Source organism: Bufo gargarizans, chromosome 2 (genome assembly GCF_014858855.1).
Source record: "Bufo gargarizans isolate SCDJY-AF-19 chromosome 2, ASM1485885v1, whole genome shotgun sequence".
NCBI lineage: Eukaryota > Metazoa > Chordata > Amphibia > Anura > Bufonidae > Bufo > Bufo gargarizans.
In genome coordinates, this window is record NC_058081.1 from 710,536,894 (window position 1) to 710,681,072 (window position 144,179).

Consider the following 144,179-nt stretch of genomic DNA (forward strand, 5'->3'; position numbering starts at 1 on the left):
GGACCGTTCTCCCCCCCCCCCCCCCACCCAGCCACATCCACGCTCACACGAGATCAAGATTTGAAAGGTCTTAGAGTCTTTAACTATAGGTGACACGTGGAGGGAACATAATTGTCCACAAAGGAGTTACACATATTACTCACCTATAGATCAGTTATATACATGCATCGACATGATATTCACCTCAACGGCCCTTCTCCCCTATGTCTCATACTCTAGACATATCCTCTCCTCCTGGCCGGACCATTACATGGTGTTGACCGACATAGCTATGGCTGATCGCACTACTTCGACTTATGCGTGGAGACTAAACGAGTCCTTACTGACACGCCCTGGACTGGTTGATCATCTTCAAAAAGACATCCAGTTTTTTTTTTTGTGGATAATGTTACTTCTGAATCTGACCCTATGATAGTGTGGCTAGCCAACAAAGCTTTTATGAGGGGAAAACTTATCAGTGTAGCCTCACGCATGAAGCGAGAACGTACAGAGGTCAAAAGAGCTTTGGAGGCTAAACTTGAAAGATTGGTACGGGCACATCAGAGATCCCCCTCTCTATATCTCCTAAAGGCCATTAAAGACACTAAACTGCAACTGAATGCTATCCTCTCTAACAATACAGAGAAAGCCCTACGTTGGACAGCATCATATTATTATAGATACGCAAACAAACCCGATAAGATGTTAGCCTCCCAGCTTAAGGCAAAACAGAAAATAAACCAGGTTTTTCAGTTACAGACGTGTTCGGGCCAACTTACCTCTAACCCGGACACTATACACCACCCGTTTCACACCTTTTATCAGAAACTATACTCCATTCCCAGCACTCCCTCCGATTCCCACATACAGAACTTCTTATCATCTGTGTCTATTCCCAGGATAACTTCAGAAACTTCGTTAGAACTAGGTAGACCGATATCCAGTGACGAAGTTGAATACACTATAAACAACCTGAAGATAGGTAAAGCCCCCGGCCCGGATGGTTTTTCGGCGCTATACTTAAAAAAATGTGACCCTTTACTTTCCACACATATTGCTAATTATTGCAACCTCTTGCTACAAGGACATACTCCCCAGCAGAATTTCTACAGGCCAAAATTACAGTTATCCCTAAACCCAACAAGGATCTTCTGCACCCATCCAACTACAGACCCATATTCCTCCTTAATCTAGACAACAAGATATTTACATCCATCTTGGCCCATTGGTTAAACACCATTTTGCCAGATCTTATACACATAGACCAGGTAGGGTTCATACCTGGGAGAGAAGCCCCTGACAATATTAGGAATGTTTTGAATCTCATCTAAGAAGCTAATAGGAAGAATATCCCTTTAGCACTGTTAGCTTTAGATATAGAAAAAGCCTTCAATTCGGTTACATTGATTACCTACACAAAGTCCTTTCTAGAATGGGAGTGGACGGCCCATTCCTCGCAGCAATAAGTTCTTTATATTCTTGCCCTGAGGCACACCTTAAACTCCCCACCTCTTGCCCATCCCCTATGCGGATATGCAGAGGTACACGACAAGGATGCCCCTTATCCCCTGCCCTATTTGCCATGGCAATAGAACCCTTGGCCATTCACATTAGAAACAACCCTGATATCACAGGATTAACTGTAGAAGGGACCGAATATAAATTAAACTTATTTGCTGACTACTTACTAATGTCCGTTACTAATCCCATTATGTCCTTCCCAACTCTGCTGCATCTACTGCAAACCTTTTCAGAGGTGTCTGGCCTTAAAATTATTCACAACAAGTCGGAACTACTCCTCTGTAATATCCCCCCACAAACGAAAGAGCTATTGCTAAGAAATTTCCCCTTTCAGCAGGGACGCTGTTACCAACCAAACTTGACCTGGTATATAGAACCAATTTTCTTCCAATGTACCGTAAAATCAAACATGACTTGAATTCTTGGGGCTCTCTACCGGTTTCGTGGGTAAGCAGGATACACATAATTAAAATGGTAGTCCTTACGAGACTTTTATACTTGTTTAGGACGCTCCCTGTCCCTGTTCCCTCAACCGATTCAAAGTCCCTACAGAAGGACATTATGAAGTTCATCTGGGCTAACAAGAGACCACGCATCTCTAAATCAACTATGTGTAGGCACAAAGCACAGGGGGACTTATCAGTTCCAGATTTGCTGAAATACTATAGGGCAGTAAAGATTGGCCCAGCTGTTCTTAACGCATTTAGAAAGCAAGAAGCAGCCACTCTGGGTCACACTAGAGATGTCACACATGGCACCCTATACCTGGACGGCTTTGATATGGACAGTACCCTCATTACCACCAGTCATCCGCACTAAATCCCTCTTATCACATTACTCATTACTCCTCTGGAGGTCAGTGTGATTTAAGTATAAATTGCAATCTGCCCCATCCCCATTAACTCCGATATTTGGTAATCCACTGTTCCTCCCGGGTTTGTAACACACCGCCTTTACGGGGTGGATCAACAAGAACCTCTGTTCCCTACATAAATTCCTGCGGCGGGAAAAATTGGAATCAAAGGGCGACTTTGTAAACAAACACTCCTCCCCCACAGGGGAACACTTCAATGTCAATAGGATATTCTCCTTTCTACAGTCATTGATGGGAACCACCCAAAAACTAGATTTTACCCCTTTTGAAAGAATGATGGCCTACTCCCTATACAAACAGGGGCTCCTATCCAGAATATATGGACTGCTCCACGTTCATCCAGAAGGGGTAAAACTCCCATATATGCTAGCGTGGGAAAGCGACATGGGTACAGAATCTTCCATATCTAGGGTGCATCAATGCTCCCAATCGCTTATGAAGGGCTCTTGGCAGGTCACACTGGCAGAAAACTCTATAAAAACTTTGCTTAGAACTTACATGGTGCCGTCCAGGTTGCATCGTATGTACCCGGAGGTATCCCCGAAATGCTTCAGAGGTTGTTACATGGACGGCACGATGCTACACATATGGTGGAACTGTACAGTGATCAGGCATTTCTGGGATCAGATCTATACTTTAATCGCAACGACCCTGGGCTGTAATTACCCCACCACACTCTCACTTTGTCTATTAGGCAACAAGCCTTCATGGTTAACATTCCCCGAATTTAAATTGTCGCAGTTTATTTTATTGGCAGCGAGAATTCATGTAGCCTTCAAGTGGCGTACATCTTCACTCAGCTTTCAGGCTGTCCTAGACAGGGTTAATAAAATACTCTTATGTGAACGATTGACGGCAATAATAACTGACTCACTAGTCAATTTTGAGACGGTGTCGGAGCCTAGGTTGTCTTCGGCAAATTCTGTGGACCTAAGATACACCTTCCCATTGTAATTTGATAAATGTGCACTATACAGGGCTATTTGCTCTATGTTACTAGAATGATCTCAGTTGTATTTTTAATAACTATTGGCATTGCCTATATTTTTATTATCGATACAGAATGTAATAATGCATTGAAGCATTTCTATTACTATGATCTCAAATAAATGATCTTTGAAACTAAAGTCAAACAGTGGCCTGTCTATGTACAGGTGCAACCACTGCGATGTCTTTGAATAATTATTAGATATTTTTAACAAAAGATGTATTTTATAGAAGATTGCACAATGGGGTATTTACCTCAACTACATGATGATGGCATTATCAAGGGGGAGGTATCCCTTGAAACATTGTGAATAGCAAGGGCAGTATGCTGTTCTGAACGCTCTTGAATTATTCTACTGATAGGCCAAGCTGATTGCACAGTGGATGTTGTATTCTCGGCAAAGTGAGCCATCTTACGTTCCATATGATCATTCAAACGATGTAAGGTCTCTTTTACTGTTGTTTATGCTGAATGTATTTTTCACATCACCTAGTCAAAGAAGGAACGTTCTGTGAACACAGCTGATTGATGGACTGCCGATGTACAGTACCATTTAAGACCCATTTCTGTAACCTGCTCCTGCACCCAGGTTCAGAGAATGCCTTCCAGGTGACTTTTTTCCCCAAAGCAATCAAGAATCCAGTTCTTCAGCTCCTCCAGGGAGCTCCAAACAATAGGTTTGGATGGATCTTCACACAACCAAGCAGCTGCTTTAAGATAATGTCTCCCTGGCCAATTGCAAGGAGTCACAGCTGAAATATCTGGTTTCATCATAAACTCTCATCAGCAAATGATAAACTTTTCCTCAGAGAAGAGAGACAAAAGCATGAAGTGGAAAAGTCACCTCTTTCCTTACCCTAAAGTATCCATTTGTTATGTCATGAAAGTGTTGGATCTCCTATCTTCATCATAGGTGTAATACTAGAGGCAATTTCTCATGTACACTTCCTCCAAATCAATATACATTCCATGGATCAGATGTCACAAAGATATAAACTTTTGGATGTATCCTTCAATTCACCTAGGAAGGAAGTGGTAGCATCCGCTACATGGCAACTTCTTGATTCCCTAGAGTCCTCACTAAGGGTTCTTCCGCCTGTCACTCAGATAAGTGTGGTAACAGATTGTGAGTCCACAAAATGTGGCATAAGAAGAAGAGGTTGTCATCCAACCGGAAAGATGTCAGGATGGTCAGACTTGCCTTACGGGTAGCTCACTTCCAACCTTACCATTGCAACACCCAAATTCTCATTCAGTCAAGCTAAGTTACCAAATGGTTTATATCGATAAACAGGCTGCAAGAGCTTTATCCAGAGGAGTGGAGCCTTATCTCTACAATCTTCTCTCAGATGAGAAAAACAAAACAAAAAAACTATTTATCAGTCAACTGGGAGGAGAAGCTGGTATACATATTCCATAGTTTCCAATAGTGCTGAGAGTGCTCAGGAAGAATCTAGAGAAGCAGACAGAAGTCATAGCGATTTCCCACATGATGTTCTTGTATGACCTGGTTCCCGTTGTTGTGGTCACACTCGAAGGACATTTACCGAAACCTGCCAGACATTTTGGACCTTATCTTCCAGAATGCAATTCACCATCATCAAGACAGTTGCAAAGCAAGATTTGTAATCTCCATCTTGTAGTTTATTTTTTTCTTCAGAGCCTTAAAGAATCTCAGTTCAGCATTGAATTACCTGTATCTTCTTGTGGTTGTCTATAGTTAGTGTTGAGCAAATCAAAACTAAACTAATTGACTTCGATCCGAACTTCAGGAACAATTTGATTCACCACAAAGCCAAATTTCCTTGCTTTTCATGGTAACAAATCTATTTTTCCTGAAATGGCTTGATTTCAGAAACTGCACAAAATATCACTCAGAGTGATGTATAACATCACCACGCCAGCACACTGGCCGAGCGCGGTGACATCATCAGTGATGACGCCACCACACCTGCCCAGCTTTATGATGTCATTATGTCACCGAGAAAGATTTCGCACCAGTGTCTTCAATCAAGATGGCTGCGACAGCCTCTACTCGAGCAAATTATATATACAGGTCCTTCTAAAAAAATTTGCATATTGTGATAAAGTTCATTATTTTCTGTAATGTACTGATAAACATTAGACTTTCATATATTTTAGATTCATTACACACCAACTGAAGTAGTTCAAGCCTTTTATTGTTTTAATATTGATGATTTTGGCAAACAGCTCATGAAAATCCAAATTTCCTATCTAAAAAAATTAGCATATTTAATCTGACCAATAAAAGAAAAGTGTTTTTAATACCAAAAAAGTCAACCTTCAAATAATTATGTTCAATTCTGCACTCAATACTTGGTCGGGAATCCTTTTGCAGAAATGACTGCTTCAATGCGGCGTGGCATGGAGGCAATCAGCCTGTGGCACTGCTGAGGTGTTATGGAGGCCCAGGATGCTTTGATAGCGGCCTTAAGCTCATCCAGAGTGTTGGGTCTTGCGTCTCTCAACTTTCTCTTCCCAATATCCCGCAGATTCTCTATGGGGTTCAGGTCAGGAGAGTTGGCAGGCCAATATGTGATTGTGCTTCCGTAGGATGTCCAGGAAGACAAAAAATTGTTTACCTGAAATTTTCATTTCTTGTAGTCCGTAGGCAGGACGGCTTTCCCTTCCTTTAATAAATTTCATATTGCTTTATAAAAATACACTGGCTCCTTCCTTCCGCTCACCTTTATAGAGGCCATGGTGATTGGTTAATTAATTGATTGATCATTACTGCTTATTAACCTGTCTCTGTCTATTTGTACCTAGATGGCTTTAACCCACTCAGACTGTGCTGCCTATGAACTACAGGAAATTAAAATTTCAGGTAAATAAATTTTCATCTTTCTCCAAAGTGGCAAATACTTTCCATCTTCCCTAAGTGTATGTAAAAAAAATTCCAGACCACCACAACACCAGCCATATTGGAAGTGTAACAGTGGGTTGGGTATAATCCAAAACAAGGAGAGACCCTGAGTAAGGGTCACATTTTAAAACCCGAAACGCGTAAAACTCTAACACTGTGTGTCTGTACTGCGTCATTGGATATTTTATTGCTTTAAAGAATAAAGGCTATCACTTTTTTATGGGAAGCTGGACATCTCTCCTTGATTTAGATTATACTCAGTGCTTGGTTCCAGGCTGATCCATGCCTCCCTAAGTGATTGCAGGTGAGCTGAGCCCTTTATTGCTGTTGAACCTTGTATAGTGGGTTGGGCATACATCTTTGTGGTAGACTAAATTAGCAAGTGCCTCATACTAGCCCAAGGACATCGCTTCCAAAACCACCAAGTTGCACATGCCAGTTGAATGGTGGAAGAGTGAAGGTACATATCAGGAAGTGCAAGTCCACCCCTGTCATATGATGCTTTAAATGTATCTCTTGCAAGTCTGGGCGTTTTTGTTACTCCACAAAAATCTGAGAGAGAAGTTTATCAATTGTTGTAAAATAGGTCTTAGGTAACTTCAAGGGGGATGCCCTACACATGGAGAAACGTTGGCACCATTTTAAAAATGTTAATGCAGCTCCAGAGCTGAGGATCAGATATCCACAGAGGGTTCAAGGCAGGATCCACTTCACTCCAAAACACTGCACCCACGAATCTGTTGGCATCAGGAGACGGATGGCAAGGATACTGTTAGGATATAGTGGGAGCTCAGAGGTTGTGTGTGTCTACTCCATCAGTGCTCCAACTGCCACTTAGTTGTGTCATATGCAAAAAGTGTCTTGCTGATGATGTTTTCAGCTTACCCATATGGCCAACAATATTCAGCTTGGCAGTGTGGTTCAGCATTTATAAGGAGTGGGCAACATTTTGTGTGATGGTTTAAGCAAACATAAAGGAAAGGGTCCATGGCAAAGATTGAAAATCACCACAACCAGAACCACTAGTTTGATTCTTATGTTTTCTCCCATCCTGTCACAATCCTTGGGATGATTGCCCACTCCCTTGTTTCATGATGTTGTGCAGCCTGTGGATAAGAGATCCTCCCTTTCTTAGTTATTATTGCACGATCACATTGACTTATATGGCAGTAACATAAAACAAGAGTTGGAACTGATTTATCCACAATGTAAACCTAGTCATACTTGAATTTTCTTGTTTTCGTCTTGTTTTTCGAATTTCTTAAGATAACATTCTTGATAATAACAGCTTCCTCATCTATTGCAGACAGACTGGTGCTTCTGGTTCTTCTAAATGTCAACGTGTTCACCATGAATGAAGATTATTCTCAAAAGAAAGGGGCTTTAGGGTATCAGAATCTGAAGACAGCTCGTTATAAAACAGCCTGAGGAGATGAACTGTGCGGATGCCACAGATGGCAACCACAGGTTCCTTTAGATGTCTTCTACATTCTTTCTTGTCTTCTATACTGAATAGCGGAGGGCATTTTTTTCTAATACTGGATGACTGTAGGTTATAATCATCCAAGAAGAACCATAATTAAAACAAGACTATTAAGCTAATGAGGATACTTGCGACTGAATCTAAAATTAAAAAAAGAAACAACAAATAACTTTAAATGATTGAGTTGTTAATCCCTAAAGACAAAGACTGTTTTGGCCTTCAGGACAGAGCCTCGTTTTTTAAATCTGACATGTGTCAGTTTATTTGGTAAAAATTCTGGAAATGCTTCTATTTATCCAAGTGATTCTGAGACGTTTTTTTCATGACACATTGGGGTTCACTTATGAAGCTGAAATATGCCTTTTATAGGTGTATTTCAGGTACAGATTTTGGCTCAGCAGTTTATTGCGCCACAATCTGCGACTTTTCCCCGCTCACGCCAGGTCTAAAAAAGTGGGCTGGATGGGCTGGCAGGCCTGTCTCATTCATCATTTTCTACATCTCGTTTAGGCGTAGAATGATCTAAATGTAAGCCAGCAAGGAAGCTGTCTTAGATTTTGAAGCAGTGCTGGATTCACCTAAGTTATGGAGTGGGCGGCATCTCTACATTGCTTCAACGATCCACCGCCAGAGAAGGGGCTTTATTAAGACCAGTGTCTAATGGTAATAGTAAATCAAAAGATCCCAGGTTCTAACCACCTAAGTGGGCTAAAATCATCAATGGCATACAGCACAAGATGGTGGCAGATCACAGTAGTAGTAGAACCCAACAACAGCAGTGTGATAGGAAGGCCCAGTGGCATGCATATGCTTGTAAAAAGGTTACGTACATATGAGTAGGCCAAGAAGCCACATTGTAAAAATCGCAGTAGAGGCAGCAGGCGGTGGCAGCATCAGAATGGTGGCAGCAGCACGTGGCCAGAAGTAGTGGCCCATTTTGCACAATATTCCAGTGTGGCAGCACACTACAGTGTAATCATTAGTGGCAGAATGATTTATTCTGTTGCATCAGGCATCTGTGTCTGGAGGTCTTAATTGATCAACTCCTGAATCATCTTTATGAAGTTTAGTCTCTCAACATTTTGGGAGGCATGGCGAGTTAGGGGTAACTTTAGTCCCAGACACCACTGAACACTCACTCTGATGCCACAGTACTGGCTGGGCAGGTAAGCATGCCCATGGCAAACTCGGCCATGCTGTAGTGTTTACTAGTACCATAATGGCGTTCATACAACTTTTTGATCGCTTTGTATTTTATTTTTTGAGAGGTGTTTTGTAATTCTTTTTTTTATACATGAACTTTATTTTGCAGGATGGTACAATTATGGGGACACAAAATATATACAGTATTTTATAGTGTTGTGTAGAAACATCTTCTTAGAAAGTAAATTGTACAAGGAAATGTTACTCATACATATATATATAAGACATCAGATGGCGATAAGACCAGTGTCTATTTCCTCATGAAAATATTTTGACATCAGGCTGAAACTGGTTTAGGTCCGATTGTTATCATGGCTGCGCTATATTTATGGGCAAATCATGGGGAATGCACTTTTATCCAGTAAATATGATGGTATACTACTTGATTATCTCAGCTGAAGACTCAACATATATTAGTGTGTGTGTATGTATGTACAGTACAGACCAAAAGTTTGGACACACCTTCTCATTCAAAGAGTTTTCTTTATTTTCATGACTATGAAAATTGTAGATTCACACTGAAGGCATCAAAACTATGAATTAACACATGTGGAATTATATACATAACAATAAAGTGTTAAACAACTGAAAATATGTCATATTATAGGTACTTCAAAGTAGCCACCTTTTGCTTTGATTACTGCTTTGCACACTCTTGGCATTCTCTTGATGAGCTTCAAGAGGTAGTCACCTGAAATGGTTTTCACTTCACAGGTGTGCCCCGTCAGGTTTAATAAGTGGGATTTCTTGCCTTATAAATGGGGTTGGGACCATCAGTTGCCTTGTGGAGAAGTCAGGTGGATACACAGCTGATAGTCCTACTGAATAGACTGTTAGAATTTGTATTATGGCAAGAAAAATGTAGCTAAGTAAAGAAAAACGAGTGGCCATCATTACTTTAAGAAATGAAGGTCAGTCAGTCCGAAAAATTGGGAAAACTTTGAAAGTGTCCCCAAGTACAGTCACAAAAACCATCAAACGCTACAAAGAAACTGGCTCACATGCGGACCGCCCCAGGAAAGGAAGACCAAGAGTCACCTCTGCTGCGGAGGATAAGTTTATCCGAGTCACCATCCTCAGAAATCGCAGGTTAACAGCAGCTCAGATTAGAGACTAGGTCAATGCCACACAGAGTTCTATCAGCAGACACATCTCTAGAACAACTGTTAAGAGGAGACTGTGTGAATCAGGCCTTTGGGCTTGTTTGGGCTAAAGAACACAAGGAATGGACATTAGACCAGTGGAAATCTGTGCTTTGGTCTGATGAGTCCAAATTTGAGATCTTTGGTTCCAACCACTGTGTTTTTATGCGACGCAGAAAAGGTGAACGGATGGACTCTACATGCCTGATTCCCACCGTGAAGCATGGAGGAGGAGGTGTGATGGTGTGGGGGTGCTTTGCTGGTGACACTGTTGGGGATTTATTCAAAATTGAAGGCATATTGAACCAGCATGGCTACCACAGCATCTTGCAGCGGCATGCTATTCCATCCGGTTTGTGTTTAGTTGGACCATCATTTATTTTTCAACAGGACAATGACCCCAAGCACACCTCCAGGCTGTGTAAGGGCTATTTGACCATGAAGGAGAGTGATGGGGTGCTGCGCCAGATGACCTGGCCTCCACAGTCACCGGACCTGAACCCAATCGAGATGGTTTGGGGTGAGCTGGACCGCAGAGTGAAGGCAAAAAGGCCAACAAGTGCTAAGCATCTCTGGGAACTCCTTCAAGACTGTTGGAAGACCATTTCAGGTGACTACCTCTTGAAGCTCATCAAGAGAATGCCAAGAGTGTGCAAAGCAGTAATCAAAGCAAAAGGTGGCTACTTTGAAGAACCTAGAATATGACATATTTTCAGTTGTTTCACACTTTTTTGTTATGTATATAATTCCACATGTGTTAATTCATAGTTTTGATGCCTTCAGTGTGAATCTACAATTTTCATAGTCATGAAAATAAAGAAAACTCTTTGAATGAGAATGTGTGTTCAAACTTTTGGTCTGTACTGCATGTATGCATGTAGACCCTACTTAGTGGAATGCCATCTCCTGTGGCAGCAAATGATGTCATTATTGATGGACCCAAGTATAGCTTTTGCATTAAGGCCCACACTAAGCCACTTCTAAACATAGAAGAGGAGAACCATGTCATGGTGATGCCACCCTATATTATGAATGAAGTCTTCCAGCAAGCACTTAGAAGGATTTTTGCCATGGGATTATCTCTGGACCATGCTTTAGGACTACTCAATTTGTTGGGATCCAAACCTCTCCATAATCACCACATCACACTGATTGGAACTCAGGAATCTGAGATATTGGCTGTTAAAGGTCCTTGAACAGAATCATGGCTTTAGCCATCTTTCTGTCTATGGCATGTAGCACATCGCCCCGTGTAAACAAAAATGTGCTGCTGGAATTACTCATGGAACTGTATAAGCCCAAATGATTACATCAAAGGGGTTGTCCAATTTATGGAAAACTGGTAGTAGTGACGAGCAATGTTTTAAAAAATTTGATTCAGTCGATTCTCCGACAAGAAATTTGATTAGTGGCAAATAAATTTGTCACGAATCACGATAAATCAGGTATACCCAGGGCACTTTGCCTAATCATATTCATCCAACTTGGTGGCCCAATCTTATTGTGACAGCTTAGAACTTAAAATAGTAAGCCAAAACCAGGAGTGGGTCCAAAACATAGATAAAATGTAATAGAAATATTTGCATCTGTAATGTTTTGGACCCACTCCTGCTTTTGGCTTACAAATATTATTTAAATAGTGATGCCAAATACTAACTGTGTGAAATACGCTTTATGCTCAATTTGAATCGGTTTTGGCCATTTACGTCTGATATCAGTTTTTTTTTTTACAAGGGAAAAAAGTCATGCAAGCAGGACTTTAATGGCCTTTTTTACATGGTCATTATTTTGGATCAGAATTTGATCAGTATTTGTAAGCCAAAAACAGGAGTGGGTACAAAACAGAGATAAAACGTAATGAAAATATTTGCATCTTATCGGTGTCTTAAACCCACTCCTGCTTTTGGCTTACAAATACTGAACAAATACTGACCAAATACTGACTGTGTGAAAGAGGCCTTACGGATGCTGAAAATACAGGATCCTTTTTTAATTTTTTCTGTTCTGACAGGTTACATTTTGCAAAAACACATCTGAAGTCCCCCAAAAGCATGTGGAAAAGGTGTTATGGTCTAATGAAACCAAGGTTGAAATTTTTTGCCATAATTCCAAAAGATATGTTTGGCCCCCCAAAAAAACTGCACATCACCAAAAGAACACCATCCCCACAGTGAAGCATGGTGGTGGCAGCATCATGTATGGGGCTTTTTTACTTCAGCTGGAACTGGGGCCTTAGATAAGGTAGAGGGAATTATGAACAGTTCCAAATACCAGTCAATATTGGCACAAAACCTTCAGGCTTCTGCTAGAAAGCTGAACATGAAGAGGAACTTCATCTTTCAGCATGACAATGACCCAAAGCATACATCCAAATCAACAAAGGAATGGCTTCACCAGAAGAAGATTAAAGTTTTGGAATGGCCCAGTCAGAGGCCAGACCTGAATCCGATTGAAAATCTGTGGGGTGATCTGAAGAGGGCTGTGCACAGGAGATGCCCTTGCAATCTGACAGATTTGGAGTTTTTGCAAAGAAGAGTGGGCAAATCTTGGCAAGTCAAAATGTGCCATGCTGATAGACTCATACCCAAAAAGACTGCTGTAATAAAATCAAAAGGTGCTTCAACAAAGTATTAGTTTAAGGGTGTGCACACTTATGCAACCATATTATTTTATTTTTATATTTTTTCTTCCTTCTACCTAAAAGATTTCAGTTTGTTTTTCAATTGAGTTGTACAGTTTATAGGTCACATTTAAGAGGGAAAATGTTCTGAAATGATTTATCTTTGTCAATTTTTTTTTTACATCACAGAAACCTGACATTTTAACAGGGGTGTGTAGACTTTTTATATCCACTGTAAATGAATCTAAACAAGCACCAACTGAATTGCTATATCTCGGATCTGCGCTTGTTCCGAGAAAAAAAAAAAAAATCTGCCCATGTAAAAACCCCTTTACTATGATTTCCGTAACAGAATCCCTGTAGAACAACAGAACCAAATATCTTCTGGTTACTTCCTTTAAGTAGAACTAAAGAAGCTTTACAATAGTGGCGTAGCTAGAAATGACTGGGCCTCCTAGCAAATTTTTTCACAGGCCCTCCTCCCCCCATCAAATTATTCACAACCCGCTCCTCCCATGCAATCCTCACTCCTGTGGCTATTCATGATCACCAGACGAGGCCAGTCAGCCGCTACATCCATTTCCTACATGTATATACTGTATGTCATGTCACTATTTATTGTAACTTTATGTAATGTCATTGTATAATACTGTTGAGGGGGCCCTGACAATAAAATCTTTCAGTCCTCCTCCTGGGCAGGCCCCCTTTTGAGTTCCGGCCCCATAGCAGCCTGCTTCCACTATAGCTACGCCCCTGCTTTACAGTGTTTTACTCTGCATAGAACACTGTATATCTCAATTTTCTATCATCTATATGAATGTTATTAGCAGGGGAAAGTGGAAGGTTAGGTTAGCAGACATAATGGACAATCCAGTTTCTGGCTTATATTGCTCCATTCAAGTGAAAGGAGAGCTGCAGTGCCACAAATGGCCTGTGGATATGGATGGCACTGTTTATGGTAGAAAGCAGCCAATGATGAGTTCCAGCAATATTATAAAATAGAAGAAAAGGCCGGTCTCACATTACTTCCATTCAGTAGTAACTGGTCTGCTTCCGTATTCTGAGATATTCACCTGAAGAAAAGCTAGGATTAAAGTGGAATGCGGTCCATCGTGATTACTGTATTGTTTATTTTTTTATGAACGTGTGTTCAAGAGTTTCAGAGGTTAGAAATGGCAAGGTATAAATGTGAGACGAGATCGATGATGGATGTAACGTGTGGGGGCAATTTATAGGACATTAAAGGGGTTCTCCAGGAAAAACAACTTTCTAGCAGGTACCAACATCCTTCCTCTTCAAGCAGAAGATTCATGCTTATCTGCTTCGGGTACTTATACTTATCTGCTCGGGTCCTCCATGCTGCCTCTAGTGTCTCCATGTCCCGGTCCCCGGAGTGTTGACATGGGTGTCAACACTGATATGCTCCATTGCAGCCAATGGCTTCAGAGGTGACATGCCACTTATGGCCACATCACCGTCGAGGGCAGTCATTGGTCATTTTTGGGACCCACAACTATCCTTAGAACGGAGCCTGCAAAGTAAAGGAGGGGGTGCCTCCCATTTCTATGGCAGTGCTGAAAACAAGCCCTCATACAGAGTGGGGATGGTGGCAGCATCATCAATGGCATACAGCACAAGATGGTGGCAGATCACAGTAGTTGCAGAACCCAACAACAGCAGTGTGATAGGAAGGCCCAGTGGCATGCATATGCTTGTAAAAATGTTACGTACATATTAGTAGGCCAAGAAGCCACATTGTAAAAATCGCAGTAGAGGCAGCAGGCGGTGGCAGCATCAGAATGGTGGCAGCAGCACGTGGCCAGAAGTAGTGGCCCATTTTACACAATATTCCAGTGTGGCAGCACACTACAGTGTGATCATTAGTGGCAGAATGATTATGGCTACGTCCATTCGAGATGGATTTTTCTGCGACTGTTGCGTCGCAGTCGCAGCTTGTTGCATGTTGCTGTGCGACACCATAGACTGCCATTATAAAAATTGTTGCGCGACATTGGTGCAACAAAATGTGGCACTACAAATTGTGAAGTCTAGTTGTGCCCTATCTATCGCGCGACTAATGTCGTTGTGTAGACATAGCCTTAGTCTGTTGCATCAGGCATCGGTGTCTGAAGGTCTTAATTGATTAACTCCTGAATCATCTTTATGAAGGTTAGTCTCTCAACATTTTGGGAGGCATGGTGAGTGAGGGGTAACTTTAGCCCCAGACACCACTGAACACTCACTCTGATGCCACAGTACTGGCTGGGCAGGTAAGCATGCCCATGGCAAACTCGGCCATGCTGTAGTGTTTACTAGTACCATAATGGGGTTCATACAACTTTTTGATCGCTTTGTATTTTACTTTTTGAGAGGTGTTTTTTCCTTCTTTTTCTTAATATATGATAACTTTATTTTGCTGGTTATACAGTATTTTATCCTTATGAAAAACTCCCCCATTGTGTTAGGTAGAAACATCTTAGAAAGTAAATTTTACAAGGAAATGCTACTCATATATACATAAGACATCAGATGGCGATAAGACCAGTGTCTGTTTCCTCGTGAAAATATTTTGACATCAGGCTGAAACTGGTTTAGGTCTGATTCTTATCATGGCTGCACTATATTTATGGGCAAATCATGGGGAATGCCCTTTTATCCAGTAAATATGATGGTATACTACTAGATGAAGACTCAATATATATTAGTGTGTATGTATGTATGTATGCATGCAGACCTTACTTAGTGGAATGCCATCTCCTGTGGCAGCAAATGATGTAATTATTGATGGACCCAAGTATAGCTTTTGCATTAAGGCCCACTCTAAGCAACTTCTAAACATAGAAGATAGAGAACCATGTGGTGGTGATGCATCCCTATATTATGAATAAAGTCTTTCAGTAAGCACTAAGAAGGATTTTTGCCATGGGATTATCTCTGGTCTATGCTTTAGGACTTTAGGAATTTTCAGAAGACCCATTGAAGAAATGGAAAGTGCTCTTCCATAGAAATAAATAGACAGCGGCCGCATGTGCGCGGTGTGCCCTCCATCACTTTGCGGGCCGCGTTCTAAGGATAGGGGCAGGTCCCATATCTATCAGACATTGGGGGTATGTCCTAGTGATATGCCCCCAATGTCCAAGATGAGAATACCCCCTTAAGGCTTATTAGAAGGACTACAGAGTGCTTCCGTGGGGTTCCTGTCCGTGCCTCCGCAAACGCAAAAAAAATAGAACATGTTCTGTTTTTTTGTAGTGCGGACAGATCACGGACCCATTCAACTTGAATGGGGCTGGATCCCCATTAGGTTAATCATGTCCCCCCTTAGACGTCTCTTCTCAAGACTAAATACATTTAAGGAGTAAGGGTGAGGGTCTCAGTGCTGGGACCCCCGTCTATCAGCACTTCTAATATGTCCCGATTACAACTACAAAAACTACAAAAAGTGTAGTTACTCTTGAATTGTTTTAATCCTTCCTATAACTAAGACCCTCTATGCCTCTTATCAGTTTAGTTGCTCTCCTTTGTACTTTTCTAGCTCCAGGGCATCCTTTCTATAGACTGGTGCCCAGAACTGAACTGCATATTCTAGATAAGGCTGCACCAAAGCATTATAAAGAGGTAATATTACATCCCTGTCCCCCGAGTCAATGCCTCGTTTAATACATGACAATATCCCGTAGCCTTAGAAGCATCTGATTTACCAATGTATGGTCTACGAGGACACCCAGATCCTTCTCTACAAGTGACTCCCCCAGTGTTACATCCCCAGGTCTAGGACATATGATGCATGGAAATTATTACTGCCCAGATGCAGAACTGTTGCCTGCTTACAAAAATAGGAAAAATTCCTACAAATAAGAATATAAGTGATTAAAAAATTATCTTTACATATAGTAGATGACCTCTTTGATAAATAAGTTAAATAATAGTGGACTCAGCATTAAACCTTACGATACATCACTCACAAATAGTATCACTAACAAATTCCAAACTGTTCAGTTATACTGAGTGCAGTTCACCGGTGTAACAGAGGATCAGTACAGGATGAGTAATGTAGTGTATGTACACAGTGACTCTACCAGCAGAATAGTGAGTGCAGCTCTGGAGTATAATACTGGATGTAACCCAGGATCAGTACAGGACGAGTAATGTAGTGTATGTACACAGTGACTCCACCAGCAGAATAGTGAGTGCAGCTCCGGAGTATAATACAGGATGTAACTCAGGATCAGTACAGGATAAGTAATGTATGTACACAGTGACTGTACCAGCAGAATAGTGAGTGCAGCTCTGGAGTATAATACAGGATGTAACTCAGGATCAGTACAGGATAAGTAATGCTATGTATGTACACAGTGACTATACCAGTAGAATAGTGAATGCAGCTCTGGAGTATAATACAGGATGTAACTCAGGATCAGTACAGGATAAGTAATGTAATGTATGTACACAGTGACTCCACCAGCAGAATAATGAGTGCAGCTCTGGAGTATAATACAGGATGTAAATCAGGATTAGTACAGGATAAGTAATGTAATGTTTGTACACAGTGACTCCACCAGCAGAATAGTGAGTGCAGCTCTGGAGTATAATACAGGATGTAACTTGGATCAGTACAGAATAAGTAATGTAATGCAATGTACACAGTGACTCCACCAGCTGAATAGTGAGTGCAGTTCTCAAGTATAATACAGGATGTAACTCATAACTAGTGTTGATTGAGCACCGAAGTGCTCGTGTGCTCTGGCCGAACACATCGGTATGTGTGTCTGGTTCACAAAAAAAGGTTAGAAATTGATGGAAACCCCATAAAAATGGTTTGGAAACAGCATTAAGAAAATATCTGGATGCATCTTGGACTTCTATTATCTAAGACATACAATAGACAACCACACAAAGGCTATATGCCAAAAGCCAGGTATGTACAAGCCATCAATCTATCCATGAGACAGATAACAGGCTTAATCAGCATAACTTACAATGGCAGCCTTGTGCACTATGAGACCATCCAAACCAGCTCCCATCTGACAGAGAGCCAGTAAGCCTCAAAGTCACTTCAGATCTGTTGGATTGCTTGGGTGGACCTGCACACCTAGATCAATATCATTAGGGTGACAAAAAGTTTTCTGATTGTCCTAACATAATATTCAATAACCTTTCTATACAGTTTTGTCATGTAAAAACAAATTTACACAAACATGGGCATATGGGGAAGACATGCAAATGAACAGAATCTGCCTTGTTTTTCAGCTGAAAAAACATTTGCATGGAAAATGTGCGCTCTACACTACTCATGAACAGTGCCATCTATTGGTTTCATAGTCTTATGATAAGGTTATTAGTGTAGCCTTTTGCATGGAAAATTCACGATAAAGATTTGCAATTAGAATATTTGCGATCTACACTGCTCATAAACAGCACTATCTATTGGATTCATAGTCTTGTCATAAGACTATGAAACCAATAGATGGCACTGTTAATGAGTCATTACAAGCAGGGAAATAGTCCTGAGATACACTCTAGCAAGCTTATATTACCGCAGATAAAGTGCTAGAAGACGTGTGAATGATAGCAACAATCTGTTAGCGCAGGCTATTATAGGCTACACAGTGTGTGGACTCTGTTGAGCAGCGTGCCCCACTTACTAGCGCCCCAACAAGATAAACAGCACCATCTATTGGTTTCATAGTCTTATGACAAGAGTAATACTCTTGTCATAAGACTATAAAAACCAATAGATGGCGCTGTGCATGACTGATGAACAGCGCCATCTATTGGTTTCATAGTCTTTTGACAAGACTGTTACTCTTGTCATAATACTATGAAACCAACATTTTCCATGCAAATGTTTTTTCAGCTGAAAAACAAGGCAGATTCTGCTCATTTGCATGTTTTCCCCATATGCCCATGTTTATGCAATTGAGTTTTTACATGACAAAGCTGTATAGAAAGGTTAATGAATATTATGTTAGGACAATCAGAAAACTTTTTGTCACCCTAATGATATTAATCTAGGTGCGCAGGTCCACCCAAGCAATCCAACAGATCTGAAGTTACTTTGAGGTTTACTGGTTCTCAGTCAGATGAGAGCTGGTTTGGAATGTCTCATAGTGCCCAAGGCTGCCATTGTAAGGTATGCTGACTAAGCCTGCCATCTGTCTCATGGATAGATTGATGGCTTGCATATACCTAGCTTTTGGCATATAGCCTTTGTGTGGTTGTCTATTGTATGTCATAGATAATAGGAGTCCAAGATGCATCTAGCTATCCTCTTAATGCTGTTTCCAAACCATTTTGATAGGGTTTCCATCAATTTCTAATCTTTTTTTGTGAACCAGACACCCTCTTCTCTTCCGAGCAGGGGGTGCCTGGGGTTCTGCCATTAACTTCCATTGTGCTTGGTTGCTCGGTAGCCCACACGAGCATACCGATGTGTTCGGCCAGAGCACCCAAGCACTTTGGAGCTCGATCAACACTACTCAGGATCAGTACGAGATATGTAATGTATGAGCACAGTGACTCCACCAGCAGAATAGTGAGTGCAGCTCTGGGGTATACTGAATGAATAACTCAGGATCAGTTTCTGATATACAGTATAAGCTGTGAAAAGAAGATAGAAATAAACGATTTGTTAGACAACTGGATTCCTGCACAAGAGTATTTGCAGCAGTACTTATCTATAATGTTTGTATAGGTTAAATACAGTATTTTGTTGTTTAAGTTCGGATCACCATTTTTACATGCTTTACATAGTTTCCTTTTGACAGCTCACTGGAACTGACAAATGAATTATTCCAAAGTGCAGTTTTTGCTTCCTCACAATGGGCAGACTGGAGGAACAGGTTTATCCCGTCAGGCAACGGTTCTCGAAGGATAAATTCTAGAGACAGCGCAAAAGGGACTTCAGATGGAGACAGCAGCAGGTGAGTGATAATGTTCTTAGCCTTCTCTCTCATCGCTACACTGATGTAGCAGTGCCGACTTTGTCAACTTCTGGAACTCTTTGCGGAGCTGCGCCAAATGGCAACCTATGTATCCATATGCGCTTCGAGGTTTTACACAGGACTCAATGATGTACAAATCAATACATCAATGGCAAATTCAGCTCTGCTACAACTGTATACCATAGCTGTAGACTATACTGCGTCATCACTACATGAATTGCGTTTTAATACAGGGGTAGTTTTCATTATGCTGAACATTGAGATTATTTATAAAATTCTACTTAAAAGTCAATGAAATCTAAGATTGTTTTTACACAGTCAGTGTTTGGTCAGTGATTTCTATCAGTGATTGTGAGCCAAAACCAGGTGCAGCTCTAAATACAGAACAGGTGCAGACGTTCCGTTTACCTCTTTTCTGCGTAGCCTCCACTCCTGGTTTTGGCTCACAATCACTGTTGGAAATCACTGATCAAACACTGAGGCCTCATGCACACGACTGTATGTATTTTGCGGTCCGCAAAAAACAGATCTGCAAAAAATATGGATGACATCCGTGTGCATTACGTATTTTGCGGAACGGAACAGCTGGCCTCTAATAGAACAGTTCTATCCTTCTCCGTAATGCTGACAATAATAGGACATGTTCTATTTTTTTGTGGAACGGCAATACGGACATACGGATATGGAGTGCACAGGGAGTACCTTCCGTTTTTTTTGCGGACCCATTGAAATGAATGGTTACGTATACGGTCCACAAAAAAAAACGGAACGGACATGGAAAGAAAAAACGTTTGTGTGCTTGAGGCCTGATTGTGTGAAAACACCCTAAGGCTAATTATACAGATATAGGAAAGCTGATATTTTTTTATTTGTCTGTTAAGCTGAATTTGTGCATAGTGATAACTTGTTGAATTAAGATAGGCTGGTATACCTGCAGTGATATGGGGGGAAAAATAAATAAATAAATATATATATATATAAAATATCACATACGGTGATCGATGACAAACTCATATACAAGTGCTACTCTGCTTTTCAAATGTGAAAATATTATTTTGTTTTGTTTTTTAAGTGCATGTTCATTTGTGCTGTCTGTTCACATTAGAATTTTGGTATCTGTTCTTCGTGGAGCCGTTTAACAAAAAAAAAATAATAATAATAATTCCTAATGTATCATGACGAACCTCAAAGAAAATCCCCTGGTAACCCTGATGTGAACAGAGCCTAAGCCATTAAAGGCTCATGCACACGACCATATTTTCTTTCCGTGTCCGTCCCGTTTTTCTTTGCAGACCCTATGTGGAATCATTCATTTCAATGGGTCCGCCCAAAAAGGCGGAAGTTACTCCATGTGCATTCCGTTCCCGTACGTCTGTTCCGCAAAAATATAGAACATGTCCTATTATTGTCTGTGTTACGGACAAGGATAGGACTGTTCTATTAGGGGCCAGCTGTTCTGTTCCGCAAAATACAGAATGCACATGGACGTCATCCATATTTTTTTTGCGGATCCTTGTTTTTCAGACCACAAAATACATACGGTCGTGTGCATAAAAACTCAGTAAGTTTACCTGTAGTCCTATGTAAAATTGTTCCAACAAACCCTAATGCCACAAACAGTAATCTGGACTCGGCTAAACATGAACTCAAGTCTGCTACATCTGACAGATTTAAAGGGGTATCCCATCTCAGACATTGATGACATATCGCCAAGATATGGTCGTTCATGTGTGGTACACTCTCCATTAACTGACATGGGACTTCTAAAAATAGCTCAGCATAGTCCCTCGACTATTTTCCAAATCCCCCGTTACCCTAGAAGCAAATAAAGAGCATGTAGTCCATGCGTGGTTGCTCTCCCTTCACTTGATTGTCCCTGTTCTGAAGATAGAAGCTGGTCTTTAGGGTAGGAGCCACACCTATCTGACATTGATGGTATATCCTAGTATTATACTATCAATGTCTGAGATGGGAATACCTCTTTAACGCCTTCCAGAACCCAGACATACATGTACGGAGGATGTCCAGTATTTAAACATGGCCCCCGTTCAGAAACGGAGAGGGAATCATAGCAGGTGACTGTCTGTGATCGAGGAAGCCGTTCATTCACTTTGGGGTAGCCACAAGCCTGTGAGAGGAATCGGAAAATCCCATAGGCTGCATTGAAGTTTATAGGAGAAACAATCACATATTTATGTCCCCTAGGGGGATTTTAAAAAGTGTTAAAAAAGTAAGGAATAGTTTATTCCAAAATATTTAAAACAGTTTTGAAAAAAATTCTAAACTTTACTATATTACAATAACAAATAATTAAAATCATAGGTCATAGGTCAATAAGTCATTGGCCCACAAGCAACTTAAGCAGGAAGGAATCATGTTTTCCTATGGAAAAAAAATGACCAATATTCTAAAAAACAAATATACAGCAATATAGTGAATATATTTGTTATTTAGAATTTTCACATTATTTTTTCCTATCTGTACAGGCGTCCAAGTCACCATGGGAACGCCTGTGGGTTAGAAAATACCATCGGATCTGAGTCTTTCCTGAGATCGTGAAAACTCAGATCCGATGGAATATTCTAACCCACAGGCGTTCCCATGGTAATATATTTGTTATATTGCTATAACTTCGTTTTTTAGAATAGTCGTAATATTCTAAAAGAAGAAGTTATAGCAATATAGTGAATATTCGTAAAATACACATATTAGCCTTGCCATAGCCATAGGAAAGTTGCCTTATACAGTTAAAAGAAAATTCGCAATACACGAATAATTAAATCACATATTATTTGCGATAAATAGAATAATGACGAATATTCTATTTTGACGAATATAAGACGAATACTCAATCGAATATTCGCAAAATATCGCGAAATCGAATATATATAATAAAAAAATAGCTTGACAATTGCTCCATTGAGATTGGGTAGAACTGAAACGTTGCTGATGCATGGGTAAATAAAGACATCTAAATTTTTTCACTTGATTTTGGAGTGCTGCCCTTTTAAATTGTTCTGCATTAACTGTGGATCCTGGTTAATAGTTCATAAGGAGATCGCACCCAACTATTTGGATAGTGCTGCTCTTCATATTTTCCTTTTTTATTTTTAATATACCGTATATATATATTTAAAAAAAAAAAATCTAAATTATGTTTAGTTAAAATATTCATCAAATGTTAAATATATTTCTTTGAAATATTTAAAACAAAATTTTAAATAATTCAGTTTAACAAAATTTGACTGTCTTAAGAAAATATCCTTTTTACAGGTTCATATAAATCATCAAAATAAAAAGTCATAATAATAAAAAAAATAAATGTATAAATATCAATTTATTAATCAATTATATATATATATATATATCAATATATATATATCTATATATATATATATATATATATATATATATATTGTTTTTATTCATGAAATTATATTTAGTAAATTTTAAAACTTGTGTCCTTAATATTAGTAATATTTTTGTACCTGGCAATTGAAATCCTGGATTATCAAACAATGAATACATTATTTAAACATATCAGTTTCACATATATTTGTAGTTTTATACATTACTTTCTAAATGGATAATATTGGAAATGTAAGTTTTTTAGATTTTAGATTTTTTTTACTCTAAATACTAAGGCTGCAATGTCTTTAATATTAGTAATATTTTGATTCTACATTATCAGTCAATAAATATAATAGACTGTATATTCATTTTTTGCGTAAATTTACAGCTCTAGCCAAGATAAACTGTCACAGAAAGAGCATGAGACTGAGACTAAACATTTTTCTTTCAAATACAGTGCAGTTTTTCTAAATTAATATTACATATATATATATATATATATATATATATATTTGTTATTATTATATTTTTTATTTTTTATTTAGAGTTTATCTTTTTAATTCTGTATACTGGAAATACTGCAATAGAAACCCTATTTACTAAAGTGTGTTCACCTAGGTGGTGATGTAGATTCCACCACAATTCTGAGCAATCTGACACAATTAACTTTTTCCTGCCATTAATTGCATCTAATTTTATAAAAAAATCCTTAGCGTCTAATCTGAAAAGAATGCGGACTTTACTGAAAAAGTTATCAGTCGGGTAAAATACAAGAAAGCTATGTTTTATGATTAAAGTTTAACTGTTATTTTTATTTTTTTGTAATGTGTAGGGGCAGTGATACTGACCATTTTTATAACATACTTTAAAGGGGTTGTCCGGGTTCAGCGCTAAACCCGGACATGTCCCCTTCTTCACCCAGGCAGCCTCTCAGAGGGGATCAGCTCTCTCTTTCCCTGCCCAAGGGCTTTTTTTATTAGATACGGGGACGTACCAGGTCTCTGTTAGGCGGGGACTTCCGCCTACCAGGTGACATCACCAGCACTAATGTAAAACGGCTAAAGCAGGGCTAAAGCCCACCCATTTGTCCCATGTAAGTTTGTAAACAAAAAAGCACTTACCCTGTGTGATACAGCGCAAAGCAATGGACGTATCAGACCATGAAATGCTCTACTGCTCAACCCCCTCGGAGGGGTTGCCTCGGTGAAGAAGGGGATATGTCCAGGATTAGCTCCCAACCCAGACAACCCCTTGAATTACTGAAATTGTACATTTCTATTAGAAAATTAGCTCTAAAGCGACGATCCCTGTCTTCTGTTTACTTAACTGTGGAGACGTGCTAACACTGACTGTATTATGTAAACAGAAGACAGGAGGGGGGGGCGTTGCTACGGCTCAAAATGGGTCACTTTAAAGTTATTTTTCTAATAGAAGTTTCAGTAATAAAAGTATATTACAAAAATGTATAGTATCACTGACCCTACACTTTACAAAATGACAGTATCCCTTTAGGAAACTAAATATATAAATAAGTTACTGTAAGTATCTGAGGTACGTTAAAGAAAATAAGAAAATAAATTACATGTAATGAAGTTTATTTTATATACAGTAATTTAATATATACAGTTTTATTTAATTTTTAGTTAGCTTATATCAAAGGCTGGATATAAGCATGGGTGTGGCAACTTATGCCCACCCCCGCAGAGCCCAGAGCACATGTGTAAGGGAGAGTCGGAGGTAGAGCTGTTTTTCAGCTATTTAATGAGCATCGGATCAGTGGGGGTCTGACTGGACACCCCTACCAATTTTGTGACTCTTGTGAGCTCTTTATTCATTGTTCACATCAGTCTGTCCATTTCCACTGTGTACACCAATGCAAGGTATTGCACAAGCACCATGGCCTATGCACAAGCACCATGGCCCCTTTTAAACAGCTGACTGGCGAATGTTAGACCCATTCTGATTTGATATTGATTACCCAACCTAAAGCTGTCTTTACACATGAGAATGCTCATTCGTCCAGCAGCTTTCTCTCTCGATCCTCCCATATATATGCATGCTCGACTCTGTGGAGAATGGGAATAGGGGAGAAAGTTCCTGCCAGGCAACAGCTTATCTGTTCAGTAACAAACAGAATGGGCAATGTGACCTGCCCGATGTGTATCTTCCCCAATATCACTGGGGGAAGGTTGGCAGACCACGATACACATCAGACGGAGGGCCAAACCTGGCCGAGACACATCTAATATGTGCAGCTGTATTAAGGCCATCAACATCCTGAACCTGGAAAACCCCTCTAACAGATACAGTCATGAAATGGAGAATATTTTTTATAACTAGATGCAGAGGAATTTCTATTCGTATATACTGTAGATAATTGACAGGTAATAAATACAGAGAACAAAGCCTGTGGAATCCAGTCCTTCTTGTAGATCAGTGCCTGAATAGAAGTCTTGGTTTTCAAGTCAGGTGTAAAATCAACAGAGCCCAAGGGTGTGATTACAGAGACCAAAGAAATGTGAACCCACCCGATAACTGACCGGACACCTATCAACAGCAGGTCAATTAATCCTTCCATGTGGTGACATTTACTAAGTCTAGATCCTTTATTTTTAGATATGAGATAGATTGATAATATTAGATAGATAGATAGGGGGGGGGGCAGAGTACGGTTCTGGACATTCACAGAGGCACAGATGATATAAAGTTCACGTGACTTTTATTTAGGGTCCGATTTCAGGAGGTTTACATCTAAACATGCTTTTTAGTGGAACCCAGGATTTCCAGTACTGCAGTAACAAATCACAAAACAAAAGCCTTCCCGTCTCGGACTAACTAATAACACAAAGAGTTTGTCTCACCTAGGCTACAGTTGTTAGGCTGACGTTCACACAGCATGTACGGTAGTTTGCTCACTGGTCCTGTATATAGTAACCTAACGAGGTTAACTGCCTTAAGGTGTTTCATAGCATACCAACAAACTGGCCAGGAAGGAAGGGAACGGTTGCTCCCTCTGCCAACCTTAACAACCGTTCCACATAATCCAGGCCCCACGTATTTCTCCTGCCTAAACAACTAAGTTCAGGCCACAGCACTCCCTGGATTACACTTACTTCACCCAGTTGAGAAATCTGGGTGAAATATACCTTCCTTCCACCAGTATTCCACCTGCATGACCACAATAGATAGATGGATATGAAGTAGATAGACATAGATATGAAATAGATAGATAAAGAGATATGTGTTATCAGAGTCAATTTTAGCTCAGTTACATCTGTATATAGAGACAAATATTTGATAGATAGATAGATATTACATTATATATAGACAGATATGTGTTATGGTAGTGGGTATGGAACCACTGTGTCAAACAACCTTCCATTCCCATGAATCTGGACTTTGCTGCAGGGGAACTACCAGGCCTGACATGGTAAGCAGCGGTCCCACAGGGGCAGAGACGCCGGTGCAAAGCACTGAAGAATCAGGCAAAACTTGAAGTCAGTAACAGATAGATAACTAGGAGATAGATTGATCTGTGATAGATAGAAAGATATATGAGAGATAGATGCATAGATAGATAGATAATAGATGGAGAGAAAAAAGTGTCATTAAAAATATAATTTATTGTTAAAACATTTATGAACAAATGATTCTTAAAGGACCTGTCCCCTCTCCTGACATGCAGGTGTTACTAACTACTTTAATTCCTCATGTAATAACAATTCTGGAGCATTTCTTCTTATGATGTGCCGTTCCTGCCAGGAGTTCATAAATGAATTGCCAACAGTCTTCCATAAAGGTCCATCTTGGTGTTACCAGTTGGGGGTGTGTCTCTGCACTGTCTGAAACCAGGAGCACTGATTGGATAGTGTGAGACACACCCCCAACAGGTAACACCCAGTTGGCAATTTATAAACGTCTAGTAATGATAAGAACTGAGTAAGAAATAAAATAATTTACTAAAATGGACGTTTCAGGAGAGGCGATGGGACCTCTGTAAATGGCAGCTCCTGTGATATTTCCTGTTAATAATCCTTGAGATAAATAATATTAAATATCCGGCATAGTCTGTGATACAATGTGAATTTCTCAAGACAAGATGCAGGAGATCAAGCAGAAGGAAATGGAGGAAAACTCACAATTTGCTGCAGATTCTGTGGTAACATTATACAGTATTATATTATTATTTTTATTATTATTATATTTTATTAAATTATTATTCAGCTTTATCTTTATACTTCAGGTTTGTGTATTGAATCATAACATAATATATAGAATTTCTCTTCTTTTTCAGCAATGAGGGGCTCTCAGGGTCTACAGTGCCTCCTGCTGCTCTTCCTGGGATTCAGTGAGTACATTTAATAACTGAGATGAGGCCCAGGTTCCCTATTGACCTTGCATCTTGTTTGTTTTTAAGAAAGTTTTTTTTTTATATATACTCAATACGGGGGTGTGGCTTTGCGGAAAAGGGGGCATAGCCTAAAGTAAAAAAAAATCACTGCAATAATTCTGGCACATCTGAGGACTTCCTGTCAGAACATTCGCCCTGAATAACTCGTAGTGAGGGTCCATTCACACGTCCATGTTTCTGGCTCCCCAAAATTGTGGCACAGGTATGGACCCATTAATTTCAATGGGGACGTAAAAGATGCATCCGCGGCCGTATGTCCGTTCCGAGGCTCTGCAAAAAAGATGCAACATGTCCTATTCTTGTCCGCAGTCGCAGAAAAGAATAGGTATTTCTATCATAGGGCCGGCCATGTGCAGTACGCAAAAAATGCGGAATGCACACGGCCGGTATCTGTGTTTTGCGGATCCACAATTTTTACGGACCACAAAACACTTATGGTCGTCTGAATGTACCCTAAATATGGGTCACTGTACAAGTAGCTGACATTTTATTAACAGGAAGTGAATTATACGATAATAAATACATAGAAAGATATATATAGAGATTAGATAGATAGATAGAAATGGATAGATATATAGACAGGAGATAAATAGGCATATTAGATAGATAGATAGATAGATAGATAGATAGATAGATAGATAGAGAGAGAGAGATAGAGAGATAGATAGATAGATAGATAGATAGAGAGATAGATAGATAGATAGATAGATAGATAGATAGATAGATAGATAGATACATAGATACATAGATTATAGATATAAATGGATAGATGTATACCGTAGATATTAGATACATAGGCAGGAGATAAATAGGCATTATAGATAGATAGATATTAGATAGATAGATAGATAGATAGATAGATAGATATTAGATAGAGAGATATTAGATAGAGAGATATTAGATAGATAGATATTAGATAGAGAGATATTAGATAGATATGAAAGACAGATAGCTCGGAGAAGGAATTCTAATGGAATCTGTTAAATATTAGCTTTTTCTAGCTATTTCTCCTCATTACCACGTTCAGCCCTGTAGGTCAGTGCTATTTTTTCTGGGCTCTTCTATGTTTCATCTTTTGTTTGCTGACACATTTATTCAGCTTTAAGTATTTTATGGGTCATTGACGATTTAGTTATGTGTTAATAACACTTCAAAGAGGTCCTTGGTACAGTATGTCATCTACCCAGGGCCAACAGTGCTGAAATAGAGGCTCATTTTATAAAAACAAACTCTATGAAATGATGGACAGAGCTTCATAAAAATAGAAAATCCAGCTCAGAAAAATAACAAGGAAAATATTCCAAATATATATATATATATATAAAATTGTATATGTACAAGTATTATAATTATATATTTTTTTTACATTTAAAAAAAAAATAAAAATTTTCTTCTACACCAGCTCTCTGCACAGCGGGGGTCCCAGGAAAAGAGTTCATAACTGCTTTCATGCAGAACCATGACAGAAATTCTGGCGATCCCACCCTTAGTCTCTCCATCACTGCCTTATATGACTCCACCACAGTCACCATTAGGATCAATCAAGATAAATTTAATTCGAAGATCACCTTAAATAAATTGGAGGAAACCACAATTTTGCTTCCATCGAAGATCCAGCTGATAGATTCTGTGGATTCCTCCTATGTTGTGTCTGTCTCATCCAATAATCCGGTGTCGGTTGTTTCCACAAACTACAAGGAACAAAGCTCGGATAGCGCATCATTATTTCCAGTAACGGTATGAAATTCATCATCAACTGTATAAAAAAATTGTGAAAAGCTCTATTTATAAAGGTTCTACTTGTTCTCAAGCTCTACAAATTGATGTTGGCCTTGACCATCTTTTTTTTATGTTCCTTTCTATCATCACGTAGCAGTCATTTTCTTCAGATCTTTCAAAAAGTATTTAAGATCAATTTTCAGACTTTCTGTTTGATTTATCACTCCTTGGTTCTGCACACTTGATTATTCCTGCAGCATTGCTCAAGTATGTCAGATATAATAAACCTGATGATATCTACATCTATGAAGGCTCTGTCTGAAGTTCTACATACTTTACTTTATATCTCAATTCCACAGCTGACCATGGGGCAGAAGTAGCAATTGCACCTCATTCCTGTAGGGGCCTAAATGATCCACTTCCACTTAAAAAGAAAGAAGTATTATAAATTTTACATGGTATCCTGGGAGCTTATTAAAGATCTGCAATGGGGCTCAGGGTGTATGTATTGTAGAACCAGACCGTGTAGCTACTTTGGTTCCCGTAGAGATGGCTAAGTTCTGGTTACTTTTATCCCCTTTACTTTTTGATGGTGGGAAGAGGTACAGGACTTGTTAAAAAAGTTGGATTTTGACCTTTTAAAAGGTGGCCCTAGCGAGATGGTTCTCTTTCTTTGGGAGATACCTGTTTGCCAATAAGTCTCCATACTTGGCTGGTCTCTTGAAGGAGAGCCAGTGTCCTGCCTAAGCTGCTTCCAGGGCATCGCAACCAGCCAGGCAGACTTGTATTCAGTACATATGAGTGGCAAGCACCCCAAAACAGCTGTGTACAGATGGATATCTGGCTTGGCATCTTCCAAGGCTTGTTAAAAAATCAGATTTTCACTCATAGGGAGGAACTTCAACAAAGTGGCGCTAGCTAGATGTTTCTCTTTCTTTGGGAGATACCTCTTTTCATATTATTTTCTCATGGAGCATTGCATGTGCCTGCTATATAGTGTACCATAGCCCCCATGAACTGTGTCTAATGCTGTGTGTTATATAGTCTACTATATCCTCTATGAACTGTGCCTAATGCTGTGTATTATATAGTGTACCATACCCCTAAAAACTGTTACTTTTGCTTAATACATAACGTGCCATACCCCCCTGCCATGTGCATGCTGCCGCATATTATACAGTGTGCCATACCCCCATGAACTGTGCCTGCTACTGCGTATTATATACAGTACCTGCTGTATATTATATAGTGTGCCCCCCCACCCCCCCTTCCCCCCATGAGCTGTGCCTGCAACTGCATATTATATATAATGATGAGCGGATCGACGTCTGATTCGCATAGAACTTAATTCTAATAATGTATGGAGCGGGAACTGTGTCTGATGCTGTGTGTTATATAGTGTACCATACCCCTAAAAACTTCAAAGATAACTTAGTATTTGCTGCTGTAGCTGTCGGTCAGGGCCAGGGTCAGATAACTTGACAGTACTGGAGCCTGGACTGGTAATACAGGTCGGGTCACAATGCGTGCTCTTTGCAGGCAGATGAATGAAGCCACACAGCTCACTATAATTTCTCTGCTGGATGCTAGGCTAGCCAGTCAGCATCAGGTTCTGCTGATTGACTAGCCCAACATGAGCATAGAGACATACAGTATAGAGAGAGAGCTATTTTCTTTAAATAGACCTAATGAGATGTGGGCCTACATGTAGACTTTGTTTCTTGACCTCACGATGGAAAATGATTATGAAATTCTTCGCACATACAGTAAGTCTAAGTGCTCTAGGCCAAACATCTTAATGTCATCCTTTAAAAAAATTAAATAAAAACATATATAAGTCTCTCCTGGGACTTGAACCTCTACATGCAAGTCTGACCACTAAACACTAAGCTATAACCTTACCACATTAAAGAATGTTTTTTCTATACTTAGAAAGCTAACACATATTACTGGTTTCTTTATTATCATTTATTGTACTTCTGAATAAAGCAGTAATATGTATATTGGCTTTCTAAGTATAGAAAGCCACTCTTCTCAACATGGTTAAGCTTCAGTAAGTAGTGTATATGATATGTACATGCTAGGACAATGCTCTAGGACATAGCTCTGTCCTCAGCATGCTGATGTTTTGTCCTATTAATCAAGGGGATGGGGGGAGTGTGCAGAGCACAGAGGGTGTTACAAAAGCAGTGCTCCAATGATTTAGCCCTACCCCTGGTGCTCCTATTTGCTCATTTGCATATGAATAACAACTCTGATATCTCTGCAGCTGTTTAGTGTACAGACAAAACAAAGGTGCAGTTTGAATCAGCGTGATGAGCCCTACTATGCTGTATGCCTGGTTTAATACATGATTATGCTGACAGAGCCTCTTTAATTATTCCCTACAGTGTCTACGCAATAATTGGTGTTTCCCTGGTTATCGTAATTTCATTTCATGTAGATGTCTTTCTCCATAGGAATTGGGGACTGAATATTACATTGTTACCCCTTCTGATGGATCTTTTAAAGAGTTTGTTGTCATTTCAAAAGAACCTGCAGAACTCACTATACTTCCTACTGGTACACTGAAATATTTGGGCACAACCTACGTCAAAGGAAAGTCATTCAAACTGTCTACTGAAAGCTATGGAGCTATTCAGTTTCAAAGTGCAGATGATCTCAGCGGCACCAAAGTTGTGTCAAATAAACCAATTGCAGTTCTGAGTGGTCACACCTGCTCCATAAAGTTCACCAAGTGCAACCACGTCTATGAACAGCTGCAGCCCACTTACATTTGGGGGACAATGTTCTTCATACCAACCGTATCATTCCAGACCAATTATGATCTTGTGTACATCACAGCTGCCACCAAGAACACCCTAGTAACTTATCAAGCTGGATCACTGCAGAAGAGCCAGGAGCTAGATGCCGGAGGAGTCATGGAAATTCAACTGGAGGCGGATGCTCCACTGTTCATCAATTCAACAGAGGGCATCCAAGTCATGTATTACAGTACTGGTGGCTATAAAGGACGCATGCAGTATGACACATTTCTTATGACCGTCCCAGATGTGACCTCATTTTGTACCTCGTTTCAGACTGTGTATATGAAAGATTTGAAAGGCTTTAATGAAGCCATTCTCGTGGCTAAGACATCTAATCTGAAAGACATAACTGTTAACGGAGGTTCTCTTAATGGCATTAACTGGAACTCAATTCAAGGAACCGAATATTCTTGGGGGGAGTTCCCACTGACTGAAAACTCTCAAGAATATCTATTCGAAAGCAGTAAAAGTCCCTTTAGTCTAAGTGTTTTTAGGATCTCCAACCTAAATGCATATGGAGAAGTGGCTACTTGCATCGCAGGTAAGTTGAAATAGCAGTTAGATAAAGTTGTCCTCTCCTCCGTCAGCAAATCTACTTGCTAGTCTACTTTCAGGTATGGAATTTGCAGGAGGAGTATGGATTTTGTCAAATATATTTTTTTGGGGAGCTCTAATAACAAATTTAGGATTAAAATACTTTGTTTAATAACTAAATGTTATATTTACATTTGTTATGTAGGTTCTTCCCGACCATCATGCAGTCAAGTCTCCTGCAGGACAAAAGAAGTCTGTAAAATCCTTCACGGTAAAGCAATATGCCAAGCAACCGGAGAAGCCACATGCTGGGCATGGGGAGACCCCCATTATCGCACTTTTGATGGAAAGAACTACGATTTCCAGGGAACTTGCTCTTATACCATGTCCAAAACCTTTAATACAAACCTTACATACTTTAATATTGAAGCTGTGAATGAAAATCGAGGTTCATCTCTTGTATCGTACCTTAAATCAGTCAAAATCCAGGTCTACGGTTATAATATCACTGGTGTCAGGTCGGAAATTGGAGCAGTGAGGGTAAGTGCTTTGTATGTACCTGGAGAATCAGGTCAATCATTTCTTTCCCACCGTATAATGCATTCGAAAATCTGATAAAGTTCTCAACTTTCACAAATACAGTATATAATAAATATATAAACAATCTATATAAAGTATATTTTAACTTTACCAGTGATTCCTTTACTGACCCAGTTCATTTCAGTAATACAGTATGTCACCATAAACAAAAGCATCATCCCCCAGACCTGGATTAACCCCTTAGTAACCAGCCTGTTTTGCCATCATTTTTGGTACATAACACTCTTTGATCACTTTTTATTCAGTATTTTTGGTGGCAAATAAAAAAGAAGCTATTTTTTTTTAATGGTGTTCCTCGTATGGGATATATGAAATGATAATTCTGTAGTGTTTTGGACGCGGCATCAAAAATATTTATTTTTTGCAATTTTTTTTCCATTGAAAAGTGTTTTTTTTTTTCAATATACACTGAGTGGAACAGCCAGCTTTTTTCCCTCAATATCAGAGCGGGTATGACTCTTAGTACCCTGCTGATGAGCTGATAGAAGGAGCCACAGGGCTGCAGCCTCCTCAGTCTTACCCTCTGTCTGTCTACCTGCACGTTTGAGATATAGTAGTCGAATGGGACAAAACTCCAAAAGCTGCAATGATCCTACTAAGTAAAGGACATGCAGCTTGACAGACTAAGGCCTCTTGCACACGAATGTTGTGCATCCGTTCATCGCATTGGGGACCGCAATTTGCTGTCCCCAAAGCACGGGTAACGTCCCTGCGGTGGCTGGGACGGATCAAGACCCATTCAACTTGAATGGGTTCGTGATCTGTCTGCACCGCAAAGAAAATATAGAACAAGTTCTATTTTTTTGCGGTGTGGAGGCACGGGTAGAAACTACAAGCAAGCACTCCGTAGTGCTTCTGCGGGGTTCCGATCTGTGCTCCCATACCGCATCTCCATGATTGCGGACCCATTCAAGTGAATGGGTCCGCATCCGTGATGCAGAGTGCACACGGGCCGGTGCTCGTGTATTGCGGACCCCCTGTATGCAGGCTGCAATACGGTCACGGACCCACAACAGCCGTGTGCAAGAGGCCTAAGGTAAACATTGAAGAGGCTGCATGTATGAGTGTCATAGCTCTTTCAAACGGGGCCACAAAGTAGGAGTCAAAAGTGACGACCGAGTCAAAAGTTTGCATTGGACCCCAACTGATCTGAAATTGATTACCTATCCTGAAAATAGGCCATTAATATGATCCTAGAAAACCACTTTTAAAAGAAACACATTCTTGGCCATCATGGAAGCTGAGATCTGGAGTGCCCAGACAAATGGCCTATGTGCCCTCTCTATAATTTGTCCTTCATCACCCCCACCCAAGTTTGTTTAATTGTACGTCCTTTTTTGCTTTCTTCATTTAATAGGTAAATGATCAAAAATTTCCTCTTCCCCTTATACTGAATGACGGCAAGTTGAAATTATCACAAAATGGTACGTCATTAATTCTTCAAACTGATTTTATGCTGAAAGTCTTCTATGACTGGAACACACTCCTAAGGATCACCGTTCCCAGCACTTATTATGAGGCTGTTGGTGGTCTGTGTGGAAATTACAATGGTAACCTCGGAGATGACCTCTCCTATGAAAAAAAGGCTTTATCACCAATTGAATATGGCCAACGATGGAAGGTTAATGAGACCAGTGATGCAGACTGTCATGATGACTGCAATGGAGTGTGTAAGCTTTGTCCTATTGAAAATAAAAAAATATATGAAAAAAAACAGTATTGTGGCATTCTCACCCAGAGTAATGGCCCTTTTAAAGTCTGCCATAAAATAATTGATCCTCAAAACCACATGGACAACTGCGTCTATGATCTGTGCCTCAACGATGGTTACAATCAGATCTTGTGCCAGGCATTAAAGGCCTACAGTGATGCATGTGCCATGGAAGATATTCAAGTTGGTGAATGGAGAAAGATAACCGAATGCTGTAAGTAGAACCTCAAGATCTTCTTAGTCTTGATAACTTAAAGTAAATTAAGGTACCTATGGGATTTAGAAGTCTGTTACCCAAACCAGCTCATATTGGAAGGACTGACAATCACTTTGGGGGTAATAGCCACTGACTTAGATGAATTCAACTGGACACTTCTATTTCTAAGGAGTTGCCGTCATTACTTTTCTCTTTATAGATCCAAAAATTCACATGATCCAATGTTTACAGTACATCCTTCTACTGAGATATCTCTCTGCAAGCTTGGCCAGATGTCATTGATCTTGGGGGGCCCTTGGTGATCTAAGTAAATATACACAACACATATGAAACAAAGGAACCAATGAAGTTACAAAGGAGCCATAGTTTGCCCTTAGATCCACATAGTCCTGGAGATAGCCCTGTTCTTAGAAGTTAGAAGGTCACATGTCTTCTAAAAGTGAAAAGAAGGAAGTTTTAGATTTGATTCTTTCAGGTCATTAATTCTTGATGTACTTACCAGCTTCAACTTCTATAGTCTATTGTTTGTTAAACCTTTCGCTTTATTCCTTATCTTTTTTATTATGGAACCAGTTTATTTTGTAACAATTTTTACTGTCACCTTTCTTCAGCTATCAACTGTCCTGGGAACAGCACATATAACAAATGTGGAAGTGCTTGCCCAGCTACGTGCCAGGATCTGAATGCTCCATCTAAATGCAACAATCCTTGTATTGAAACCTGTGAGTGTGATGCAGGATTTGTGATGATCGAGGGAATATGTCAACCAAAGGCTAATTGCGGCTGCTTTTACCAGGGTCGTTCCATAAATCCAGGTGACTCATTTTGGAATGATACTGCCTGTCGGAAAAAATGCTTCTGCGATCCATTAACTCGTCAAGTAGTATGCACCAATAGCAAATGCGCAAATGGAGAAAAGTGTTTGGTCTATGATGGAATCCAAGATTGCTATCCAACCAAATACAAGATCTGCTCTGCTTCAGGAGACCCTCACTATGTCTCCTTTGATGACCTCCATTATGACTTCCAGGGAGCTTGCCAATACTTGCTATCAGGGCTTTGCAAGAAGAAAAATAATTTAGCTGACTTTCAAATCATTGTGCGAAATGAACACCAAGGAAGTCTTCTCGTCTCTTATACCACTGCTGTTAACTTCACTATATTTGAAACAGAAGTCCAAATCTATAGAGAATACCCAGCAGCAGTTTTGGTAAGTTAATACTTGGAATGGTCATGACCACATATCATGGTTTATGACCTCCATCTTTCTCCTATAAAACAATTCCAAAAACTAGAGTATTAGTAGATAGCTACATGCAAGGGAAGCAAGTAGTGGCTAGATAGAAATAGCTATATAGAAGCTTATTTTTCAAATGACCCTACATATGTCAACTTTAGGAGATATACTGTTGCTTTAAGAGATAAAAATACATCGTTTTTCATTTTAGGTGAATGGAATAAAGTCCAATGTTCCATTAACTCTGAAGTCAAAGCTTGGTAACATCAACATCTTCCAGTCTGGGAGACAATGCATTGTTCAGACCAGCCTTGGGATCCGTGTGACATTTGACTGGGAGTCACGAGTCAGTGTCACTCTTCCTTCAACATACTCTGGATCCGTGTGTGGTCTCTGTGGAAACTTCAACAATGATTCTACAGATGACCTGATTGATCGCGGTGGTAACCTTCAGCCTGATCTTTCTTTGTTTGGTCATAGCTGGAGAGAAGGTCAAAATGCTGACAAATGCGAAATTGTCAAGGGACCTAATTGCACCAATCTTCGAAAGTTGGAATTCGAGCAGAAGAAAAACCTGAAGGAATGTGGAATGGTGCTTGACACCAAGGGTCCTTTTAGAAATTGCCATTCCAAAATTGATCCTTCATCTTACTTTAAGGACTGTGTTTATGATATCTGTGCATATGGTAAAAGGCCAGATCTCATATGTAGACTATTGACCGGTTATGCTGCTTTGTGTCAGGACGCTGGAGTTGACATCTATGAATGGAGATCTGACATCTGTCGTAAGTATATCCATGATCAGTGGCAGCATCCCTCGGGGTGTCAATGTCAAAACCCAGTCAAAGATATCTACCATACCCAATAAGCTGTCTGGATTCAGGTATAATAGGAACATATTGCACCAAGACATTACACCTCTTCTACCATGTCCATATTGATATTTAATATTATGTCTGTTGCAAAATCTATTTATTGGCAGAGCCCACAGACCTTAAAAATTCCATGTCTTATTTCTGAGAAGTCAATAGTGGAGTCCCATTGTCCACCTTTTGAAAACATATCAGAAGAAATTTAAACTTGCTTAGTATCGCAAACCACCTATAGTCCTCTTCCACTATTACAGTAATGTATAGGCTCTACATTGTAGACAACTGTCTATAATAGGGTATCCATATGAGGCTGTGGGGCCATACTGTACCCACATATGCCTCTGATTTAAAGGGGCTTTCATCATTTTCAGTATCTGATCAGTGGGAGTCAAACTCCCAGCACCTCCACCAATTAGCTGGCTGAAGAGGCTGTGGCACTCCAGTGAGCACTGCATTTTTTTGCAGCTTGCCCTAGGCAAGTAACATCAGGTTGATCAGTCACATGGCTTAGGCCCAGCTCAATCCTATTTAAGTGAATGGGTCCGACGTGCTATACCAAGCACAGCCACTATACAATGGATATCGTTGAGCTTGGTGGTCTACGAGAAGGCCGCTGCTCTCACAGAAACATTAAGACTTCCTCAAACAGCTCATTGGCAGACCCCAGGAGTGGGACCCAACTGATCTAATACTGTTGACTTATCTTAAGAATAGGTCATCAATATGAAACACTCAGAAAACCCCTTTAAGAAGAATCTGTCACCAGGATATTCAGTGTTAAACCAGGCAGAAAGTCATTTAGGGTTAGCAGATCTAACTGTAAGGATACTGTTCACTTAGCAATCCATTGTTTCATTCTAGAGAAAAAATACTTTTGTGTAAATGAAATGTGCACCCTTGCTCCTCCTGCCATCCCCTCCCTCTTGACAGGGCCAGCTTCCTACATAGTCATCAACCTAGCCCTGTCAATCAAGAAAGAGAGGGATGGGATGGCAGAGGAAGCAGGTGGGTCAATGGTGCACAGAGTGGCTTGGGCCCACTCTTGGTGCACTTAGAGGGGTTGTCTTACTTCAGCAAATAGCATTTATTATAAAAGCAAACTTTGATGGTAGTTATGACTAAATTAAAGAAAGAAAGGTATGGGAGACAAGATGACACACCAAATAGGTTAAGATATTCACCACCAAGCGTAGGATTAGATTCTCATTGGAGGCATTTCTCATAAGTGGAATGCTATACTCAGGGTAAATCGGCAGTCTTTGTCTGGTAAGTTGACAGGAAAAGAATGAAGGCAAGGAAAGGATGAGCAAAGTAAGGCAATGAATAAACACATATAACTGGTATGGTACCAAATTACGCAATAAAATAGTACTTTTAAGTAAAGTCAAACCGTAAAGATATGAACATGACCATGCTGGAACCTCAGACGGTCGGTCATGAGGGGGGGGGGATTTTCTATTCACACGGCCTAAAGCCACCTCATCGGGCTTAGCGATGAAGTAGAGATTTGAAAAACCTCCATTAGAGAAGAGCGTTGAGCAGATACCAGAATGAGACTTAAATGTCATCTAGTGTCCTCTCCTGTGTAGAATGTAGTTTCCTCTGGGTCATCTTGCGAGGCAAAGACTTTTTCCTTTGGGATTTGGCAGTTGTCCCTGGGGTCCACGTGGTTGTCACTGGTAGCGACGGTAGAGAGGCTATATTTTGTACCATGTTCCAATCGACTATGTCCAGCGCCTCCAAATCCAAAGTCGTATACACCTTCTGTAGGTCGGCAACAGAGCAAACTACCAGTTTGCGGCCAGGTAAGTTGATAAGTAGGCCGAACGGGTATAGCCAGCGATACGTAATTTTCTTAAGTCTAAGAATATCGAGTAAGGGTCATAGATGGTTCTTTTTGCGGAGGGTCATGGGAGAAAAATCCTGGGCAGGAGGGCGAAAACTGTCCCAGGGTAGAAGGGGTTAACTTCTCATTTGCATATGGATAACGAGTATTTTTTTAAGTGAAAGGCATCATTATAGTCAGCTGAACTAGAAGACATTGTGCCTGGCTTAACAGTGAATTTCCTGGTGACAGGCTCCCTTTAATATTGTGGCACTAATAGGCTCCAACACTGTTTCCAGGAATGAATATCTCCAGAATATGGTGCAATAAAGAAACATCATATGGCAGCATACACACATACTATGGCTCCAAAGCCAAAGGGACTCAGTATGGCACCATGTAGACTCTTTTCAAACAACTGTTGTGTGTATAAGGCTACTTTCACACTAGCGTTTAGATTTTCCAGTATTGAGATCCAGCAGAAGATCTCCGTACCAGAGAAAAAAGATCCCGTTTTGTCCCTATTCATTGTCAATGTAGACAAAAAGTAAATGATCAGAACTGAATGCTCCAAAATGCATTCCGTTCCATTTAGTTGCGTTCCCAGACCAGAGAGCATAAAAAAGCTGCTGTTTTCTTTCCGTCATGGGATGCGGAGCAAAACGGATCTGGCATGACCCACAATGCAAGTCAATGGGAAAGACACAATAGAAAACGGATCCGTCCTCCATTAACTTTCAATGGAGTTCATGACGGATCCGTCCTTGCTATGTTAAAGATAATACAACCGGATCCGTTCATAACAGATGCAGATCATTGTATTATCAGTAACGGAAGCATTTTTGCTGAACCCTATTGGATCAGTCAAAAACGCAAGTGTGAAAGTAGCCTTAGTCCTAAACCTTTGTAGAAAATACATCATGTGGTTACGTGTGAATTATAGATCTTAACATTTATTTTGCCCTGTAACGAATTCAGTACCACAATAATTCAAACATAAGAAAATGAAATAAATAATTTAATGCAAATCTTAACGGTTTCATTTGCAGCAATGTCCTGCCCCCTGAACAGCAGATATAACGTTTGCATCAGTGGCTGTCCTTCCACCTGCCTCTCCATGTCGTTGTCAACAAAATGTGATGCCACTTGCCGGGAAGGCTGTGAATGTGAGAAAGGCTATGTTCTCAGTGGTACTGAGTGTGTGCCCTTGTCCCAATGTGGATGTCTCTACAATTCCCAATACTACAAGCCCGGGGATGTCTTCTACCCAGAGGACACATGTGAGAAAAAATGTACCTGCTATGGGGGAGGCGCTGTCACCTGCGAGTCCGCCTCCTGTGGCCCCTATGAACAATGTAGCATTGTCAAGGGGGTACAAAGTTGCAATCCTGTGGGATACGCCGTCTGCTCAGCCATTGGAAGGACAACTTTCAATACATTTGATAATTTCGGATATGATTTCAATGGAAACTGCTCTTACATATTGACACAGACCTGCCTGATGGAAGGGTCAAAGCTGACTCCTTATGTTATCCGAATCAGGAATGTAGAAGGCTCAGTTACCATCAGCAAGAAAGTCATACTTGAAGTCTATAATTATACTGTCACCTTTCTGCAAGGAACTGAAAACAAAATCCTGGTAAGACTATTTTTATTATTATTTAAAAGGACTCTGTCACCGGTGATCTCCCTATCAAACTGTTTGCATAGATGCGTAGCTGTGGATCCACTGATCCAAGGCTCCGTTCCCACATTATGATCACAGACAATGAGGGCATATCGCTAGGATAGGTGTGGGTCCCACCATCAGGACTCGAACCTATATCGAGAACGGAGCCCTGAAAGTCTTGGTGGGCGCACTGTGCATGCGCAGCTGCCCTACATTCATTTTCTATAGGGCCGTCGAAAATAGCCGAGTGCTGGCTTGGCTAGTTCTGTCGGGCCCATAGAAGTGAATGGGAGTCGTGGCCAGTCATGCGTGGTACACTCCCATTTAGTTCTATGGGGAGCGCGCTTGGTGGTGGCCGGACGGGAGTCCTCCAGCCACCACCTTGCGGGGCCCTGTTCCCGATATGGGTGAAAGCGATATGTCCCCATTGTCTGTGATGAAACAACCACTTTAATATGCAGATTAGGACTTTAGTGCAACAAGGGCATCACCATTGTTCATGTTGCACACAAGCTTCACTCCTTTCTGTGGCCAACTTCTCCCTTTATGGCTTTGATTGACATGGCCAGGCAGTTGCAAAGAAGCGAGGAAGAGACAGGCCCAGAAAGGAGCAGAGCTTTTTTATTGCCTTTTGGTCTTCCTCTTTCAGAGGATCATTTCTAAAGAAGACCATTTTTTTTCTGTAATTCGTGTGGCTGTCTCAAAGAGGTTTCATTGAATTTGTCTTTAGCAATGAGCTGGGCCTAATCAAATGTTCAAGAACAGGTCAACAGGTAGCACTTGTGCTTCAGTAGAAGAGGTTTCTATTGGCATCTAAGGTATTCACAAATGTTGACGTGTATGATATTAATAAGCTCTTGATCCACTTGTTTATTTTCTTTATTCAGGTAAACGATATTCTTCGAAATATCCCATTTGAGCTGGAGGCTGGTAGACTCAGGGTTGAGTATCAGGGTGGAGGACTTGTCCTTAAAACAGACTTTAGCATGGTCATCGCGATAGACAATGCAATTCATGTAACTATACCGGCAACCTATCACAATCAGACATGTGGCCTGTGTGGAAACTACAATGATGACAATAAAGATGAACTTAGTCCAACTGATAATGATGCTGTATCATTTGCTGAGTCTTGGAAAGAACCAGAAGAATTCTGCACTACAAATGAAGTCTGTACTGGAGACAACCAAACTTGTTCTGACTGCCCCAGAATATTAAGGAAGACTTTTTCTGGGGTGATGTTCTGTGGAATTCTTACTTCTCCAACTGGCCCATTTTCACCATGCCATCAAACAATTGACCCTACAGCCTACCAGAGGAGCTGTGTTAACACTCTTTGCTCAAAAACTGGAGAACTTTGTACCATTATTCAAGGCTATGCAAAGCTTTGCCAAGATGCGGGTATAGATATAAAGCCATGGAGGACACAGAGCTTTTGTCGTAAGTACTAGAATCTTATACCTTCTTGGAAGATCATGGTCCAAGAAAGACCACATTTTCAATTATACATAATTATACAACTCCTTAAATATTTGTCAGAATAGTCCATCAGAATAATCTCTATAAAGAATAATTACAACAGGAAACAGGAAGTTTTATTGAGACCTATATTTAATGTAGTAAGCAGTTGGTGTGGGTTAAAAAAGGACAAATTATAATGAATCATCTACAGTTATTGAGGCTACTGTATATAGAGGGGCCAGAGTGAGGTTGGTGAAGGCCCCATCCCACTTCTAGGACTTCACTACCCCCCCAAACCCAATATATACAAAGAGAATCAATGCAGGTGGGCACAATGAAGTCATTTGCCTCTTGCAGCTTGCAAGGCGGTATGTTGCAGGGAAAAAGTTTGTTCAGTTCTGCTTATACTAGACAATCATTTCATCTGCTTCAGTTTTTCAGTTTAAAGAGGTTGTCCACATTTAGGGACCTTCAGTCTGCTTCCCCCTCTTTCACATTGGCAGACCTGCAGAGGCAAGCATACTTACCTGCTCCTTACCCCTGAGTTATGGCATCTTCACTCTCCCACTGGCACTGATGCACTTCAGTCCAGCGTGTAAACATCCGGTTTAATGGGGGTCATGTGTGCCACTGCAGACAATTTCTGACTGCAGTCGTGACATGTCCCACATGCTTCATGTAAATCGATCAATGGATATTTACACGGGGGACCGGAGAGCATCAGAGGCAGTGAGGGGACCAAAGGAATTGGAATCCAGCAACATAAAGCAGATAAGTATGCATCCTTCCGCAGGTCCGGCGATGGGGAGGGAGCAGCCAAAAAAAAACCTGAACATGGGAAACCCGTTTAACAACTGGTTAATAAGAACTGGCCTATAGTGGCTCCAAAGTTGACTTTATGTGCCTCATCGTCCCTCTCTGTAATTCAGCCTCGCACATAGAGTTTAGGCAATATAGTGGAATTTGTATGGGTGTCCATTACATTAACACTTATCCATTCTGATGTTTCCAGCATACACTTGCTCCCAGGAGCACAGCCATTATGAGCTTTGTGCTGATGTCTGTTCCACTAGTTGCTCTTCCCTCTATGACATTACCAGCTGCCCAACAACCTGCTCAGAGGGCTGCCAATGTGACAATGGATATTTCTTCCAAAGTGGTCTCTGTGTGACTCCAGATTTGTGTGACCGATGCATATTAAACTCAACATTTTACAAGGTAAAGAGACATTTTATGATTACAGATTAAATTTCTTCATTTCATTGTTAATAGTTCTAATAGGATTATGGATTTAATTAAATTTGCTTTCCCCTAGTCTTCCAACCTTTGCCATCGTGTTTCCTTCCTCATACTTCCTTCCATTCACTTCTTCTCTTTATTGATCTTCATTTATTTTGTCTTCCATATTCTGTTCCACTTTTTTTCACTGTCTGGTTTTGCTTCTGCATCCTTCATATTTTGTTCTTTTCATCTGCTCTTCCTTTCTTCATCTTCAGCCACCCATTATGTTGTTTTTCATTTTCATTGTCTTCTTTTTATCCTCACTCTCCTTCTTCTCCCCTATTTTAGCATTGCTTGCCCTCCTTCCCCCAATTTTCACTCTTCCTTGCCCATGACCATTCTTCTTCTTCTCTCCTGAAGTTTCATTATCTTCTACAGTAATTTGTATTCTTCTTCTACTATGTCATCCTTGTTTTTCCTCTCCATTCTCCTTCACAACCATTCTCCTCCCTTTAGTCTTACTCTTCTTTTATTTTTGCCCATTCTACTTCTCCTTCTTTTTTATCTACTTCTTCTTCCTCCTCTATTCTCTTGTACTCCCTCACTCATCTCCTTCTCTCTGTTCTTCTCGTTCTCCTCCTATTTCCCTCATCTCTCTCCATTCTCCTTCTCCCCCCAAGTTCCTCTTCTTCTTCCCCATACTCCTTTTTCACGCTCACACATTTGTATACTCCCCCATTCTCCTTCCCACAATCTCTTTGTGCTTCTCTCCATTCATATTCTCAACCATTCTCCTACTTTTAATTCCTCTTCCATAGTCTTCTCACTTTTCTTTAACACTAGTTCTAATTGTTTCCTTTTTTGTTATACTGTATGTATTCTTGAGCTTTCAACGGCATGTTTGCTTTTCAACAGATCAATGAGACCATCATCTCAGATGACTGCAGCCAGTCTTGCACTTGTACTTCTCGACATCTGATGGTCTGCGAACCATACAGCTGTGCCTCTGATGAAATCTGCACTGTCTTAAATGGAAAAGTCCAATGTATTAATAAAGGTAAGGCAACTTTAGCTTGCATAACATTATATGTACTAGTCTTTTGAGTTTTCCAAGTCTATTAAGAGCTTTGTAAGGTAACATGGGTAACATTAGCAAACTGTGTGGGCCCAAAAAAACTGCCACAGAAAGTTGTGCTGCTCTGATCCTAATGAATAATGTTTTATCTCTCTAGATCCTTGCAAGTCAGTCACATGTAGAACAAAAGAGCACTGTGAGGTTGTTGATGTCAATGTTCCAGTTTGCGTTCCTGACTATACAAGCTCTTGCACTGGATGGGGAGATCCTCACTTTACCACATTTGATGGCTACAACTTTGACTTCCATGGCACTTGCACATATATCCTGGCTGCATATGTTGGTTCTGATACCACCTTGGAGTATTTCCATATTGAGGAGAAAAATGACAACAGAGGAAGTCCAACATCCTCTTCCGTCAGGCTAATTAATATCTTTGTATACAACTTCAACATTTCAATCTTAAAAGATGAACCTGGACAAGTTCGAGTAAGTGCCTCTTCTTTGCATTCATGCATGTCTGGCTACTAAACACATCAGTTACATATGCTAAGTTGGCCCTAAGAAGGTCTATCGGGTATACAATAGATTGCCTCTCGATGCAGATTACTATATCAGCTATTTTTTGTCATGAGAAATTTAGAAAATCATCCAATTTTTAAACCAAATGAATGCTCGTATAGTATTTATAAATTTGTGTCCTCCATACTCCTTCCATAAATGAATATATGTTTTTGTAAATTTTCAGGTAAATGGTGAAATTCAAAACCTCCCTCTCATAAAAGACAAAATCACTGTTATTCAAAGTGGAGGATATGCAGTCCTGAAAACGTCTTTTGGTCTTAAGGTGGAATATGATTACAATTGGCATGTGGAAATCACAATCCCAAGCAGCTATTATGACACCATTAGAGGTCTCTGTGGAAACTTCAATGGTAACCCTAAAGATGACAAAGTATCTCCTGACAACAAACAAATGACTGTGATAACCAAGTGGGCAAAGTCATGGAAAGTGGCTGATGATGATGATGCTTTCTGCTTGGACAGTTGTCAAGGAAGCTGTTCTGAATGCAATGAGACTCTGAAGAACCTCTATGAAGGAGAAGAGTTCTGTGGTCTTCTTGAGGCTGACGATGGACCTTTCAAAGATTGCTATGACACAGTCAGTCCCACCATATTCCTTAATAACTGTGTCAAAGATGTCTGTAGTCATGATGGGCTTGGCTTGTGTCAGGCTTTTGAAGCCTATGTTACAGCATGTAGAAAACAGGGAGTGCTCATCCCAGACTGGAGAAACATTACTGCATGTGGTAAGCTAACATTTTAAGTTGTTTTAATCTATTTTCAGTTTTTTATTTTTTTATTAGTCATTTTATTTTATAAACTTCAATTTGTTAAACTATTGTCATTGTGATTTAAAGTTGAAATTTATTTATTTGTTAGATATGAATTGTCCTGAGAACAGTCACTATGATTTCTGTGGCACCTCTTGCCCGGCTACCTGTTTTGACAAAAACTCTCCAGACCGATGCACAGAACCATGCAGGGAGGCATGCCTATGCAATAAGGGATATGTTTTTAGTGCTGGCAAATGTATTGATGTCACAACCTGTGGATGCATCTACAAAGATATTTATTACAAGCCCAACCAAAAGTTTTGGTCTGATGATAAGTGCAGTGTTCTCTGTAAGTGTGACCCCAATCTTGGACTCGTAGTGTGCACAGAAGACAAATGTCAAGACAATGAAAGATGTATGCTAAGAGGAGGTGTCCGAGACTGCTATCCTGTAAGTTACGCCACATGTGTGAGCACAGGAGATCCTCACTATACAACATTCGATGGAAGGAAATATGACTTCATGGGGTCATGTACCTATCAGTTGACTGGATTGTGTCCTTCGATGGATCCAAACCTTACCCCTTTTCAAGTCAAAATTCAAAATGAGAGAAGGGGAAGTAAAAATGTTTCCTACACAAAGTCTTTGACTTTAGAAGTGTACAATCAAACCATCACATTGACCAGGGACTATCCTCAAAGAGTTTTGGTGAGTGTATATTATATGATTTGTACTGGGTTGGGTTGTGTTGGAAAGAAATTAAGAGGTTTAAAGGTGCCTGCTATTTTCGGTACCTATGATCTCAAGGGTACTTGGTTGACATTTAATTTAATATAATTAACCATATCTAGGGAAGACAGCCAGATGTATAAATTTGAAGTTCTTGGGGCTTGATGCTCAATGTTTCTACCACTACACTTCTCTCTCATCTTCATTATTAAACCCAACTTCAAGCAGTGACAATCTGACCAGGTCAAAATCTAGAAGAGTATTCCCAAACCACTGATTCTCCACAACACTCCTGACTGTCAGGGCATGATGGGATTTGTAGTTTAATATTCGTGTAGTGGAATATTCGATTTTTCATTCAATGTCTACCTGCTACACTCTATCTGCATTGTATTTCATGTTCGGTTTCACTGTACATGAAAATATTTCAGATGCTTAAAATTTTTTGTTTTTAGGTCAATGGTGTCGCCAATTTTTTACCTTTCACACTGGGATCCAACAAAATCAAAGCATTTATGAAAGGAGAACATGCTTTTGTCCGCACTGACTTTGAGGTTACCATCAATTACAACTGGGAAACTTATGGCCGAGTGATGGTGCCTAATACTTATGCTGATGCACTATGTGGCCTGTGTGGAAACTTCAACCAGGATCCTAGTGATGACTTGACCCCAAAAGGCAACAAAGAAGACGAAATTAAGTTTGAAGAAAAGTTTAGGGTTGGTGACAATAATGACTGTACATCCGAATGTGTAGGGAATTGCAAAGGCTGTAGTGCAGATGATACCCTTAAATACTCAGGTGATAAGTATTGTGGTATTATCAAGAAGAAGGATGGACCTCTGAGTCAATGCTACGATACAATCAACCCTTCATTATATTTTGCTGACTGCGTGTATGATAGCTGTCAATCTGGAGGTCAATATTCAGGAGTTTGTGGAGCCATTGCTAGGTATGTCTCTGAATGTCAAGAAAAGGGAGTCATCATCGAAGAATGGAGAAAATATACAATATGTGGTAAGTGTTGTCAACTAATCTCAATCATAGATGACCTTGTGTTTCGAATTTCCTTGAGTTACCATTATAACTTACCAATGTTAAGGAGACTGACTGTCTGGTGGTCACATACTATTTTGTGGGGCTTCAATGGAAACACTGGTCATTTTTAGCATGTAGCTTCTCTATAAGTGTCAAGTGCAACCAACTAGGGTGACCACATTTCCTAACTGCCATTCAGGGACACTTACTTTCACAAGTGCATTTCGTCAAACTTATACTTGAGACTGGCAAAAACATATCTGCCTGTGCATTTTTCAGTATTTCTGCACACATTAACTGGCTACTTAGACATCTCTTAAGAAATAGATTTATACCGTATACTGTATATTGTGTGGCACAGTGTAGGCTATATGTGTATAACATAAACATCTCCACATGAAAACTTACAATTACTTGGCTTGGCCCTTGGGGATCTCGGACGCCACTTCAACACTTTGGCCGGGGGCTCAGCAGAGCTGATGTTGTGTTTTATCCTAATGAGAAAGATTTCATAATAAGGATTTGGAGAAGGGGCAGAGGGATAGCAGAGCAGGGAGAGACTGGTGCTGCTACTAGGGGTGTCATACCATGGGGGAGTAATAAAGCCCACCATAATGCCCCCCAGTAGAAATAATTCTCCTTATAATGTGCAAAACATACCCCCTTGTAATGCCCCCAGTTGAGCTAATGTTCCCATAGTGTGCTAATATAAAATACCCCTTCTTAGTGCTCCCATAGATGACCCCATAGTGCTCCTCTCCCCCTTCCCCATAGTACCCACCATAATGTGTCCCAGTATAAAATGCCCCTATACAGAGCCCCCCATATAAAATACCCCTTCCTATAGTGCCACCCAATAATGTGACAGTAAGCTGTGCTCCCATAGATGCCCCCTAATCATGTGCCAGTAAGATGTGCCCCCATAGATGCCCCCAATTATGTGCCAGTAATAAGAGCCCCCCCACCATCATGTGCCAGTAGCCAGAGTGCCCCCCTATCATGTGCCAGTAGCCCCTTTATGTGCCAGTCGCCCCCCATCATGTGCCAGTAGCCCCCCATATGTGCCAGTAGCCCCCCTTATGTGCCAGTTGCCCCCTATCATGTGCCAGTCACCCCTATCATGTGCCAGTCGCCCCCCCATAATGTGCCAGTAGCCCCCCTATCAAGTGCCAGTAACCCCCCTATCAAGTGCCAGTAACCCCCCTTATGTGCCAGTAGCCCCCTCATATGCCAGTAGCCTCAAATCATATGCCAGTAGCCCCCCTATATGCCAGTAGCTCCACTTATGTGCCAGTAGTCCCCCTTATGTGCCAGTAGTCCCCCTTATGTGCCAGTAGCCCCCCCTATCATGTGCCATAAGCCCCGCTTATGTCTGTGCTAGCAGCCCCCCTTATGTGCCAGCAGACCCCCTTATGTGCCAGTATTGTAATTTGTACATATATCTATAAAAAAACAATGTATACTTACCTCCTCCAGGATGCGATGCAGGCCTCTTCTGGCCTGTGTCCCTCGCTGGCTCAGGCGGCGCCATGACGTCATCGCACCGCCTGCACCGGCCTCTGATAGGCTGCCGGCCTAGTGCTGGCAGCCTATCAGAGGAACAGGGAGGGGACACACCTCTCCCTCCCCTGCCAGCTGCCACAGCACAGACGTTTGTATCGCCGTCCTGAGGATGGTGATACAAATGACTATAGAGATGAGTGAGCGCTTCCACAATGGAAGAGCAGCGCTCATCTCCTGCTGTGCCCTGCCGGCGCCCCCCTTCTGACAGCGCCCCAGGTCATCCCGGGACACTGCATTGTCCCAGAATGAGGGTGACCGGGACCCGGGACAGACTCTCCAAATGCGGGACTGTCCCGGGCGATCCGGGACGAGTGGTCACCCTACTTATGTGCCAGTAGTCCCCCTTATGTCTGTGCCAGTAGCCCCCCTTATGTCTGTGCCAACAGCCCCCCTTATGTGCCAGTATTGTAATTTGTACCTATATATATATATATATATATATATATAAAAAATAAACTTATTCGATCCGGGACACGTGGTCACCCTACACCCAACCCATTTAGGATACCCCCAAGACTATAATAATACATTGTGGTGAGCCTATTAAAAATGCAATCTAGGATAAGTGAGAGTAGCCCGTTGATTATACATGGCATTAGGTGGTACAAGTACCTTTGATTGAGAGTATAGACTCTAAAGTTATGCCTAGATAACCATACATTTTTAAATAATAGATGTTCATGTGTTCTCAGCGTTCTTAAGTTACAATAATAATTCGAAAATGCAAGCGACAGAGGTGGACTGCAAATTCAATAGTGGCCAACCTTCTAGAGATATAAGTACCCCCTAGGATACATGTACCCAAAGCTAAAAACCAAGGCTCCATAACATTATGCCTATTACCGAAAGTGCTAATAGTTGTGAAAACATCTCAATGACATACTTCTTTTTTTTAGAACAAGTCTGCCCCACGAATAGTCATTACGAGCTCTGTGGACCTGGTTGTCATGCCACATGTTCAAATGCTGCATCTGACTGCCAGAAGACCTGCACTGAAGGATGCTATTGTGACAGTGGCTTTGTGCTCAGTGGAGACACATGTGTCTCCGCTTCTGAATGTGGCTGTGACTACAATAACACTTATTATCAAAGAGGTCAGATATTTAATCTAAATGAACAGTGCAATACGCAGTGTCAGTGTACAGCCAATGGATTGGTCGAATGCCAGGCAGTGTCCTGTGGCCCCAATGAAGAGTGTAAGGTGGTCAATGGAGCCATTGGCTGTCATTCTAAAACAACAAGCACATGTCTGATGGCCGGGAACCGTAACTTCATTACATTTGATGGTCTAAGCTACAACCTCCAAGGCTCATGTTCCTATATCTTGACTGAGGTCTGTAGTGAAGGTTTGGACCTTGGCAACTTTTCGATTGTGGCTGAGAGTGGGACTTTTGGAAGAGGCAACATTGTCGGAACACGTTCGTTGACAGTCAATGTGCATGGGTATGAGATTATTGTAGAGCGAGAGGCACAATGGACAGTGACGGTAAGCAATAGGGTGGATGAAAAAATCTACATTTCCATATACCAATGACTTATGCTAAACATATGCTCTAATATAGGAATATATGATTGGTAAGCTGCATGTTACGGCTGCCTAATAATTAGCAAGCAACATTAGCGTAATTTGCTTATCTCTATAAATCCCCAATGGTTTTTTACTGTAAGGTTTGTATGCTGCACTAGTGCAAGGGGTTCGCTGAATAGACAGTTGCCTAGGGCATCTTTGAGATAGGACAAAAAATTTAATTCATGATTGTCCATTTGATAGCTATTGTGCTTTACTTCATGGAACTTGGGTGGGGTGGGGGGTTTGGGGCTTATTCTGAAACCCCTTCCTTGGGCACCAAGAAGAGACTTTGAGGATACTGTACCTGAGCTTAAATATTTGGAAATATTTGGGAGATTTCTGTATTGTAATTTCAGTAAGATCAGGAGTGAGTGGAACAGAAAGTATATTATAGAGTTGCAGATTAAGTAATTCAATTACAGAGGCTGACTGAAAATGATCTGGCCCCAGAACGATAAAGTTCATGAGCACCTTCCCAACAATTATAGCCAAGATATACTTCATTTGGGCTAAAAATGTATTTGATGAGCACGTTCATTTTGAAGGCCTTACACTTAAACTTTAAATGGTGCCTAAGGATGGATTCGTGCAATTTTACACCACGGACAAATCAGCTGAAGGATATACATGTTTTACATGCAGATTTGGATGTGGTTTTGCCTTGGACGTGCTGTGGACTTCACCAATGGAAACCTGCATCGACTGTAAATTCACAGGGTAATAAATGTAGATCTTGAAGCAGATTTGTCAGTGGCATGCAATGCCACATGTGCACATACCCTAATTGAAAATGGTGGTCATGTAAACCCATGGTATTCCTCTTCTGTCTTGTTAATCAATCCACTTACAATATGTTTTTTGTCCTAAAAATATCTGTAATGTATTTTTTAGAATTATATGAATATATACTTTCACTTTTTATTACAGGTTAATGAGGAGACCCGCATCTTGCCTGTCGTTCTGGACAATGGTAAAGTTGAAATCAACCAAGAAGGCTCCAGTATAGTCCTTCAGACTGATTTTGATGTGGTTGTCCGTTATGATACCATAAACTCTGTCCACATCACAGTTCCTTCTGTCTATGAGAGTGCTATGTGTGGTCTGTGTGGTAACTTCAATGGCCACTTAGATGATGACCTACGTCTACCCTCTGGCCAGTTGTCCACCACCACTGAAGAATTTGGGGCAGCTTGGAGTACAAATGGAGATGGGAAAGACTGTAGCTGTAAAGAGAATTGTAAGGGTTGTGATAAGATAAGGTCAGCCATATTCAGCCAAGACAAGGCTTGTGGGTTATTGCTGAAGCAAGATGGACCATTTACAGACTGCTATGGACTAGTCAATGTGACTGACTATTTTAACCAATGTTTGTTTGATATGTGTGCAAGTGATGGTCAATCAGAGGTCTTATGTCACAGCCTTCAAGCTTATGTTACAGCGTGCCAGGCTGCTGGGGCCAAAATTAAATCTTGGAGGTCATCCAATTTCTGCCGTAAGTATCTTAATCGGTTATTGATGTAAGACGACTCTGTCCAATTAGACCACCCTGTATGTATCGTATGCTTAATTTGTGTTACACTTTGTCTTGTAGCATCGGCATGTCCTGAAAACAGCCATTATGAGCTGTGTGCTCACACTTGTGATGTTTCGTGTTCTGCTGTCTCCACACCCATTTCCTGCACTGGGCAATGTTCAGAGGGTTGTGAGTGTGATGATGGATATCTTTTTGATGGAGATCGGTGCGTGGCCATGAAAAACTGTGGATGCTTTTACCATGGAAGATACTATAATGTAAGTCCCAAAGAGCATTACATGGGGGTTGTGAGAACCGTACTGGACATTTTCCAGAAGACAGGACCTACTGGTTGCATTAGGTATTGGATAGCTTTAGGGGTTCCCCAGATGAACAAAAAACAAGTAGTAGGGGTTTCCTCCATGGCAACAAGATTAGGAATTACTGGTGTACCACATAGTGCTTTAACATACATTCATATAATGCTCAATTAATGCACAATCAATAAAGAAGGTAACATATCTGCAAGATTATCCTTCTTTGGAGTCTGGAGTGCGGGATCGGGGGTGAAAGTTTTGGATAATTAAGTGATAGGGTTCTTTAGGGCCCCCGTTACAAGGAAGTCCACATGGATTGCACACCACTATGGCCAGTTCTTAGTCCAATCATGATTAAAGAACTATTGCCAGTAGATGATTCCATACTGGTATTAACTTGAAAAAGCCTTCAATATTACTTCTTCTTCTTCTCAAGATATTATGTTCATTCCTGACTAATCTAAGGGCAAAAAGTCTATCATAAAATAGTCCTTTAAGATGTTCTTACTGTAGGAGACTGAATCTGTCATTGGTCAAGTGATTTACTGTATCTCTCTCTTCCTCAGCTCGGAGATGAGGTTCTGTCTGCTGACTGTCTCCAGCGATGCACATGTCAAAATAGTGGTATTGTTTTGTGCAGCCCGTTTAGCTGCTCAGATACTGAGTACTGTGGTCTTCATGAAGGAATACAAGGCTGCTATAAAAAACGTGGCACATGTAGCCTAAGCGCTAAGGGCAACCTGGTCTCATTTGACAATTTATCTGGGTTTGTTGCCCCCGAAAACATATTTGACTTCGTCTCCGTGTGTAACCAAGAAGCTGACAGTTGGTTCCGAATTGTTGTGATCACTCACAACTGCAACGATGATGATAGCGACATCTCTGCTGTCCACGTCTACTTCCCTGATTTCTCGATTGCTCTAAGTCCCAGTGGACAGGCCTGGGTAAGATAAATTTGACTTATTGATGTGGTTAAATGAGTGAACTTCAGCATCCATAGCTCCAGGTTATACTGTGTAATGTCAAATGTAGGAGTCCAGTTTTGGGTGTAGGGACATACAATAGAAGTGGACATGTTTTTTTTTGTTGCTATAGTGGTGGACCATGACAGAATCAAGCCACCCATGTAAGGCTACTTTCACACTAGCGTTCGATCGGATCCGTTCTGAACGGATCCGATCATAATAATGCAGACGGAGGCTCCGTTCAGTACGTATCCGTCTGCATTATATTAGCAAAAAAAAGCTAAGTGTGAAATTAGCCTGAGCGGATCCGTCCAGACTTTTACATTGAAAGTCAATGGGGGACGGATCCGCTTGAAGATTGAGCCATATTGTGGCATCTTCAAACGGATCCATCCCCATTGACTTACATTGTAAGTCTGGACGGATCCGCACGCCTCCGCACGGCCAGGCGGACACCCGAACGCTGCAAGCAGCGTTCAGCTGTCTGCCTGTCCGTGCGGAGGCGAGCGGAGCGGAGGCTGAACGCCGCCAGACTGATGTAGTCTGAGTGGATCCGCATCCATTCAGACTGCATCAGGGCTGGACGGAAGCGTTCGGGTCCGCTCGTGAGCCCCTTCAAACGGAGCTCACGAGCGGACAGCCGAACGCTAGTGTGAAACTAGCCTAAAAGAGGGATGGAGCTGAGTTACAGTCAGATCCACCAATGATAGCAGCAGGAGCTTCATCTATACCACAAACACTGTGCACTTTAGACAGAATGCATGGTCCTCAGCTAGCTAGCAAGCGATTGCCAAAAGGGAACACTTCTCTCCCTCCAATCGTTTGCTGATCTGCCTGTCTAATACAGGATCCCATCAATCACTTGCTAGCTAGCACAGGAGACAGCTGCTATTACATGCAGCAATTTCCTCTGCAGCAAGGTGAGGATCGATGTTGATTCCGTCACTTGTCCCTGTGCTGTCTAGTGGTTTGCCGGCAGCAGATCGCTATTAAACAGCATAATCTGCCGCTGGCAACCTCTGACTTTTAAGCATGCTTAAAAAATCTGAATTTCCCGATGACGCGTGTGATGGAGCATTGTCCTGCATGAAAATCATGTTTTTCTTGAAGGATGCAGACTTCTTCCTGTACCACTGCTTGAAGAAGGTGTCTTCCAGAAACTGGCAGTAGGACTGGGAGTTGAGCTTGACTCCATCCTCAACCCGAAAAGGCCCCACAAGCTCATCTTTGATGATACCAGCCCAAACCAGTACTCCACCTCCACCTTGCTGGCGTCTGAGTCGGACTGGAGCTCTCTGCCCTTTACCAATCCAGCCACGGGCCCATCCATCTGGCCCATCAAGACTCACTCTCATTTCATCAGTCCATAAAACCTTAGAAAAATCAGTCTTGCACACCTTGTGCTTTTGGGCACTCCAGTGATGTTGCAGCTCTGAAATATGGCCAAACTGGTGGCAAGTGGCATCTTGGCAGCTGCACGCTTGACTTTTCTCAGTTCATGGGCAGTTATTTTGCGCCTTGGTTTTTCCACACGCTTCTTGCGACCCTGTTGACTATTTTGAATAAAACGCTTGATTGTTCGATGATCACGCTTCAGAAGCTTTGCAATTTTAAGAGCGCTGCATCCCTCTGCAAGATATCTCACTATTTTTGACTTTTCTGAGCCTGTCAAGTCCTTCTTTTGACCCATTTTTGCCAAAGGAAAGGAAGTTGCCTAATAATTATGCACACCTGATATAGGGTGTTGATGTCATTAGACCACACCCCTTCTCATTACAGAGATGCACATCACCTAATATGCTTAATTGGTAGTAGGCTTTCGAGCCTATACAGCTTGGAGTAAGACAACATGCATAAAGAGGATGGTGTGGTCAAAATACTCATTTGCCTAATAATTCTGCACTCCCTGTACTGACCTCATGTTAAGTGAATATTATCTTTAAGTGAAGTTTCCAACCTTGCATCCTAACCTATGGTTATCAGGAATTTGAATTTTAGTTGCATTCAGTTGTCCTCTACACCCTGGGGAACATCTCAGGTTGAGGGAGAACCCATAATCCTATGGCTAATATTGGACTATGTTGCTTGTACCTACAGTTCAACGGCCGGACAGTGAATCTTCCCTACTCGTCTGGAGATGTGAAGGTAGAATTTACCCAGGAAAAATTGCAGCTAATAAGTGGTGAAGACCTGGAGTTCACGATGAGACACAATGGAGACATAGCCCTGAATGTGCACCAGAAGTTCTCTAGTGCCCTTTGTGGAGCATGTGGCAACTTTAACAAGAAGAAATCTGATGATCTTCAGATTCTGGGAGGAAAGCCCATTTCCAGCTTCTCCGAGTTCATCACCTCTTGGACAGCACAAGACTTTGTTAGATGGTAAGAAATGAGATGATTCAGGATATAATAAGTTATAATCAATAAAGTTGAGCGCAAATATTTAAATTACAAATATTTATCTTGAATATTGCAACTTCGAGAATTTGCGAATATTTCGAATATAGTGCTATATATTCGCTATATCGAATATTTGTCATTTTTTAACATCTGAAAACATGATTCCTCCCTACTTCTTGCTTGTCGTTCAATGAGTCATTGCAATGAGTCATTATGAGTCACAAGCAACTTAAGCAGGGAGGAATCATGTTTTCAGATGTTAGAAAATGACAAATATTCGATATAGCGAATCTATAGCACTATATTCAATATAGTTCTATATATTCGTTTTTTTGAAAATTCGTAATTTTTTTTACTTCTTAAGTCATGATTTCCTCCTGATTAAGTTGCTTGTGGGACAATGACTAATTGGCCCACAAGCAAGAAGCAGGGAGAAATCATGTGTTCAGATTGAAAAAAAGATGAATATTCTAAAAACTAATATATGGCACTATATGCTAAATAGTGCTATATATTAATTTTTTTGAATATTCGTCATTTTTTTCCACCTGAAGTCATGATTCCTCCCTGCTTAAATTGCTCGTGGGACAATGACTGTTCACTTCAGATGAAAAAAAATTACGAATATTCTAAAAAATGAATATATAGCACTATATTCTATAGTGTTATATATTCGTTTTTGACCCACTTCGCATTACGCGATTTTTACATTGTAGATTTTTTGCAATCGCGAAATGATATCGAATACGAAAATTCGCAAACATGAGACAAATATTCTACCACATATTTATGAAATATGGCAAATTCGAATATGGGACCTGCCGCTCATCACTAATAATCAACAGTATATAACCATCCTTCTAATCATAGGTAATAATTAGAGATGAGTGAATCAAAGTTTTCAGGAACAATTCGATTTTCACTGAATTTCCTCACGATTCGTGGTAACGAATCACATTTTTTCCTAAAATGGCTGCTGCACATGTTAGGATATGGAGCAAAGAACTTTGGGAATGAGGGATCACCCACAATGCCATATGCAACCAATCAGCAGCCAGCCCTGTGATGTCACAGCACTATAAATAGCCTCAGTCATCTTGGATTCAGCCACTTTCCAGTGCACTTAGTGCAGGGGGAGACGTTAGCAGGCGCTAGGGACAGTGCTAGAAAAGACTTTAAAACTTTTTTTTTTATGAATAGAAGTTCAGGGAAAGGGCATTAGAAGTGTAGGGAAAGGATAGGAAGAAATTATTCCACAGTACTGAAGCAGAACAGGGTTCAGTAGGTGAACAATCCTATTACACCTCACTGCACTGACTGGGGATCCAAATTGCTATCATACTGCTGCATTCAGGTCTGCAATAGATGATACCTCTGTAATTCCAGCAAACTTTGCATGGTATTGGGGTGCAAGTGCTGTGTGAAACAACCATTACCAGGGTGTATTACTTGGAAATATTTTTACATCTTATTAGCCTTTGTGCGGTACAGTTATATGTTCTAAAGCCTTTTTTGGCATGTATAAGTGGGGAAAAAGGGCTTATTTGCAGTTCAACAGTGCAGTTATAAGTTCTAAAGCCTTTTTTGTCATGTATTAGTGGGGAAAAATAAAGGGCTTATTAGCCATTGTGTGGTGAAGTGAGAAAATTATAGCCCTTTCTGGTGTGTATTAGTGGCAAAAAAGTAGTATTTGCCGTTCAGTGGTGCAGTTATATGTTTTAAAGCCTTTTTGGCGTGTATTAGTGGCAAAAAAAATGTATTATTTGCCATTGTGTGGTGAAGTGACAAAATTACAGCCTTTTTATTTACTTATTTGATCTAACAGTATGTCAGACAGAGAAGTGCCAGGCCCTGCACAAGGGAGTGGCAGAGGCCTAAATGTTTCTGGCGCAGGCACGGGTCGCAGCAGAGTAAGGGGGCGTGGCAGCAGGGGTCACTTCCAGAGGCCTGAGCTCCCACTGTCGTGTCTTGTCCGGTCGTGTCTTGACCAGCATCCCAGCGGATCTTGAATGGTTGACACGGCCATCCACTTCGTCCCAAGTGGCATCAGAAACCCCCAGCCAAAAGTCTGTGGGTTTGTCAGACACAACCCTTAGTTGGCATGGCCCAGGACCTGTGCCCTCATCTGTCCTCAACCTGCCTCTGTCTTTTTCTTTTCCCTCAGCCAGAGAAGTATTATATACTGTGGGCTCTGAGCCACTATACAGTGAGGACGAGCTACTAGAGGACAATCAGCAGCTACGGCCCAGCCAAGATCTCGGTAGGCGGGCAAGTAGTGATGCGGAGAGTGGCGTGGGAGCTCGTGTAGCGAGCAGCAGGCTACTGGCTCAGAGACCGTTGAGGAGGACATCAGTGACGTGCAGACAGTACTCGATGATGTTGTAGCAGATCACAATTGGGAACTGGATGACGAAGGGGCTTCATCATCATCGGGAGAAGAGGGTGGCAGCTTGCGCATGAGGCAGCGGCAGAGCCAGCAAGTCAGTAGCGTGGCCGGGAGTCAGCAGGGTGGCAGCAGTGGGAGGTCGGGACCCAAACGTGCCTGGGGTGGGCCAACCGCTTCGCAGGAGCCTACCTGCACAGAAAGTAGTGGTGCAAGGGTTCACCGAGGCAGCGCCCGTAGCAGTCAGGGTGGGGTGTTCAGTAGTAAAATCACCTACTCGGCGGTGTGGCATTTTTTTGTTAAGCCGCCGGAGGAGGTGAACAAGGCCATTTGCCGAATCTGTGGGCAGCATCACCATAAAGTGGCCTGGGAGAATTGTGGCTCCAATGTGATAGTCCAGCCTGCCGCAGCACCCCCTGCATCACCCAGTGGCATGCACCCGGTTTCAGGCAGTAAAGGCTCCACCACCTCAGCCGAAGGGAGCTGTCTGTCCTTCCCATCATCTACCAGTCCTGATGCTCCTGCTCCTCGCCCTCCTACTCCTTGTCAGTCATTCCGTCAGCAATCGATCACCAAAGCGATTTCCAAGAGACAACAGTATGCGTGCATTCATCCAACGGTGCAGAAGCTGAATGTGCTCCTAGCAGAGTTGCTGCTGCTGCAGTCCCTTCCTTTCCAAGTGGTGGACTCTGCACCTTTTAGAGAACAGATGGCTAGTGCCAAGCCGAGGTGGAGAGTCCCAAGCCATCATTTCTTTGCCAAAAAGGCAGTACTAGACCTGCACAAATATGTATTACAGAAGGTTGGCCAGGCCTTGAGCCTGTCGGTGTCTGCCAAAGCGCTGATGAGTGGATCTGTAACGATCAAGGACAATATATGTCCTTTACGGCCAACTGGGCAAATGTGGTTCCTGTCCAGCCAAACCAGCAACTTGGCCAGGTGACGCCGCTTCCACCTCCACGTTCTCACGCCGTTGGTCCTGCGACAATGTCTGCCCCCTCCTCCAGCATACTAGATGTGCAGGGCACGGTGGTGTCATGCTGTTCTACACCTCGTTTGCCTGGGCGAACTGAGTCACACAGGGGAGGAACTTCTCCATGTCCTTCATCAAGAAATCGAATCTTGGCTTTCTCTGTGACAACTTAAAATCAAAACCATGGTGACCGACAACGAGAAGAACATGGTGTCGGCACTGCATCAAGGAGGGTTAAGCCATGTGCCCTGCATGGCACACATGTTCAATCTGGTTGTCAAGTGGTTCCTGAAGTCTTCCACCAATCTACAAGACATCCTAAAAATGGCCAAGAAACTTTGCATGCACTTCAGCCACTCGTACAGAACCAAGCACACCCTCTTTGAGCTGCAGCGGCAGAACGGGGTCCCCCAACATAGGCTGATATACAACGTTTCCAAACATCGGAATTCCATCCTCAATATGTTGGACCGACTGTAGTAACAGAGAAAGGCCATAAACGATTTCTTGATTTTCCAAGTGGACAGGAATACTCCCCTTTTTAACTTCGATGTCAGCCAGTGGCAGCTCATCCGTGACACCTGTATTTTGCTCAGGGCCTTTGAGGATGCCACATTATTTGCCAGTCATCAGGACTAAGGGATGAACAACATCATTCCACTGCTTCATATCCTGGAACAGATGGTGGTACATCTGGTTGGTCATGAGACAGGAGACATGGAGCCTACATCTCACAGCCACATAAGAACTAGGGGGGCTGAACTGGAGGAGTAGGAGGACATTGGAGCACAAGCAATGTGTAGTGAAATAGATGGTTTTTCTACACAGGTGACAGGAGAGGAGGAGCAGGAGCAGTCGGAGGAGCAAGAGGGAGATGAAGCAGATGACCCAGACACACAGTGGCAGTATGCAGTAGAGATATTTTTTACACCCGCTGAGAGGGAGGACAAACTGAACTACTATAGAGACATCCTATGTAGTTAGTTGGCCGCTGCCTATCTGCGCCACCATCCATACTCTCGCAGGTCTGAACGGGGGGGGGGGGGGGGCTCTCTGCGCTCTTGTTCCACTGCCATGGTTGCTGTGGCGGGGTGGGGTGCAAGGAGCAGTACCAGCTACATCAGCAGCAGCATTAGTCTAGAGTCGATGATGAGCAGCTTTCTTAACCAGCCTAGTAAAGAAACTACTCACCAGCAGCAGCAGCTAGACCTGGAACGGAAGCTGAACCAGCAGGTGGTGGCATACTTGGACAGCACCCTGCCACCCCACATTGAAGATCCGCTGGACTACTGGGCAGCCAAACTGGATTTGTGTTCAGAACTGGCTGAGTTTGCCCTGGAAAAGCTGTCCTGCCCGGCCAGTAGTGTGGCATCAGTGCGGGTGTTTAGTGCAGCGGGGACCATAGTTACCCTAAGGAGAACTCACCTGTCCACCCAAAATCTGGAGAGACTGGCCTTTGTCAATATGAATCAGGCGTGGATCAGCCAGGATTTCCACCAACTAATGCATGATGCATCAGATTAGATCATCGGTGCTGCCTCACCTAAACCTTGTCAAAAGAGACCGGTTTCTTCTGGCTACCTGTCTCAGCTACTATTCTGATGCTGCCACCCGCTTGATGCCACACGTCTGATGCCAAGTGCTCCTTCTTAGACCCACCATTGTCAGCGGGTACTGTTATTGCCACCCACCTCCCCACTCTGTCACCGAGTCACTGTGTGGTCTCCTAATGATGCTGCCACCTCACCACTCAGGTCTCCTCATGCTAATGCTACCAACTCCAGACTCTGTCATTGTGCCACTTTGTGGCCTCCTTATGCTGCTGTCACCTCCACACTATGTCACCTTGCCACTCTGTGGTCATCTCATGCTGCTGCTAAATTAACACTATGTCACTGGGTTACTCTGTGGCCTCCTTATGCTGCTGCCACCTCCACCCTATGTATATATTGAGACCTGTATATATCGTAAACCGACATCTACCAATTCCTTGTTAAAGTGGGAGAGTAACCATCCAGGTCCCCTGAAAAGGGGCATCCCCACAGGGCAATACTTGCGTCTTAGACGTAATTGCTCTAGTGACGCGGAATTCATTAATCAGGCAGTTGACCTACGCAGAAGGTTCCGCGAACGGGGCTACCCAGACAAGGTTCTGCGCACAGCCTTCCAGAAAGCTTTAGCCAAAGAACGTACAGATTTACTCCATGCCACCGGCCACCCAAAGGGTGAGACTACCAACATTATGCGTGTGATTGGCACATTTGATACAGCAGCGGGCCAAGTCCGTAGTATCATTGCCAAACATTGGGATACCCTCCTCATGGACCCAGACTTAGGCGACGTCCTCAAACCCTACCCCTCCATCACGTATCGGAGGGGCAGGAATTTGAGAGACCGTTTGGTGCATAGCCACTTCACCGGAGCATCCAGCCACAAGACCTGGCTGGGTGGTCCTGTGAGGGGCTGCTTTAGGTGCGGCAGCTGCAGTTTCTGCAATTTTGTACAAACTGGCAAGTCTTTTACCAATCGTAACAGCGGGTATAACCATCATATAAATGGCTTCATCAACTGCCGCACCTCAGGACTGGTATACTTAATCACTTGTGATTGTGGTACCCAATACGTCGGTAAAACAAAAAGAGAGTTTCGCCGCCGTATTGGGGAACACCTAAATGATGTCCGAAATAAAAGGGACACATCGGTGGCAAGACATGTCAACGATTGCCACCAAGGTCTGAGAAGTGTCTTAAAATTCAAGGGCATTGAAGCAATCACCAGACCCCCTAGAGGAGGGGACTGGGATAGACGTATCCTCCAGAGAGAAACATGGTGGATATACAAATTGAATACTCCCAGTCCCAACGGACTCAATGAACAATTGAGTTTCGGTTGCTTCATTTAACTGTTACATCCTCTAGTTTTCGGCCATGTATTTAGCGCAGGATTGGGTCATTACTTCCACCCCTACTTATGTGTAGTTACCGTACTCCATGCTTAGTAGCCGGTGAATTAATAATACCTTCTAGGCTTATTGTATTGTATGTGTGTTTTTGTGGCTATTCATTTTGACAACATCATCCGCGTTTCTATCTATATATCTATATACTTGTGTTGCACCGATTACACTTCCATCCTCTTCATTCAAAAAGGTTTGTCGCCGCCTGTAAGCGAGACCCGCCTCTCTAAGTCTCCTCTAATGCCCGAGGGATGCGCACACTCCCTTTGGAGTAACCGCCCCTTTCAGTGACGCGCCGTTTGGCCTTACCTAATAAGGCATCACCGGCACGTCAGCGCTAGCCGTGCCCCCACACACGCCCTCTCTATGTAGGCTGGTGACGCGATCATCAGTTTTTCATATTCCAAGCCCCGGGGGGCGGGGCCCGCGCGCTTTAGGACGCACATTTAAATCGTGGACGGCGATACAAGCCGGTTGCCGCCACACGCGCACAGGGAGTTGCTATACGCCACCCCTTACCCACAGCTACTAGGACAGAGGGACCCCTATCATTAGGGAATAGGACCTGAATCTCACTAGCGACTCGATATTCAGTGGCCCTGACCAAGTCTCCTCCTCAGTACTTTAGCTTATTGTTGATAGACTGTCTGTTTGTGACAGCAGTTAATAAGGACACACTCCTCTACATGCTAGCCCCTTATCCCCTGATGAGTCTGGGGCCTTTACCTCTAGACGAAACGCGTAGGGATTTTACGCACTGCAGTGATTCCGTCACTGTATACCCATAGTTAGGGTTGTCTTGGGACTTTGTAACTTTTTGTTCCCTTACGTGCGGCCCCTGACCAGGTCATAGGACTCTATAGGCCTGGTAGGGCTTTCTAGGGACAGTTCGCCTCATCCGGGACCCTGTTCCTCAGGTAACACTGTCTTCTGGGACTTCGCGACCATACCCAGATGACCGTCAACGACCGGTAAGACTGTTCCAGTTTATATATGTCTCTCCGTGGAACGTATACCTGATTTTGAGTATGGTGTTACCTTGTTTCACATTGGTTTTACCATATAAATGTGGTTTCCTATGGTGACTTTGTACATTGTGGTTTGTGACACGTTGTTGGTGTGCACATCATTTCGGTATTTTGTGTTATGTCCGTCTTTTTTAACTATATATCTATTAAACGCTAAGTCTTAGATTACGCTACCTCCTCCTTCTATATTTTTCATTACCGTGGTAGCTGGCGAGCATTGTTCATTTATTCTCGCCGGTTGGGCAACTTTATTTATTCACCTCCACCCTATGTCACCTTGCCACTCTGTGGTCTCCTCATGCTGCTGCCAACTCAAAATTCTGCCTCTGAGCAACTCTGTGGTTTCCTCATGCTGCTGCTTACTCAACACTATGTCACCTTGCCACTCTGTGGCCTCCTCATGCTGCTGCTGCCATCTCCACACTATGTCACCTTGCCGCTCTGTGGTCTTCTCAAGCTTCTAAAACAACACTATGTCACTAGGCCACTCTGTGGCCTCCTCATGTTGCTGCTGCCACCTCCACACTATGTCATGTTGCCACTCTGTGGTCTCCTCATGCTGCTGCCAACTCAAAACTCTGTCTCTAAGCCACTCTGTGGTCTCCTCATGCTGCTGCTTATTCAACACTATGTCACCTTGCCACTCTGTGGTCTCCTCAAGCTGCTAAAACAGCACTATGTCACTCAGCCACTCTGTGGCCTCCTCATGCTGCTGCTGCCACCTCCACACTATGTCACATTGCCACTCTGTGGTCTCCTCATACTGCTGCTGCAGCCACCGCCACACTGTCACCTTGCCACTCTGTGGCCTCCTCATGCTGCTGATGCACCTCCATACTATGTCACCTTGCCAGTATGTGGTCTCCTCATGCTGCTGCTGTTGCCACCTCCACACTATGTCACCTTGCCACTTTGTATCCTCCTCATGCTGCCACCTCCACACTATGTAACCTTGCCACTCTGTTGCCTCTTCATGCTGCAGCTGCCACCTGCACACTATGTCACCTTGCCAGTCTGTGGCATCTTCATGCTGCTGCCACCACTACACTGTGTCACCTTGCCACTCTGTGGCCTCCTCATGCTGCTGCTAAATCAACACTATGTCACTGGGCAACTCTGTGGCCTCCTCATGCTGCGGCTGCTGCCACCACCTCCACACTATTTCACCTTGCCAGTCTGTGCCCTCCTCATGCTACTGCTACCTCAACACTATGTCACTGGGCCACTTTGTGGCTTCCTCATGCTGCTGCCACCTCAACACTATGTAAATAGGCCACTCTGTGGTCTCCTCATGCTGCTGCTGCCGCCACCTTCCCACTATGTCACTGGGACACTCTGTGGTCTCCTTATTCTGCTGCTACCTTAACACTATGTCATTGGGCCACTCTATGGACTTCTAAGCTGTTCCGCCACCCTCCCCACTCCATGACTGGGCCATTATTTTGCCTTTTTGGCTTCATTGACGTCATCATTTATTTGACCTTTCTTCTGATCTGTCAGAGGGAAGGAAAAATGATACGAACAATGGATCCTGTCTGTTTAGCAGCTGTAAAGCCTGTATGGTCCTATCAGAATTGGCTTATAATTTGGTAGCCAAAAGCAGGTGTAACGTGCCGAGTCCTTAAGGCGGACCTCCGGGACGTCGTACGAGCAGGACACAGGCAGAATACACCAAGGAACCACAGAACTTTATTACAATATTAATAAAAACTCTAGAACAGACATGGCTCAGCGGGTGTGGACCAACTATGCCACTGACTGGCAAACTCTGGATGGGCATGACTAAGCAACATCTGGTATTTACTAGAGCCTCAGATGGTGAGGATAGACTTGAGCCAAGGTAGTTGCCAGGGGTGACTCCAAGAGCGATACTAAGTCAGAGGCAGCTGGTACAGGCAGACCAGAAGATACCGAATAGGTAAGCCAATACAGATGTAGCCATACTATAGGGCAGAAGGTAAACAAGCACAGAAGCTCACAGAAAATTAAAGCAGGCTAACGAGAGCACCTGAGAAACCAAACCCATGACCAGAGCAGAGGATGTTAACCCCATCAGAGCCGGAGCAGGCAAAACACACAGGCAGAATAAATGTTGCCCCTGGCAACCAGTATACACGGAAACACCCACAGCCAGTACGCCAGAGCACAACCAACCAGAACACAGAGGCAAACAGACTAGCAAACTACGGGGAGAGCAACATACACAGGCGAGTACACAAAAGATACTGCAGCCAGTACACAGCCCCAAGCAACCAGCCTCCACAGGCAGCAGCCAGTAAGCAAGTGCGCCTGCAGCCAGCCTATACGGACACCACTGTCATAGTGAACCACAAATATTCCATTCACATGTCATCTCTGTTTTGGATCCACTCCTGTTTTTTGACTTTATCAATACTCATGGATTACTGACCAAATGCTGACAGAGTGTAGGCGTATGCTCAACAGACAGGATCCGTTTTTTGGGGGGTTATTGTTCTGACGGATCCGAGGAAGGGCAAAATAATCAGAGACATCAACACAAACTTTCTGCTGACACCCTCTCCACTCTGTCGGGGGCTCTACTTGTATAAGCGTTTAAAAACAGGTTCTGTAGACATCTATGTGGAATCAGCTGACGAGGGTGTAAAAGGAGTGCGCTCTTTCACACTACAGTACGATCTTGAGCCTCTGCACGGTTCTTTATACCTGGAGCTAACATCGACCTGTAAGGCTGAGTTCATACTTGAGTTATTTGGTCAGTTTTGGCCCCGTGACTGCCCAAATAAGTGAAGTGTGCAGTGATTCTAAGAGCGACAGCTGTCATCTGCGTGTCATACTGACTCACAGTATTGTTTCACTACCACAGCAGACTTCCTATGTGTGTTACTGCAAGACACAGTGTTCTACACCACTATACCGGCTCTCTGCGGCCAGGAAATAGCTGTTTTTTAACGCGACTCTCCGAAAATAAATTCGGATCAAATCATCTTTTTAGAAAATTTGGTGAATTTGCCGAATTAAATTTTTGAGAAATTCGCTCATCTCTAGTCATAATCAGCAATCTATAAGTCATTACCATATAAGAATCATTTATTTATATAACCCCTTAGTGACCACCCATGCTTTTTTTTTACAGCGGTCACTATGGGGCCTTAGGCTGGGCCCAGTCTAAGTGCTGAACGGGTCCCCCATGCAGCGGAGAGCGGGGACCCAGCTCTCACATGAGAGCCGCGGCCCTGCTCTAACAGTTCGGACCGGCAGGAGTGCCAATATGGTCTTTTTAACACTTTACATGCAGGGGGCAATGGCACCCGCCGCATCTAAATTGCTGACAGAGGGAACGGACTCCCTCTGTCTCCCATTGGTACCCCGCAAATGCGATCCCGGAGTGCCCCTGTGTGTGAAGGCTGACTGGAGTCTGATGTAGGCCCCAGACCAGCCTTAAGTAATTTTCTTCTCTGGCGCAGCCTGCTGGTCAATGTCATAATAGCATTGCCATTAAAATGCAATGCACTATAGAATATTGCATTTTAAAAGCAATCAAAAAGCTGTCTGTTTTAGTCTCCTTATGGGACTATTAAGTGGTAAAAAAAAAAAAAAAAAAAAAAAAAACATTTAAAAAATTACGCTTTTTTCCCATTGAAAATAAGCTTTTCAATAAAATAAAAATGGCACGAACCAGCAGGTGTGAACCCACTGTGCCACGTGTCCTAACTCCTCTAAGGGCGTTGTCTAAGTGAACCCCTGATGGTGGGGATAGACTTTGCTGAGGGGAACACCAGGTCGTTACCTCGTGAGGAGGATAGGCACATGAGGCAGCTGATCCAGGGTGTCAGTCATCTTCTTAGTTATGCAGCAGGGATACATTACTGCTTGAAGGGCATCTGTCAGCAGTTTTGTACCTATGGCACTGGCTGACCTGTTTCATGTGCACTTGACAGCTGAAGGCATCTGTGTTGGTCACATTTTCATATGTGCCCGCATTGCTGAGAAAAATGATGCTTTAATATATGCAAATGAGCCTCTAGGAGCAACGGGGGTGTTACCATTACACCTAGAAGCTCTGCTCTCTCTGCAGTTTGATTGAAAGTACCAGGAGAGATCAGGTTTACACTGCCTGGCCCCATCAATCAAAGTGGAGAGGGTACAGCAGCTGCAGAGAGAGCGAAGCCTCTAGGTGCAATGAGAACACCCCTGTTGCTCCCAGAGGCTCATATGCATATATTAAAATATGATTTTTCTCAGAAATGCAGGCACATATGGACATGGGACCAACACAGATGCCTTCAGCTGCCAAGCGCACATGTAACAGGTCAGCCAGTGTCATAGAGACAAAACTGCTGACAGATGCCCTTTAACTAGACAGATTTATCCTACAGAGGTTTAAGAAGCTGCGTATGTTGTGTACTTACTATCTTACCTGCTTTGTCTCTTGCAGCGTCCCCTGTGAAGATGATAACTCTGCAGATGAAGGCAATTCCTCAGGTTTTTCACCAAAATGCAGAAACCGTAAAACATTGTGGTAAAAGAAAACAATTCTGATGATTTTTTTTTTGTACATAGAGAAAATAAATAAATGTGATGTAATCATATCCGTCTATCATCATCTTATTTGAGTTATTGTACTGCTCTACATAATGCTGCAAGTAAATGGATTTGATCTACTTCTGTGTCTTTAATGAATTTAGACCAATTATATTATTTCTACTGGTTATTACTGTTTCCTTAAAGGGATTGTCTCATCATGGACAATGGGGACATATCGCTAGGTCCACCGCTGGGACCCGCCCCCTATATCGAGAACGGAGCCCCACAAGGTGGTGGCTGGAGGACTTCGGTCCGGCCACCACTAAGCCGGCTCCCCATAGAAGTTAATAGGAGCATACCGCGCATGCGCGGCCCCCCGATCCCATTCATCTCTATGCAGCAGATGGAAATAGCCGAGCCAGTGCCATAGAAAATTAATGGAGGGCGGCTGCGCATGCGCAGTGCACCCTCCTTCACTTGCGGGGCTCAGTTCTCGATATAGGTGCGGGTCCCAGCAGTAGGACCCGCACCTATAAGACAATGGGGGCCTATCCTAGCAATATGCCCCCATTGTCCATGGTGAGACAACCCTTTTAACAATATTAACAATAGCCAATCAGCTTCCAGCAATCATTTTGGTAGATTTACCAGTGTTCCAGGAAAGCTCAGCAAAGCTCTGAAGATATCCATATGGAGATCTCTTCTCCTATCACAAAGATTTTCCCAACCTCTTCTTGTTCATGAGAATTTACTCACAGAGTCACTTATGTTTAATAAAAGTATGTAGTGCCTGCTTCCTCCATTCCTCACACTGTGGTAATGAAGGCAAGTTACATCCTGTACTATACTCCAGAGCTGAACTCACTATTCTGCTGGTAGAGTCACTGTGCACATACATTACATTACTTATCCTGTACTGATCCTGAGTTACATCCTGTATTATACTCCAGAGCTGCACTCACTATTCTGCTGGTGGAGTCACTGTGTACATACATTACTTATCCTGTACTGATCCTGAGTTACATCCTGTATTATTCTCCAGAGCTGCACTCACTATTCTGCTGGTGGAGTCACTGTGTACATACATTACATTACTTATCCTGTACTGATCCTGAGTTACATGCTGTATTATACTCCAGAGCTGCACTCACTATTCTGCTGGTGCAGTCACTGTGTACATACATTACTTATCCTGTACTGATCCTGACTTATATCCTGTATTATACTCCAGAGCTGCACTCACTATTCTGCTGGTGGAGTCACTGTGTACATACATTACATTACTATCCTGTACTGATCCTGAGTTACATGCTGTATTATACTCCAGAGCTGCACTCACTGTTCAGCTGGTGCAGTCACTGTGTACATACATTACATTACTTATCCTGTACTGATCCTTAGTTACATCCTGCATTATACTCCAGAGCTGCACTCACTGTTCAGCTGGTGTAGTCACTGTGTGCACACATTACATTACTTATCCTGTACTGATCCTGAGTTACATCCTGTATTATTCTCCAGAGCTGCACTCACTATTCTGCTGGTGGAGTCACTGTGTACATACATTACATTACTTATCCTGTACTGATCCTGAGTTACATGCTGTATTATACTCCAGAGCTGCACTCACTATTCTGCTGGTGCAGTCACTGTGTACATACATTACTTATCCTGTACTGATCCTGAGTAGTGATGAGCGGGAGGTGCCATATTCGATTTCGCGATATTTCGCGAATATTCGAATGAATATTCGTGTTATATTCGTCGAAATCGAATATTCGTAATTATTCCAATTATCGCGAATAATATACGAATTTTTTTTCGCGTATTGCGATTATTTATCTTGATAGTATAAGGCAACGTTCCTATGCTAATTGACTATGGCTAGGCTAATATGTGTATTTTACGAAATTTCGTGATTTGCTCTAACTTCGTCTCTTAAAATATTCGTAATATTCTAAAAGACGAAGTTAGAGCAATATTAAGAACATTTGCAAAAGCCGAAATTGCGATGCGAGTAATATAATACGAAATAATCGCATGAAGATTTCAACTTAGCACTGCTATATTCCATATTCTAGCCTAGTATGGAATACAGCAGTGCTAACTTAGCACAGCTATATTCCATATTAGGCTAGAATATGGAATATAGCAGTGCTAAATTGAAATCTTCATGCGATTATTTCGTGTTATATTACTCGCATCGCAACTTGCGAAATTTCGTAAAATACACATATAGATTAGATTGTAATTTAGCTAATATGGAATATAGCAGTAAGTTGAAAACACCACTGACTGGAGCAGCCAGGAAGCCAGGAATCCAAAGGACAGGTAAGAACAACTTTAGAAAAGTGGGAAAGAAAAAAAATATTATTATAAAAAAAAAAATACGAATATTCGAATTCGCGAATATATAGAACGATATTCTAAATATTCGCGAAATCTCGAAATTGCGATATTCGAGAAAAAAATTCGTAATTCGAATATTCGCGCTCAACACTAATCCTGAGTTATATCCTGTATTATACTCCAGAGCTGCACTCACTATTCTGCTGGTGCAGTCACTGTGTACATACATTACATTACTTATCCTGTATTGATCCTGAGTTACATCCTGCATTATACTCCAGAGCTGCACTCACTATTCTGCTGGTGCAGTCACTGTGTACATACATTACATTACTTATCCTGTACTGATCCTGAGTTACATCCTGTATTATACTCCAGTGCTGCACTCACTATTCTGCTGGTGGAGTCACTGTGTACATACATTACATTACTTATCCTGTACTGATCATGAGTTACATGCTGTATTATACTCCAGAGCTGCACTCACTATTCTGCTGGTGCAGTCACTGTGTACATACATTACTTATCCTGTACTGATCCTGAGTTACATCCTGTATTATACTCCAGAGCTGCACTCACTATTCTGCTGGTGCAGTCACTGTGTACATACATTACTTATCCTGTACTGATCCTGAGTTATATCCTGTATTATACTCCAGAGCTGCACTCACTATTCTGCTGGTGCAGTCACTGTGTACATACATTACATTACTTATCCTGTACTGATCCTGAGTTACATCCAGTATTATACTCCAGTGCTGCACTCACTATTCTGCTGGTGCAGTCACTGTGTACATACATTACATTACTTATCCTGTACTGATCCTGAGTTACATCCTGTATTATACCCCAGAGCTGCACTCACTGTTCAGCTGGTGGAGTCACAGTGTACATATATTACATTACTATCCTGTACTGATCCTGAGTTACATGCTGTATTATACTCCAGAGCTGCACTCACTATTCTGCTGGTGCAGTCACTGTGTACATACATTACATTACTTATCCTGTACTGATCCTTAGTTACATCCTGCATTATACTCCAGAGCTGCACTCACTGTTCAGCTGGTGTAGTCACTGTGTACATACATTGCATTACTTATCCTGTACTGATCCTGAGTTACATCCTGTATTATACTCCAGAGCTGCACTCACTATTCTGCTGGTGCAGTCACTGTGTACATACATTACATTACTTATCCTGTACTGATCCTGAGTTACATCCTGTATTATACTCCAGAGCTGCACTCCCTATTCTGTAAGCATTACCTCTGATATCTCCTCACGGTCCCTGCTTGCTCAGTCCTTACATGGAGCTTATGACGTGCTGTAAAATCATCTAATATAACAACAAAAAACCTCTACCCGCACTGAATGAGAGGCGCTCAATCTGTTGTCCAGCGCTGACCTGCAGTCTTGCAGTTGTGTCTTCAGTCAGTTTGATATTTTCAGATGTAATATAACCTGAAGCCCCGGGTGGAGCCTTAGATAGGAAAAGGTGAAGTAATTTAGTAAATACTGCAAAAACCTGTGTCCCTTGTTCAGGCCTGACCTGGGCTAATCAGGAAAATGGCAGATACTAGTGATAGCCCCCACCGAGTCTCTATGGGTTGTCAGCAAGCTCTTCACAGACTCTAAAACAAACAGCGGACACATGAAGGATAGACACAGGACACACAGAGGACACATGAAGCATAGACACAGGACACACAGCGAACACATGAAGCATAGACACAAAACACACAGCGGACACATGAAGCATAGACACAAAACACACAGCGGACACATGAAGCATAGACACAAAACACACAGAGGACACATGAAGGATAGACACAGGTCACACAGCGGACACATGAAGGATAGACACAGGTCACACAGCGGACACATGAAGGATAGACACAGGTCACACAGCGGACACATGAAGGATAGACACAGGTCACACAGCGGACACATGAAGCACAGACACAGGTCACACAGCGTACACATGAAGCATAGACACAGGACACACAGCGGACACATGAAGCATAGACACAAAACACACAGCGGACACATGAAGCATAGACACAGGTCACACAGAGGACACATGAAGCATAGACACAGGTCACACAGCGGACACATGAAGGATAGACACAGGTCACACAGCGGACACATGAAGGATAGACACAGGTCACACAGAGGACACATGAAGCATAGACACAGAGGACACATGAAGCATAGACACAGGACACACAGCGGACACATGAAGCATAGACACAGGTCACACAGCGGACACATGAAGGATAGACACAGGTCACACAGCGGACACATGAAGCATAGACACAGGACACACAGCGGACACATGAAGGACAGACATAGGTCACACAGAGGACAGACACAGGTCACACAGAGGACATATGAAGCATAGACACAGGTCACACAGAGGACATATGAAGGATAGACACAGGTCACACAGAGGACACATGAAGCATAGACACAGGTCACACAGAGGACACATGAAGCATAGACACAGGTCACACAGAGGACATATGAAGGATAGACACAGGTCACACAGAAGACACATGAAACACAGACACAGGACACACAGCGGACATATGAAGGATAGACACAGGTCACACAGAGGACATATGAAGCACAGACACAGGTCACATAGAGGACACATGAAGCACAGACACAGGTCACACAGAGGACACATGAAGGATAGACAAAGGTCACACAGAGGACACATGAAGCACAGACACAGGTCACACAGCGGACACATGAAGGATAGACACAGGTCACACAGCGGACACATGAAGGATAGACAAAGGTCACACAGAGGACACATGAAGCATAGACACAGGTCACACAGCGGACACATGAAGGATAGACACAGGTCACACAGCGGACACATGAAGGATAGGCACAGGTCACACAGCGGACACATGAAGGATAGACACAGGACACACAGCGGACACATGAAGCATAGACACAGGTCACACAGCGGACACATGAAGGACAGACACAGGACACACAGCGGACACATGAAGCATAGACACAGGACACACAGAGGACACATGAAGGATAGACACAGGTCACACAGAGGACATATGAAGGATAGACAAAGGTCACACAGAGAACACATGAAGGATAGACACAGGACACACAGCGGACACATGAAGGATAGACACAGGTCACACAGCGGACACATGAAGGATAGACACAGGTCACACAGTGGACACATGAAGCACAGACACAGGTCACACAGAGGACATATGAAGGACAAACACAGGTCACACAGCGGACACATGAAGGATAGACAAAGGTCACACAGAGGACACATGAAGCATAGACACAGGTCACACAGAGGACACATGAAGCATAGACACAGGTCACACAGCGGACACATGAAGGATAGACACAGGTCACACAGCGGACACATGAAGGATAGACACAGGTCACACAGAGGACACATGAAGCATAGACACAGGACACACAGCGGACACATGAAGCATAGACACAGGTCACACAGCGGACACATGAAGGATAGACACAGGTCACACAGCGGACACATGAAGCATAGACACAGGACACACAGCGGACACATGAAGGACAGACATAGGTCACACAGAGGACAGACACAGGTCACACAGAGGACATATGAAGCATAGACACAGGTCACACAGAGGACATATGAAGGATAGACACAGGTCACACAGAGGACACATGAAGCATAGACACAGGTCACACAGAGGACACATGAAGCATAGACACAGGTCACACAGAGGACATATGAAGGATAGACACAGGTCACACAGAAGACACATGAAACACAGACACAGGACACACAGCGGACATATGAAGGATATACACAGGTCACACAGAGGACATATGAAGCACAGACACAGGTCACATAGAGGACACATGAAGCACAGACACAGGTCACACAGAGGACACATGAAGGATAGACAAAGGTCACACAGAGGACACATGAAGCACAGACACAGGTCACACAGAGGACACATGAAGCATAGACACAGGTCACACAGCGGACACATGAAGGATAGACACAGGTCACACAGCGGACACATGAAGGACAGACACAGGACACACAGCGGACACATGAAGCATAGACACAGGACACACAGCGGACACATGAAGGATAGACACAGGTCACACAGCGGACACATGAAGCATAGACACAGGTCACACAGCGGACACATGAAGCATAGACACAGGACACACAGAGGACACATGAAGGACAGACACAGGACACACAGAGGACACATGAAGGACAGACACAGGACACACAGAGGACACATGAAGGACAGACACAGGACACACAGAGGACATATGAAGGATAGACAAAGGTCACACAGAGAACACATGAAGGATAGACACAGGACACACAGCGGACACATGAAGGATAGACACAGGACACACAGCGGACACATGAAGGATAGACACAGGTCACACAGCGGACACATGAAGCATAGACACAGGTCACACAGCGGACACATGAAGCACAGACACAGGTCACACAGAGGACACATGAAGCATAGACACAGGTCACACAGAGGACACATGAAGCATAGACACAGGTCACACAGCGGACACATGAAGCATAGACACAGGTCACACAGAGGACACATGAAGCATAGACACAGGTCACACAGCGGACACATGAAGGATAGACACAGGTCACACAGCGGACACATGAAGCACAGACACAGGTCACACAGAGGACACATGAAGCACAGACACAGGTCACACAGAGGACACATGAAGCATAGACACAGGTCACACAGAGGACACATGAAGCATAGACACAGGTCACACAGCGGACACATGAAGGATAGACACAGGTCACACAGCGGACACATGAAGGATAGGCACAGGTCACACAGCGGACACATGAAGGATAGACACAGGACACACAGCGGACACATGAAGCATAGACACAGGTCACACAGCGGACACATGAAGGATAGACACAGGTCACACAGCGGACACATGAAGGATAGACACAGGTCACACAGCGGACACATGAAGGACAGACACAGGTCACACAGCGGACACATGAAGGATAGACACAGGACACACAGCGGACACATGAAGCATAGACACAGGTCACACAGCGGACACATGAAGGATAGACACAGGTCACACAGCGGACACATGAAGCATAGACACAGGTCACACAGCGGACACATGAAGCATAGACACAGGTCACACAGCGGACACATGAAGGATAGACACAGGTCACACAGCGGACACATGAAGCATAGACACAGGTCACACAGAGGACACATGAAGCATAGACACAGGTCACACAGCGGACACATGAAGGATAGACACAGGTCACACAGCGGACACATGAAGGATAGACACAGGTCACACAGAGGACACATGAAGCATAGACACAGGACACACAGCGGACACATGAAGCATAGACACAGGTCACACAGCGGACACATGAAGGATAGACACAGGTCACACAGCGGACACATGAAGCATAGACACAGGACACACAGCGGACACATGAAGGACAGACATAGGTCACACAGAGGACAGACACAGGTCACACAGAGGACATATGAAGCATAGACACAGGTCACACAGAGGACATATGAAGGATAGACACAGGTCACACAGAGGACACATGAAGCATAGACACAGGTCACACAGAGGACACATGAAGCATAGACACAGGTCACACAGAGGACATATGAAGGATAGACACAGGTCACACAGAAGACACATGAAACACAGACACAGGACACACAGCGGACATATGAAGGATATACACAGGTCACACAGAGGACATATGAAGCACAGACACAGGTCACATAGAGGACACATGAAGCACAGACACAGGTCACACAGAGGACACATGAAGGATAGACAAAGGTCACACAGAGGACACATGAAGCACAGACACAGGTCACACAGAGGACACATGAAGCATAGACACAGGTCACACAGCGGACACATGAAGGATAGACACAGGTCACACAGCGGACACATGAAGGACAGACACAGGACACACAGCGGACACATGAAGCATAGACACAGGACACACAGCGGACACATGAAGGATAGACAAAGGTCACACAGCGGACACATGAAGCATAGACACAGGTCACACAGCGGACACATGAAGCATAGACACAGGACACACAGAGGACACATGAAGGACAGACACAGGACACACAGAGGACACATGAAGGACAGACACAGGACACACAGAGGACACATGAAGGACAGACACAGGACACACAGAGGACATATGAAGGATAGACAAAGGTCACACAGAGAACACATGAAGGATAGACACAGGACACACAGCGGACACATGAAGGATAGACACAGGACACACAGCGGACACATGAAGGATAGACACAGGTCACACAGCGGACACATGAAGGATAGACACAGGTCACACAGTGGACACATGAAGCACAGACACAGGTCACACAGAGGACATATGAAGGACAAACACAGGTCACACAGCGGACACATGAAGCACAGACACAGGTCACACAGAGGACACATGAAGCATAGACACAGGTCACACAGAGGACACATGAAGCATAGACACAGGTCACACAGCGGACACATGAAGCATAGACACAGGTCACACAGAGGACACATGAAGCATAGACACAGGTCACACAGCGGACACATGAAGGATAGACACAGGTCACACAGCGGACACATGAAGCACAGACACAGGTCACACAGAGGACACATGAAGCACAGACACAGGTCACACAGAGGACACATGAAGCATAGACACAGGTCACACAGAGGACACATGAAGCATAGACACAGGTCACACAGCGGACACATGAAGGATAGACACAGGTCACACAGCGGACACATGAAGGATAGGCACAGGTCACACAGCGGACACATGAAGGATAGACACAGGACACACAGCGGACACATGAAGCATAGACACAGGTCACACAGCGGACACATGAAGGATAGACACAGGTCACACAGCGGACACATGAAGGATAGACACAGGTCACACAGCGGACACATGAAGGACAGACACAGGTCACACAGCGGACACATGAAGGATAGACACAGGACACACAGCGGACACATGAAGCATAGACACAGGTCACACAGCGGACACATGAAGGATAGACACAGGTCACACAGCGGACACATGAAGCATAGACACAGGTCACACAGCGGACACATGAAGCATAGACACAGGTCACACAGCGGACACATGAAGGATAGACACAGGTCACACAGCGGACACATGAAGCATAGACACAGGTCACACAGAGGACATATGAAGGATAGACACAGGTCACACAGCGAACACATGAAGGACAGACACAGGTCACACAGAGGACACATGAAGGATAGACACAGGACACACAGAGGACATATGAAGGATAGACAAAGGTCACACAGAGGACACATGAAGGATAGACACAGACACATGATAGGGACAGAGTTAATCTTGAGTTTCTGGAGTTTTCTCCCTGACATCTCTGCCCTCAGTCTGTGCAGTCTCTATGCAGCCCCCTCCCCTCTCATACAGGCCCCTCTGACCTGAAGGGGGCGCTTACCTCAGACACTGTGGGCCAAGAGCAGAGGGAAGAAGTGCTGCTGGCCCCGCCCCCTTCAGTCAGGGAGGAACCAGCTCTCAGTAAGGAACCTTGTCTCCTGGTGTACAGGAGGAGGGAAGGAAAAGACTGGGAGACCAGAAGAAAGGGGCGAAGCTTGAGAGAAGGGCGGAGGAGATGACTACATGGAGGTGGATGTAGACTGGAGCTGGATCAGAAGAGAGAAGGAAACTGTTTGGAAGAAGGGGAGGCCTTGTGACGGGAAGGGGGGGGAGGGAACTATACCAGAGCAGTAGTACTAGTAATACCCAGAACAAGGTGCAGGCACTAAAGCAGTATCTACACCATAGTACTGACTGACACATAGTATCACACAATAAGGCCTCATTCACACAACCACATGTTTTGTGGATCAGATGCTTACCCATTCATTTCAATGGGGCCTCAAAAAATGTGGACAGCACGTGTTCTGTCTGCAAAATAGAATATGTCCTATTCTTGTCCATTCTACTGACACAGATTGCAGATTTCTACAGAAGTTAAACAATAAATGATAAAAAAAAACCTTAGGAAGGGCACCACCAGTATGAGTAGTACTGACACATGGGCGCTGCCCTGCATGTAAAATAACGCTCAATAACACAAAACCAAGTGCAACAAGAGGGCACACATCAATGAAAAATCCAATGGATCCAATTAAACACCATTAGAACTGGAGGTTCCCAAATGAATGGTGGGAGACTCTCCCCTCGTAGCGCAGATCATGATACAACCATAAAGATAATACATAAATATTCAGAATAATCTCAAGTGAATACTAAGAATTAACCAATAAAAATCAAGGATTACAATGTAACATGCAGCGGGCATCATGGCCGGCGGGTCTCCGCTGCTTTCATTAAAGCCTTTATATGTTGTGATCAATTGAAATCACATCATCTTAAGGGTGAAAAACCCTGAAGATTGCGCTTCCAGGCGTCTTACCGGCATCCTCTGCGGCCAAAGAGGATACCTGTAATTGAATGTATTGAAGCTCGAATTCTTATTTTGGCCAGCAGGTGGCAGGCCAACATAAGAATTGAGCAATTCTGTACAAATCATGTTTCTAAAAGATCCATGATTGTTCAGAATTAAATAAATAAATCATTTTCTAAGCTCAAATACGAGCTTCATAATCATAAAAAAATTAAAAAAATAACTTAAACTTTAAATATATAAATAAATGAAAAAAAAATTAAATCACCCCATTTCCGTAGAATAATAAAATAAATACATAAATAACAAAAATATAAACATCATGGGTATCACCGCGACTGAAAACGCCTGTACTATTAAAATCAAAAAATATTTTTCCAATGGTGTAATGAAAAAAAGGTGAAAAAATTACCAATTTGCAATTTTTTCATCGCTTTGCTTACCCAAAATGTAATAAAATGTGACAAAAAAGTCACACTCAAAAATGGTATCAATAAAGATGACAAATTGTCCTGCAAATATGAGCCCCCACACATCTCAGTAGATACAATTATAAAACAGTTATGGGGGTTCAGAATTTGGTGACATAAAAAAAAAAAAAAATATTTTCAAAGTTTACATTTAGTTTTACACTATTTACACATTAAAAAAAACTAAATATATGAGGTATCGTAATCATACTGACCCAGAGAATGAAGGGCAGAGGTCAGTTTTGCCACAAAGGGAACGCCATGGGAACAAAACCTGTTAAACAGTGGAGGAATTGATTTTTTTTTTCTAAATTCCACCATATTTGGAATTTTCTTCCTGCTTCCCACTACATTGTATGCCATATTAAATGGTTGCATTAGAAAGTACAACCTGTCCTCCAAAGAATAAACCCTGATATTGCTATGTGAATGGAAAAATTAAAATGTTGTGGCACAAGTGATATAGGGAAGAAAAAAAAAAATGCAAACAAACGATCCTAAGGGTTTTCTGAGACTTTACAAATGGATAGGTCATCAGTATGTGATCGTTGCAGGTGCGACACCCAGGCATCGGCTTTCATGTGACCTAGGAGAAGCTCAGCCCCATAGAGGTGAATGGAGCTGAGCGTGATACCAAACACAGCCGCTATATAATATACGGCGCTGAGCTTGGTCAGCGGGAAGAAGGCCGGAGCACTGGTGCCAGACCCTCCACGGATCAGATACTCATGACCTATCTGGAGTTTTTAAATCTTGTTAAACCCTTTTAAACATTATCCCAAAAGGACATGAAATATAATATAAAGCGCACGTGCTGAGAATGAAGTGCAAAAGTGTATACAACCTGGAAAAATATGAGGAGATATAAGGACCCCTTCAAAATGCTGCTAGGCTAAGCCCCACGTGTATTGTCGCCATAGGTTATTTGCAGTGTCATCAGGGGTGAAAAGCTAAGTCCCATGCTTATTGCTATCATAGGTCATGTGCAGCGTCATCAGGGGTGAATTAATAAATGACGGCATGCACTTGGTCAGTATCCGTGTTTTGCTATTCCACGATCCACTTACTGCCGAGTGCATGGGGTCTAATTGTAAGTCCACATATCACAGATCTTATGTGTGTCCCAGAGACCTACACTCAGCTTTCCGCCGTGCACGTGCTTCAGATGTCCCCACAGATCAAGATGATAATGAGATCTATTCAGATCGGCTAATTTGTCCACGTGGAAGTTTGCATACTCATTCTTCTTAATGCTTTTTTTTCCCAGCCTGTGTGAAGGGGATACAGAAGACCCATTGGATGTGGAAGAGTAGCTGATCTGATGAGGGTTTCTGTGCAGAATCTGCACTATAATCCTCATCATATTGTTAATAGAAAAATCTAACTCATCGCAATTCTACTAAATCGCCAATAGATGGCAGCAGAGTGCTTAAAGCCTGAATGACATAGTACTACCATTAGCAGGTAGGAACTTAAAACACATAACTTTGGCTCCTGGAGGACAGAATATCTAGTAACTATTCTGTCTCTCAGACTGAAGGTCATGTATTTGTCATTGCCGGTAAGAGAACACATATTCAGAGCTATAAACAGGGTAAAATGATTTAATGCACATCCCTGTAATCAGCTAAGGCCACTGGTGATGCAGTGTGAGTAAATAACACACTGCACAAATGTCAGTGAAGTAAACTGATGTGTCACCTGGTACTAATGCATAGTGAATGCAATTGATATAGGAGCTGATGTTAATATATACTCTTCTATTATACTATTTTGTTTGCTGTAATGCAGTTTCAGGAATAATAGAGCTGCACATATTAATCAATTATTATCTTTTCCAAGAAGGCTATATCTGTTTATGTGAATGTCAGGATTGAAGATATAGATGTGTATTATTCTATAGGGACAGAATATCTTGTTACTATTCTGCCTCTCAGACTGAAGGTCATGTATTTGTCATTGCAGAAAAATGTTCAATAAAAACACTTCTGGTTTCACCCAGCCCGCTCCCTTCACACATTGGAATTATTGACCATACTTTTAGCATATGTGCAACAGTGAGCTGAGAGAAGGCCGCAGCACTCACAGGAGTGTCGTGCCTTCCCAAAACAGTTGTCGGACCCCCATTGATCTGATATTGATGACGTATTCTGAGGATAGGTCATCAGTATAAAAATCAGAGAAAACCCTTTTAAAGCAAATATCTAGCAGTCTAGTGTGGGATTTTTCATGAAAGGGGTTATCCCATGATTGATGTAAAAAATGTAAATCAGACATCATATAGCACATGACTAGAGATGAGCGAATTTCTTGAAAATTCAATTTGGCTGCTTCACCGAATTTTACAAAAATATTTGCTTTGTGCCAAATTACTTCGTAATGACAGGGAGCTGCGATAGCGCCGCCCTCATCATTGTACCCCTCAGATGCCGCGTTCATACATGATCGCGGCATCTGAGTGTAAAATTAAGAATAAAAAAAAAGTTTTATGAAGCTTACCGCCTCCATTTGCTCGCTACGGTCTGGTCGCCGCCATCTCGCTTGAAGGCCGAAATTACGTCATCACCCCGGCTTGGATTCCATTTGCTAATATCTACACATAACAGTCTCTTTTTAACAAAGCTAGAACCAGCCCTGTACCTCACATGGGTCCATTGATCTTTACATTCACTACTTTAATTGCTCTGCTCGATTATATTCAGCCTACGAGCTCAGGGGCATATTGCAGTTTCTACTGCAACTCTCTTCCCGTAACTGCCACATCTTCTAACAGAACCTATGGCTGGTGACAGTTACAGACTTAAACTGATTGTGTTCGAGCAGCGCAGTGAGACGGAAGAAAAATAAGGAAAAGAACAAACAGCAGGTGGCGCTATACAAATAAATTTTACTAAATTGCTTACCGGCTAATTTTAAATTACATGAAATTACAAGAATTCAGATCCAGGTGCTGGTTTGAAAAATGTAGAATGCATTTCATGACACAACCACTTCAATTTTCTTCTCCATGACTGCAGGACACAGAAAAGGAAAGAAAGCGTCTACAATCAGAGAAGACATCACCTTTGAGTCATTGTCCCATGAGATAACAATCTGGAGCATCTTTATTTAGCAGTTATGATGTTCCTCTGTTATTCCTCCCCCTTACCAATAGGGTGCATGTAGCCTGATTGTGGAGATATGACTCCCTTTTTGATGTCACTTAATTCTTGCATTTCTGGGAGGAATAACAGAGGAACAATACAATGCAGAGTTGTGAGAAAATGTACTCCAGGATTGTTATTTCATGGGTAGCACATGTATTTGCTGAAATAGTGTCACGAGGGTGTCAAGAGCCACGCCTGACTCCGTTGTACCCGGGGTCAGGAGGTCGCAGCGGTTGGCTGCACGCTCTATGTAAGATAGTTTCACATACACGTCCTGCAGGGTCTCTATTACCACTCGTCATTCCCAATAGACCATGGACACATCTGTCTATGGATTTTATCACTGACTTACCTTTGTCTGCGGGTAAAACAGTTATTTTGGTAGTAGTGGACAGGTTTAGCAAAATGGCACACTTCATTGCGTTACCCGCACTACCTAAAATATTTTTAATCAAAGTCCCTTTTAAGGACCCTCGGGATATTTATATATATGCAACAATGGCCTACACTAGACCTTGAATCCCTATAGGGGTCCCTAACAAATTTTATAAAAAATTATACTTTATTATTATTTGACAATACACACTACAAAAAAAGAAATGAATGGTTAAAATTTTCAGTGTCACAGTGTTATATGGGATTTTGTTGGAGTGGTTTGATTGGTAGTTCTCAGGATGTGATTACGTGCACAGTAGTTTGGTAGGAACCCTTAATAGGGTACACCTCATCCCACCATTTGATGTGGGATGATATTGACGCTGGCAGTTATTAGGCAGATTCCTTGGCAGTGGGTGACTACGGAACGCTGATGTGAATATCACTCCTGCCACACTTTCTTTGCTAAGTGGTCCCTATGTACAAGGTTAACAACCAGCTAACAATGTTGCTAATCTCGTGTTTGTAGCTGTTTGTATGCACCGAGAGCTTTCAATGATTCAACAGTTTTCCTAACCACTATCTGCCCTCCTCTCTAAACTCTGCTGACACTGCACTGCGTCCTGTATTACTGACTCATATGAGTGGCCGCTGCAATCTACATTACTGTAGCCTCACACTCTCTCCTTGTCTATTCAGCTGCTGACTGCAGCATATTGTTGGCAGTTTCCCTAACACTGTTCACTGTGTTAAAAGTCGCCCTATACCACCCCTCCCGACATGTTTCGCCACCAGCTGTGGCTTCGTCAGGGGATGCGCTCTACCTAATGCTAAAACTCTTGCTCAGATATTCGTCAGTGAGATCGTGAAGCTTCACGGGGTCCCCTCCGATGTTGTTTTGGATCGGGGAACCCAGTTTATTTCTAAATTTTGGAAAGCTTTTTGTCCCCGTTTGGGGGTTCACTTGACCTTTTCCTCAGCTTTCCATCCTCAGTCGAATGGACAGACTGAGCGTACCAACCAAAACCTGGAGACATATCTAAGATGTTTTGTGTCTGAAAACCAAGAGTTGTGGTCGTCATATTTACCGTTAGCTGAGTTTGCCATAAATAATCGCCGTCAGGAATCCACTGGCAAGTCACCATTTCTTGGTGTATATGGTTTTCACCCCCAATTTTGTACTTTCAAAGAGGGGGGTCTTCTGGGGTTCCCGAAGAGGAACGGTTTTCGTCATCTCTTTCATCGGTATGGCAGAAGGTGCAAGCTAACTTGAAAAATATGGGAGGTAAATACAAATGCATGGCTGATAAGAGATGGTCGCCAGGTCCGGGCCTAGGAGTGAATGACTATGTGTGGTTATCTACTAGGAATATCAAATTGAAGGTTCCCTCTTGGAAACTGGGTCCTAGGTTTATTGGTCCGTACAAGATTGTAGCCATCATCAACCCCGTGGCTTTTCGCCTGGAGTTGCCTCAGACTTTTAAAATCCATAATGTCTTTCATAAGTCGTTACTCAAAAAATATGTTCCACCTCTAGAACCGTCACCGCTGCCACCCCCTCCTGTTGTCGTGGATGGTAATTTAGAATTTCAGATATCCAAAATTATTAATTCTCGTCGGGTCCGCCGCTCTCTCCAATATCTGGTGCACTGGAGAGGTTACGGTCCCGAGGAAAGAATGTGGGTTCCTGCGTCTGAGGTAAACGCCGACAGGCTAGTTTGGATTTTTCATGCCTCTCATCCTGAGAGACCTGGTCCTGAGTGTCCAAAGGCCCCTCGTAGAGAGGGGGGTACTGTCACGAGGGTGTCAACAGCCACGCCTGACTCCGTTGTACCCAGGGTCAGGAGGTCACAGCGGTTGGCTGCACGCTCTATGTAAGATAGGGATGTTTCCTTATTGTAGCTTTCTGGGTTTGCTTTACAAACCGTTTTGGCTCACTCAGGGATCCGTAGCTCCTTCTCTCAGCTGTTCCTTGTCCAGCACTCCCAATCCGCCTTATATTCCCCTCTCACACTTCTCTGGTTGCCAGATATAGAGCTTCCTGCCTGGACATCTATTCTGACCCACTGGAGATGTGTTGCTGCGTTCTCTGATTGTTGCATCAGAACGCTACCCTCCGGATCCCTGTTGGACCTTTGTGGACTGCTGTGGTCGCCCACCTGGGTGTTTGTGTTTGTCTGTGTTTGTCTGTCCTCTCCCTGGTGTTTCCCTCTTAGTGCAGTGGTGAGGACTAGCGATCCCACCGGCCCGTTCACTATCTAGGGCTCATTTCAGGGAAAGCCAGGGTTTAGGCACGTGATCGCCGCACGGGTGAGGAACCCGTCTAGGGACGTCAGGGCAGTCAGGTACCAGCCGCAAGGTGAGTTAGGGGTCACCACCTTTCCCTCTCCCTTGGGCAGGGCTTTCCCTGTTTTCCTCCCTGTGCATGTTGCCGGTCATTACAAATAGACATGTCAGGAGAGGTGACGGCTCCACTAACCGTTGTGCATTCTGCCTGTGACTGTGTCTGATCAGTGCTGTAGTCTCTTTTATTGTCTGCAGAGGGATAATACTCTGCGTAGATTGGTCACTGTGTGGCAGTATTATTGTTAGATTGGTGTGTGATAGGTAGGTATTCGCAGCATCAGAGGTGTGACTTAGTGTCAAAACCTTTTTGATAATTTCACTTGAACTTTTTAAAAGTTGGGAGGTATGTTACTGCCTATGACACAATAGGAGACCATAGCAATGCAGTACAGAGCCTAAGAGCTGACACTCTACAAAGGATATTAGAATATTCAGGAAGGTGGCGCCCACTCATGACATTTTTGCATAGGGTGGATAGGAGGGTAACTATTAGATTGGTGAGATTCTTACTGCTGTGACGTCCTCTGATCACAGGAACAATTGCCCCATACCTCTTGGAGCAGGTTGAGCGCTGTTGTTTATGGCTGGAAAAGCTGCTTATTCGTTCCCATAGGCTTGCACTGAAGCACTATACAAGTCTATGACAGACAGAAATGGTAACAATGTTTCTGTTTAGGCTGTGCTTCTCAACGCCTCTTACTGGAAGGTTGTAGTATACCTGTCAGACCCTGCCCTGTGGGTGTTCTGATAAGATCTGTCAGAGTTGCTACACGTGACTCGATCTAACAGTTTGTTTTGTTGTGGGTTTGAACAGAATCCCTTCTCCTCCAAGGTGTTGTTGTTTAGGTAATTGGTGAGGCTATTTATTCCTCCCTCTCCCTATAGCCTTTGCAGGTTATAGTTCTGCCTTGTGTGAGCTCTGAAAGTTTGGTGGATAGTCTTCTCCAACACATCTCTAGATAAGTCCTTTTCCCTTTTTCCTTCTGTGTCTGTTTTTACTAGGCCCCTAGAGTGACGCTAGCTCCATCGGTTGTTGAAGGAGCTGGGTGTCTCTTTCCCTCTTCCCTACAACTGAGGGCTTGGTTCAGTGTGTTATAATCTTAGGTACGTGGGCATGTGCATATCTACCATCGAGATATGCACATGGGCATAGCCGCTTAGGGAATGTGTTTTAGGGATTGCTAGTAGGTGACCCCTTTGTTTCCTAGCATTTGGGGCCTAGTCAGTTGTTTTGTTTGCTTTGCCGTGTTCTGTTTCCTTCCCTTATCTTACCTACCGTAACATTCAAACCCGCCATACCGTCATTTTATTTCCTTGCTGTTTGCAAAATGGAGACTATTAATGCTTTGGTTGATCGCATGCAGGTATTGTCTTTCAAGGTAGCTGACCTCTGTAATTCGGTTGCACGGTCTCAGAGTACTTTGTCGTCTGGCGCCGCCGGAGGAAACCAGGTCGGCCTGGAACCTAAGGTCGCTCTCCCAGATAGGTTTTCCGGGGGAAGTGATGACTTTGTTCAGTTCAGGGAGGCCTGTAAATTGTATTTTCGTCTGCGTCCGATTTCATCTGGAGACGAAAACCAAAGAGTAGGGATTATTATTTCTCTGCTAAAAGGTGACACTCAGTCTTGGGCTCTTTCTCTGCCGACCGGTTCACAGTCCCTCCGGTCGGTGGATGAATTTTTCGGAGCCCTGGGTCTGATTTATGATGACCAAGACCGGGTCTCTATGGTTGAATCTAAGTTGCGCAGCTTTTGCCAGGGAGAACGTACTGCTGAGTCTTATTGTGCTGAATTTGGAAGATGGGCGACTGACTCGGAGTGGAATGATCCTGCACTAGGGATGAGCGAACCCGAACTGTATAGTTCGGGTTCGTACCGAATTTTGGGGTGTCCGTGACACGGACCCGAACCCGAACATTTTCGTAAAAGTTCGGGTTCGGTGTTTGGCGCTTTCTTGGCGCTTTTTAAAAGGCTGCAAAGCAGCCAATCAACAAGCGTCATGCTACTTGCCCCAAGAGGCCGTCAAAGCCATGCCTACTATTGGCATGGCTGTGATTGGCCAGTGCAGCATGTGACCCAGCCTCTATTTAAGCTGGAGTCACGTAGCGCCGCACGTCACTCTGCTCTGATCAGTGTAGGGAGAGGTTGCAGCTGCGACGTCAGGGCGAGATTAGGCAGTGATTAACTCCTCCAAAAGACTTCATTCAGTGATCGATCTGCAGCTGTGGATGATTGAACTGCTGCTATTCAATTGCTCACTGTTTTTAGGCTGCCCAGAGCGTTTTTCATTCACTTTTTTCTGGGGTGATCGGGGGCCATTTTGTGTCTGCCACCAAGTACATTTAACCCTCAATAGTGTGGTTATTTTTTGGCTATATCCTACATCAGGGTGAAGCTGTCACACCAAGTGCATTTAATCATCAATAGTGTGGTTATTTTTTGTCTATATCCTACATCAGGGGCAAGCTGTCACCAAGTGCATTTAACCATCAATAGTGTGGTTATTTTTTGGCCATATACTACATCAGGGGCAAGCTATCACCAAGTGCATTTAACCCTCAATAGTGTGGTTGTTTTTTGGCTATATACTACATCAGGGTGAAGCTGTCACACCAAGTGCATTTAACCATCAATAGTGTGGTTGTTTTTTGGCTATATACTACATCAGGGTGAAGCTGTCACACCAAGTGCATTTAACCATCAATAGTGTGGTTATTTTTTGGCCATATACTACATCAGGGGCAAGCTGAGCCTGTCACCAAGTGCATTTAACCCTCAATAGTGTGGTTGTTTTGTGGCTATATCCTACATCAGGGTGAAGCTATCACACCAAGTGCATTTAACCATCAATAGTGTGGTTATTTTTTGGCCATATACTACATCAGGGGCAAGCTGTCACCAAGTGAATTTAACCCTCAATAGTGTGGTTATTTTTTGGCCATATCCCATGGTTATTTTTTGGCCATATCCCAGTCTAATTCTGTCAGTAAACCTATACCTGTCACCCAGCACCTAAATAATAGGCCTCAAATTAATATTCAGGTAAATCTGTGGTTATTGCTGTAGCTGGGCAAGTTATTTAGTGTCCGTCAAAGCACAGTTTTTGTTCTGGGTTGAAATAAAATTCCCAATTTAGCAATTCTCTAAATTAGTGGTTTCTGCTGTATCAGGCCTACTTTAAATTTATCCATAAAAGGGTATATTAGATTTAAGGTGCAGATAGGGTCATTCTTAATAACTTCACACACACACGCTACTGTGCATATCCAAGTCTAATTCTGTCTGTAAACGTATACCTGTCACCCAGCGCCTAAATAATAGGCCTCAAAATTATAGTCAGCTAAATCTGTGGTTACTGCTGTGCCTGTATTAGTGTAATACGGTACCTAAATAGATAGCCAGATAGTGTTAGGTGTCTGTAAAAAAAGGCCTGAATTTGAATTCAATACATTGGGCGGCTACTGACCACCGCCATCTGGGACCGAGCACCCCAAAGGCAGCTTCAGGGAGTTCCCTGGCATGGAATTTCTTCAAACAATGTGCTGACGACAAGACCCGAGTTTGCATGCTGTGCCATCAGGGCCTGAAGCGAGGCATTAACGTTCTGAACCTTAGCACAACCTGCATGACCAGGCACCTGCATGCAAAGCATGAACTGCAGTGGAGTAAACAACTTAAAAACAAGGAAGTCACTCAGGCTCCCCCTGCTACCTCTTCTGCTGCTGCCGCCTCGGCCTCTTCTGCTGCTGCCGCCTCGGCCTCTTCCTCCGCCTCTGAAGGGACGTTGTCAGCTGCCGCCCAGCAAGCAGGGGATGTACCACCAACACCACCACCTCCGTCACCAAGCATCTCAACCATGTCACACGCCAGCGTTCAGCTCTCCATCTCACAAACATTTGAGAGAAAGCGTAAATTCCCACCTAGCCACCCTCGATCCCTGGCCCTGAATGCCAGCATTTCTAAACTACTGGCCTATGAAATGCTGTCATTCAGGCTGGTGGACACAGACAGCTTCAAACAGCTCATGTCGCTTGCTGTCCCACAGTATGTTGTTCCCAGCCGGCACTACTTCTCCATGAGAGCCATGCCTTCCCTGCACAACAAAGTATCCGATAAAATCAAGTGTGCACTGCGCAACGCCATCTGTGGCAAGGTCCACCTAACCACAGATACGTGGACCAGTAACACGGCCAGGGACGCTATATCTCCCTAACTGCACACTGGGTAAATGTAGTGGCAGCTGGGCCCCAGGCAGAGAACTGTTTGGCGCACGTCCTTCCGCCGCCAAGGATCGCAGGGCGACATTCTTTGCCTCCTGTTGCCACCTCCTCCTACTCAGCTTCCTCCTCCTCTTCTTCCACCTGCTCATCCAGTCAGCCACACACTTTCACCACCAACTTCAGCACAGCCCGGGCTAAACGTCAGCAGGCCATTCTGAAACTCATATGTTTGGGGGACAGGCCCCACACCGCACAGGAGTTGTGGCGGGGTATAGAACAACAGACTGAGGAGTGGTTGCTGCCGTTGAGCCTCAAGCCCGGCCTGGTGGTGTGCGATAATGGGCAAAATCTCGTTGCAGCTCTGGGACTAGCCGGTTTGACGCACATCCCTTGCTTGGCGCATGTGCTGAATTTGGTGGTGCAGAAGTTAATTTACAACTATCCCGACATGTAGTGCGGGCCGTCTGTTCGCGCTTCCGGCTTTCACTTCCTGCCGCTGCTCGCCTGTCTGCGCTACAGCGTAACTTCGGCCTTCCCGCTCACCGCCTCATATGCGACGTGCCCACCAGGTGGAACTCCACCTTGCACATGCTGGACAGACTGTGCGAGCAGCAGCAGGCCATAGTGGAGTTTCAGCTGCAGCACGCACGGGTCAGTCGCACTGCGGAACAGCACCACTTCACCACCAATGACTGGGCCTCCATGCGAGACCTGTGTGCCCTGTTGCGCTGTTTCGAGTACTCCACCAACATGGCCAGTGGCGATGACGCCGTTATCAGCGTTACAATACCACTTCTATGAGGGGTCATTTTTAGCACTTTCACGCCAGTCTCTTCGAGGTGACTCAGAGGGAGGTTTTTTGCAACAACAGAGGCCAGGTACAAATGTGGCCAGCCAGGGCCCACTACTAGAGGACGAGGATGAGGAGGAGGTGGAGGAGGATGAGGATGAAGCATGGTCACAGCGGGGTGGCACCCAACGCAGCTCAGGCCCATCACTGGTGCGTGGCTGGGGGGAAACGCAGGACAATGATGATACGCCTCCCACAGAGGACAGCTTGTCCTTACCCCTGGGCAGCCTGGCACACATGAGCGACTACATGCTGCAGTGCCTGCGCAACGACAGCAGAGTTGCCCACATTTTAACTTGTGCGGACTACTGGGTTGCCACCTTGCTGGATCCACGGTACAAAGATAATGTGCCCACCTTACTTCCTGCACTGGAGCGTGATAGGAAGATGCGCAAGTGCAAGCGCACGTTGGTAGACGCGCTACTGAGAGCATTCCCAAATGTCACAGGGGAACAAGTGGAAGACCAAGGCCAAGGCAGAGGAGGAGCAGGAGGTCGCCAAGGCAGCGGTGTCACGGCCAGCTCCTCTGAGGGCAGGGGTAGCATGGCAGAGATGTGGAAAAGTTTTGTCAACACGCCACAGCTAACTGCACCACCACCTGATACGCAACGTGTTAGCAGGAGGCAACATTTCACTAACATGGTGGAACAGTACGTGTGCACACCCCTCCACGTACTGACTGGTGGTTCGTCCCCATTCAACTTCTGGGTCTCTAAATTGTCCACGTGGCCAGAGCTAGCCTTTAATGCCTTGGAGGTGCTGGCCTGCCCGGCGGCCAGCGTTTTGTCTGAACGTGTATTCAGCTCGGCAGGGGGCGTCATTACAGACAAACGCAGCCGCCTGTCTTCAGCCAATGTGGACAAGCTGACGTTCATAAAAATGAACCAGGCATGGATCCCACAGGACCTGTCCATCCCTTGTGCAGATTAGACATTAACTACCTCCCCTAACCATATACAGTATTATTGTACTCCAGGGCACTTCCTCATTCAATCCTATTTTTATTTTCATTTTACCATTATATTGCGAGGCTACCCAAAGTTGAATGAACCTCTCCTCTGTCTGGGTGCCGGGGCCTAAATATATGCCAATGGACTGTTACAGTGGTGGCTGACGTGAAGCCTGATTCTCTGCTATAACATTTAGACTGATTCTCTGCTGACATGAAGCCAGATTCTCTGTTACGGGACCTCTCTCCTCTGCCTGGGTGCCTGGGCCTAAATATGTGACAATGGACTGTTACAGTGGTGGGTGACGTGAAGCCTGATTCTCTGCTATGACATGCAGACTGATTCTCTGCTGACATGAAGCCAGATTCTCTGTTATGGGACCTCTCTCCTCTGCCTGGGTGTCTGGGCCTAAATATATGACAATGGACTGTTACAGTGGTGGCTGACGTGAAGCCTGATTCTCTGCTATGACATGCAGACTGATTCTCTGCTGACATGAAGCCAGATTCTCTGTTATGGGACCTCTCTCCTCTGCCTGGGTGCCTGGGCCTAAATATGTGACAATGGACTGTTACAGTGGTGGGTGACGTAAAGCATGATTCTCTGCTATGACATGAAGACTGATTCTCTGCTGACATGAAGACTGATTCTCTGTTACGGGACCTCTCTCCTCTGCCTGGGCGCCTGGGCCTAAATATCTGACAATGGACTGTTACAGTGGTGGGTGACGTGAAGCCAGATTCTCTGCTATGGGACCTCTCTCCAATTGATATTGGTCAATTTTTATTTATTTTATTTTTTATCTTAATTCATTTCCCTATCTACATTTGTTTGCAGGGGATTTACCTACATGTTGCTGCCTTTTGCAGCCCTCTAGCTCTTTCCTGGGCTGTTCTACAGGCTTTTTAGTGCCGAAAAGTTTGGGTCCCCATTGACTTCAATGGGGTTCGTGTTCGGGACGAAGTTCGGGTCAGGTTCGGATCCCGAACCCGAACATTTCCGGGAAGTTCGAATATCGATTTTTTTTGAGCGAATATCGGCACTTGCTAATTTGTGTATATTTCTAATATAGAGTTATAAATTCGATATTTCGAATATTCGTTTTTTTTAATTTTTTTATTGTTATATGTTTTTTCTTTAAGAGAAAATAGCAGGCATCACCACCTTCCGTGATGTTGACTGCGTTGGTATATCAGCAAATTCGCTGGATGTTATACTTGCATGGAGCGGTGAACAGTGTGGTCACCAAGACGCTGGACGCTAGATTAGTGTGGTTTGGAGCGCACAACTTCCTTGCTTGAGGAGCGTGTTTCAAGTCAGGTGATCCTGATAAACAGGTCAGGTGGTTAGGTCAGCTGATGTACACGCCCAATCACATGATACACAGGTCCTTATACCATAGTAACAATTAGGTATTATGAATGTCCAGGTCCTATGTTGCAATATACTGCCGTAGGTATCTGTATTGACCAATAATTCTTTCTCCGCAGAAGTCCTTCTGTACTTTGGGTCCGGACCAGTACTGGATGTGGAGATTGTGTAGTCCGCTAGACGCGTTTCGAGGCTGCCTGCCTCTTCCTCAGTAGCTACCGGACTGCACACCTCCAAACATTTTATATAGTTCATGATTAAAATGATTGATAAAACCTGAGATCGAATTAAAAATTTAGGTAAGACATGGAGTGGATTCCAAAATGGAAGCTTACTTATAGGTCAAAGTCAGATATCGTCATATGCACCACAGAAAAATTATAGTGCATATATGCGTTTTCTGTGCGCTTTCTCAAGTCTTTTGATTCAACCCATGATGGGTTCAATAGCAATAATAAATCAAATATCAGTATATCTCATCTATGATAAAAAACCACAGAAAACCCAAATACATATACATTTCCTCTGCGTTATTCATATAATTTTTCAACAGGGAGTATTCACATAATAGTTTAGCAGAAGATATTCATATGTTTTTTCGTATGGTTTTTCGCTTGTTGTTCGCATATTTATTCGCATATTTGTTCACATATTCAGCAAGGAACATACTTCTTGCTGAGTGTAGGTATAGTGGTGCCTGGAAGTAAGGGGAGATCAGGGTGCTGGGACAAAACAGCCAAACTCTGATGTCCCATCGCTCCCAGGCAACCTATAGAAAACCAAATACTTCTAGTTCTGCATTCAGACCTTTCGGAACTAAAGAGCCAAATGCAAAGATCCTTCTTGATTCTACACGTGACATATGCATGATGTGGTTCCCTCCCCTCCAGTTGGGCTGTATTCTTTCTAGGGCCACATATCGTAGTGTGCTAGGATCCTGATTGTGGTGGGTTTTGAAATGTCTGGAAACTGTATGTTTTTCATATCCCTTGCGTATGTTGGCAATGTGTTCCGAAACTCTCTTTTTTAGTGTCCTTTTTGTTCTCCCTATATATTGTTTGTCACACGTGCATTGAAGCAAGTAAATGACGTCCGTAGTACTACATGTTAAAAATTCTTTATAATTATTACTTGTCGATACCACTAATTCAGTTTTTTTATGGTTCTTAGTTATTTTACAGTTGGAGCAACTTCCACATCGAAAAAACCCTTTTAAGCCTGCCCATTTAGCCATGGTATCAAATTTAGTGAAATTTCTGTTTTTGATGGTTGGGGCAATTTTTAGTGCCAAAGAGGGAACTTTTGTGTAAGTAATATCGGGCATAACTGGTAAAATATTTTTTTCTTTCCCACTTCCCAAAAGTAGTTTTTACCTGTCCTTAGGATTCCTGGCTTCCTGGCTACTCCAGCCAGTGCCCGTTGCCGCTTCTGACGACTTCCGTGCTCATGGAACGTCTCCATACTAGAATGTACTGTCGAATTTGAGAATTACATTGAAATCGCAATTCGATTAATTCAAGTTATAATAATCGCATTGCGATTTCAACTTAACACTGTTATATTTCATATTCGTTAATTCTAGCCTAATAGCATATGGAATATAGCAGTGTGGTTGGCTTGGTAGAATTAGCGAATATGACGAATGTATTCGTCATATTCCTCAAAACGAAGATAACGAGGTATTCTCCATCTTCGTTTTAGATCCATATTCGTCAACTTCGCTAATTCTAGCAAACAAATAGGAAAGTTGACTATAGAGACAGCTGTGTTTAATTCGCTATGTGATTATATTACTGCTTTAAAAAATTTTTTTTTATAGTTATTATACTTGATTATTATAATGATTCTATTTATAAAAAAAAAGCAAAGTAATATAATCACATAGCGATTTAAACACAGCTGTCTCTATAGTCAACTTTCCTATTTGATTGCTAGAATTAGCGAAGTTGATGAATAGGTAGCTAAAACGAAGGTGGAGAATACTTAGTTATCTTCGTTTTGAGGAATATGACGAATACATTCGTCATATACCATAGTAAACCAGGTCTAAGTTGAAATCGCAATTTGATTAATTCAATTTATAATAATCGAATTGCGATTTCAACTTAACACTGCTATATTCCATATTAGGCTAGAATTAACGAATATGGAATACAACAGTGCTAAGTTGAAATCGCAATGCGATTAATATAACTTGAATTAATCGCATTGCGATTTCAACTTGGACCTGGTTTACTATTGTTGGCTTGGTAAAATTAGCGAATATGAAGAATTCTCCATCTTCGTTTTAGCTCCATATCCGTCAACTTCACTAATTCTAGCAATCAAATAGGAAAGTTGACTATAGAGACAGTTGTGTTTAATTTGCTATGCGATTATATAACTTTTTTTTTTTTTATAAATAGAATTATAATAATTATCAAGTATTATAATTATTCTATTTATAAAAAAAAAAGCTAAGTAATATAATCGTATAGCGAATTAAACACAGCTGTCTCTATAGTCAACTTTCCTATTTGATTGCTAGAATTAGCGAAGTTGACGGATATGGAGCTAAAACGAAGATGGAGAATACTTTGTTATCTTCGTTTTGAAGAATATGACGAATACATTAGTCATATTCGCTAATTCTAGATAGGAAGCTAATAGGAAAGTAGCCTTAAGTTACAATCGCAATACGCGATTATTTAAATCGCATATTAATCGCGATAACTAGAAAAATGACGAATATTCGATTTTGACGAATATGAAATGAATATTCTAGCGAATATTTGCGAATTTCGTCGAAATAGAATATGGCACCTCCCGCTCATCACTAGCCATCACATGTGTTATGCTTTTTTATATTAAAAAGCTTCTAAAACTTATCCCTTAGTGGGACACACTACATGGTTTCTGAAGGAGAGGGCTGTACTCGCTCCCAGATTTGTGTTGGAAGAACTGCACTTTAGTTACAGTTCCCGCTGACTATTTTTGCCCATTAATGTCCATTGATTGCAGGTGTCATTGTCACAAACGTTCCCGTGGCAGGTACCAGGAGATCGGATAGACTGGCAACTCGTGGGTTAAATTGACAAGTTCACTGTGGATCTTATTGTGTCTGTGTTTTGGTGAATGCCACACCCCTTGCTTCAGATGTTGTTGTCGCATGAGCAGCCACTTCCGCAGTAAAAAAAAACCAAGCTCCTGTCCTGCCGCACAGTTCGTACAGGTAGTCGTTAATGGCACATTTCTGATGGAGAAGCCTATCAAGCATATACAAGGTGGAGTTCCAGCGCGTTGGGAAGTCACAAATCAGACGTCTGATGGGCAAGTGGTGTCGCCGCTGAACCTCAGCAAGGCGAGCCATGGCCATGTAAGATCTTCTAAAATGGCCAGAGATTTTCCTGGCCTGCCGCAAGACATCCTGGACCCTGGGGTATTTGGCAACGAATCGCTGCACGACTAAGTTCAGGACATGTGCCATGCACGGCACGTGTCTCATTTTGCCCTGTTTTAGCACGCTCAGCAGATTGGCACCGTTGTTGCACACCACTTTACAACTGTCAAATTGAGCGGGGTTAGCCACTGATCGGCCTGTGACCGCAGAGCTGTGTGGCTCTTGGCTTCCAGGCACAACAGCCGCAGCACAGCATTGGCAACGTCTCATCTGGCACGTCAAATAGGTTCTGGGAGCTTGGGGGGTGCAGCGGAAGAGGTGGTAGCAGTGGAAAAGTCAGCCGAGGAGGAGACGGAAGATGGAATAGGAGGAGGAGAAGAAGAGGCAGGCCTGCATGCAATCCATGGCGTTAACACCATATCCACACGGGTGCCATGGGTTACATGCTTGACGGCCATCAGAAGGTTCACCCAGTGGGCAGTAGAAGTTATGTACCTTCCCTGCCCGTGTTTGCTAGACCACGTGTCTGTGGTCAGATGTATCTTGGCACCGACACTGTGTGCCAGAGATACATTCACTTGCTGCTGAACATAGCTCTGGGATGCCCTTCTGGGAGAAATATTTCCTTCCAGGGACCTTCCATTGTGGTGTGCCAATGGCCACAAATTTTCTAAAGGCCTCAGGGTCCACCAATTTATATGGCAGTAGTTGGCATGCTAGCAGTTCCGACAAGCCATCGGTCAGCCGTTGGGCAAGAGGATTATCTGGCGTCATTTTTTTTACGCTCGAACATTTGGGCACTGGAAGCCTGCCTTGTGCCAGATGAATGTGACAACAGCATGGTGGAAGGTGGAGAGGAGGACAAATGGGAGGAGAGAGGAGAAGGAGAGGATGATGAGGAGGGTGCAGAAGCAGAAGGCTGAGTGAGCCATTCAACCAACTCTGGTTCGTCCTTTGACGTAATAGCACGCACCTTCTCCAACTTCCCACTTAGGCTCCAGCCTGGTGCACCTGCCCAACCCCTACCTCCCCTGTGGAATGGCCGGCCTCTTCCTCTGCCTGTCATTTTCAAAATGACCCTGTGACAAAGTCCCTATAGAAGAGCAGTATTTGTGGAAGCAGGTATATAGAACCGCTTAATGATTTTTTGCTGGAGCAGGTATATCAAACCCCTTAATCAGTTTTTTTTGGGGGCAACTGGTATATCATACCAGTTGAAATTATTTGTTCCAATAGCGTTTGTCACTCTGTATAGCTGCGGTATCTCAGCAGAACCACACACAACTCCTGCAAATTACAAATGTACTATATGGAAATTATATTATAGGTATATCACACCCCTGCCTCAATCAATTTTTCTGGGGGGGCAACTGCGTTTGTCCATCTGTATAGCTGCAGTATCGCAGCAGAACTGCACACAACTGCTGGACAATACAAATGCACTATAATATAGTTTCTATGTTAGAAAGTATATTATAAGTATATCACACCCCTCAGTATATCACACCTATCGATAGAACACCTATACCAGTCCTTAAAAGGACTTTTGTGGCCATATTAGCTAGCATTTGGTGTCCTTATACTCTCTAACAGCCTGTCCCTGCTCCACACAGCAACCTCTCCCTACACTGGCAAAAGACTGAATGTAAAATGGTGGCCAGATCAGGTTTATTTATAAGGTAGGGGGTATGTCCATGTGCTGAAACATCTCAATTGGCTTTCCTGTCCCACCCGATTGATGTGCCCAGACTCCATGTGCTTCAGTGTCCTAGCAAAAGGCAACCCCATTTGGAGGTGGGACAATTAAAGGTGTTATCCCATGATTAATTAATAAAATGACAATTAGATATCAAATATTAAATTACAATCGTGTCTATCAAAGCTAGAACCAGCCCTGAACCTCACATAGATCCAAAGATCTCCCCATTCATTGCTCTGCTAGATTTATCAAGCTGGCAGCTCTAGGAGAGTGTCTTTTCTGCTGCAGCTCTCTCTCTCTTTCACAGCTCAAGAGGCAGCTGAAAGATGAAACTGAGCATGTGCGGCCATCTCAGCGTGTCGGACAAAGAAATAAGAAAAAGAACAAACAGCAGGTGGCGCTATACATATACACTTCATTGAATAACTCAGTGGCTATGCTAAATTTTTAATTACATGCAATAACGAAAGCATTCAGATCCAGGAGCTGGTTTGAAAACTGTAGAACATTTTTTGCGGGACAACCCCTTTAATTGGTCTATTTCATATGGGGTGATTCACCTATAAACTTAGATCCAATTCATGAGGCCACATGTTATATTTTAGGTAGAGAAGATGAAGCAGGAGGGGGATGCTACTGCAGATTTTCTCTGTGTTTGTGAAACTGCATGCTGTGAGAGGGGAGAAGGAGCAGCAGTATGAAGATGTCTTATTGTCTGAGAGTGAGAGAAAAGAGCTTACATCATACCAGACAGATCATGTCAACTGACTAAGAAAGAATGGACAGACAAAATACTGTATGCATTTATAAAAAGGTAGAGAGAAGGGAAGCACAGGATGTACATAGAATGCCTTACTGTGCTACATTTAATATCCATCTACAGCTGAGTGACTGGGAGGAATAGTTGTTTAGGTAACGCACAACAGCCATAGATAGAGCCAACTGGAGGGACATAGTTGGCCCTACAACTGTAATGTTAGCAGAATCTCCTGCCATCACTTTAAACTTGGAGCAGGAATTGCAGAGAAGATGAAAAAATAGTAAACCTCTCCCCCTAAAAAAATATGTCCTCTGAAATCAGATTAGTTTCTATGAATTGCTCCACGTTTTGCTTGCCCTGGTTCTACTGGACACTCATTGCATCCATACAATCTGCATTGAGAAACATGAAAACAGTACAAATATAATACAGGTATCAGAAAAAGCTTTATTGACCTACAAAAACCATTAGAATCCCAATAATAGTGGACACTTCTTCTAAAGCAGGCTATTCCACTAATCCACCAAATCAATATGCAGTATATGTATCTTAAGGTCTCGATGAATTGGAAACATTTTTGCTCCAGTTTCTCTTTTCTTGCACATTGTCCAGTTCGGTTTTAATAGCTCATAGAAACCATGTGTATTTTCTAGTTTGGCAGTGCTTTATCCAAAGTTTTTAGCAGTAATTCTACGTCATTCTACGAAAAAAAAATCTGCATCGGTTCCAAAATTTTCTGGATTTCTCCATTAGTTTAGGCATTACTAAAATAGAAAAGGTGAATAACTGATCAATAATTACAGATGATGAAATCTGGAAAAAGTTTGATTACAGAATCCCAAATAGTCAGCTGGAAGACAAGGACAGGCTTATTAAATGTCATATATCCCTTCCAGAAATAACTAAGAAGTAGCTACTAGGGATGAGCGAACCCGAACTGTATAGTTCGGGTTCGTACCGAATTTTGGGGTGTCTGTGACACGGACCCGAACCCGAACATTTTAGTAAAAGTCCGGGTTCGGGTTCGGTGTTCGTCGTTTTCTTGGCGCTTTTTGAAAGGCTGCAAAGCAGCCAATCAACAAGCGTCACACTACTTGCCACAAGAGGCCGTCACAGCCATGCCTACTATTGGCATGGCTGTGATTGTCCAGTTCAGCATGTGACCTAGCCTCTATTTAAGCTGGAGTCACGTAGCGCCGCACGTCACTCTGCTCTGATCAGTGTAGGGAGAGGTTGCAGCTGCGACTGTTAGGGAGATATTAGTCAGTGATTAACTCCTCCAAAACACTTAAGTCAGTGATCGATCTACAGCTGTGGATCATTGAACTGCTGCTATTCAATTGCTCACTGTTTTTAGGCTGCCCAGAGCGTTTTTCAGTCACTTTTTTCTGGGGTGATCGGTGGCCATTTTGTGTCTTGTGGTGCGCCAGCACAAGCTGCCACCAAGTCCATTTAACCATCAATAGTGTGGTTATTTTTTAGCTATATCCTACATCAGGGGCAAGCTGTCACCAAGTCCATTTAACCATCAATAGTGTGGTTATTTTTTTGCTATATCCTACATCAGGGGCAAGCTGCCACACCAAGTGCATTTAACCATCAATAGTGTGGTTATTTTTTGGCTATATCCTACATCAGGGGCAAGCTGTCACCAAATCCATTTAACCATCAATAGTGTGGTTATTTTTTTGCTATATCCTACATCAGGGGCAAGCTGTCACCAAGTCCATTTAACCATCAATAGTGTGGTTATTTTTTAGCTATATCCTACATCAGGGGCAAGCTGTCACCAAGTCCATTTAACCATCAATAGTGTGGTTATTTTTTAGCTATATCCTACATCAGGGGCAAGCTGTCACCAAGTCCATTTAACCATCAATAGTGTGGTTATTTTTTTGCTATATCCTACATCAGGGGCAAGCTGCCACACCAAGTGCATTTAACCATCAATAGTGTGGTTATTTTTTGGCTATATCCTACATCAGGGGCAAGCTGTCACCAAATCCATTTAACCATCAATAGTGTGGTTATTTTTTTGCTATATCCTACATCAGGGGCAAGCTGTCACCAAGTCCATTTAACCATCAATAGTGTGGTTATTTTTTAGCTATATCCTACATCAGGGGCAAGCTGTCACCAAGTCCATTTAACCATCAATAGTGTGGTTATTTTTTGGCTATATCCTACATCAGGGGCAAGCTGCCACCAAGTCCATTTAACCACCAATAGTGTGGTTATTTTTTTGCTATATCCTACATCAGGGGCAAGCTGTCACCAAGTCCATTTACCATCAATAGTGTGGTTATTTTTTGGCTATATCCTAAATCAGGGGCAAGCTGCCACCAAGTCCATTTAACCATCAATAGTGTGGTTATTTTTTTGCTATATCCTACTTCAGGGGCTTGGCTGTGCTTGCTTTTTTATTGAGGGGTGAAATACAATTGCCAAAATAGCAGTACCCTAAATCTGGTGTTTCAGCTGTGGCCAGCCAATTGTAATACTGTCTGCTGTCTGGCAAAGGATATATTTTTGTTCGGGGTTGAAATACAATTCCCAACTTAGCAATTCCCTAAATCAATGGTTTCTGCTGTATCAGGCCTACTTTAAATCTATCCATAAAAGGGTATATTAGATTGAAGGTGCGGATAGTGTCATCCTCAGTAACTTCACGCGCTACCGTGCATTTCCAAGTTTAATTCTGTTCCTAAACGTATAACTGTCATCCAGGGCCTAAATAATAGTCCTAAAATTTATATTCAGCTAAATCTGTGTTTATTGCTGAGGCTGGTCAATTCATTTAGTGTCCGCCAAAGCACAGTTTTTGTTCTGGGTTGAAATACAATTCCCAACTTAGCAATTCCCTTAATCAGTGGTTTCTGCTGTATAAGGCCTACTTTAAATCTATCCATAAAAGGGTATATTAGATTCAAGGTGCTGATAGGGTAATTCTCAAAAACTTCACACACGCTACTGTGCATTTCCAAGTCTAATTCTGTCTTTAAACGTATACCTGTCACCCAGCGCCTAAATAATAGGCCTCACATTTATATTTAGCTAAATCTGTCGTTATTGCTGAGGCTGGTCAAGTTATTTAGTGTCCCCCAAAGCACAGTTTTTGTTATGGGTTGAAATACAATTCCCAACTTAGCAATTCCCTAAATCAGTGGTTTCTGCTGTATCAGGCCTACTTTAAATCTATCCATAAAAGGGTATATTAGATTTAAGATGCACATAGGGTCATTCTCAATTACTTCACACACACGCTACTGTGCATTTCCAAGTCTAATTCTCTCTGTAAACGTATACCTGTCACCCAGCGCCTAAATAATAGGCCTCAAATTTATATTCAGCTAAATCTGTAATTACTGCTGTGCCTGTATTAGTGTAATACGGTACCTAAATAGATAGCCAGATAGTGTTAGGTGTCTGTAAAAAAAAAGGCCTGAATTTGAATTCAATACATTGGGCCAAATAATATTTTTCTTATTGTGGTGAACGGTAACAATGAGGAAAACATCTAGTAAGGGACGCGGACATGATCGTGGTGGTGTTAGTGGACCCTCTGGTGCTGGGAGAGGACATGGCCATTCTGCCGCAGCCACACGTCCTAGTGTACGAACTACCTCAGGTCCCAGTAGCCGCCAGAATTTATAGCAATATTTGATGGGGCACAATGCCGTTCTAAGGATGGTAAGGCCTGAGCAGGTACAGGCATTAGTCAATTGGGTGGCCGACAGTGGATCGAGCACGTTCACATTATCTCACACCCAGTCTTCTCTCAGAAAGCGCACAGATGGCGCCTGAAAACCAAGCCCATCAGTCTGTCACATAACCCCCATGCATACCAGGGAAACTGTCTGAGCCTCAACTTATGCAGCAGTCTCTTATGCTGTTAGAAGACTCTGCTGGCAGGGTTTCCCAAGGGCATCCACCTAGCCCTTCCCCAGCGGTGGAAGACATAGAATGCACTGACGCACAACCACTTATGTTTCCTGATGATGAGGACATGGGAATACCACCTCAGCACATCTCTGATGATGACGAAACACAGGTGCCAACTGCTGCATCTTTCTGCAGTGTGCAGACTGAACAAGAGGTCAGGGATCAAGACTGGGTGGAAGACGATGCAGGGGACGATGAGGTCCTAGACCCCAAATGGAATGAAGGTCGTGCAACTGACTTTCACAGTTCGGAGGAAGAGGCAGTGGTGAGACCGAGCCAACAGCGTAGCAAAAGAGGGAGCAGTAGGCAAAAGCAGAACACCTTCCGCCAAGAGACTCCACCTGCTACTGACCGCCACCATCTGGGATCGAGCACCCCAAAGGCAGCTTCAAGAAGTTCCCTGGCATGGCACTTCTTCAAACAATGTGCTGACGACAAGACCCGAGTGGTTTGCACGCTGTGCCATCAGAGCCTGAAGCGAGGCGTTAACGTTCTGAATCTTAGCACAACCTGCATGACGCACCTGCATGCAAAGCATGAACTGCAGTGGAGTAAACACCTTAAAAACAATGAACTCACTCAGGCTCCCCCTGCTACCTCTTCTGCTGCTGCCGCCTCGGCCTCTTCTGCTGCTGCCGCCTAGGCCTCTTCCTCCACCTCTGAGGGACGTTGGCATCTCAACCATGTCACATGGCAGCGTTCAGCTCTCCATCTCACAAACATTTGAGAGAAAGCGTAAATTCCCACCTAGCCACCCTCGATCCCTGGCCCTGAATGCCAGCATTTCTAAACTACTGGCATATGAAATGCTGTCATTTAGGCTGGTGGACACAGACAGCTTCAAACAGCTCATGTCGCTTGCTGTCCCACAGAATGTTGTTCCCAGCCGCCACTACTTCTCCAAGAGAGCCGTGCCTTCCCTGCACAACCAAGTATCCGATAAAATCAAGTGTGCACTGCGCAATGCCATCTCTGGCAAGGTCCACCTAACCACAGATACGTGGACCAGTAAGCACGGCCAGGGATGCTATATCTCCCTAACTGCACACTGGGTAAATGTAGTGGCAGCTGGGCCCCAGGCAGTGAGCTGTTTGGTGCACGTCCTTCCGCCGCCAAGGATCGCAGGGCAACATTCTTTGCCTCCTGTTGCCTCCTCCTCCTACTCAGCTTCCTCCTCCTTCTCTTCCACCTGCTCATCCAGTCAGCCACACACCTTCACCACCAACTTCAGCACAGCCCGGGCTAAACGTCAGCAGGCCATTCTGAAACTCATATGTTTGGGGGACAGGCCCCAGACTGCACAGGAGTTGTGGCGGGGTATAGAACAACAGACCGACGAGTGGTTGCTGCCGGTGAGCCTCAAGCCCAGCCTGGTGGTATGCGATAATGGGCGAAATCTCGTTGCAGCTCTGGGACTAGCCAGTTTGATTCACATCCCTTGCCTGGCGCATGTGCTGAATTTGGTGGTGCAGAAGTTCATTCACAACTACCCTGACATGTCAGAGCTGCTACATAAAGTGTGGGCCGTCTGTTCGCGCTTCCGGCGTTCACATTCTGTCGCTGCTCGCCTGTCTGCGCTACAGCGTAACTTCGGCCTTCCCGCTCACCGCCTCATATGCGACGTGCCCACCAGGTGGAACTCCTCCTTGCACATGCTGGACAGACTGTGCGAGCAGCAGCAGGCCATAGTGGAGTTTCAGCTGCAGCACGCATGGGTCAGTCGCACTGCGGAACAGCACCACTTCACCACCAATGACTGGGCCTCCATGCGAGACCTGTGTGCCCTGTTGCGCTGTTTCGAGTACTCCACCAACATGGCCAGTAGCGATGACGCCGTTATCAGCGTTACAATACCACTTCTATGTCTCCTTGAGAAAACACTTAGGGCGATGATGGAAGAGGAGGTGGCCCAGGAGGAGGAGGAGGAGGAAGAAGGGTAATTTTTAGCACTTTCAGGCCAGTCTCTTCGAAGTGACTCAGAGGGAGGTTTTTTGCAACAGCAGAGGCCAGGTACAAATGTGGCCAGCCAGGGCCCACTACTGGAGGAAAAGGAGGACGAGGATGAGGAGAAGGTGGAGGAGGATGAGGATGAAGCATGGTCACAGCGGGGTGGCACCCAACGCAGCTCGGGCCCATCACTGGTGCGTGGCTGGGGGGAAACAAGTTTTGTCAACACGCCACAGCTAACTGCACAACATTTCACTAACATGGTGGAACAGTACTTGTGCACACCCCTCCACGTACTGACTGATGGTTCGGCCCCATTCAACTTCTGGGTCTCTAAATTGTCCACGTGGCCAGAGCTAGCCTTTTATGCCTTGGAGGTGCTGGCCTGCCCGGCGGCCAGCGGTTTGTCTGAACGTGTATTCAGCACGGCAGGGGGCGTCATTACAGACAAACGCAGCCGCCTGTCTACAGCCAATGTGGACAAGCTGACGTTAATAAAAATGAACCAGGCATGGATCCCACAGGACCTGTCCATCCCTTGTGCAGATTAGACATTAACTACCTCCCCTTAACCATATATTATTGTACTCCAGGGCACTTCCTCATTCAATCCAATTTTTATTTTTATTTTACCATTATATTGCGGAGCAACCCAAAGTTGAATGAACCTCTCCTCTGTCTGGGTGCCGGGGCCTAAAAATATCTGACAGTGGCCTGTTCCAGTGTTGGCTGACGTGAAGCATGATTCTCTGCTATGACATGAAGAACGATTCTCTGCTGAGTAGCTGACATGAAGCCTGAATCTCTGTTATGGGACCTCTCCCCTCTGTCTGGGTGCTGGGGCCTAAATATCTGACAATGGACTGTTACAGTGGTGGGTGATGTGAAGCATGATTCTCTGCTATGACATGAAGACTGATTCTCTGCTGACATGAAGCCTGAATCTCTGTTATGGGACCTCTCTCCTCTGCCTGGGTGCCGGGGCCTAAATATATGACAATGGACTGTTCCAGTGTTGGGTGACTTGAAGCCTGATTGTCTGCTATGACATGAAGACTGATTCTCTGCTGACATGAAGCCAGATTCTCTGTTATGGGACCTCTCTCCTCTGCCTGGGTGCTGGGGCCTAAATATCTGACAATGGACTGTTACAGTGGTGGGTGACGTGAAGCATGATTCTCTGCTATGACATGAAGACTGATTGTCTGCTGACATGAAGCCTGAATCTCTGCTATGGGACCTCTCTGCCTGTGTGCCGGGGCCTAAATATCTGACAATTGACTGTTCCAGTGTTGGTTGACGTGAAGCATGATTCTCTGCTATGACATGAAGACTGAATCTCTGTTATGGGTCCTCTCTCCTCTGCCTGGGTGCCAGGCCCTAAATATCTGACAATGGACTGTTCCAGTGGTGGGTGACGTGAAGCATGATTCTCTGCTATGACATGAAGACTGATTCTCTGCTGACATGAAGCCTGAATCTCTGTTATGTGACCTCTCTTCTCTGCCTGGGTGCCAGGGCCTAAATATCTAACAATGGACTGTTCCAGTGGTGGGTGACGTGAAGCATGATTCTCTGCTATGACATAAAGACTGATTCTCTGCTGACATGAAGCCAAATTCTCTGCTATGGGACCTCTCTCCAATTGATATTGGTTAATTTTTATTTATTTTATTTTTATTTTTATTCATTTCCCTATCCACATTTGTTTGCAGGGGATTTTGCTGCCTTTTGCAGCCCTCTAGCCCTTTCCTGGGCTGTTTTACAGCCTTTTAGTGCCGAAAAGTTTGGGTCCCCATTGATTTCAATGAGGTTCTGGTACGGTACGAAGTTCGGGTCGGGTTCAGATCCCGAACCCGAACATTTCCGGGAAGTTTGGCCGAACTTCTCGAACCCGAACATCCAGTTGTTTGCTCAACTCTAGTAGCTACGTAATAGTTTTTTTTTTCTTTAAAACTTGAAAAGAATAGGCAATTTGTGGTATTACACTTACTAGGGTTTTTGTCTTTTTGTTATTTTTTGCCCTGATTGTTGATATATAAGGTGGTATCAAAGACCAACAGACTGCAAGCGGAGCATTGCTACCACATGCTGGCACGTATAATAAGTCCAGTATCTCATAGTACCCCAGTTACATTTAAAGATTTCCAACACCCCTGGACTGCAGGTTAGTGTGTTTGCGCACCTATGATGAGCCTTAGTGCACTTCTGGCTTGGCTCCATATGTGCTTAGTTATATTCTAGTCATGTTTGCATAGATTATTTCTCAGTATGTAAACATTGCATACTAAAAGTCTGTTCGAACTAGAGTAACTTTTTAGACTTAGCACCACCAAGATTAGCTGGTCCCCACTGTTTTAGCTGCTACAACCTTTAGTGACCAGCTGTGCTATGGGTAGAAACACACTTCATGAAGATGAAATGTAGTAGTACACGCAATATAATGCATGCTAGCGTTGAGTATGCTGGAGCTAAGGCTCATCTTTATATTAAGTCCCCATTTTATGATGACCATAGGCCCTAATTTGGACTGTAAATATATATATATATATATATATATATATATATGTATATATATATATATATATATTCTCTTTGAGTGGATGCCTTCATAACGATCAATATGTATATTAAATTCACTCACCAATTGCTTAAGTCCATGATGATACAAGTTGTAAAATATTAGCGGCTGCCTGTCCTCCTGGAGTCTTAAGGTCATCAGAAATGTCTCCATTGAAGTTTCCACAAGCTCCACAAACAACCTCAGACAATCTTTCAGAGACACGGAGAACAAGACTACCACTGTTGGTCAACTCAATCTTCAAATCAGCACCAATCTGGATAAAAACAGAGTTCTCCCCGACATTGGTTGACAGAATACCAGACGTAACAGGGAGACGGTCCAAATGTCCATTCACCTATGCAGCGAATATCAAGGTTTTATAAGAATCATATTAATAAAAAAAAATCCAGGACTGAGCACCATAGTTCCAGTATACACATTTACTCACCCATGCTTCCCTGTCTTTAGAGATGGTCACCAGGGAACTGCCAAGGAAGATATGAAGCCTAGCCACTGATGCTGCCTTTACACAATTCTGGATATCTGCGATAACTCTGAACCATCCAGGAGCCTTGTCATTACATAGAGATGCCACTTCTACAGGACCATTTCCAATAGGCCCAATAGTGAGACCATCAAAAGTAACCAACTTCTGAGACCTCATGAAGCATGCACCTTCCACCTTGTAGCAACCACGAACTCCATTCACTAGATCGCATCGTTCCTTGTCACCACATTTTATCTTGGTGCAGGTTACACCTCCAGCCTGGCATTTACATTGTCTGGTACAATCTGCTGTGATAAAAGACTCACCCTCCTAAAGAGAAAAAAATAAACAATAGGTGTTGCATGATACTAATAGTAAAGTCACATGTTCCTAAGGATATTTTGTACCTAAAGTAAAATGTATTGTGCTAGAAACTGAAAGTTTTTGTAAATTACTAATGATTTTTGTAATATACCTGGGGGAAACCATTTTCTCAAAGACAGCAAGGGAACAGGTAATCATAAAAATTTGCTAATTTGCTGTGATGGGTAACTTGGCCCAACTTGTTTACAGGGGTTAACTCATCAAGGCAACCTATAAGGAGAAACCAGTTGCCACAGGTTGGCCCTCTCTACTCCTTCTGCTCCCATCAATTTGACCTCATCACATGTGGCATTACATGCAGGCCGATAAAATTAATGGACATCCATGTAATGTATGGACACAATGGTTTCTCTAGACTACACAAATCAGGATCCGGAGAAGTGATTCCCTTCTATGATGTCCTTATCCCCTAATATGGCATGTTGACATATGTTATGATTTGAAGAGAGCTAAATAGATCCATAGATTTCCATTAAAAAAGAACAATGGGCCCCTTTATCCAAGTGACTGGTGGAGGTCCCAGATCTAGGATTTGCTTCTTTTCCCATATCTAAAGGAGGTCCAATATACAGTATAGTTCTCCTTGTATGACTTATCATACACTGATAATCACATCTTTTTACTATAATACTTACACTCATGTATCTTCCATTAAATGCACATCCACAGGTGCCCCTTGTGACACATTTATCTCCATCCAGCACATATTCAGCGTTACATTCACAGCCTTCAAAGCATGTGTCTGTACATCTCGTTGGTGCAGTGAGTCCCAAGCAAGTTTGTTCACAAGTTCTGGTGCAAATTTCATAATGACTGTTTGCTGGACAGGACATTGCTAGAAGTACAAATAGTGCAATTTAGATCCATAATTCTGAGAAGAAAGAGACAACTCCAAATGATGGACAAAATTATAATACATTTCACTAAATACTTACGACAGAATGCTGGGGTTCTCCAAGAGCCAATAGTAACCCCAACAGCTTGACAAGCAGCTGCATAGGCCTGGAGGCTCTTGCACAGAATTTCATCTTTTCCATCAACAGCACAGGAGTCATAAATGCAGTCACTGAAATATGCATCTGGTTTGATCTTTGAATGACATGATCTAAATGGCCCAGATGGGTTTGTGATCATACCGCAAAAAGATGTGGCCTTGAATGGCTGAAGCTTGGCCTCTGCACATACTGGACACTCTCCTTCATTACATCCATCACTGCACTTTGCTCCAGAAATGTCAAGCTTCCAGGAGAACCCAAACTCATTCACATTCTTGACAATCTGTTTATTGGTAAGCTGGAATTCATCATTTTTGTTACCATTGAAGTTGCCACAGAGGCCACCCATCTTGCTACGATAAGTGCTTGGAATACTAAGGACCATTTGGTAATTGGTATCAAAATGAATCTTCAGACCAAAGTTTGTTTGCAAGACAACATTGTTTCCTTCTTGATTCACTAGAATATTATCATCGCCTAACACCAGTGGAAGTTTGATGAGCTCTCCATCAACCTAAGACGAACATACAGAAAATATGATGAATATGATGTTCAAGAATAAGTATGAAGGTATCAGAACTCTTATGTAAACGATGATACTGACCTTGACATTCGATCTAATGTTTCTTTCAATGGCTATCGTGTAATCATATACAGACACCACCACAAGCCTTGACACAGCAACTTTACTGTTTTCATAGCTTTCATTCTCAACAGCAATAGAGAACTTCACCAGATGAGGGTCATCCTCAACAACCTTTGCAAAAGTGTATGTGCAAGTACCTTGGAAGTCAAATTTGAGGCCGTCAAAAGAGGTGTAGTGTGTATCTCCTGAAGCCACACACTTGCCACACTCTTTTGCTTGGCATCCCCAAACTCCATTGACTAATTTGCATTCTTCCTCAGGTCCACAGGCTTCTGATTTACATCTGACAATGCCATCAGCACCGCACTGGCACTTCTCACTGCACTGACCCTTGGGATAGAAGATCTCATTCTTTTGATAATATTTATCTTGATATACACAACCACAGTCAGCAATAGGAACACATTTGTGACCACTCATGATGTATCCATCATCACAGTAGCAACCTTCCTTACATGGTGAGTCACAACCAGTTGGTGAGGACAACCCATGGCAAGTGATGGGACAGGAATTTCCACACAATTCATAGTGGCTATTTGCTGGGCAGGATAAACCTAGAAGGAAAGTGAATGGAAGTCAGTATCTCTACCAGGAACGGTGTGTCAGCAACAAAGACAAGTCTATGGCAAAAATAGCAAAAACATTTGATATTTGGAAAGAACTTACAGCAGAAAGATGGTGATCTCCATTCCTGTAACTTGAAACCAGCTGCCTGACAAGCAGCCACATAGAGACCAATTGCACTACAAAAGGCTGATGGGTGTCCTTGGTATTGGCAGGCATCAAAAATGCAATCATTAAAGAATGGGTTTGGGTCAACAATTGGGTAGCATTGACTGAATGGCCCATTGGGCTTATTAATTAATCCACAGTATTTCTCTGTCTTGTACTGTTGTTTTTGGGCTTCAGAACATAGAGGACAGCTTCCTGTACACTCTGGTGAACAGCCAGGGACATCACCTACTTTCCAACTGTTACCAAACTGAACGGCATTCGGAGCTGGTCTTCCATCCTGCATGTTGAAGTCATCATTAAAAGTTTTGTTATAATTGCCACACAAACCACCAAGAGCATTTTGATAGGTACTGGGTACAGTAACTGCCACATTTCTGTTCCAGTCATATGTGATGGTGATCTCAAAATCTGTTTTTATGATTCCTTGGCTGCCACTGTTGTAGGCTAAAACTTTGTTAGTTTGGTGGTAAAATGGAAGAGAAGAAACCACTCCATCGATCTGAAAAATAAAGCGAATGCAAAAAACAAAACAAAAACTTTAGTCCTGATCATATGGATTAGAACAGGTGTGATGTCTTTAATGGACCTTTACTTAAAGATGGTGCAGAGTTAACAGTCACACTTGGTGAGTTATGACATGTAGTTAACGTGTGTGACTGTTAACACTGCTATATCTGTATATGTCTAGTCTCTCATAAACTATGAGCATACACACTTCATATAAGATCCCACCATACTCTGCTTTAGAAAACCCAAATATCAGGAAATTATGGAATAATGTTAACAAAATGAGACTATTGACTCCATACGCACCAAAACACGACGAGGGTAGTCCCTGTTTAGAGTCATCACCATATCATAAACCTCCATTGTAACCACTTTGGTGTAGGATACTGCTTTGTTTCCACCACGGTTGTTATTCTGCACTGTGACCTTAAAACGAGGTATTGATGGGTTAGTGGAGGTCACACCAACTAATTGGTATACGCAGGTACCCATAAAGTCATATCGTTTGCCATCAAAGGTTGTATAGTGTGGACCTCCAGAGCCTGTACATGTGGAGAAGCTAACGGGTTCACAGCTTATAACACCATTATTTAGCATGCACCTTTCACCGGCTTTACAGCTGCTCTGCTTGCAGACCACCATGCCAACACTTGGATCACATTTACATAGCGTGCGGCAGTTGTCATCAGCCCAGAATTCTTGGTTTGCTTGGTAGTAGGCATCATTGTATAAGCAGCCACAACCTGTTGTGGGAACACATGTGTCACCACTAAGGACAAAGCCGTCATTACACTGGCAGTTCTCCACGCAGTCATCGGTGCATCGTGATGGAGCAGAGCGATCAGTACAAGTAGCCGGGCAGGCATTTCCACAGAACTCATAATGACTGTTTGGTGGACAGGGCAAAACTGTAGAGAAAATAAAATTGGGGTAAATACATAGACATAACCTCAGCATGATAGCCTAAACAGTATTTTCCACACCAGTGCAGGTACTGTCTCCATTGAATTAGATGGAAAGGTGTCTATGTGCTGCTTATTAAATTTTTTCCATCACTCCTATAGACTTCAATAGGGAGGCCAAAGTTTCACTGACTTCTGTGGAGATAGATGCACTGAAAAATGCTCACAGAACCACATTCTCCTGATGAGCAAGAATTCCAGGTTGCACCATGTCCATTCCATTCTTATTCAATGGTAGATGTATGTAGCATACACAGCAGTCAGAAATATATGTAATCTTTACATGTTTGATATATGTTTTTTATTTCTTCATGTGGCTACTATGTTTGTCCTTATTGTGATATAGTAGGTAGCTGCCCATACATCCCATAGTGATGTGAACAAAACGTTGATCTGAGTGTATGCCTACTTCTGACCCTCATCCCATCTCACAGAGTGCACCCACGCAAACATATCCTCTGTTCCCATCTTTGTGCCTCCTCTTCTACTCACAGCATGCAGTCTAAGGGGCCATTCACATGTCCGTAAGTGTTTTTCAGATCTGCAAATTGTGGGTCCGCAAAACTCTGACACCGGCCATGTGCACATGGCCAGCACTATAATAGAAAATGCCTATTCTTGTCAAGAATAGGACATGTTCTATTTTTTTTGCGGAGCCGCGGAACGGAAGTTCGGGGCTACGGAACGGAAGTGCGGATGCGGACAGCACACAGTGTGCTGTCCGCATCTAATCGGCCCCATTGAAAATTAATGGGTCCACCCCAGTTCCGCATAATTGCAGAACGGATCCGGACCATTCATACGGACGTCTGAATGGAGCCTAAGAGAGAGATAAACTGGAGCTGCACCTCCCTCCTTCATCCCCACTTCTACTCTTCCTTCTATTTTCATAGCATGAAATGTGAGGCAGGAAGAGAAATAGATAAACTGCAGGTGCATCCTTCTCAACTCACACCACATAGTCCTAGAGACAACGAAAGAGTCTACAACTGCATCTCTTTCTGCTCTGCGTCTTCCTTTTTCATATAGTCTCTTAGACCGAGCAATAACCTGCAGCTGCATCATCCACCTTAATTCCAGCTCTTTTCCCTGTTCCTCTTACACCATGTAGGCTTACAAAACTGAGATACATCTTTGCTTTATATTGTGTTCCTTACTCACCACATCCTGATGGTGTTCTCCAATCATATATTTTAGCTCCTTGTTTCCTGCAGGTGCTGGCGTAAACATTGAGGGCTTGGCACAAGAACTGGTTAGCACCACCATTAATGCAAACATCGTGCAAACAGCTATCAAAGAAATTGTCTGGGTTAACTTTCTGGTGACACTCCCTGAAGGGTCCATCTGCAACTTTGCTAATAAGACCACATTTCTTGTCATCTCCATACTGGTTCTTCTTGGCATCATCACAGGTTGGACAGTTGAGTCCAGGACAGTGGTCAAAGCAGAAGGGATCTCTATCATTGACTTTCCAACTCTTGGCCCAGTCTATAGTGGAGGTGACAGCTTTGTTGTCTGCCGTTATCAACTCATCTCCTATTTTTTGGTTGAAGTTTCCAAAGAGACCCTGCGTAAGGCCGTGGTAGCTGCTGGAGAGTGTGACCACCATGTGCCTGTTATATTCATAAGTCACCTGGAGGCCAAAGTCTGTACGTATCACAACATTAAGACCACTGATACCGGCTGAGATCTTTCCATCTAACAGTGTCACTGGCAGATTGGTAATGACATCATCGACCTGTTTTGGATGTAAATACGAAAATTGTATTATTAATTTTTTTTATTATAAAGTCTGTATATTCCAGAGCTGCAATTACATCTCCATTTTATTACGTGTCTGGACAATCTAAATATAAAAGCAGGGCTCCACTAGGACTGTATATTTGTACCACTATAACCCATTCGTCTTCCCCTTTGGTTCTAGAAGGCCTAGTTGACATGTCAGTGTTTTTGGTTGGTGATTTTTTGATCCACTCCCGGTTATATGGTTTTGTCTAGCAGAGATAGAACATTCTATGGGTACCTCATGGATGCAAGATACCAGTTGCCAGAGCTTTTTTTATGACACTTAAAAGAGTTTTCCAGTTCTTTCATATTTATGGCTTATCCTGCAGTGGACAATGCTGATGACAGCACTCCAATGGCATTAGCACTGCAGCAATCAGCTCCTTCTACTACACACAATGGGCAAACCTAATGCAGTTGTTCTTTGGGGTATGGTGTGTTGGATCCCCCACCGATCAGATGTTGTTGGCCTATCCTGAGGACCAGAAAACCCTCTTCTTGAACCATACATTTGAAGAGTGTACTGTTCTTCCTCAAGTCCATCCTAATTCCTTCACTAAATCTTCACTTCTCACTGAAGACCAGCATCTGCACAGAGCTTAGTCAAGGGATTTGCATCTCTCTGGTCTAAAAATTTGCTGCATTAAAGGAGCAGAGCTAAAGTGTTAGCAGGCAGTCTGTACATGCTTGCCAGCTGCTTCTAATAACAACCAGCAGAGTAGTGAGTGCAGCTCTGAAGTATAATACAGAATAACACGTTATCAGTAAAGGATAAGTAATATAATGCATGTACACAGTGACTCAACCAGAAGAGTGAGTACTGCTCTGGAGTATAATACAGGATGTAACTCGGGATCAATACAGATTAAGCAATGTATGTACACAGTGACTCCACCAGAAGAAGAGTGAGTGCAGCTCTAGAGTATAATACAGGATGTAACAGTAGTGATACACCAGCGCTAGCACTGAGTTTAACTGACGCAGCGGTACCGCAACGGTATCGTCACCGTTGGATATCAAATGAATGATGTGTGCAACATATATGTAGGTACTGCGCGACTTGTACTCCCTATTGCTTTCTCAGTCAGAATGGCACCATGAAGATACGCAGTGGTTATAACAGGGACTTACAGTTTGGTTGTGATGTCTTAGTCCTAGATGTTCCTCTGTGAGCGCTGTTCTTCTGCGTCTTTCCAGTTCTCCTTTTTTCTTATTTTTTCTTTTATTTTTGGTGTCGTTCGGGATGAGGAAGGGTTTGGGGAGCTGAGCCCTAATAGTAGCGTCTGTTTTTAATAAGATTATTTCTTGAGCTTGCCCCGGCCGGTGGCACAGCTCGTGGTTTAAAAGAAGCCGCTTGTTCGCGCTCGCTCGGAGCGCTGCGTGACGTCACGACAGTGGCTACGGTGGACCAGGAGGACCAAAGTTTTCTCCAACGCGTTTCGATTAGTTCGCTAATCTTCGTCAGGGATGAATCCTCTGTCTCCTGATGCTACTTTTGAAGGTATGTGACTCCTCCCTTCCCTAATTCCTGCATCCCTGGCTTGCTTGATTGATGTGTCAATTGAAAGCAAATAGTTCTATCTCTGAGTTGAGACCCGAGGGTACCAGAGTGTTTAAGTTAAATATCCAGCGGCTTTCTGCTCTGGACATTTTCTTGATAAAATCTCCTCCTCTTTTATCTTTTTTAACTATTTCAATACCCTGGAAAGTGGTGCCGCTATGATTTCCTCCGTGTTTGTCCTTATAGTGTCTAGAAAGTGGGTGGCCCTCGTATTTCCTTCCTATATTGTAAATATGTTCCCCTATTCTTTTACTTATAGTTCTCTTTGTACGTCCTATATACATTTTTTTACACGGACACGTTATGGCGTATATTGCTCCCTGACTACTGCAGGTTATTTGGTCTTTTATTTTATATGTTTCTGTGTCCCCTGTCCATTCATTTTTTATTTCCATGTTGGTGTGCTGTTTTTTATTTAGTTTTAGTTTTTTACAGACACCACAATAGCCGCATGGGACAAAGCCTCCCTGGGATTTTGTTCCAAGGATAGTATTTTGTTTCTCATTTTGTTTGCTTAAACATTTGTTGGTGGGGGCTATTATGCTGCCCACATTTTTGGCCTTTCTGTAAATGAATTTAGGATTTTTTGGGATCTGGTCTCCTATTATTTTATCTTCCTTCAAGGTTTCCCAATGTTTTTTGATGATCCTTCTCAATATCCCTGCTTGGCTATTGTATTGTGTGATAATGGGTGGCATTTCAAAGGTTTCCGTTTTTGTACTGTCTTCTGTTTTTTTCTTCTTTTTAATTAACTCCTGTCTGTCTAGTTTTCCTACTAGTTCTTTCTGAATTTGTAGCTTATTCATGTTGTAGCCTTTCGCTTCAAATTTTTTCAGCATTTTATCTGCCTCTATTCGGTATTCACTTTCCTTTGTGCAGTTGCGTTTTAGTCTCATCAGTTGTCCCTTAGGAATATTTTCCAACCACTGTGGGAGATGACAACTTTCACAGGAGATGAAACCATTGACGTCTGTAGGTTTATTATATGTCCTGGTTTCTATTTTACCATCCTCTATGTAAATGGTTAAGTCCAAGAAGTTTATTTCATTCTGACTGAATATTGGTGTGAATTCTAGGTGGTAGTCATTATTATTGATTTCTTCAAAAAATGTATTGAGTGCTTCTTTTTCTCCTGCCCAGATGAATATAATGTCGTCTATGAAACGTTTCCACAGGACGAGATTCGACCGGAGCTCGCCGTGGGGATAGATGATTGATGTTCCCACTGTCCGACATATATGTTTGCGAACCCTGGTGCAAATATCGTCCCCATCGCGGTCCCCCACTGCTGTATGTAGAACTTGTCCTCAAATATGAAATAATTCCTTTTTAAAATGAACATAATGCATGCACCAATAAAATCTATTTGTTTCTCTGGGAGGATTCCCTGATTCTGTAGGCAGATTTTTGCTGCGTTACATCCTTTTTCATTTTCAATGATGGTGTATAGGGATTTGACATCCAGGGTGGCTAGGATGTAATGTGGTTCCCATTTGACCTGATTTAAGATGTTAAGGATGTGCTGGGTATCTTTTAAGTGTGTTGGTAACAGGTCCACACACGGTTGCAGGAAGCGGTCTATATATTCGGATAGATTGCTTGTCAGGCATTCCACTCCTGATATTATTGGTCTTCCTGGGGGGGTCTATTGTACTTTTGTGGATTTTTGGATTATAGTAAAATGCGGCAATTCTGGGTTGTTTTGTTTCTATGTATTCAGCCTCTTTCGGGTTGAGAATGGCTTCTGTTTTTCCTTTTTTAACTAGTTCACCTAATTCCTTTCTGAATCCTTCTGTTGGGTCACTTTTTAGTATTTTGTATGTTTTTTTGTCTCCTAGTAGTTTATATGCTTCCTGTTGGTATTTCACTTTGTCCAATATTACGATACCCCCGCCTTTATCCGCAGGTCTTAGAATAATTTTCTCATTTTCTTGTATCTTTTTTAGTGCTTCCCGGTCTGCATGGGATATATTTCCTAGATGTTTTTTATTTTGTTTCTGCTTTTTAGGACTCCTGATTTTTCGTATGTCCTTGGTGACCATATTCATAAAGCTGTTAAGTGCCTGTGAATATTCTTGCACGGGATGGTATTTGGATTTTGCTTTTAGATCCGTATGTTTGTATCCCTTTACTGGATTATTGTCTTCTATTACTTCTGTTTTGTCGGATTGGTCGATTTTATCGGTGTCTTTCCTGTTAGTGTAGCTTTTTTGTTGTTTTTTAATAAAATATTTCTTTAGCGCTAATCTTCTCATAAATTTGCGTATCCCTATGAACGCTTCAAATTTGTTGAACAGCGTACTTGGTGCAAATTTTAACCCTTTTTCCAGGATATTTTGTTCTCCCTTTGTTAGTATATGTGCGCTAAGGTTAAAAATCTTCTGTTCTGACCCCCTTCCGATCTCCTTTTGTTTTAATTTCTTCTTTTGGGTGAGTTTCCCTCCTCTATTACCCCTATAATACAGGATGTAACTCAGGATCAGTACAGGATAAGTAATACAATGTATGTACACAGTGACTCCACCAGAAGAAGAGTGAGTGCAGCTCTGGAGTATAATACAGGATATAAATCAGGAACAGTACCGGATAAGTAATGTAATGTATGTACACAGTGACTGCACCATCAGAATAGTGAGTGCAGCTCTGGAGGATAATACAGGATGTAACTCAGGATCAGTGCAGGATAAGTAATGTATGTACACAGTGATTCTACCAGCAGAATAGTGAGTGCAGCTCTGGGGTATTATACAGGATAACTATTGGATAAGTAATGTATTTACACAGTGACAGTGGCAGCTCTGTAGTATAATACAGGATGTAATTCAGGATAATTAAAGGACATAATCCTTTAAACTCACCCTAACTTTTCCAAATTCACCCTTCTTAATGGTGATCTTGTATCCATACATATAGATGTTCATAGTTCTGACATATGACACGGCCTGAGTTCCTCGATTGTCATTCTTCTCTTCAATTTTAAATGGAACTAGACCAGCATCTCCGCCTTCATATTTGGACAGGACATATGTGCAAGTTCCCTGGAAGTCGTAGTTGTATCCATCATAAGTGTGATAATGGGTGTCACCCCATGCCCAGCAGGTGCCTGTGAAATCTGGGACACAGACTGGTTTTCCATCTTGTATCTTGCAAGTTTCCTTGAACCTACAGTTCATTGACTTGCATGGATCTGTAATTAGATAAGGAAATGTTACAGGTAATGCCTATACAGGGAGTGCAGAATTATTAGGCAAGTTGTATTTTTGAGGATTAATTTTATTATTGAACAACAACCATGTTCTCAATGAACCCAAAAAACTCATTAATATCAAAGCTGAATATTTTTGGAAGTAGTTTTTAGTTTGTTTTTAGTTTTAGCTATTTCAGGGGGATATCTGTGCAGGTGACTATTACTGTACATAATTATTAGGCAACTTAACAAAAAACAAATATATACCCATTTCAATTATTTATTTTTACCAGTGAAACCAATATAACATCTCAACATTCACAAATATACATTTCTGACATTCAAAAACAAAACAAAAACAAATCAGTGACCAATATAGCCACCTTTCTTTGCAAGGACACTCAAAAGCCTGCCATCCATGGATTCTGTCAGTGTTTTGATCTGTTCACCATCAACATTGCGTGCAGCAGCAACCACAGCCTCCCAGACACTGTTCAGAGAGGTGTACTGTTTTCCCTCCTTGTAAATCTCACATTTGATGATGGACCACAGGTTCTCAATGGGGTTTAGATCAGGTGAACAAGGAGGCCATGTCATTAGATTTTCTTCTTTTATACCCTTTCTTTCCAGCCACGTTGTGGAGTACTTGGACGCGTGTGATGGAGCATTGTCCTGCATAAAAATCATGTTTTTCTTACCTTGCAGACTTCTTCCTGTACCACTGCTTGAAGAAGGTGTCTTCCAGAAACTGGCAGTAGGACTGGGAGTTGAGCTTGACTCCATCCTCAACCCAAAAAGGCCCCACAAGCTCATCTTTGATGATACCAGCCCAAACCAGTACTCCACCTCCACCTTGCTGGCGTCTGAGTCGGACTGGAGCTCTCTGCCCTTTACCAATCCAGCCATCTGGCCCATCAAGACTCACTCTCATTTCATCAGTCCATAAAACCTTAGAAAAATCAGTCTTGAGATATTTCTTGGCCCAGTCTTGATGTTTCAGCTTGTGTGTCTTGTTCAGTGCTGGTCGTCTTTCAGCCTTTCTTACCTTGGCCATGTCTCTGAGTATTGCACACCTTGTGCTTTTGGGCACTCCAGTGATGTTGCAGCTCTGAAATATGGCCAAACTGGTGGCAAGTGGCATCTTGGCAGCTGCACGCTTGACTTTTATCAGTTCATGGGCAGTTATTTTGCGCCTTGGTTTTTCCACACGCTTCTTGCGACCCTGTTGACTATTTTGAATGAAACGCTTGATTGTTCGATGATCACGCTTCAGAAGCTTTGCAATTTTAAGAGTGCTGCAAGATATCTCACTATTTTTTACTTTTCTGAGCCTGTCAAGTCCTTCTTTTGACCCATTTTGCCAAAGGAAAGGAAGTTGCCTAATAATTATGCACACCTGATATAGGGTGTTGATGTCATTAGACCACACCCCTTCTCATTACAGAGATGCACATCACCTAATATGCTTAATTGGTAGTAGGCTTTCGAGCCTATACAGCTTGGAGTAAGACAACATGCATAAAGAGGATGATGTGGTCAAAATACTAATTTGCCTAACAATTCTGCACGTAGTGTATATAACAAAACTAACTATAGCAAATATAATCAAGGAAACCATAGCACAAGTAAAGTGTAGACATTTCCAAAGTCAAAAATTTCCAAGAATTTCAAAAAGATTGTTGCACTAGAGCACAGTGAAGTCACTTATTATTTATCCCACCCTCTAAGTATTACCTTTATTTACACAAGCGACAACGCCATCTTTAATTTGGCACTTCTCATCAGCCGCGCACCCGGTATCGTCACACACGAGTGCACCCGTTGGGCTACAGGTGCAAGCTTCTTTACAGTCACTGGATAAAACTTTTTCATTGGGCTGTTGAAATATTCAAACAATTGGTACATACATTTCAAAAGTGAATCCTATGTGGAAAGATAAACATTTGTAAAAATCTGAAAAAATTCTCAAATTTGTGTCATTAATATCCACAGGTTTTTGAAAATTAGAAAATCTGATTGGCGGCCATTGGGCAATGCCAACCTTTTCCCCATTTTTCTTGGCTACAACTTTTTTTTTTATAATGATATTTTAATGTTAGGCTGTTCACTAAGGTCACACGTTTTCCATAACTGTACTACAGATGTTGGAAAACTACAAGAGAATTGAGAGACCCATTTAAAGGATTGAGAACTGGTTCCCAAATAGTCTCACCCACCTGGTAGTATCTTCCATCTTCAAAGCAGCCACACTTATCCATGGACACACAGCCTTGTCCATCAAAGAAGAAGCCGTTGTTGCACTCACATCCCTCAGAAGAAGTTTTGGGACACTTGGCTGGGTCGGTGATACCAGCGCATGTTGAAGAGCAGACATCTGCACACACTTTGTAATTGCTGTTTGCCGGACACGTCATGGCTAATTATGGGTAAAAAAATAAAATAAAAAGTAAATAATGAATGTATATCTCAAAGAGTATTTTCCATTTCTAGGCTCCTTTGAGTTGAAAACTCTTTGGAGTTTATGTTTGCAGTGCAGGACCCCTTGGTACATGTTAACTGTCAAGTAGGTGTTCCTTCCTTAATGCAGGAGTGTTGTTTTTTTTTTTTTTTACAAACCTGGCAGAAGACATGTCCTATCTATGCTTTTCAAAATAAGGTTTGAGGCCTATTGTGACTTTTGCCCAAGGGCCCTCATACACCTAGACTCAGCCATGAGCAAGACTAATAGATAGAAGGGAGGTTTTGTGTTACCAAAATTGCTGACTATAATTGCAAAATGTAGTGTGAACAGCAGCACTGGAGCACAAACAGCTGGTCCAGAAGAACATACATTTTCTTCTTACATTGGACTGTTACTTTGTATAATACTGTGTCAGCATACAACAATTCTATTGTTGAAAGAAACTCATTGTTGATCATGTGAGTTTTCTAGATCTAGACCCTCTGCAATGTCAAAAATAGAATTTTATTGATTTGCCTAATTTTGTACTAAAGAATATGGGAAGTTTTTCAAATTCAATACAAATAAATTAACTCACGGCAGAAGGCATCAGTCCTCCATGGTTGGATAGTGACCCCAGCTGCCTGGCAAGCAGCCACGTAGCTTTGAATGCTTTGGCATAGAATGTTTCCATCGCCAACACCAGCGCACAGGTCATAGATGCAGTTGTTGAAGTAGGGATCAGGGTTTATGGTGGCATAACAAGCACTCAGTGGACCACCAGGTTTCTTCAGGAATCCACAATAGTTCTCTGTTTTGAAGATTTCTTCCTTTTTTTTATCACATGTTGGATAAGCATTTCCACTTTCACCACAGCCATCATCACAAGTTACACCAGGGATCTGGACCTTCCAGGAGGCGCCAAATTTGGTGGCATCTGTGGTCAGTGTCTTGTCAGGTAGCTGGAAATCATCTTTTCCATTACCATTATAATTACCACACAGGCCACCCAACTGTTCCTTGTAGTTTCCAGGAACGGTGACCATTACATGATAGCCAAGATCGTAATTGACTTGAATATTAAAGTCGGTTTCAATAATGACTCTTATACCATGCTGATAAGCGCGGATCTTTCCATCTTCCAAGTTTACTGGGAGGTTAAAGTTTTCGCCGTTAACCTATGTGGGAATTGGAAAACATACCTGTATATGATAATCAACTCTGACAGGCCTATAGTCACACCAGAATACACTGTGTAAGAGTAACATGCTGTAAGCTTATTCAAAAAGATTCTCCTTGGATCTGACCTTCTAAATCTGATCATAGGTCAAGATATTCTAAATTCTAAACTGAAATCACTATGAATTAGATCTAATAGTGTTACCCATTGGTAAATAATGTCTGGAAGACCATGTAAGGATCCATTCTATTTTCTACATGGTCCTGGAGCCTGAGTTTACCCAAAGGCCCCTCTGCTCCATAAGAAGGCACCAGTACTAATAATGCACATGGTAGGTGAGGAATCCAATTACATATTTTGCATTGGGGCCCATCCCAATGTTTTGAATGGGATAAGGGTGGATACGTCTGAAGGCTTGATTGTCTAAAATGCACTCAAAACAGGGGAGTGCTATGTAAGGGCAATTCCTCATAGCCAAAATAGTTCAGATGGGGTAGAAGAAGGCTTCAGGGAGTTGTCCTCTTGTTTCTTAAAATAATTCAAGTGCCTGAAAGTTCTCTTTGAAATAGGACATTTGACTAATTTATAAGTTATTGCATTTTTGCAGTACTTTAAATTAGTAACTATTTCAAGTACTTGTGTAGACTTTACTTTTTCCCTGCAAACATAACCTCTGTTATCCAAGATAATATGAAAAATTATCACTTACCAAGATTTTTCCTCGAACTTCATACGCAAGAATGAGGTTGTATCCATAGACATCAAAAGAGACCAGTTTAGTGACTGCAACTCTTCCATTACCCCACTTCTCATTTTTTACATTAATGGCAAAAGGTACCAATTTGTTCTTGGTAATGGTTTTTGTAATGGTTTTAGTGAGGATGTAGGTGCTGGTGCCTTGGAAATCAAAGGCCAGCCCATCAAACGTTATGTAGTGAGGATCACCCACAGCAGAACACTGGGCAGAACCGACTGGGAAACATTTCTGGATTCCATTTGTGATTTTGCACTCTTCATTGGGTCCACAACTGAAAGCTTTACATTCAACAACTCCACTGGCTGTGCATACACACTGCTGGTTGCATAAACTATTGGGGAAAAATACTTCACCACTCTTGTAATATTTATCATTGTATTGACAGCCACACTGGGAGATTGAAACGCAATCTCCACCGCTCAGAATGAAGCCATCATCACATTTGCATCCCTCTGAACACCCAGGTTTGCATCCCAATGGAGGAGAAAGTGAAAGACATGTTGGAGCACAGCCAGAGGCACATACTTCATAGTGGCTGTTCTTTGGGCAAACTCGACCTGTAGTTAAAAATAAATCGAAAAAGTTAAATTCTTTCTGGAAATACATAACCATGTAAAAAATCACATAGATGGTACTAAGTAGTGCAATATACTTGAAAAGTGTCAATTAAACTTACTGCAGAACTTCGAGGTTCTCCATTGGTATACGGTGACTCCAGCCTCTTGGCATAAGGTGGCATAGCTGGCAATTATCTTGCAAAGTGCATCCTCTCTACCTTCATAGAAGCAAGCATCATATACACAACTCTTAAAGTGCCCTTCTGGATATATCTTAGCATGGCACTCACGGAAAGGTCCGTTCTTATCCTTTATGATTCCGCATCCTTGTTTGTTGTTATTGTGGCGAAGTTCCAGCTCTGCTAACTTTGAGCAATCTTGCCTGTCTTCCTCATAACAGCCAGGTACATTTTGCACCTTCCAACTGTTTCCAAAGATGGTTGGTTTTGTAGCCAACTGGTTGTTTTTCATAAGGAAATCATTATTCTTGTCATTATCAAAGTTACCACAAAGACCACAGACCGCTCCAGCATAGGTGCTTGGAAGGGTGACAGCAACCCGACTTTCCCAGTTGAAGGAGACACGTATACCAAAGTTTGTCTGAAGTATGGCAAAAAAGCCTTGCTTGTAGACTGAGAGTTTGCCATTTTCAACAATGAAAGGGAGGTTTGTTAGGACTCCATTAAGCTGGAAAGAGAGAGCCATTAATTTGAGCTATACAAAACAAGTACCACATGGTGTATATTTTGGACATTTATGGCCATAAAAACTCACCACAATCCTGTCCTTGTACTTGTTGTCGATGACTATATCAAACTTAGAGATCTTAATTTGGACGGCTGAGGTATAGGAAACAACTTTGCTGCCTCTATTTTCATTTATTACATTAACCTGGAAGTCCACCAGATCATCTGACTTCTTGCAAAGTCCTGCAAACTGGTAGATGCATGTCCCCTGGAAGTCATATTTCACACCATCAAAGGTGATGTAGTGAGGAACTCCTGATGCTGAGCAAGTGCCATATGATACAGGGTAACAATTCTGGATTCCATTTACAACAGAACATTGCTCTGAAGGCTTACACTTGGTGGCCTTGCATTCAACTTTCCTGGTTGAAGGATTACAAATGCACTGCTTCTGACACTTATTATCATCCCAAAACTTTTCATTTGGAGCGTATAATTTGCCTTGGTAGACACATCCACATCCAGTCTTTGGTATACATTTTCCTTCATCAAGGACATAGCCAGCCTTACATTGACATGACTCTACACATGAATCCGAGCATATGGGAGGTATTGCGTCATCATTGCAAGTAGCTGGGCATGCTTGTGCACATAGCTTGTACTCGCTGTTCTCGGGACATTGCATTGCTGAGGACACAACATTTTATAGTTATAAAAAATATCTTGTACAATTTTATGTTTGTGTTTTAGTTATTCTAGAGAAGAAGAAATTATATAAATGTTTAAACATTGTAAAAATATGTAATCTAGCACTGAGATTAGAATATATTTGCTTTGCTTTCATGATATCAGTCACAGCGTTTGGACAAACTTGGTGCCCTTTCTGAAATATGAACACCAGATGCAGCTCAAGGGAAAAGGTGGAGCTCTTCATGGAATATCATCACTAAAAGCAGCCCCTGGATAAGGGTACCGTTTTTCTGAAATATCAACACCAGACCTGGACCATGGAAAAGAGTGGTACTCTCTAAAATATGGACATCAGACACAGCCCATAAACATGGTTCATGCTATTTCTGGAATGTCAACATCAGAAGCATCCTATTGACAGGGGTAGTGGTCTTTGTGTAAAAACAACAATTTCCTTTAACTCTTATAAGCACACTTAATTGAATGCATTTACATTAAGACAAATAAGTCTTCAACTTACGACATCCAGAAAGTTGACGCCATTCTCCAATTGAGGCCTTGTTTCTTTGGCAGACATCGGCATACGTTTTTAAGCTCTGGCACAGAATCTGCTTGGAGCCTCCATTCATGCATAGATCATATACACAGTTATCCAGGTATGGTTTGGGATCTATGACAGAGTGACACTGGCAGAATGGACCATCTAAGACCTTTGAGATCAAGCCACAGCTTTGTTCACTTGAGTATGCTTTTTGAGTTTCAAGAGGGCATGTCTTGCATTCCCCATTACAGTTGTGCCAGCAGAACCTGTCTCCATCTTCGACCTTCCAACTTTTTCCAAAGTCAACTAAATTAGGCACTTGGGTACCATCTGGTGTCATTTGGTCATCGGAAGGGAATGGAAAATTATTGTTTCCACACAATCCATAAACACTTCTGGAAAAGCTACTTGGTATGGATACTTTTAGGACTGAGTTCCAGTCATAGTATATCTTTAAGCTAAAGTCAGTTTCAATTTTGACAAAGCCACCAGATTGATACAAGCGGACCTGGCCATCATTCAGACTAATAGGGAGACGTTGTTGTTGGTTGTTCACCTGAGGAGATGAAAAAGGTTATTGGATATAATATCTATTCATTATAGAAGGTATTTATAGAACAAATGGCATCTATACTTACACCACAGAAAACTTACCCTCACAAATCCATGCTCATATCTAACAAGAGATATAGAATAATCATAGACTTGTATGGAAACATAGCTGACATAAGCCACACGAGTATTTCCCTGATTTTCCTTCTTAGCTTCAATGTTAAAAGCTGGGAGGCTGCTATCACTGCCAGAGGTCTTGGCAATTGTGTAAGTGCAAGTTCCTTGGAAGTCGTAAAAGCGACCATCAAACGTGCGGTAGTGGAGGTCACCAACTGCATGACAGTAGGCTTCCGAGTCAGGAACGCATATCGGCTTTCCATTGGACATCTGACACTTCTCTTTAGCTCTGCATTTAATGGTGCTACAAGAAGGACCTGAATTGACTGAAGAACAAAACAAATGAAGCAATTTAGGAAATGAGATGATCGTGGAAAATACATTGATTGGTACAAACTATCCCTCAATACTTCATCCATCTCCTTCCCCCTCATTGAAACAACTGAGAAACTTACCATTAATGCATATGGCTGGGGATCCGTAGGCATTCATGTATGCAAATCCATAGGACAACAACAGGAAGGGTGAAGATGGATTTTCCAGAAGTTGAAAACTAAATCCTTTACCTAAACTCTTAGTGGCCCAGGAGTAATCTGTACCTGGTATTGCACTCCATGTCAGGTCTGCAGTTGGATTTTTATTATAGGTGACACTTTTGACGTCTTTGGTCCTTACTACTAGGGAGCCGTAGTTTTCAAAATCTTGCTGACCATAGATGTAGTAACAGGAACAGTGACTGCTCACTGGAGGAATGGTCATGAGAAGAGGGTTATATGATGTCCTACTCCTGTTTTGCGAACCAGTAGAGTAGTAGATGACTTGGATTCCAGCACTGGCAGTGAGATAAAGAGGGGTTTGGACAAGGATGTCCAGCTGAATTACTTGACCTGCATTTAAGTTCTGGCTTGATTTCCTGGTTTCAACTTGATATTCAATTTTTGTTTTCTCAGCAGCCACCACAAATATGACATCAGATTTTAACTCCACAGATATTGGTGGTATGATAAAACTGGTACCCCAGCTGGGGACCGGTCTGAGCTGCTCATATACATGATTGCACATTGTGTTTTTCCTTGTACATGTGTGACCACTCAGTACTGCCACAGGTTTTTGAGATAACACACGAGTACCAGACAAGTCATCTCTACTGAGAAGCTGAAGGGCATTGTATGGATCTAGGGGGACAGTGAGCTTGCTACCAGCTGCATAGGTCTTCATTTGGTAGATAACTGATCCAGTCAAGAAGATTTCAACAATGGTAGGTTCTTTATAACTCACCACAGAGAACTCTTTAAATGCATCAGAAGGGCCATCTAAAGGTGTTACTACATAGTAGTCCATACCAAGATCTTCAATGGGATGCACAATGCTAGTATCAGTACTTTGCAACTTGGAATTGAGAGACAGAACTGAGACAGGTTTATCAGCTTTGATGCCAATCACATTGCATGACTTAGTAGTGCCAGGTAACTCTGCATTGTTAGGAATCTGGACCATGAGGGTTGAACTCTCATTCACTGTCATGACTGTTTTGAAACTGGACTTGTTTATCCATACTGTTACAGTTGTGGAGGGACTATACCCAGTGATGAAGAGCCTGAAATCACCTTTGCTGTAAGATACCTGATAGTTCTGCATAAACACGGTGACAAATTCCGTGCTCAGTGGGCCAGCTGAACTGATTCCTATAAAGAGAGCACATAAAAAATCACTAGAAATTACAACCTAATGAAAGTTTTTATGATATTTACTTGGGAAGGGACAACATTCAGTAGGCCCTTTGCTATTTCTTGTGAGGAAAGTCTAGGTTACAGGCCTTTAATATTTTGTAGGTTGTTAAAGCCTACACAATTCATGACCACATGGAATGGCTCTTATAATAGTAACGAGTTGTGCAGGATATACAAAGTTTGGCAAAGAGTTGAGAATGTTATAAAATTAATCATTAGTCACTTGTACAATCTCATGCCTCTCATGTGTCATGGTTCCGGTGGTCCCTGGCTGTAACTGTTTACTTTTCCTGCAGTGATGACCTGCTGTACATGCCTGTGATAGCTGAAGTGCTGAAGTCAATCTCTGGACTCAGCATGTATGTGACCACTGAGGAAACAGTTTTGCTGTAGTGGTCATGTGCTTGCATGGCATGTCATCACTGCAGAGAGGTAAATAGACCTGCGGGGACAACCAGAGCATTTGTGTTGGGGCTGCAGGTATAATGAATATAGTTTTCTTCATTTGATCATCTTTTATGCTCTTTGCCAATGTTTAGAAAATTCTGGACAATTGCCTTAGCTGCCAGATACAGTTTATGACCCTGGTATGAAGTTCTTTTAATGACAACTTACCCCCCTGGTGTATCTTGGGCCCAATGGTATCTGGGGCTGCCAACAACTGTGGAACAACAGGCAGGGGGCCTGAGAGCCACATGTGACTCTCGAGCTACTAGCCGGGGAATACTTGTCTTTCTAAATGTATACAATTTTATTATTGGCACTAGGGATGACCAAATTTCATATTTTAAAGTTCAAGTTCGTGTTTAGGTTGGGGTATATGCTTAATTGCGTTATGGATTCCGTTACCATGGACCTCTCCTGCATAACGGAAACCGGACAGATCCGTTATGCAGGCCATTCTGTTATGCATTCCGTCACGGAATTGCATTATGGTCCGTGGTAACAGAATCCATAACGCAATTCAGCTTATATCCCGACCCGAACTTCAAAATATGAAGTTCTCTCATCCCTAATTTCCGCCATAGATGAACAATTTTCGGACCTATTATTACATGGTTTATGAACACATTCCTTTAGAGATGACTTAACAAAGAGTTTATTTTTCAGTACTAATTTTGAGCCCCAAACATTGGGTTGATTCTATTGCCTTTACCCGATGAAGAATATGACAAAGAATTGAGAACCAGTAACTGGTGTTTCATTCTTTGTTTATAGGACTGCTGGAGAAAGCCAAATATAGCACTCGAATTTCTACAGCTGGCCCATAGAGAATAAATGGAATCATACTACACTTGCTCAACCTCCACTCCATTAGTTTGGTGGACTTGGGACCCCCATTCTTGTGATTGATAGGGTCCAGACCCCTACCACCAGATGCTTATCCCACATAGTGGATACGTTTATATCCTGGGAAAAGCTCTTTACATAGGTGAGCTAAACTGTTACACTTTTTAATCCACATTTTATAAATGACCATTGGAATCACTATATCTCGACCTTCTTCATCTAAATTCCTCAATGACATAATTTATTATGGAAATTATGGGTTGAGTAGGATTTATTGAAAACATGGAAAGCGATCTAAGACCTAGATCTACTGAGGCGTGTTTGTGAAAAAAAATTGAGGCAAAGGGTACAATAAATATAATATAAGCTTGGACTAAGTGTTTCACATGGTTTACATGAGGGATTTGGCTCTGAGGGACAACCCTAAGTATACATACTAAGAAAACACAAGGGAAGTTAAAAGTAGTATATTCTTATATACAGTGGAATGAAGGGTGTGTGCATTATACAAACACGATGTGAGATAAGTTAAATTCCATGCCTTTTAAAGCTACATACATGCAACTTAAGATCGTAAATAGAGTTGAGCGAACACCTGGATGTTCGGGTTCGAGAAATTCGGCCAAACTTCCCAGAAATGTTCAGGTTCGGGATCCGAACCTGATCCGAACTTCGTCCCGAACCTGAACCCCATTGAAGTCATGGGGGACCCAAACTTTTCGGCACTAAAAAGGCTGTAAAACAGCCCAGGACAGAGCTAGAGGGCTGCAAAAGGCAGAAACATGTAGGTAAATCCCCTGCAAACAAATGTGGATAGGGAAATGAAATAAAATAAATAAAAATTAACCAATATCAATTGGAGAGAGGTCCCATAGCAGAGAATCTGGCTTCTCGTCACCCACCACTGTAACAGTCCATTGTCAGATATTTAGTCCCGGGCACCCAGGCAGAGGAGAGAGGTCCCTTAACAGACAATCTGGCTTCATGTCAGCAGAGAATCAGTCTGCATGTCATAGCAGAGAATCAGGCTTCACGTCAGCCACCACTGTAACAGTCCATTGTCATATATTTAGGCCCAGGCACCCAGGCAGAGGAGAGAGGTCCCTTAAAAGAGAATCTGGCTTCATGTCAGCAGAGAATCAGTCTGCATCTCATAGCTTTTGGAACATTGGAACAGTCTATTGTCATATATTTAGGCCCTGGCACCCAGACAGAGGAGATGTTCATTCAACTTTGGGTTGGCACGCAATATAATGGTAAAATGAAAATAAAAAGATGATTGAATGAGGAAGTGCCCTGGAGTACAATAATATATGGTTAAGGGGAGGTAGTTAATGTCTAATCTGCACAAGGGATGGACAGGTCCTGTGGGATCCATGCATGGTTCATTTTTATGAACGTCAGCTTGTCCACATTGGCTGTAGACAGGCGGCTGCGTTTGTCTGTAATGACGCCCCCTGCCGTGCTGAATACACGTTCAGACAAAACGCTGGCTGCCGGGCAGGCCAGCACCTCCAAGGCATAAAAGGCTAGCTCTGGCCACGTGGACAATTTAGAGACCCAGAAGTTGAATGGGGCCAAACCAACAGTCAGTACGTGGAGGGGTGTGCACACGTTCTGTTCCACCATGTTAGTGAAATGTTGCCTCCTGCTAACACGTTGCGTATCAGGTGGTGGTGCAGTTAGCTGTGGCGTGTTGACAAAACTTTTCCACATCTCTGCCATGCTAACCCTGCCCTCAGAGGAGCTGGCCGTGACACAGCTGCCTTGGCGACCTCTTGCTTCTCCTATGCCTTGCCCTTGGGCTTCCACTTGTTTCCCTGTGACATTTGGGAATGCTCTCAGTAGCGCGTCTACCAACGTGCGCTTGTACTCGCGCATCTTCCTATCACGCTCCAGTGCAGGAAATAAGGTGGGCACATTGTCTTTGTAGCCCACCGTGTAGCTTTGTAGGGTGGATCCAGCAGCGTGGTAACCCAGTAGTCCGCTCACGTTAAAATGTGGGCAACTCTGCTGTCGTTGCACTGCAGCATGTAGTCGCTCATGTGTGCCAGGCTGCCCAGAGGTAAGGACAAGCTGTCCTCTGTGGGAGGCATATCGTCATCGTCCTGCCTTTCCCCCCAGCCACGCACCGGTGATGGGCCCGAGCTGCGTTGGGTGCCACCCCGCTGTGACCATGCTTCATCCCTTATCCTCCTCCACCTCTTCCTCATCCTCGTCCTCCAGTAGTAGGCCCTGGCCTGCCACATTTGTACCTGGCCTCTGCTGTTGCAAAAAACCTCCCTCTGAGTCACTTCGAAGAGACTGGCCTGAAAGTGCTAAAAATGACCCCTCTTCCTCCTCCTCCTCCTCCTGTGCCACCTCCTCTTCCATCATCGCCCTAAGTGTTTTCTCAAGGAGACATAGAAGTGGTATTGTAACGCTGATAACGGCGTCATCGCCACTGGCCATGTTGATGGAGTACTCGAAACAGCGCAACAGGGCACACAGGTCTCGCATGGAGGCCCAGTCATTTGTGGTGAAGTGGTGCTGTTCCGCAGTGCGACTGACCCGTGCGTGCTGCAACTGAAACTCCACTATGGCCTGCTGCTGCTCGCACAGTCTGTCCAGCATGTGCAAGGTGGAGTTCCACCTGGTGGGCACTTCGCATATGAGGCGGTGAGCGGGAAGGCCGAAGTTACGCTGTAGCGCAGACAGGCGAGCAGCGGCAGGATGTGAACGCCGGAAGCGCGAACAGACGGCCCGCACTTTATGCAGCAGCTCTGACATGTCGGGGTAGTTGTGAATGAACTTCTGCACCACCAAATTCAGCACATGCACCAAGCAAGAGATGTGCGTCAAACTGGCTAGTCCCAGAGGTGCAACGAGATTTCGCCCATTATCGCATACCACCAGGCTGGGCTTGAGGCTCACCGGCAGCAACCACTCGTCGGTCTGTTGTTCTATACCCCGCCAAAACTCCTGTGCGGTGTGGGGCCTGGCCCCCAAACATATGAGTTTCAGAATGGCCTGCTGACGTTTACCCCGGGCTGTGCTGAAGTTGGTGGTGAAGGTGTGTGGCTGACTGGATGAGCAGGTGGAAGAAGAGGAGGAGGAAGCTGAGTAGGAGGAGGTGGCAACAGGAGGCAAAGAATGTTGCCCTGCGATTCTTGGCGGCGGAAGGACGTGCGCTAAACAGCTCTCCGTCTGGGGCCCAGCTGCCACTACATTTACCCAGTGTGCAGTTAGGGAGATATGGCGTCCCTGGCCGTGCTTACTGGTCCACGTATCTGTGGTTAGGTGGACCTTGCCACAGATGGCGTTGCGCAGTGCACACTTGATTTTATCGGATACTTGGTTGTGCAGGGAAGACACGGCTCTCTTGGAGAAGTAGTGCCGGCTGGGAACAACATACTGTGGGACAGCAAGCGACATGAGCTGTTTGAAGCTGTCTGTGTCCACCAGCCTAAATGACAGCATTTCATAGGCCAGTAGTTTAGAAATGCTGGCATTCAGGGCCAGGGATCGAAGGTGGCTAGGTGGGAATTTACGCTTTCTCTCAAATGTTTGTGAGATGGAGAGCTGAACGCTGCCGTGTGACATGGTTGAGATGCTTGGTGACGGAGGTGGTGGTGTTGGTGGTACATCCCCTGTTTGCTGGGCGGCAGGTGCCAATGTTCCTCCAGAGGCGGAGGAAGAGGCCGAGGCGGCTGCAGCAGAAGAGGCCGAGGCGGCAGCAGCAGAAGAGGTAGCAGGGGGAGCCTGAGTGACTTACTTGTTTTTAAGGTGTTTACTCCACTGCAGTTCATGCTTTGCATGCAGGTGCCTGGTCATGCAGGTTGTGCTAAGGTTGAGAACGTTAATGCCTCGCTTCAGGCTCTGATGGCACAGCGTGCAAACCACTCGGGTCTTGTCGTCAGCACATTGTTTGAAGAAGTGCCATGCCAGGGAACTCCTTGAAGCTGCCTTTGGGGTGCTCGGTCCCAGATGGCGGAGGTCAGTAGCAGGCGGAGTCTCTTGGCAGCGGGTGTTCTGCTTTTGCCCACTGCTCCCTCTTTTGCTACGCTGTTGGCTCGGTCTCACCACTGCCTCTTCTTCTGAACTGTGAAAGTCAGTGGCACGACCTTCATTCCATGTGGGGTCTAGGACCTCATCGTCCCCTGCATCGTCTTCCACCCAGTCTTGATCCCTGACCTCCTGTTCAGTCTGCACACTGCAGAAAGACGCAGCAGTTGGCACCTGTGTTTCCTCATCATCAGAGACATGCTGAGGTGGTATTCCCATGTCCTCATCATCAGGAAACATAAGTGGTTGTGCGTCAGTGCATTCTATGTCTTCCACCGCTGGGGAACGGCTAGGTGGATGCCCTTGGGAAACCCTGCCAGCGGAGTCTTCAAACAGCATAAGAGACTGCTGCATAACTTGCGGCTCAGACAGTTTCCCTGGTATGCATGGGGGTGATGTGACAGACTGATGGGCTTGGTTTTCAGGCGCCATCTGTGCGCTTTCTGCAGAAGACTGGGTGGGAGATAATGTGAACGTGCTGGATCCACTGTCGGCCACCCAATTGACTAATACCTGTACCTGCTCAGGCCTTACCATCCTTAGAACGGCATTGGGCCCCACCAAATATCGCTGTAAATTATGGCGGCTACTGGGACCTGAGGTAGTTGGTACACTAGGACGTGTGGATGTGGCAGAACGGCCACGTCCTCTCCCAGCACCAGGGGGTCCACTAACACCACCACGACCATGTCTGCGTCCTTTACTAGATGTTTTCCTCATTGTTATCGTTCACCACAACAACAAAAATATTATTTGGCCCAATGTATTGAATTCAAATTCAGGCCTTTTTTTAAAGAAACCTAACAGTATCTGGCTATTTTTTTAGGTATCGTATTACACTAATACAGGCACAGCAGTAACGACAGATTTAGCTGACTATAAATTTGAGGCCTATTATTTAGGCGCTGGGTGACAGGTATACGTTTACAGACAGAATTAGACTGGGATATGCACAGTAGCGTGTGTGTGAAGTTATTGAGAATGACCCTATGTGCACCTTGAATCTGATATACCCTTTTAGGGATAAATTTAAAGTAGGCCTGATACAGCAGAAACCACTAATTTAGAGAATTGCTAAATTGGGAATTGTATTTCAACCCAGTACAAAAACTGTGCTTTGACGGACACTAAATAACTTGACCAGCTACAGCAATAACAACAGATTTGGATGACTATAAATTTGAGGCCTATTATTTAGGCGCTGGGTGACAGGTATACGTTTACAGACAGAATTAGACTGGTATATGCACAGTAGCGTGTGTGTGAAGTTATTGAGAATGACCCTATCAGCACCTTGAATCTAATATTCCCTTTTAGGGATAAATTTAAAGTAGGCCTGATACAGCAGAAACCACTAATTTAGAGAATTGCTAAATTGGGAATTGTATTTCAACCCAGAACAAAAACTGTGCTTTGACGGACACTAAATAACTCGCCCAGCCACAGCAATAACCACAGATTTAGCTGACTACAAATTTGAGGCCTATTATTTAGGCGCTGGGTGACAGGTATACGTTTACAGACAGAATTAGACTGGGATATGGCCAAAAAATAACCACACTATTGATGGTTAAATGCACTTGGTGTGACAGCTTGACCCTGATGTAGGATTTAGCCAAAAAGCAACCGCACTATTGAGGGTTAAATGCACTTGGTGACAGGCTCAGCTTGCCCCTGATGTAGTATATGGCCAAAAAATAACCAGACTATTGATGGTTAAATGCACTTGGTGTGACAGCTTGACTCTGATGTAGGATTTAGCCAAAAAACAACCGCACTATTGAGGGTTAAATGCACTTGGTGATAGGCTCAGCTTGCCCCTGATGTAGTATATGGCCAAAAAATAACCAGACTATTGATGGTTAAATGCACTTGGTGTGACAGCTTGACCCTGATGTAGGATATAGCCAAAAAATAACCACACTATTGAGGTTTAAATGCACTTGTTGGCAGCTTGTGCTGGCGCACCACAAGACACAAAATGGCCGCCGATCACCCCAGAAAAAAGTGAATGAAAAACGCTCTGGGCAGCCTAAAAACAGTGAGCAATTCAATAGCAGCAGTTCAATCATCCACAGCTGCAGATCGATCTCTGAATGAAGTCTTTTGGAGGAGTTAATCACTGCCTAATCTCGCCCTAACGTCACAGCTGCAACCTCTCCCTATACTGATCAGAGCAGAGTGACGGGCGGCGCTATGTGACTCCAGCTTAAATAGAGGCTAGGTCACATGCTGCACTGGCCAATCTCAGCCATGCCAATAGTAGGCTGCTTTGCAGCCTTTCAAAAAGCGCCAAGAAAGCGACGAACACCGAACCCGAACCCGGACTTTTACGAAAATGTCCGGATTCGGGTCCGTGTCTCGGACACCCCAAAATTCGGTACGAACCCGAACTATACAGTAGATTCATTCATTTCTCGAGATTTCTATCACAATGATTGAAAAGGCTTAGCACAGCAAATCTTGAGGTTTATCCACTGGCAAATGTTGGAAAACTAGTATTCAGAAGCAATAGAGCGTCCGATTACACCTACCATAACAAAAAGCCAGTGTGATCAATATCTACCTGCCTTGACCGGAGACATAGCTATAAACAGGGGTGGATTGGCCACAGACTTTACAGGGAAATTTCCCAGTGGGTCGATGCCCATTGGGCCACCTGAGCCCTCCTCACTGCCGGCCAGTGGATGTTTTTGGGGATGTATTTTGTGCTGTTGGCAGTATTTTGTGATGAACTGCGGTATATTGCTTGTTGGGGTGGTATAATGTGCCATAATATGGTATTGCTGGCTCTGCCTTCTATCAATTTGGACCTGACTCTAAAACAGGGCCACTTCTAGTATTTTTTCCAGGGCCACTTTAAGTTTTCAGTCCACCACTGACTATAGGGATTGTACAGGGAGCCATTGAAGCCAAACCATGATACTCAAAGCAGCCTGAAGGAGCATCTGACACACAAGACACAAGCATGGTGGTGGCTTGCCAGTTACTGATTTTGCAGTAGGGCCAGGGATCGCGTTACGCTTGTGCTTGATCATGATACATAGAAATCTGGTAAAGCCCATATGAGTCCTAGAAATACAGGTAATACACAGGAGGTAGATAACTTTATATTTTAGTACTGGACACACACAGAAGACGAAGGATCCCATAACGTATATAAAATTACATGATTGGTAAATATCTATGGGCATCTGTTGTGAGGCAAGCTCATACCCATCCCTTATCAACTCAACATGTTGCCATCTTCCTCCGTATGCTAAGCTCAAGTTCTCTCAACAAATCAATTCCCCCAGAAACCCTGCAGTGATAGAAATGCTGAGATTTGTAGGAATGGTGTCCATGAAAGAAACTGGATGTCCAAAAGTACACGAAAACCACATCAAGAAGTAATAGTAATAATTTCAAATCTGCACAAAAAAAGCCATATGATTGGATTTCATGTTGCTTCCTCATGGATTTCTGAGCAGAATATTCACTGAAATCTGTGTGAAATTCCCACCCTGTGAGCATTCCCTCACCATTTGGAACAGCCCAGTTGTAGGCATATTGGGGGAGATTTATCTTGAATATTTCAAGTCATGTTTGCAGGAGGCCATAATTTGGGCCAAATTTATGAAATTCTACATGATATTTAATAAATTTGGTGTATCTTCAAATTTAACAATTCTGTGGGGAATTTATCAAACCCCCTGCCCTCATTTTCTGGCATCAAAAAGTGGAAAATTGTGGTGAAAACCTCATATGTGCAGAAATTCGACCCAAATTTTGTAAAAGGATGGATTCCATTCAGGCGACCTTAGAGAAATGAATTCATAAAACTTAAAAAGTGAGCGACAGAGATGTATGAGTCCTCTTAGGAGACTTCAGAGTGTCATACACACTTTTTCTTGCCCATTGTAACACTTTTGATTCAGGTGTAAGAGGCAGCCCTGATCATCCAGCAACATTTCCAACACATATATATATATATATATATATATATATATCAGACTGTCATGTTTCCCTCCAGCCACCAGAGGCCACTGTGGCTGAGTAGGACAGTGAGAGGGGTTGTTTCCAGAGGATAAGGAGTTAAGGGTTTTCCCGGTGCTGAGCAGAGAGCCTGGGCTGAAGGTGTCTGAGTACACAGGAAGAAGGATGCTGTCCACTGAGAGGGAGATCCACAGGGAAGATTAGAGTGATTTCTCCCTGCCTGCTGTGACACAGTATCTGGGACATTAGAGTGTGTTTGCTCTCTGACTGAGCTGATGTTTCCTGGTGCAGAAGAGAGACTGCTGCAGTGTGAGGCACTTACCAGAGGGGCTTGTGAGTGAATTCCAGGCCCTGCCTGATTATACGTCCTGAGCTGCTGATTATCTCTAACCAGAGTCACAGAGACTACAAAGTGAGGCTTGCAGCATCACCCCTGCCAGAGCTGAGCCACGCTGAAGCAAGCAAGCAAGCAAGCAACCAGATCCGGACCCAGACTGTATCTGCCTGTATGTGCCGGACACAGAACTGTGAGTGCACTGATGCTAATCTGAGCTAGGACATAGTGGAATAGGATTTAGTTTAGTGCATCTTAGAGGTGCACCCCGGGTAGCGGGGACAGATAGGACTACCTAGAAGAGAGTAGCCTGCCATTTTCTGTACTTGTGTTTGTGATTCATTTGTGTTCTTTATGCAAATTTCCATTATCATTATTGTGAATTCTCAAGCTGTTCATACTGTAAATCTGCTTTTCCGGTAGTTAGAGTTCTCTTTTAATAAAGCCGGTTTCTGCTTCAGCCTCCTTGTCTGCTGCACTGTACTTGAGTCCTGCTCTACGGTCTCTTCCTCTGCTGACCGTTACACAGGTATAAATTGATTTTGGCCTAAGGATTTACTATATGAAGATAATAATGTAGATCAACAGCAGAACTGAGGGGGCATCAGGGGATCTATTTAAGTGGTTGTCTGAGTTTTTATATAACCTGGACAACCCTTTTAATGATCATCCATATAGAATCACAAACATGTCACCCATACCCCAGACTATGCCAAATAAGGCAAAATGGGAAGAAAATAGATAACATGGGGAAAACGTATTGTCCTTCAATCAATAGTCAAACAAATATCTCTGTTTCACATGGCTAGTTCTTAAAGAGCATCTGTCAGCATTAGAGATGAGCAAATCAAAGTTGATGAAGTGGAATTCGATCCAAATTTCAGGAAAAAATGTAATTAGCACAGAATCCGAATTTCCTCCTGCTTCGTGGTAACGAAATGCATTTTTTCCTAAAATGGCTGCTGCACATGTTAGGACATGGAGCAAGGAACTCTGGGAACGAGGGATCACCCACAATGCCATGCATGCAGCCAATCAGCAGACAGCCAGCCCTGTAATGTCACAGCCTTATAAATAGCCTCAGCTATCTTGGATTCAGCCATTTTCCGGTGTACTTAGTACAGGGAGACATGTCAGCAGACGCTAGGGACAGTGCTAAGAAAGACTTTAACATTTTTATTTTGCTATATACAAGTTCAGGGAAAGGATAGGGAGGAATCATTCCACACAGGAGCGTAGCTAAAAGCTCATGGGCCCTGGTGCCAGAGTTCAGTTTGGGCCCCTGTCCTTTAGTGCTTGTTGGCAAGGGGCAGGGGAGCACATATCCTTCCTGCTGCCTGAGGCAATCATTGAAAGGGCACCCCCTCATGCCAAATTCTTAACCTAACCCCTTCCCTCCAGCCAGAGGTGTAAATTGACCAGCATGCACTTTCTATAATGCCAGTGTCTTATGTGGCACAAGGGTCTTTGGGCCCCCTCAGGCTCCTGGGCCCGGTAGCGACTGCTACCTCTGCACCCCCTATAGCTACGCCCCTGATCCACAGTATTGAAGCAGAACAGGGTTCAGTAGGGGAGTTTACAGCCTGGGTAATAGGAACAATCCTATTACACCTTGCTGCACGGACTGCGGATCCAAATTGCTATTATACTGCTTTGTAATTCCAGCAAACCGTTCTTGTTATTGGGGTGCAAGTGCTGTGTGATACAGCCATTAACAGGGTTTATTACAAGCAAATATCTATATGTCTTATTTGCCCTTGTGCTGTGCAGTTATATGTTCTAAAGCCTTTTTTGGCTTGCATTAGTGGGGAAAAAGGGCTTATTAGCTGTTGTGTGGTAAAGTGCGGAAATTACAGACTTTTTGGGGGTGTTTTAATTTCCAATTTATTTATTTGATCTAACAGTATGTCAGACAGAGAAGTGCCAGGCCCTGAACAGGGGAGTGGCAGAGGCCTAAATGTTTCTGGTGCAGGCAGAGGTCAAAGCAGAGTAAGGGGATATAGCAGAAGGAGTCACAGCGAGAGGCCTGAGTTCCCAGTGTCATCTAGCAGTCGTGTCTTGACCAGCAACCCAGCGGTTCTTGAATGGTTGACGCAGTTATCCATTTTCTCTCAAGTGACATCAGACACCGCCAGCCAACAGTCCGTGGGTTCGTCAGACACAACCCTTAGTTGGCATGGCCCGGGAACAGGCCCTGTGCTCTCACCTGTCCTCAACCTGCCTCTGTCCTTTTCTGTTCCCTTAGCCAGAGAACTGTTATATGCTGTGGCTTCAGCTCCACTATACAGTGAGGATGAGCTACTAGAGGAGAGTCAGCAGCTACTGGCCAGCCAAGATGTGGAGGAGACACCCGCCGTTTCCTCCGGTAGGTGGGCAAGTAGTGATGAGGAGAGTGGCATGGGAGCTGGTGTTGTGTGCGGTCAGGCTCCTGGCTCAGAGACCATTGAGGAGGACACCAGTGACATGCAGACAGTACTCAATGATGATGATGTAGCTCATCGCACTTGGGAGATCAGATCAGAGTGAATTAGGGGCTTCATCATCATCGAGAGAAGAGGGTGGCAACTTGACCGTGAGGCAGCGGCAAAGCAAGCAAGTTGCTAGTGTGGCCAGGAGTCAGCAGAGTGGAAGCAGTGGGAGGTCGGGAGCCAAACATCCCAGGGTAGACCACCCACTTCACAGGAGCCTACCTGCCAAGAAAGTAGTGGTGCAGGGGTTCACAGAAGCAGTGGTGGTAGCAGTCAGTCAGTGCGGAGTGTTGGGGGTAATATCACCTACTCGGCGGTGTGGCAGTTTTTTGTTAGGTGAACGTGGCAATTTGTAGAATCTGTGGCCAGAAGGTGAAAAGTGGGCAGGGTGCCAATGCATCATCACCATAAAGTGGCCTAGGAGAACCGTGGCTCCGATGTGGTGGTCCAGCCTGCTGCAGCAACCACTGCGTCACCCAGTGGCAAGCACCCGATTTCAGGCAGTCAAGGCTCCACCACCTCATCAGAAGGGAGATGTCTGTCCTTCCCATCATCTACCGGTCCTGATGCTCCTGCTCCTCACCCTCTTTCTCCTCATCAGTCATTCCGTCAACAATCGATCACCGAAGCGATTGCCAAAAGACAACAGTATGCGTGCACTCAATCAACGGTGCAGAAGCTGAATGTGCTGCTGGCCAAGTTGCTGGTGCTGCAGTCCCTCCCTTTCCAAGTGGTTAACTCTGCACCTTTCAGAGAACTGAGGGCTTGTGCCGAGCCGAGGTGGAGAGTCTTAATCCGTCAATTCTTTGCCAAAAAGGCATTACCAGCCCTGAACATGTATGTAGAACAGAAGGTGGGCAAGTCCTTAAGCCTGTCGGTGTCTGCCAAAGTGCATGGCAGCGCAGACGTGTGGAACTGTAACTACGGTCAGGGACAATACATGTCCTTTATGGCCCACTGGGCGAATGTGGTTCCTGCACAGGAACACCAACAACTTGGCCAGGTGACACCGCTTCCGCCTCCACGTTCTCACGCCATTGGTCCTGTGACAATGTCCGCCTCTGCCTCCTCATCCTCCACTGTGTCCTCAGCCTTCACTGCAGGGACAATTCACAGTAAAACCTCAGTCAAGGAGGGCTAAGCCATGCGCCCTGCATTGCAGACATGTTCAATCTGGTTGTCAAGCGGTTCCTGAAGTCTTCCACCCATCTGCAAGACATCCTAAAAATGGCCAGGAAACTTTGCATGCACTTTAGCCATTTGTACACCGCAAAGCACACGCTCCTTGAGCTGCAGCAGCAGAACGGCATCCCCAAACAGAGGCTGATATGCAAAGTTTCCACCCATTGGAATTCCACCCTCCATATATTGGACCAAATATACAAACAGAGAAAGGTCATAAACGATTTCTTGATGATCCAAGTGGACAGGAGTTCTCTCCTGTTTAACTTTGATGTCAGCCAGTGTCAGCTCATGAGTGACTCCTGCTGTTTGCTCAGGCCCTTTGAGGAGGCCACGTTATTTGTCAGTCGCCAGGACTACGGGATGAACAACGTCATTCCACTGCTTCATGTCCTGGAACAGATGCTGGTAAATCTGGCTGGTTAGGGGACTGGAGACATGGCGCTTAGATTTCACAGTTACATGAGCCCTGTGGGGCCTGAACTGGAGGAGGAGGACATTGGAGCACAAGCAATGTGTAGCAAAATGAGTGTTTTTTCAACACAGGTCACAGGAGAAGAGGAGCTACAGGGCGATGAGGAAGACGAGGCAGAGGACCCAGGCACACAGTGGCAGTGTGCAGTGGAGATGGAGGCAGGGAGTTCCTCAGAGTCACTTGCACAAATGGCCCGATGCATGCTCACTTGCTTGCGTAATGACAGCCGAATTCACACCATTCGGCAGAGGAATGACTTCTGGATCTCCATCGTGTTGGACCCTCACTACCTGTCCAAAATGTGGGCCTTTTTTACACCCGCTGAGAGTGAAGACAAACTGAACTACTACAGAGACATCCTATGTAGTCAGTTGGCCGCTGCCTATCTGCCTCATCGTCCATCCTCTTGCATATCTGACCAGGGGGCCCTCTTTGCTCGCGTTCCTCTGCCAAGGCTGCTGTGGCAGGGAGGGAGGTAGGAGCAGTTCCAGCTCCATTAGCAGCAACTTGAGTCTAGAGTCGCTGATGAGCAGCTTTCTTCACCCGCCTAGTGAAGAGACTACTCACCAGCAGCAGCAGCTAGACCTGGAGCAGGACCTGAGCAGGTGATGGCATACTTGGACAGCACTCTGCCACCCCACATTGAAGATCCTGGACTACTAGGCAACCAAACTGGATTTGTGGCTGCAACTGGCAGAGTTCGCCCTGGAAAAGCTGTCCTGCCCGGCCAGGAGTGTGTCATCAGAGTGGGTGTTTAGTGCAGCGGGGGCCATAGTTACCCCAAGAAGAACTCACCTTTCCACCCAAAATGTGGAGAGACTGACCTTTGTCAAGATGAATCAGGCATGGATCAGCCAGGATTTCCACCCACCAATGCCTTATGCATCAGACTATATCATCCATGGTGCCACACCAACACTTTGACAATCGATACCGCTTTCTTCTGGCTACCTGCCTCAGCTACTATTCTGATGCTGCCACCCTCCTGATGCCACACATCTGATGCCAAGTGCTCCTTCTTTTACCCACCATCTTCAGCTCCTACTGGTATTGCCACCCACCTCCCCATTTTGTCACCGGGTCACTCTGTGGTCTCTTGATGCTGCTGCCACCTCCACACTATGTCACCTTGCTACTTTGTGGTCTCCTGATGTTGCTTTCACCTCCACACTATGTCACCTTGTCACTCTGTGGTCTCCTGATGCTGCTGCCACCTCCACACTATGTCACCTTGCCACTCTGTGGTCTCCTGATGCTGCTGCCACCTCCACACTATGTCACCTTGCCACTATTTGGTCTCCTGATGCTGCTTCTACCTCAACACTATGTCACCTTGCCACTCTGTGGCCTTCTGATGCTGCTTCTGCCACCTCCACACAGACATTGTGCCACCCTGTAGCCTCCTTCTGATGCTGCTGCTGCCACCTCCACACTGTCATTGTGCCACTCTGGCGTCTCCTCATGTGTTGCTGCCACCTCCACACTGTCATTGTGCCACCCTGTTTCATCCTCCTGATGCTGCTGCTGTCTCCACATCCACACTTTGTCATTGTGCCACTCTGTGGCTTCCTGATGCTGCTGCTACCTGCACACTTTCATTGTGCCCCCCTGTGGCCTCCTCCTGATGCTGCTGCTGCCCCCACCTGCACACTCTGTCATTGTGCCTCTCTGTAGCCACCTCATGCTGCTGCCTTCTCCACACTGTCATTGGGCCACTCTGTGGTCTCCTCATGCTGCTTCCACTTCACCACTATGTCATAGATCTACTCTGTGGACTTCTATGAAGTATGTTCCCACCCCCCTACTTCATGACTGGGCCACTATTTTGCCTTTTGGCCTGGCTGACATCATCATTTATTTGAATCTTCTTCTGATCTGTCAGAAGGAAGGAAAAATGAGATTCACAACGGATCCTGTCTATGTTACAGCTGTAAGGCCTGCATGACATGGTCCCTATTTTGCATCAGAATTGGCTTATAATTTGGTAGCCAAAAGCAGGAGTGGGTACAAAACACAGAAGACATGCAAATATTCCATCCACGTGTCATCTCTGTTTTGGATCCACTACTGTTTTTATTGGCTTTAGCAATACTGATGGATTATTGACCAAATGCTGACCGAGTGAAGGCGGATGCTCCACAGACAGGATCCGTTTTTTGGGGGTTATTGTTCTGAAGGATCAGAGGAAGGGCAAAATAATCAGAGACATCAACACAAACTTACTGTTGACACCCTCTCCACTCTGTCAGGGCCTCTACATGTATAAGCGTTTAACATAACAGGTTCTGTATACGTTGTAAAAAGAAGTGCACTTCTTGGCGCTAACATGGACCTATAAGGCTGAGTTCATAAGTGAAGTGTGCAGTGATTCTAAGAGCTAAGCTGGTCATCTACATGTCATACGGATTTACAGTATTATTTCACTACCACAGCAGACTCCCTCTGCGTGTTACTGCAAGGCAGAGTGTACTACACCACTATAAAGGCTCTCTGCCATTTTTAACGCAATTCACCAGGGAAAAATTTGGATCGAACCAAATTTTTTATTTTTTTATTCAGCGAAATCTCTTGTTAGCATGTTCAGACCTATTGAACCAAGCATACAGCCTGGTAGGATTGATAATGCTGATAAAAATGATACCCTGATTGTGACTGTTGGTTGCCCAATTTCTGAACAAAAATGCATTTTTATTGGTATGTAAATTATGACCTTGCTGGAGCACTGAAGAGCCAGCTAGAGCCCTTGGAGCACCAGTTTGCTTATACTCCTTCAGATTTAGTCCCACCCTTTTTCCTCTGGATTGGAAGTCTCATCTAGCTTAGTCCTCTTGTAACTGATCTCAGTGCTTACATTGTGGATCTGCTGATGCAGATTCTGAGTGAGCATTCTCCACACCTACCTTCTCATCCCTAAGCTGTGCCATCCAGTCTCAGTGTGTAATACCCCAAACTGTTATGTTCATGTAATGTGCCGGGTTCACCAGCAGGTAGCAGCATGTATACAGATCTTTAGATAGACTGGAATTGACCATTACATTCTCCCCTTTTTGGCCAGAAGTGGGACAGTCCTCTTTCCTACCAAAGGGAGAGGTTGCAGTTCTAGTTTAATCCAGTCTAGTCTAGAGAGTGAAGCTGAAAAGACATGAAAGACCAAGCAGAGAGGGGGAGTGATGGAGAGGTAGGAGCGACGGTATCCAGGTAGGAGCCCCATGACACACACACAGACTGTTAGGGCCGCACCACACCATTTGGCATTCCAATTAACCTAGGACATGATCGGCCCTGGGGGGCTCACTGCAATAAGATTGAAAATTGCTTTGGGCAACTAAACCAGTTTTCATTTACGCCAGTTTTAATAAATCCCCCCATGTATACC

General features: G+C 43.3%; 1 protein-coding gene across 1 annotated transcript; it reads left to right on the forward strand.

Moving 5' to 3' along the window:
• Positions 1-19,347: 19,347 nt before the first annotated feature.
• LOC122926343 (IgGFc-binding protein-like) lies at positions 19,348-67,671 on the forward strand. Its single transcript, XM_044277717.1, has 22 exons — positions 19,348-19,620; positions 27,287-27,340; positions 28,806-29,140; positions 31,582-32,470; positions 32,669-33,003; positions 34,421-34,988; positions 35,603-36,201; positions 36,440-37,013; positions 39,975-40,564; positions 41,482-42,034; positions 43,068-43,273; positions 44,192-44,333; positions 44,509-44,840; positions 45,100-45,661; positions 45,795-46,396; positions 46,873-47,434; positions 49,915-50,504; positions 51,516-52,080; positions 52,180-52,379; positions 52,985-53,362; positions 55,481-55,764; positions 67,540-67,671. Exons 1-22 carry the CDS (start codon positions 19,605-19,607, stop codon positions 67,625-67,627), a joined length of 9,024 nt encoding a protein of 3,007 aa, XP_044133652.1. The 5' UTR covers positions 19,348-19,604; the 3' UTR covers positions 67,628-67,671.
• Positions 67,672-144,179: the final 76,508 nt, after the last annotated feature.

What these genes read in the sequence shown, in the direction of transcription:
- LOC122926343 (XM_044277717.1), top strand. An exon ending in AATACCCAGCAGCAGTTTTG is followed by an intron (nt 36,202 to 36,439) that starts GTAAGTTAATAC and finishes TTTTCATTTTAG; the next exon opens with GTGAATGGAATAAAGTCCAA. An exon ending in AGGCACAATGGACAGTGACG is followed by an intron (nt 50,505 to 51,515) that starts GTAAGCAATAGG and finishes TTTTTATTACAG; the next exon opens with GTTAATGAGGAGACCCGCAT.